The sequence below is a fragment of the Saccostrea echinata genome, unplaced genomic scaffold (genome assembly GCF_033153115.1).
Source record: "Saccostrea echinata isolate AGI-Se365-2 ecotype Australia unplaced genomic scaffold, CSIRO_AGI_Sech_v1 ptg000015l, whole genome shotgun sequence".
Taxonomy (NCBI): Eukaryota; Metazoa; Mollusca; class Bivalvia; order Ostreida; family Ostreidae; genus Saccostrea; species Saccostrea echinata.
In genome coordinates, this window is record NW_026889764.1 from 885,142 (window position 1) to 1,029,320 (window position 144,179).

The window sequence follows — 144,179 nt, forward strand, 5'->3', positions numbered from 1 at the left end:
GGACGACAATATTTGCAGTGAGGGTAGATACATTCTAATTGTCGCCGACTAAACTATGTACAGAACGACAATATGTACCGTCACAAGGGGTGGATGGGTGAATTCCACGTCTCGACTACTGAAATTATTCAGCAGGGAGGCCGGGACGTCATATCTTGCACTTATACCATAAACTTTAGGCAAGGTTTTTAATACCAGGGAAAAAAAGCTTGTGAAGGATGAACATTCCTTTGTAATATTCAGCTTTGATATAAGAGTTCACTTCGAAGAGTTAAAGAGATTCGTTCCTGAGCTTTTGAGCAGATTTTTGTCTTGACCTCTATTTTAAAAATTCTGCATTATGTTTTAGTTCTTACAATAAACTTGGATTCTACAATGCTAATTAAGCTATATTCAATTAAAACCTCATGTTTAAGCTCAACACCGAAAGCATCAAGTGAGGAAATATATTTTGTGGCGGAAAGTTTTTTTTAGTAGAAAATGAATTTCCTCTTTCTCTTTCGAAGTATTTACAGTATTGTTTAGTTTGGATTCCTATTACATGCAGCCTGCACACAGAGTTATTTTTGCAGTGAAATGTATTATGATGGTCCTAAATTATATATAAAATTAACTGTCATTAATTCTATCATAATATTTGACAAATATAACAAATTTATTGTGAAAGTCCTGGAAAAAATAGCCCAATTTAAGCTTAAAATTCACACTATTTTAGTAATATAAAAATTTACATCACAGACCCAACTTTAATTTTCTTTTCTGCATATATAAGATGATTTTAACCATTCTGCTTAAAGTGAAAAAAAATGTCATTGCTTTCAAATGATTTTATTGCTTGTTAAATTTTTAATGCCAGGAAAATGACTTTTTTGAGTGCAAAAAAGTTAAATAATTGACTATGCGAAGTAATTTGACACTTTTTTGTAGTCACAAATTTTAATCTAACTATTCAAGATGAAAAATGACTGTGTTTGTTCCCATAATTTATTTGGATAAAAAAATATGGGTACTTGTAAAATGCGAAACGAAATAGAAACGAAACGGAACGAAATGAAACGATCGAAATCTTACGAAACGAAACCTACCGAAACGAAACAAAACGAAAAATATCAAAACGAAACTTACGAAACGAAACAAAAACGAAACGAAATCAAAACGAAACCTACCGAAACGAAACGAAAACTACAGAAACAAAGAACGAAATAAAATCGAGCAAAAATGAAATATATATATATATATATATATATATATATATATATATATATATATATATATATATATATATATATATATATATATATATATATATATAAACATTATGATTTAAAATATATTATATAGTGTGTATTTTATAAGTAACCAGTCTCTTTTGATACGCAGTGAAAGATAAAAAAGATTTTGTGCGTTTCTAAACGTGCGCATTTGTAAGTATGAATTACACTTTTAAATAGATATTGCTCATTTTAGTGCAAAACAAACACATTAGACTGAGCCTATACATATAACCCAAGTTATCACTTCCGGGTTCTTGTTAATACAATCCATTTGTCAAATCAGATTTTAAGACCTGGCGATTCTTGGTCTGCTCTTGTCCAACACCAAACTATATCAGATCACGCACTTTTATAAACAGTAATTTAAAAGCGGAAGATAAGCATTTTTTAAAAAAAATAATAATACGGTAAAATTGCAACATCAAATTTAAATTAAATTCAAAGCATACATTTATCGAAATTAAAATTCAATTTTTATCAAATCATTTGAACAATGAAATACCAATAGAAAGGCTCAGTGATAAGACTTTCAGATGACCAAGCTATTGCATAATTTCATATCTCTATCTCTCTCTCATTCTCGACTACTAATTATTTACTAATTATTATAATTTCTATGTAAATGAATAAGAGCTATCGACCCCCTTCTTTTATTCAAAACCATTTTACCAAAAATGACGTTTTGCAAATGAAAACAACCCAACCCATGTTGCCACTTTTTTCTTTTTTTTTTCTCCCAAATACACGTACTCCCGTTCGCAATATTTTTTAACAACGAGGTTGTTTTGGAGTACCTGTAAAATTTTACTTCTCGGAACTACCTCTCAAATAAAAAGAAAAAGAAAAAGCTCGACCCGACAATAATCAAAAGTATAATAATAATTAGGCTTTGCATAATTGATCACATATGTATGAATAACAGTAATGCACTTTTTTCATTTAACTCAATGTGTACAGTTGTTTTTTTTTTTTTTTGTTTTGTTTTTTTTTGTTTTTTTTTTTAAGTTATGTTTAAAGACATTCGCAATACAACAGTACAGTAACTTTATTTCGATACGAAATAGAAAAGCTTTTACATGTAGCACATCAATTATGAGAAATTTATTGTATTTCGATGGTTAAAGGCTAAAAATAAAAGTAAGACATAAAAATTAGAGAATTCTACGCTTATTTTGAAATGAGTTTTTTGAAATTATATAGTATGCTCGTGCATATTTGTAGCTGGCAGTTGATGTACAGTATATATAAGCATGTATAAGTAAATACATCACTAGAGAAGGGAGCATTTATCGGTGTTTAAATATTATATTAACAAGTGCTTGAACTATATAAATTTTATATGAAGTAAAAATAGTCCATATACAGTTACACATTATATATAATGATATACCTTGATTTGAAAAACAATCTGTTTTGTTTCGGTAGGTTTCATTTTTAGTTCGTTTCGTTTTGTTTCGTTTCGGTAGGTTTCGTTTCTATTTCGTTTCGCATTTTACAGGTTCCCGTTTCGTTTCGGTAGGTTTTGTTTCGTTTCGGTAGATTTCGTTTCGTTTCTATTTCGTTTCGCACTTTACAGGTACCCAAAAAATATTAGAGTAAAAACTTTGAAAAATTGGTTTATGTTCTAGAGGTAACTACAGTGGGAAAAGATCATATTAAATTATCCTTAGCACCAAAAAAGCACATTGACCCCCATTTTTTGTTTTGATTTTTAATTAAGCTATATATGTAGATTCTAAAAATATACTTGATAAAAAATTTTCTTTACTTTTGATAACAGGATCCAACCTCCTTCAATTCTATTAATACAAGATGAACAAAGTGATAGATAAATAAAAAAGCTTTATGAATCATCCCTTTTTTACATTTATATAATCTTTTTTAGGGTCCCTTTAGTATCCCCTCTTTTCCCAGTAAAGATTTTTCCATCAGAACACGTGTTTCTTAAATGATATAACCCAAATTTCATTTTTCTGTGCAATGAATGATTTCTTATAATTGGCAATAAAAGGAATTCTTTTTTTCTGTACTACGATTTGCAATTTTGGATGTAAAAATCAACAACGGCAACAAAAACAAGATGTGTTTGTGAAACACTGATGCCCCCCGTATGGCAAATTATAGCGAAGGTTGAACTTTCTCAAATGCAAATCAAACATGTTGTTGATACCCAAAGTAAGGTCTTGTCCCGAGGAATATACCTGTGAAATATGAAATTCCTAGCAGCAACAATTGAAAAGATATGGAAAAGGTTCAAGTTTTTCAAAAGTGAGTCAAACATCAAGGTCAAGGTCAAATGGTCAAAATTAATGATTCCCAAGGAAAGGCCTTCTCACAAGGATTACACATGTGAAATATGAAAGCCCTAGCTTCAACCATTCAAAAGATATGACCAAGATTAAAGTTTTGTAAAAGGTCCAAGGGTCAAAGTTGTCGGTATCCAAAGGAAGGTCTTGTCTCAATACATATTTGTGAAGTTTGAAAGCCCTAACACCAATTGCTCAAAAGTAATGGCCGAAGTTAAAGTTTTCCAAAAGTAGGTCAAACTCCAAGGTCAAAGGGACAAAGATGCCTGTATCCGAAGAAAGGCCTTGTTAAAAGGATTTCACATGTGAAGAACGAGAGCTCTAGCACTAAATGTTCAAAAGTTATGGCCAAGTTTAAAGTTTGGTGAAATTATGTAGGACTGGGTCAAACTCCAAGGTCAAAAGGTCAAATATGATGGTACCCAAAGAAAGTTCTTGTCACACGGAATACACATGTAGAATATGAAAGTCATAGCTCCAACCAATCAAAAGTTATGAGCAATGTTAAAGTTTTTGCGGACAGACAGACGGACAAACTATATACCCCCGAATCTTCGATACGGGGGCATAAGAATATTGTTGGTGTTTTTTTTTATCTACTGATTTAAAGAACATAGGTATGTATGTGTAATACACATAAATATAGGGTTCTCCATATATTACTGATCGTATGGTTGTGGTAAAATGAAAAGTTTAGTCGGCTTTTTCTTTGTTTCAATAGAATATTTCCTTATTGATAACATATTTCCGGGGTATGAAATAACGTAATGCTCTGGGTTTTTGATAAGATAAAACATTCTTCTATCTTTGTTCAGTCTTTAAAATTTTCCTCAAGATTACCTTATCTGTATCTTTAGAAAAAAGTACGTATATATTAAAAAACTTAAAAATTATTTGACAATGGAACATAATTTTGTAATGCAGAATTTAAAGAAGGACACAAGTGCCACGTTGGTTTCACTGTAGAGATTATGGAGGTAATGTTACAGTAGTAATTCAATTTAACATTTTTAATTCATATTTCACCGTACTTCTTTAAGTCATTTTTAAAGTTTAATGTGTCTATAAAAAATTGCATTTGCCTAATTACCCTCTATTGCGTTTTTAGCTTACCTGAGCCAAAGGCTCAAGTGAGCTTTTCTGATCGAGATTTGTCCGTTGTTTGTCGTTGTCGTTCTTGTCGTCGTTGTCGTTGTTAACTTTTCACATTTTCATCTTCTCCTCAAGAAGCACTGGACCATATTCGACCAAACTGAAACAAAGTATCCTTGGGTAAAGAGGATTCAAGTTTGTTTAAATAAAGAGCCACGCCTTCCTCCAAGGGGAGATATAATTGTGAATTCGTTAAAAAATTATGGCATCTTTTTTAAAAATCTTCTTCTCAAGAACCACTGTGCTAGAAATATGAAACTTACGTGGAAACATCCTCATGCAGTGTAGATTCAGGTTTGTTCAGATCACAACCCCCGGAGGTAGGGTGGGGCCACAGTGGGCGATCAAAGTTTACATAGGAATACATAGGAAATAAAACTTCAAAAATCTTCATTTCAAGAACAACAAAGCCATGATTGATCATATTTATATGGAAGCATCCTCAGGTAGTGTATATTCAAGTTTATTCAAATCATGACCCCCGTTTTAGGGTGGGGTCACAGTGGGTGATCAAAGTTTTACATTGGAATACATAGGGAAAATCAACAAAAATCTTCTCAAGAACAAAGCCACGATTGATCATATTTAAATGGAAGCATCCTCAGGTAGTGTAGATTCAACTTGGTCAAATCATGACCCCCGGGAGTAGGGTGGGGCCACAGTGGACGATTAAAGTTTTATATAGAAATACTTAGGGGAAATCTTTAAAAATCTTTTTCTCAAGAACAGCAAAACCGTGATTGGTCATAATAAAATAAAAGCATCCTCTGCAGGTAATGTTGATTAAATATGATCAAATGACCACTAGGAGTATAGTGGGGCCATAACAAGGGATCATAGTTATACAAAGGAATATAAAAGATAAATCAATAAAATCCCCCCCCCCCCCCGGGAACCACTTTAATATTTAACCTTTTCAATACTGAACTGATTTCTACATTTTCCTAGCCAAAATGCTCAGATGAGTGATGTTGCCCATGGGCCTCTTGTTATCTTTTCGACAATGTATTTACAGGATTTTCAAGACCAAATGCTTTTAAGATTTAAACTGCGCAGTTTAGCTGTATTGGAGTGAACAGTTGATTTGGTTTTGTGAGTAATATATATTTTAATTGTAAGTGAATCCACAAAATACTGTTTGTGTACTTAAAAAAGCTTGCTTCATATTTTAGTGGCTTTGGCGCGGACAACGATGCGCTTATTCATGAATACCGCTAAGAAATCAGTTACTAATGCAATACACGGCACGGACATGTGTAGCGCATAGACAGTAATCCATACTAACTGAAAATCCTCATGTATTGCATGTTTTTATGCAAAGGGTGCAATCATCAATTACTGCATTCAACAATAAAGTAATCATTCTCTGGTAGTGCAAAGTTTGTTCAAATTATGACCACTGGTGTGTAAATTAGGGATCAAAATTTGATACGATAATATATAGAGAACATGTATCTCTAAGAATCATCCTCTCATGACCATGATTAGTTATTTGAATATGCAAGTATCCTCAGGTTTTAAACGTGAATATTGTGGGAAAATCTCTCCTAGAAAATTATTTTCAAAACCAGCAAGGCCATGTTACATGAAATATGCAAGAATCCTCAAGTAGTACAGATTCATGTCGAGCTCCTGTTCTAGGAGGCAGTGAAGGTAGTGGGGCACAACAGAGGATCGAATTTTAGCATTGGAATATGCAGAATTTCTTTTTATATCTGACTTTTCTGTACACCTGAGTCATGTTTTGTCATATAACTATGCAATGTCCTCAAGTATTATAAATTTAAGTTTGTCGTGTTCAAACAATACTAAGGGATATTTAGGGGATCAAAATTTTCAAGACAAATATAGAAAGATAAATCCTTGATAAACATGGCAGAAATAGCAGTTTCATGATAAGTGATATTATTATGCGAGCATTTTCAATTACAACAGATTTAAGTTTGTTCAAGGTGTAGAATAGAACCAAAACACGGGATTAAAGTTTGACATGGAGAGATATAAGAAAAATCTTAGGGAATCTTTTTCACAACATCAGGTCCATGATTGGTGAAATCTTCTGGTAGTGCAGATACATGTTTCTTAAACTTATTACTCCCTCTCTTTTTGGGTTATGGCTGGGCCACAAAATGGGATCACACTTTCATATAAGAATACACAGGAAAGAATCCTGTTAATTACATCCACATGTAGGGCAACACCTTTCTTCAGTCAGAGATAATTAAGAAATATTAACAAACTGGTGTAGGGTATTGTCATTTAAAAATATTAAGAACAACGGGGTCTCAAGCGATTTAAAAAAATATTTCTCAGATTTCAGAAATCTGTATGCATCTTTCATTGACTAGATCTTGACAATAATGAAAGAGTTCCCTTGTATCGTACATTCACAAATTGAAACGTGAAGCTTTACGTTAGAATACGGAAATAAATCTTCTTCTCTAGAACAGTCATATAAAGATAGTACACAACAGATAGGCCAAATTTTTCCGCAAATTCAACTTTCTTGAAACTTGAAAATTTTGTGCTAGGATACAAAATCTCTCTTTCAATTTAATATGAAAGAAATTCATACACATTTTTTGCAAACATAGTTTGAAATATGGCCAATCGAACCCCTGTAAGAAGATTGTGAAATCAATCATAAGATTTGAGTTTGTGCATAATTTTATTTTTATTTTTTAATTCTTCTAAAAAAATTTTTAAAAAAAAAGTATTTCTGAAAATGCAAATGTGATATCTTACATACATAAATAATTGTACATTCTATCCTTTTTTCTGCAAGTTTGTATCTGAAGTCATTGATTTTCATTGTTTAATTCTCATATGCATCGTTTATTTAAATATATAGGGTAGACCTATCATTTTATATTCATATATATAAAGATCCAGGCACCTTTCCACTAGATCTTACCTTACAATATATTCATCGATAACTTGAAGGTTCCATGCCTATAAATATAATGCACGCAACTTTCATCCTATAGAATCACAAGTGCCAAATACTATGTCATATTTAAACACTTTACATGGGCACATAGAAACTTGAAAATATTGTTTATACGTAAATGACCCCGGTAGAAGAACCCTATCCCACCAGAATGACATAAATTCGAAAGGAAGATTGAGGGTTAGTTTAAGGCTTATATTTGCAGAGAACTAATTAATACATGTACATGGGTTGAAGCCAATTCGTTTTTCTGACGATCACTATCACAATTATAGTCAGTGTCTAGGAAAATTATTTTAAGGTAAAAGGAATGAAATAGATCGACACCAAAATAAAGGCAGATAACTCTCGCAGAGAATATATTAAGATAGCACCTGAGAGAGAACCTTTTCTTTTAGTTCAAATAGCAAAACGCTTTCTCGGTTGCCATCCTGATATGCTGTAAATTAGGAGAAAATTTTTTTCCCTTTACTTTTTCATTTAGAATATTGAAAAATTTTCCGTAATTTGATATTTCTATTATCATGTCATTTTGCAGTATCATAAATAATGAAATCATGAAATTGTAATCGGTAAGAGAAACAGTGCTATTGATTTATAACTTTCGTTTGGACTTTTAAACAGTACAAACATACAAAACATTATTGGATTGCAAGATGTTTGCGTTAAATAATATATATTAAACACCTCTCATTTGTTGAATATTTCTTGTTATATAGAAGTATTTTGGTCTTGTAATATCAGTTTTTGGACATAAAAGTATACCTTTTTTTCAGGAAAAGAATTCAACAAGTAAAACAAAAACAGTGTCAACATGATCATCGAATGGATGTCTCTCTGTCTTTTCCTTATAACATTATGTACGGATGCAATCGTAAAAGGACTACTGGTAGGTTTAGAAAACAGCAGGTTGGTCAGCTTTGTTTCATCTCAGAATACAGTGTCATTGGATTGATGTTGAAATCTCGCAATAAGCGATTGAGGGGCCAATATGAAAACCATCTATTCTTCTGTCTTCGACAATGCAGAAGTGAAACAAGAATTAGATAGATTATAGATTATAGAACGTGATGACTTTAACTTTTCAATCGTCAACTTCCCTTACTTATGCAGCAATATACCTTCATCACCTGCATACGGGGTATATATCTCTCAGCTGATTCGATACGCAAGAGCATGCTCTACGTATGTACAATTTCTAAAACGAGGTAAATTATTGACAAATAAGTTGATGAGACAAGAATATCAGCTGTCTCGTTTAAAGTCATCATTTCGTAAGTTCTATGGTCGATACAATGACCTTGTCAGCAAATACAATTTATCATTGAGTCAAATGCTGACTGACGTTTTTCATACTAATTGTTAAGCCATATTTTACACACTGAATTGTCGACGGATTTTTCCGTTATTTCCCGATCATGACAAGGAGCACACGGCGGGTGTGACCGGTCGGCAGGGGATGCTCACTCCTCCATGGCACCTGATCCCACCTCTGATGTTCGGAGGTCCGTGTTTGCTCTGCTCCTATTTTGTATTGATTAATGGACTTTTGAGCTTGAATACTGTTCGTTATCTCCATATATTTCGTTCTATGGTCGATACAATGACCTTGTCAGCAAATACAATTTATCATTGAGTCAAATGCTGACTGACGTTTTTCATACTAATTGTTAGGCCATTATTTACACACTGAATTGTCGACGGATTTTTCCGTTTTTTCCCGATTATGACAAGGAGCACACGGCGGGTGTGACCGGTCGGCAGGGGATGCTCACTCCTCCATGGCACCTGATCCCACCTCTGATGTTTGGAGGTCCGTGTTTGCTCTGCTCCTATTTTGTATTGTTTTATGGACTTCTGAGCTTGAATACTGTTCGTTATCACCATATATTTCATTATATATGATCAGTATCTAATTGTCACCGATGACAAAGCAGGTAACATTATCGTTTTTGTTTGTAGGGTTCAGTATTTGAATTGTATTTTAGACGAGCTAGGATTTAATGCTCAAGTGGTAATCCAACTTATACTCATAACACCCTTTCTGAGAAGGATTTCTTTAAAACCATACATCAGTTTTAATTATTTGCCGGGATCCATAGCGTAAGCTATGGCCCGGCTTACGGGATCGCCGATCTGTGCGGATGAATCACCGGACGGTAAACCAACAACCGCCAATATAAACATTACACCTTTCAAATTAGATCAGTTCCACTTCTCAAATAATATTCATGATGATGACGCTGGTTTAAACTTTTCAAATTTTCAAATATCAGGAACATAGTTTTCTCGAGTCAGACAAGCTTTTAAGGAAAGCTAATACCTTTGTGAGAGTGAACGTAACCTCTGCTGCCATATGAACACACAGGCCACGTGCGACACACATTCAAAATTTTTTAGCTGATTAGACAACCTCTATTTATAGAATGATGGAAAACTTCACTGCCTCGCAAGGCGTGCATAGTGAATGCACACTTGCATCCGACCTTGTTACTAGGTGGATGTTGCGATATTTAGCATATTAAATCAAAATTATAACAGAATAAAAGGAAAAATAATCACAGAGAACAATAGTAATTGCAAATTATTGTTGTTCCAGATAAATCAAATGTGGGTTTTGTAATGCGATATCCTGACGCTGAGGCTATCAAGTGTTATACAGAGATGATTAAAAACCAGATTTTCTTATGTTTTAAAATCTTTTGAAATGCATTTAATAATTTATCGCAAAATAATATTTCTGAACTTCTTACATAACAGTTATTTCATGTATGCTTCATGTAGAACGGTACTGGTCACTGTTCTATAAATAAGCCCGACTCTCTGTATTTTTGATTTTTCACAACAATTAAAATGAATTTGAATTACCATACCTATACTGGATTCCAAAACTCCATAAAAAACTTTACGAACAAAAATACATAGCGGGTTCCAGTAAGTATTCTACCAATACTCTTTCTTTACTCTTCTCTGAAACAGTTACAGCAGTGAAGGAGAAACTTCAGAAGTACTGTACAATAGTGTACTTGAGAAGTGGTGTAAATCCGTTGTGGATACTAAAAAATTCCAAGTAACTTTTGGAGCATTTGAAATCGAAAAACGTTACGAAAATCAATAACATTAAAACGTACGACTTTTCAACACTTTATATAATCATTCCCAACGATAAATTGAAGTCCAGGCTTTTTGTCATCATAGACAGCTGCTTTTTCAACAAAAAATGGAACTTATAAATATACTTACCTTGTCACTGGTCATTTGCAAAAGTGTTCTGTTAAAACATTCTGATTGTACACACAAGTACTCTGAAGTTGATATTAAATAGATGATTGAGTTTCTGATTGATAAGATTTATGTAGTTTTGGAGATCAAATCTTCCAACAATCTGTTGGAATTCTCATGGGTATCAATTGCACCCCGTTTTTAGTAGAATTATTTTTATATTCATATGAAGCAGAATTGATTCAAAAACTTCTACATGAGAAGAAGAAAACACTTGCTTTGGCCCTCAACTCGACATTTCGATATACCGACGAAGTATTATGAATCAACAATAGTTACTTTCATTCATACGTTGACTCGATATATCCCAGTGAGCTTGAAATGAAAGATACCACAGAGTCTGACATATCTGCTTCATATTTGTATATTTTACTAGAAAAAGACTTTAATGGTAATCTAACAACAGAGCTTTATGATAAACTTGATGACTTCAACCTTTCAATCGTTAACGTCCCATACTTATGTAGCAATGTGACCTTTTCGCCTGCGCAGGTGATAAGGTCACATTGCTACATATGGGGTTTATGTCTCTCAGTTGATTCGATACGCAAGAGCATGCTCTACGTTTAAACAATTTCAAAAACTAGGCAAGCAATTTTATGAAGCAAGGATATCAACAGTCTCGTTTGAAGTCATAGATTCGCAAGTTTTATGGTCGATACAATCACCCTGTAAGCAAATACAACCTATTATTACGTCAAATTTTCATACTAATTGTTAGGCCATTATTTACACGCTGAATTGTCTACGGATTTTTCCTTTTTTCCTGATCATGACAAGGAGCACACGGTCGCCAGGCGATGCTCACTCCTCCTTGGCACCTGATCCCACCTCTGATGTTTTTGGAGGTCCTTGTTTCCTCTGCTCCCGAATTGTATTGTTTGAATGGACTTTTAGCTTGGGTACTGTTCGTTATTTCCATATTTCATTCCATATGTACAAAAAAGTAACGTATTTTTTCGCTTTTGATGAAAACGATATATTCACTACGTTCTTACCTATTTGGCAATGATATGTTTTAAATCAAGTGAGAAATCAAACTGTCATACCCTCTGTTAGTCCTCTGTACTGATAAGGTAAACGGTGTTATCCGCAGTGAATATTCATATTAACTTTCAAATATGTTCATCTGACTAACAAAAGTACTTTACCTCTTTGCTCGGATCCTAAAATAAAATATAATGAAAGGACGAATAAATTTCTTTTTTTTCAGATCCACTACTACAATTTGATCCCTTTATAGCATGCAGTGGCAGATTTACGGCTTCTCTAGTTTTAACGACTCTCCTATCTGCTACTTCACTGATTCATTTAGAGCATTTTCACTTTAATGAGCAGAGGGATCATGTTTAACTAAAAAGGCAATGTTGGTGAACATTTTTTTTCGTTTATTCTTATTTTTGCCCAATTTCATTGATAATTAAATACTTTGTTAACTCTCCGTTCTGCCGATTACAATCACATCTAATTAAAGACCCCCGTCTCCACTGCTTTTGTTGTAAAGCTGGGAACCATTCCAAAACCTCAGTACCTTGACTTTGGGTAATATCATACTACCCTTATACCTTGAAATGAAATACGTGGAGATAACAAACAGTATTCGAGCTCAAAAGTCCATTAAACATTACAAAAAAGAAGCAGAGCAAAGAAGGGCCTCTAAGACATCAGAAGTGAGATCAGGTGCCATGGAGGAGTGAGCATCCCCTCCCGACCGGTCACACCCGCCGTGTGCTCCTTGTCATGATCGGGAAATAACGGAAAAATCCGTCGACAATTCAGTGTATAGATAATGGCCTAACAATTAGTATGATAAAAGTCAGTCTACGTTAGATTTAATGATAGATTGTATTTGCTGACAAGGTTATTGTACCGACCATAGAACTTACGAAATGATTACTTTCAACGACACTTCTGATATTCGTGTTTCATCAACTTGTTTGTCATTAACTTACCTCTTTTTAGAAATTGTTCATATGAAAATATGAATCAGATGTGTCAGACTCTTTGGTATCTTTTATCTCAAGCTCACCGGGATATATCGGTCGACATAAGAATGGAAATAATCATCGTTAATTGACAGTATGTGGTCGATATATCTAAATTTCGAGTTGAAGGCCACAGGAAGTGTTCTTCTTCTTTTTCACGTAAAAGATTTTGAACAAATTCTGCTTCATATAATACAAAAATAGGTCTGCTAATAACGGGGCGCAATTGGTACCCATGGGAATTCCACTAGATTCTTGGAAGACCTGGTCTCCAAAAACCACATAGATATTGTCAATCAGAATCTCGAGCATCTTTTTAATGTCAACTTCAGAGTACTTGTGTATAGAATCAGATTGTTTTTTAACAAATTAATTTTGCAAATGACCAATGACAAAGTACTTAAATTTACGAGTTCCATTTTTTATTGAAAAAGCAGCTGTCAAAGATGTCAGAAAGTCTGGACTTTAATTATCGTGGGGAATAGTTGTATATAAAGTTGAAAAGTCTACGTTTTTATGTTGTTGATTTTGATAAATTTTTTATGATTTCAAATGCTCCAAAAGTTCCTTGGAATTCTTTTGTATCCAAATCTGATTTACACCACTTCTCGAATATATTGTTGTCCAGTACTCTTGAAGATTCTCCTTCACTACTGGTAATATCTAAGTGAGGAGCACAAAAAGAGGCTTGGTAGAACATTTACTGGAACCTGCTATGTATTTTTGTAAGTATTTTTATGAAGTTTCGGAATCCAGTATAGATATGGTAATTCAAATTCTTTTTGGTTGTTGGGAGTATTAAAAATATTCAAAACTGACATATGATTTTGAAGAATTTCCTCCTTAGAAAGGGAGCTATGGATATAAGTTGTATTACCACATTTGTAGAATTGTAGAATTAATCCAAGTTCCTCTAAAATACAATTTTTATAGTGAGCCTTACAAACAAGACAATGTTGCTTTGTCAGCAGGGACCAGTACGTACTGATCGTTTAATCTAATTCTTTTTTCAGTTCTGAATTATTGAATACAGAAGGATAGACGGTTTTCATACTGCCCCTCAATCGTTTAATGCGATATTTTAACAAATATCTGATACATTTAATCCATTCTGACAAATTGTGAAGGTCTTCTTTTTCCTGTCTGACCCAACGTCTGGTGTATTCCTCTACAGAATCCATAATATGTGTGAAATTACGACGCCAGTTATCGGGATTTCCTATAACCGAATTTTTCAATAAGCCGGTTTTGAAAATAAGACACCTATTTCTTGCATTGAAAATTACTCGAAAATAAGCCGTTTTTGAAAAATAAGCCGGTCATGACTATGCCATTTAGAAAGATTTTAAACTAAAATGTGTTTCTTTATCTACATGCAAGATACTGAACACAAAATTTCTCAAATTATTTCATTTCCTTATAAACATTCTATGACATTTAAGATTAGATTCAAAATGAAATATCTAAAACTTTGATAAAACCATAAAAATTCAAAGTCCAATATTCAGTTTTAATTTTTTTTTAAATCCTTAGGCATGATAAAATTTCAACTCTCAGTTATTATATAGTTAGAACACTACGCGTAACACTAAAATACAAGGCTGTACTGGAGCTGTCACAGTCTTAATTTGAGCTCAGCTAGAGGAAGGTCTTCATCAGAATCACTGTCATTGTCTGAAATAAAAGAGCCCACTTCATCGTCTTCAGCCCCCTCCTTTCTGTTTCAAACGCATATCTTTCGATGCCCTGGAAGTGAATGAGAGGATCCTCACTGCCATTTATCTAGCTAGATATGCCACATGTTTTAAAACACTTTACCACAGCATCAATTTGGTCCTTTCCGGTATCTGACCACGCTTTCCCCACCCATTTAGTCATAAGGATTCGCCTGCAATTGGAAATAAATTAAATTCAGATCATTAACTAAATAACATATTTTTTTCAAATTGCTATCTAAACTCAATGTAAATGCAAAGCCTTCAAAACTGATGTGTAAAAAATCTATTCGATGTAAAAACAACACAGAGCTAACGTTTCATTAATAACCTTTCTGCACCTTTGAAAGTGCCCTCAAGTCATTGTTTCCTGTTTGCGTGTACATGCTTATTTTGTGGAGTCTTTTAACAAGAGCAAGGCCCATTCCTCCACCTTCCATAGAGACCTGAAAATTAGCTTCCATGTTTCTCGATTTGGGCAACTATGAATGTACACTACTGATCAATTTCAAAACTATAACAAAAATAGTCTTTTCTTAAACCATTAAAATTGATTAAATGAATCAATAAACACATCTTTATTTGATAAAAGGGTGTAAATAAAAGGCATTGTTTTAATATTACTACAAAAAAAAGAGCATCTGGGGGCTTGAATCCTAGACTTTGATTCTACAGACTGACGTTTTTTCATACTAATTGTTAGGCCATTATTTACATACTGAATTGTCGACGGATTTTTCCGTTATTTCCCGATCATGACAAGGAGCACACGGTGGGTGTGACCGGTCGGCAAGGGATGCCCACTCCTCCATGGCACCTGATGCCACCTCTGATGTTTTGGAGGTCCGTGTTTTGCTCTGCTCCTATTTTGTATTGTTTAATTGACTTTTGAGCTTGAATACTGTTCGTTATCTCCAGATATTTCACAGACTTTATTTGTTTTGTAATTTTATTCTCATTATGATTATGACAACAAGAAATAGTAAAAATGTCTACTTAAAAGACTTCAATTTTCGTCGAAGAAAATCTCTCGATACCATACCCCCTGCCTTGTAACTTCAATCTCTGGCATGATATGTAATGTTGATTTATCCCCTTATCATCTAACAGCTAAACTAAGTGTAATTGTCTTGGTGTGTCTTGTTGACAGGGGATGCCCCCCCCCAAACATCACTTCACGTGTTTTCATGGATTCTTGTTTTGTCCTTCTCACAACATTTATGAAATTGTTCACTAGTACTGTTCGTTATTTCACGTTTGTCACATTTTTTTGATAGTATACTTGTCAATTTTTAGAATAGTTCCAATAAATTAATTTGGCGTTCAACTGCAAAATGCCCTTTGAACATGACAACATTTGAAAAAGCTTCCAGGAACATGAACTGTAGTGGAAATACTCGATATCTATGTGCACCAAATAAAGATCTATCCTCTTTGATTGAGTTTTGTACAACAGCCAAACGAGGACTATATGGACCAGGTGTGTATCAGTATCGGATTTGCTTTCCATGTCTACCGTATATATATTGACAAACTCCCTAACTCCGTCACTTTCGGGAAACTCCTCACTGTTTATAAGAGAATGCGATTTTGACGTTTGTGACGTCATTTTTTACATGCTGAAAATCTACATTCAAATGCTGAAAAATTTTTGCAGTCAAGATCAAGAATGTGTCAAAGATATATAACAACTACACCCGATCTATTGTATTTTTCATATTTTATGTGAAATCATCAAGTACTTTTTCCTTTTAGCGCTATTCCATCGATACCTCCGACATATTCGTCAATGTGCACATTTTTACACGTTTGTCACATGTGTGAATGTCTTTGTCGACGGATTAATATGAAATACCCTATTGAATACATCTAAAAATATTTTATTTTTCGTCTCAGTTTGCCCTAAATCGCTACTCGTTGGAGATAACATATAGCGTTACGTTATTACAAATAAAATACGTTATATTAACGTTATTTTCTCTGTTATTGTTACTTTTTCCTAAAATACAAATTAATGGTATTTTAAATCGTCAAAACTAATTTTCTCTGTTTACAAGTTTAAGATGAAGGGAGAAAAAGCTAAACTGGAAAAAAAATTCTAATTAAAACGTTGACATATTGTAGAGGACCCGGTGACGGAGCTAGGGTTCATTGGACGTAAGTACACGGATGTGATATGCGTTCTATTTATAATAGTTTTGCATTAGCTCAATAACTGAATTATTTTTACAATAGTTCTGAAAACAATGTTTAAGTTAATTACTAAGTTTAAGAAACAAGACACAAATCAAAAAATAATTAAGAGAGTAACCTGACGTGTTTTCTGCTTATGATGACGGAGTTTGGGAAGTAACAGATATATATATATATATATATATATATATATATATATATATATATATATATATATATATATATATATATATATATATATATATATATATATATATATATATATATATAAACAACTGTTTATAAACTTCAAATTAAACATGTAACACACTTTAAATATTTAGTGTTTGGTAGTTCAGTAGTAGTGCTAATTGTTTTTGTTTCTCTGTTTCCTTTGTTTTAATGACTTTTAACTTTTTTCTTTGTCCTGAGGAAGGTACAGGTCGTACCGATCATTTTATTGTTCGTGTCGTTGGTCATTTTTAGTGCTTTATATAAATTTCCATCCGTGACCTTGTATCTGCTTGGTAGATCCGAGTTAATATATACACACACACACACACACACATATATATATATATATATATATATATATATATATATATATATATATATATATATATATATATATATATATATATATATGTTAGTGTTGTAAAATCGGACGATTTTTAGTAACCGGTTACTCGTTTACTTTTCCGATCAAGTACCCGGTTACCCGGATGATTTTTTCGTTACAGTTACCATATCTATTATTTATCTCATCCTTTACCTATCGGTAGAAATAAAACACAAATGTACTGTTCATGAACTTTATTTACAATTACAAACTCAATTACAAACTCTCTCACACACACACACCCTCACACACACACACACACCCTCACACACATAAACACACACACACACAGTATGTTTAAAGAATTTTGATTTTAGATGTCACTTGAAACGGGCAGTTTGTTTTTGTTCAAGAAAATGATTTTATCGACACTCGAAGAAGGCAATAGATATATAGTCATCAAACAGTGCAATTTGCAATGGCTCTCGTAACGTTTTCCTTTTCACCCCCCCCCCTCCACGATATATGTCGCGATCAAGGAGAATTTGACACTGGTTGATCTGTAAAGTGTCCAGTAAATCGCTGGTTTCCGATTAATGTTTTAATCATAGCAGTTTTACTAACCGATACACGCATCGTTCGGTTAACCGGTTACTCTACTCGTTGACAACACTAATATATATATATATATATATATATATATATATATATATATATATATATATATATATATATATATATATATATATATATATATATATATATATATATATATATATATATACAGTACTATGACGTCATAAACGTTTATTTTTTCCGCACCATCGGACTTTGGCGTGTCAAACCATCGGGGTTTGGCGCAGACCATCGGACTTTGGCGTCACCATCGGACTTTGGAGTCTTATAATTATATATATATATATATATATATATATATATATATATATATATATATATATATATATATATATATATATATATATATATATATATATATATATATATATAATTTTTGCTTTTTACAATTTTTTGATTGCCTTTTGCCTCTGTCTTTTCCTAATACAATGCCATAGGCTGTGACGTCATAGTTGAGTTGTTGAGACGTGCAGTATATTTGGGAAGAAATTGGCAGTTTTAGTCTCTATCAAGATGGTTTAGTTTCTGTTTCGGTTTTATGACAAGCCAGAAATAAATTTTTCTTACTTTGGTATACTTTCACACTGTGGCAGAATATCACGTTTCATTAAATAAATCACAGTATTTCACTGTTAAAAATGTAAAAAACATTCTTATAATAATATTTTTCGGTAGAATTTATTTAACTGGAATAATTAGTAATACAAAATGTATATCTTAGATAAGTTAACGTTTTAAACCTCGTTGTAAAATCAATAATAGTCTTTTATTATCATTTAAAGACAATTGTGTAAAGCATCAAAGCAATGGTTATCTTGATCACGTTCCTTGTAACTCATCTTTCAAAGACGGATGTCCAGATACATCTTATTATGATGACGAAGTGTTTAAATGTGAGTAGTTTATAATCTCATATGTTTTCTTATCTGCAATTAACTGCATGTATAGTATTATGCATTCATATTACTGAATTTAAAAGCCTTTCCTTAAGGTTATGTAGTTTGTTGACATTTAACTTGATGATTATTTTATCAAATTTAAAAATAAAATTAAATCTTTCAGTTCAAAGCTGTTTGCGGATCAACACGATACTAAAATGCTTTGTGAAAGACAGAAACTGTGTAGCTACAGAAAGGTAAAAGAAACTGAATATAGTGTAAATGTTGCCATGTTTTATTTATACATATTTTAATTTCGTTCAAATCATTATGTTGTAAATCTCTAATAATCAGTTAGATGAATCAGTTGTATAAAGCTAATTTTAAAAAAAAGTTTTGACATTGACTTTCATATTATCCCCCCCCCCCCCAAAAAAAGACTTTAAAAATTTTACTAGCATTTGAGGAACGAGGGAAATTCGGAAATTATTAAGACTTTTACATTAACTCCAGAGAAGAAAGAAAAAGTTCACCATTATTTTATCAAGAATGAATAATACAAAGGATACACGCACAGACACACACACAATTTATTCAATTATTAATTGTCTATACTTCATGCATTATTTAACAAAACTTTAAAAACATATGAATTCAGTTTGATAGCTTTTTAAAAAAAGTGTTTCTTATTCACAGACGTAAATTTACACTAATGAATTAAAATTTCGTTGATCATATCTATAATGATCAAAACATTCTAGTAAAAAAGGTGAAAAACAATAAATTATTTGCACAATAATAATGAACAGCTAGCACATTATAAAACTTATAAATTCATAGGTTCAGGCATCAAGCTAAAGATAGAGCTAAATTGATCATACTTTGGTTATAAATTTTGCGTTTGTCATATATTGAAATTTACTATGTACTGAACTTTATTTTTTTTATTTGTGCATTTCTAGAATACAAGATGAATGGATACTAGTATGAGAATCATTATAGTTCTTCAGTCTTCACCATACTGTGTTTTTCCCTTTCTATTCCACAGTACCAATTTTTGTCAAAGTGATCAAAGCTCTTGAATTCATAAACTGTCATACAGTTATCTAGATATTGTATTTTTTCAAATTATGTTCATAGAGATAGTGTTAAACTTTTAAATTAAACTAAAATGAATGTAAAAGATAAAAGCGAGAGGACTTTCTTCAAATCTTTATTGTATTCGTACAAAGGCACTTTAGAAGGTAATAGAAATATATAAGGATAAACAAAGAAATATACAGAGCGCGAACTTAATTTACAAGACTGTGAATTGACCCTGTCTTCTGTTTAGATTAGACTACCGACACACTAATTACAAGTAATATCTATAAGTATAGTTATGTATCATACCGCTCAGGAAGTTCTGTATCTATATATTTGTTTTGTAGGAGCACTTCAAATCCGAATCTCCAAAATATAACCAAAGATGTCTCCTCAGACTCGGATGAGAGATCAGGGGACATACGGTTACTTGGACTACTTGCAATCCTACCCTTGATTCTGGCGATTTTCGTCTACTATCGATGTTGTCGAAGAGGTGAGAAATGTATTTACATTATTAACAAGTACAATTGATGCAATGCAAACAAAATTTAAGTTTCAAAAAGTACTTTGAAATTCACAATTAAGAATCCACGAAAACAAAAGGATATTCAAAGCTGAAAGAGGGTTAGTTTTTATTTCAGACTGTCTTCAAAGCAAAAACAAAAACAAACAAAAAACAAACAAAATAAAATAAAATAAATAAATAAATAATTAAATAAAATAAAATAAAAATAAATTAATAAATAAATAAATAAAAATTTTAGTACATTTGTTCATCAAATTGATTCATCGATGTTATAAAGGCAGTTATAAATGATAAGAATTTATTGTCATCAAAATGAAGTTGTAGCCCTAGGCTTACTTATATTCAGATCTCAAGATGGCCAACTTGCTGATACTCTGGATCTTTGTCACGTGATGATGCTGATGAGCTATGCTGCACGGTGCGGTGCAATATGTAGAAAAAAATTATCCTTGTGTCATTTGCAGCTATAACATATTCAAAACAATTTTTATTTGTTTTAATTCAACATGCACTTATGCGGAAAATCAAACCGATTTGCGTTCATATCTTATACACTCCCAGGTTGGAGAGTTCTTTTTATATATTAATCATTAATTAACAATTATCTCATGAAAAATGAAAAAGAAATTGAAATGTAATAACAACAATTTTAATTGAAAACAAATTTTCAAACTATTTTACCCATTATTTTATACATGTTATCATGAAAGAATTATTTTACTGAATTAATAAAGAAATAACGTCTCATTTCTCCATGTGCACTTTTTAACACAATCACAAATAGATCAGCCGCTGCTGCGGCCGATAATAAGAACCTATGGAATGCTACTATGTTTAACTTCAAAGTCTGACTAGATAAATGCCATATATTTATATAACACAACCATTTCTACCAAAGAAATTTTTCGTAGATTATGCTTGCAAAAAAAAATCATTAAGGTTTTTCAAAATTTATCAGATTTGAAAACTAATAAGAATTTTTTCTTAAATTAACACCAATTATATCCAATTTTGAAGGTAGGCATTAGTGTAAATTTAATTTCTGTGTAAATGTTACATTTTTTTTATTATTAACTATCATGCTTTAACCATCAATTTCTAAAATATATGTAAAATATAACAAATCAAATAAGTAATAAAATGATATTATTTTGCCAATGCGGCACATAGCGTAAAATGATATATTTTTCAAAGCTCTAAGTATCAAAAGGAAAACAATTGGGTTTTTATTTGCTTTGCGGGAAAGTATATTTAAAAGTAATTTATAATAAGGGGAAATTCTCTTGTAAATGATGAGTGTTCTTTTTGAAGATACACATTACTCATTACACAAAGAAATTATTATATTAAAGATTTTTTTGTTTTTATGATTTTATATTTTCCGGACATCTGAGTCTATCAGGTGACCTATTGCTATTTGTTTTTGTCTGTCTTTCGTCGGTCGTAAACATTTAAACATTTTCAGCTTCTTCTCATAATAACTGAACTAATTTCAACCAATTTTTAGCATAAATGGATGGAGGGATATAAAAATTGTGAATTTCATGGTTCCTGCACCTCCTGGGGTGGAGCTTAAATTATCAATATTAGTCCTATCTTTAAAAATCTTCTTTACTACTGGACATCAAACTGTCAAACAGTTGGCGTGATTGTAATAGGCATTGAGTTCTCTACCAAAATTGTGAAAGTTTTGGCCCCAGGGTCAAGGGCTGTGGAGTAAGGGCGGGGCTCTGATAACATACAGTGTAAATGCATTAATGCTTTAAAAATCTTCTTCTATCCTCCTGTATATTTAGCAGATGAACTAGATGTATGGTTATAACGAGCAAGGGTGCCATCCAAATTTGAAATATATGGCCCCAGGATCAGAGGTTCTGGTGGAATGGTGGGGGACTCTATCGAAAATATAGTGAAAATGCAGTATACGTATTTCTTTGAAAATCTTTTTGTCTGCTTCTTGGTTTTAAGCAAACAAAATAAATGAATGGTAAAATGAGAAAGGGTGCTTCTTCCCAGGGTTGGGGATTCCGGTGTTAGGATGGGATTCTTATGGTTTTATACTGAAAGTACATTATTTTGTTTGAAAATCTTTTTTCTCTGCTCTATGATATTCTACAGATAAATTAAGTGCATGGTTTTGATGAGCAATGGGTCCTCTTCCAAAATTTTGAAAATTATGGCACCAGAGACAGAGGTCCTGGTGGGAGGGGGCTGGCTAAATAGATGATGTAGTAAAAATGCATTATATCTTTGCAATCTTCTTTTCTCGACTCTACTTCTGGATATAACGCAATCTAAGTGAATGGTTTAAATATGCAAGGGAGCCTCTTTCAACATTGTGAATCACTTGGCAAGCTTTGTGGTGCTGGACAGTGTTCTATCTTGTATTCTACTGAGAGAAGTTAGAAGTTATTCTCCTTTGCTATTAAACTATGAAATGTACTTTTATAGTTGTCAATGCTCAGATAGACCTGTAAATAATAGATACATAAAAATAATATCTTTGTACATTAAATTTTCTTCTAAATATCGAGAGAGGTACATGTAAATATGAAAGAGTATGAGTTGGGATTATTAATAGTGCTTTAGCGTTATTGTTTTGATTAATCTGCATGGTGATTGTGACAAAAGTAGGCAGATCAGGCAAGTGAATAGGTGTACTTTAAGATTTGTTATTTGTTACTGAGTAATGGACTTTTTCGAGAAGCACTGAATTTTACAGTCGATGGCTTACTTTGACATTTAAACCTGCCTTATGTACGGAGGCACGGAATGGATAATAGACAAGAAAATCCTAATAGTGGTTATAGGTATGGTGGTAGGGGCACTAACATGATTTACCGGTATGCAATCAATGCAAGAGATGATGAGAGGTAGAATTGCATACCTTAAATTACCTTATTAGTGAGGTTAGTACCTCCTTTCAATCTAATTTTTCTGAAGGAATGAAATAAGGAAGAAAAAAACATATCGGAAGAAAAACTAAGCAAGAATTGGTCAATGTGGGAATGGAGGGGGTTAAGGGCAGGATGGATGCCGATCCCTTCCTAGACAACGTAATATTTGCTTTGAAATGGCCCTTTATCATCGTTTAATTAGCTCTTGAGCTTAATGTTTATATCGCAAAAGAGCTTCCGTATAATGCTCTAGAATAAAAGTAAGTCGTCGTTTGTAAAAGTCAGCGCTTCTCGCAAAAGTCCACTAGACTATATATTTTGTTGACACTGTTCATCCTATTTCTCTTGCTTTTGGGCAACATAGCTTCATCTGTCAGTGGGTTTTGTTTTTATTTCTAACTTCTATGGGTCCTTTACTATGTTGTATTATACTCAGGTGACTGCTAAGGCCCTTTAGCCTCTTGGTCAACTTTTGATCAATCAATATAATATGACTGGGTTTCTTTTTTATTTAAGATATAAAACGGAAATCAGACCCTGAAACAGAAGAAACTCTTCTACAGGAAACAGGTCTTAAATTAAAATAATATTATGCAATGTGCAATTTATAAAATTAAATTACATAAATTTTTGAACTCGGACACACGCTATCTTAATTTTTAATTTCATAGTCAAAATGCAAATGCATGTTCATTGAAAAAATATTATTTTTGAAATATGTCTCCATGTTTTTTTTTTTTTTTTTAAAAAATTGGCATTTGGATATATCTGAATCAATAAAGAACGTCTTTGGGAATCAGATATATTATAATGTGTTTGCAAAATGCATCAGATCTTAGTATTTTAAGTCTTTCAAACAATATTTTAGATGGAAAAGAAAGAGAAAAGCTGACATACAGAAAAGGTATAATGTGTTTTAGATATTAGAAGCAAAATAATAGTACACCTTTAACTTTAGGAATAGATGCTTGGATTTTTTTATATTCATGACATTAAAAATCAGACATTGCCAGCTGCAGGTTGCGATGTTACGTTTAAGTTTATGTTTAACACTTATTTTCCTATATATTTCCTATATATTCGAAAGTATTAAGGAAGGGGTCTAAAATGACTAGAAGTTGATCATGAACGTATTCTTTTTGTACTAGAAAAACCAAACGAAAGAAGTCTTTGGAGGACACCCTATCGAGGTTGGCGTTTTTATGCAATTTCCGAACCTTTTTTAGATATTGAAAGTGAATTTTAGTAAGTAAGGGACATTATACCGCTAGAGCTTGCTCGGACATCATTTTCCTCATCCTTATTCCTTTGATCTGTAAAAGTTCTAAGTGATAAACAAGTTTCAGTATACATTTTTTGTCTTATATGTTTCCAGGAAGATTTATTTTAATTTGCTTTAAGCAAATGTTTTGTTTTTGATGAAATATTTAACTTGTAGACTTTTAAATTGGTATGATACCTGCCTTTCTACACAGAATTTAGATAAATAAAAGTTATTACACAGCTTATTTTCACTCACTCTTTTTCAATTTCTTTTTCTATTTTAAATCATTGCAGCGTTTACATTAAACGCTTTTTTTTATTACTGCTCTTATAATCATATTGATAAGCAAAGAATAGTTTCCTTAAAAACCTTCTTATTATGTAATTAATTTTGATATTTGATTGCTGTAATTTGAAGGGTTACGCAGAACTAAAAGTAGCATAATCGAAAATAACAATACATAAAATTAAAAAACTTGAGTGAAAATAATCTTTCCAATTACTCTTAAAATTCATCTATTGAATTCTGCGTAAAAAGGCAGGTATTATACCAATTTAAGATTATAATTTTCTAGCTAATACATGTATTTATATATCGATTTTTCAAAAATTTTACTTATACTCTTAGTTGTTTTAGAATTAAGTAATTGATGAATTTCATTTAGGACTAAACGAAGCTCAGGTACATTTAAATAATGAAACATGCTTTGATATGCTTTAATTTATATTTTTTTTTCTTTGTAGAAAAGTTGGACGAACTGCCACTTAATCTTCTGACGGTTTTCTATTCCATTTTATTTACAAAAACAAATCAAATTGATGATGGATCAGATAATTGTTGGTTAATAGTTTTGAATAAAGTTAGACATGTGTTTGAATTAGATGACATTACCGAAGAAAAGGCAAGAATTTATGCAAAAACAGTGTTTAATATGTTTCATTCCATATCTGAAGGTGACCTGGAAGTTCCCGATGATTTATATTTTGAAATTTTCTGGAGTTTTTTCCGACAGAGCAAGTTTGAAGGATGTGGTCGTCTGGATTTTTTCTTGGAAAATGCTTCAAAGGAAACCATTGCACAATTTTGTAGAACCAGTGGCTATCAAAAGGTTTCCCTAGAACGATGTATGCAGCTACCTGTCGATTATACGGACAAATTGATTGAAAAACTTGGGCAGAAAATATTAACACATCCGACGGTACAAGATCCCTTGATTCATGAAAAGCTCTCAAAGAAATGTATGCATATTTTGAATCATTTTATTTTATCGCATCTATTTTTAAAAACATAGTTTGGTTTTCTTATTTTTTTTTTTTTTTTTTTTTTTTTTTTTTTTTTTTTTGTTCAGAAAATTCTGAATAATTTTAGTAAAGTTTATGCATCGCAGATTCCGGATGCGTTAAGGAGGCTGTTACACCCACAGTTTATTTTAGATTTCATTACAGTACCACTTATTATGAAGATTTCAAATATCCAAATGGAGGTTATGATACGATTTCTATTTTTAAAATATTTTTTTTTTTTTCTGATTTTGGTTAAATGTTTTATTTCAAGTTTCTGATTGAAAGTATTGCAGAAATCTCAGTGTCAAATGATGGATATCATCTTCAGATATGTAAGCAATATAATAACACTTCATAATATATAATATTATTTTTATTAGAAAAAATAATTTTCTCCCCAAAAAGAATTAATGTGATTTTCTTCTTAATCTTTGCATGGATAATCTGGAAAATCAGTTATAAATAGACAAGGAATGTATATTAATGAATAACAAGTGACAAATTGAATGAAAAATGTTTAGGGAAATGTAAATTCCAATTTGAAAAATAATTGGAATTAATATCCACTTGCAAGAGATATCTTTCCTAAATTCCCCTGACTCAGAACACCCAGGAACGGTTGATTATATGAGATTCAGAATAATCTAAAATTTCTAGAATAAATGTACATTTTTCAAAGAAATAAAGACAAGCACCAAACCAACAAGAGTACAGTACTCTTAAATATCAATTATAATTTATTTCAACGAGTTGTAGATTTCAACTCGAATTTCCTCTATACGTACATGTTGTCAGTGGTAGAACTTGCTGCTTTCGCTATGACATTGTACACTACTTGGGTAGCGAAATTTTGACTGTCATTCTCTCTGGTCTCTACTTAAAAATACTCCCTCTTCGTTTGTGATTTATAATGAATCCGTTACCTTGTTCTCATTGTTTGCAATAATACATGTAGTCTATTCTTAGAGCGTTTTAAAGATTTCGATCATCAGCAAAGCGAACCTGTACAATTCGTCCCAAGGAGAAAACGGACGAAACAATTTAAGTTTATTTTTCTGTGTATTACGTCATCAAAAAGTGGTGTAACGAGCCTCCTCTTTTAAATTAAGTGTAATTTTCAAAAATCATTACATTTAAATGCATACTTTTATCGAGCGGCAAGCAATAAAACACCATTTGATATTCCTTCTTTTTAAGCACAATTTATTTAAATTAATCTATTTCTCTTGTCAAGTAGTATTCATTTAAAAAATACTAATGGATAATAAATTATTTTAAATCAACTGTATTCGGTTTATTAACTCCATTTTATTTATAGCTTTTGATCTAACATGAACATGTAAAAAACTTGGCCTTTTAAAAAAGCTTAAGTTCAAAATCGGTAGGAAAAACCTATCAAAATTGTATATTACGTTTATTAGACCTATGCTTGAATATGCTTCCATTGTTTGGGATGGCTGCTCTAAACACGATTCTGAAAAGCTTGAAAAAGTACAACTAACTGCCGCTAGAATTGTAACAGGACTTCCTATATTTGTTTCTAGAGAAGCACTATATTCTGAAACTGGATGGGAAACATTAAAAGCTAGGCGATATATTGCAAAAATGACAACTATGTTCAAAATTCACACGGGAAGAGTACCTGAATATTTGCAGAATATTGTCCCCAATAAACGCGAACATGTATCAACGTACAATACTCGTAATAAAGAAGATTATGTTGTTCCAAGATGCAGATTAGAATTATTTAGGAATTCCTTCGTACCCGATGCTATAAAACAATGGAATTTACTAAAAATAGAGGTTAGGGAAGCCATCATAATTCATTCAGAAAAAAACTTGGTAGGAAAACTGAAAAATCCACCATCATACTTTTCTTATGGAAAGCGATATACCAATATCATTCATACTAAGCTAAGACATTATTGTATACTAAACTATGATTTATATAAACGAAATATTATTAATAGTCCTTCGTGTTCGTGCGGAAAACGCGAAGATGTGTACCATTTCTTTTTTGCATGCAAAAATTATTCCAATGCTAGAAATACTCTTTTCAATCGCTTGTTCATGCTTGAATTGGTCACTATTGATTTAAACCTATTACTATGTGGTGATGAAAATTTGCCTTTACAGATAAATAACAGTATTTTTGCTGCTGTTCATAAATTTATTGATGAAACATGTAGATTTTCTTAGTTGATATGTTAAATTTTATTTGTATCATTTGTATTATTTTTCTTTAATTTGCATGACAAACTGTATTATATAAGGAGAGGAACTAGTAAGTTATTTTAGAACTTGTTTCCAATCCTTTTGATTTAATCAATAAAATATGTTCAAAACAACATGATGAATACTGGTATTACATCATAGACTTTCCCTGCACAGTTTTTCCTCCAGAAACGTGCCAGGATTAGTAGAATAGAATTTTTCTCCATCAAGAAACAATAAATAATTGGGTATAATATTCCTTCATATGGAAAACCGCACAAATATAAAATTTCTTTTCAAATGACAGTACTTTTCCCTTTTCTGTCCATCCGTTTTCGGTTTTACTACTTAAATATTTAAGATTATCAAATATGATAATTGACAACTCTAAGCATCCAAAAATTCAACCCAACAACTTTGAACTGTGACTCTATCTTCATTTATCGCTTCCTGCACCTGCAATATCGCTACTTCTCCTGTAACCACAAAACTGTAAGGACACTAAACATTCACGTTAGTCCTCTACTAATTTAATTGACTTTCCAATGAATACAGTACACAAGGATTTATTGACTTCTGTGACGGTTCATATTGTTGTTTTGAACATATTATCGTACATATTATTGTAAATAATATGCACCTATCCTCACTGCACATACTGTCGTCCATCGATCGACACAATGTCGCAGACTGCAAAATTATGCATGAATATATTGTCGATGGAGACAATATGTGCCTACTTATCCTTAATGCACATATTGTCACTCCAGAGTTAGAGTTACAGTAATATGGATGATGACAGTAGTAATAAAAATGATGATTCATGAGAGAGCTTACTTGTAATTTTTTTTCAACTCCAGTAAAGCACCTGCTTTGAATGCTATATTTAATATACATTTGTACAAGCATTTCTACTAGCAGGAGAATAGTGTAAATAGCATGATTAATATAAACTGACAAAAAGACACCAGGAATCTCTCTCTCTCTCTCTCTCTCTCTCTCTCTCTCTCTCTCTCTCTCTGAACCTTCAATCAAACATCCGATTATTGATTTAAAAAAGTCATCATTTCCGACTCATTGAAAACCATTGCACTAATACTAATACTAACAATTCCACAAAATGACTGAAGAAGCATTTAAGAATATTTGTTATACCCTTATAAATATTTTTCTTGATATTTATTACTAATAAAAAAAGTCCAACAAAAGAAATGATTATTGCATCGGTCTAACAATTTCATTGTTGACCGGCTTGCCAGTCCAACATAAGAATTGTTAGACCGCAACGTCACTGCTACGTCACAAGTAATTAATCGTCGTTCAATGTCGGCGACACGGAATTAGCCGAAGTTTAGAGGTGCAAGAGAGGTATGCTAGTTGAAAGAGTATGTATTGTGATAAATAATTTTTGTGATATAATAATTTTATTAATAATTTTTTTCATTCTCTGCTATTGTTTTATTTTTATTGATCAAGCCAAAATTTTCAAAAGAAAGTAGTTGATTACATATTGCTCTCATACCCAATCAATAACTGTATAATATAACTTCTATCAAAGCAGGTTTATTGAGAGGACTTAAAAATGAAAAATGTCGACCTACAACCCAACCAATATCGATACATGTATAAGAATAACACAAAAATAAATCCATAAATAATTAAAATAAATAAATTCTCTGAACACAGAGAATTGTCAAAAAATCTCTCTCCCTCCCCCCCTCTCTCTCTCTCTATATATATAGAGAGAGAGAGGGAGAGAGAGAGAGAGAGAGTAAAAGAGTAAGCTGATTTTTCAGAATTCTGGTATCTTGGCATATCATACTGATATACACCAATCTCGTTTGAGTGATGGTAGAACTATTAAATTAATATTAAATGAAGGGGCCATAATATACCTACTATGGGGGAGGTCTAACTCTAAAACTAGTGGTAGAGTAGGTCTTCCTAAATGGAATGGGGCTCTAGAGTGGTACTTTCCTGTGGGTTCTCATGCTCTGAAGTCATTCATCCCCCAGGGGGAAGCCTCAATCTAGATCCAAACTTCCAGGGGAAGTGTCACTCTAGAGCAAGACTTCTTTGGGTAAGTCTGACTATGGGGGAAGTCTCACTTTACAACACCGGCACATATTGCCACTGATGACAATATGTACTGATGGGTGACAACATGCGCAGTGATGGTAGGTAAATATTGTCGCCGGCAACAATATGTGCAAAACGGCGATACGTAACGTCACAATCCCTTTTATTATTAATTTGCATCTTTCCTGAAAGTTTTAACTTGAAATCAAGTTTTAACGTACAATCCTATAAACATAAGAACAACTTCAATGGAATCGTCAACTTTCTCTTTGAAATTCAGGTCAAGTTCAGAGGTCGTTTGAACTATGAGAGATTCTGTTTTAGTTGTATCTCTTTTGCTTTCTAACATATTTTAGATCATTGCATCTTAGATGTGTTCTTTAAGAACATACGCAACGTAGTTAAATTTTCTTATTCCACATAGGTCCAGAATTCGCCAACCTGTTAATGGCTATATATTATATTCTAACAATCACTTTGAAAGTGTGATTATATAAGATGTCACATGCCTGTCTTAAAATCAATTTCAATTTAGACCTTATAATCACATAACAGTTGTTTAGATTTTTAAATTATTATTTTACAGTTGATATCCCTGTGGAAGTCTTGAAATGGGGAAAAGACGGTATTCAAAGGTTTATCGCTTATCTTGATAATGGTGGCAAAGAACCAGTTTATCACACAAAGGGGATGATTGTTGGCTGTGCTGGAGCAGGAAAAACAACTCTACTTAAACGTTTGAAAGACTGTTCAATAGCTGAAATTTTGAAGACTGAACCGACAAAAGGATTAGACGTTCACACTGATGTTTTCAAAGTAGAGGGAAATGCATTGAAAGGTTAGACAAGACGATGTTTAGATTGTATTTGAATCAGTCTAATGGGATCTGATTGATTGCTAAATTGAACATAAATGAATAATTTATTTCTAAAAATTTCCGTTTAATTGTTCATTTTGGCTTTCAGGTCGTACAATATTCTTTCTGTTGGATTGTCATATTTTATTATGAAATACAGTCTCGATATCTACGGATGGATTTTCTTTCTGTCAGCTTAATACATGAACTATAATACTGGTCTAAAAAAAATAAATAAAATGAAAAGTAGAAAAATTAGAAGACTCTAGTTCTAATAATGTCCATATTCTGTATAAAATTTCAGAAAGACACAATGATATCCCTTATTCTTTTTTAGTAAACAAAAACCAAAGTGTGAAGTATTTCAACATACCACAAGACAGAATTCAGTGTGTTCAACTGCCAATTCTTAAACAGAAGGCACATCCTAACCCATCTGTACATGAAGAAGAAATAAATACAAGCATAGATATACCCAAAGAGACTATACAGTCCAAAAGTGAGATTCACCATGATCCACAAATGGAAAATTCCACCCTTCAGACAAGTCTTATTTCTGAAAGTCATGAAATCACAGAATTAGGACAGATTAAATTAGATGAAAAATGGCCAGGATCACCTGTCTCGGAAAAATCTTTTGAGAATCCGATAAACGTGGAAGTACATGATGAAGAAACTTATGATCCATTTCTCCAAACTTTAAGAAATGTAGCTTTTCATGGCGAAAGAAGTGTACAGCTGATAACTTTGCTTGATTTTGCTGGTCAGTCTGCCTACTATGCATGTCATCAGATTTATTTCAGTGCAAGAGCATTCTACATTTTAGTTATCGATATGTCTAAAGACTTAAATGCTGTTGTTGGTGAAGATGTTTGTGATCATAGTGAAACAGTCTTTGAGACTTGGAGGTATAGAGGTTGGTATTTATAATACTCATTTCAAAATGATGCTTGAACCTACATCTGATTGAAATCTTAAAATTATGAGTAGATGAAAGTTATACAATATGTAAACATTTTTTCGACTTAGATTTCTATGCATTTTGGATGAAATCTATACACACGTACAGCAGTCCAAATGCACCAGTTATAATTGTCGCAACGCATGCAGAGGATAAATGCCAAGATGTAAGTTAACTTAGTAAAAAAAAAAGCTGTATGACTTTTTAAGCAAAAAGCCAAAAACGCAACTTTAAACTGAATACTTATACATTTACATATTATATGTATAAATTTAAAGATAACTTTGTGAACATATTTGAAGCCCCTCTGTGTGGAAAAAGAAATATTCCAACACACATAGATATTTTATAATGTACACGACTTTACATGTGTTTGAAATATACATGCATTTATCGTAGGTAAAGTTTTTCTGAATGGTATTTCCGTATATCTTAAACAGGTTTGTAGAATACAAGCAAAGTACATGCTTTCCTAGGTGTTTTCACTGATGAAAACTTTTCATAAAGTATTTGATCAGGCCTCTAAGTGGCCTCTAAAATTTAGGCGCCAGCTGACTTCTAATCATAAAGATTTAGCCGCCAGTGCATGTTTTAAGTCGCCAAGCGAATTTTTCTTAGGCGCTAACTTTAAAAGCTGATATTATTAGTCAATCTAGGGACCCATGATGGATGTTGGCACGTACGTATGCAAGTGACCTAAAACGAACTTGCACACTATATCTCTAATGGCAAACAATTGACTACATCACCCGTCCAATCTACTGCATTTCATACTCGTCGATTCCTGGAGTCAAAAATTACCGAGGCATCTATTATCTTATTTAGTCTACTTCAGCTCCGTATGCACTGACGCGACGCAAAAAACAAAGAAGGTGACAAAGAAAACAAGACATGTCCATTGTTAAAATATATTTTCCCCACTCTTCAATTTCTTTTCGCTTCTTCAGAAAAAAAATGTTAAAAGATTTCAGGACGATCGCAAAGTCAATTAAAAATGGTCGCCAATTTTGCGACTTATATAGACATTTTAGGCGGCAATCATTTTTAGGCGCCATGGCGACTAAATTAGTCCCCAATTAGAGCCCTGTTGATGTCTGTAAAAATTAACATGTAATGCACACCCTATGACAAACGTGTTTATACGCATATAAACAATACTTTTTTTCAACCTACTTCGAAGATGTGTTTGAATTCACATAATTGGTTTACAAATACTCCATATGAGTTTAAGATACTCTAGGTTCTATCATATGAGAAAATAAAAGTTGTAGAAATTATAACTAAATAAACTTAAACTGCTTATATTTCGACTTTCTTTAAAAATAATTTGCTTTTGCAGTTAAAACACACAATAATTGTGTGAATGAAATATGATATCGAACAGTAATCAAGCTCAAGTCTTAGTAATATTAAAATCAGCCATTATATTATGGCTAGGGCCTACCTAAAACGTTATGCAAAACTACTACGATATTCCTCACATTCCCCTAATTTAAGAACAGATTGTATAATGCTTGAGTCTTCAGACAGTGAAGAAGGACGAAAAATGATTTCTAAGCAGTCGCTGAACGTGGCTTAAAGGTGACTTAAAAGAGCTTAAAGAAGTTATTTAGTTAAAATACAAAATAGATCCATAAAGTGAGGAGGTTTTAGTAAAGTCGTCTCTCCCTGAAATCGTATCAATTAGATTTACGTAACATTAAGCATATTCCTTTATATAATATATATAATCCAAGTTCTTTTTATGCCCTTACTCCCTTAGTTTTACACTCATTTAATCAACTATATGGATTCCATAATACCCAAAATAATTATGAGACGATGTAGCAGAATGGTTAAGGTATTCGCTGTAATAAAGATTATTTTAAAAACTTTTTCCATCAAAAGTGAGGATCGCGAGTTCAAATTCAGGCTCTTCTGCCTTTTTTTTTTAAACAAAATGTACTCTTTGTGTCGTTAATGTGTAAAGCAGGTAGTTTTTTTTTTTTGGAGATGGGAATTAATAAATAAAAAAAATTGTTATCTAATTTATATCTTAAATGGTGTAAATTGTGGCCTAAGGATGGCTAAAAGAAGCTTGGACACTATGAACCTATACGTCTGTCTTGATGGTAGCTTCTAGATAATTTAAAGACTGTCTAGAGGCCGCCTAAAACCACCTACAATCCATCTTTAAGCCACCTTAAAGCTGCCTTTCATCACCTTTACGTATATAGTTAAAGGTGGCTTAATTCTCGCTTAATAATGGTCTATATGTTACTTAAAGATAGTTTAAGGTGCTTTAATGTGACTTGAAGACGATCTTCAATTATATTTTAAGCAGCTACAAACCATCTTAAGGAAGTGATTCATTTTGTGACATGATGACACTACATTTTTGTAAAAGATTATTTTGTTGTCTTTTTTTTTAATTTTATTTTTTTAAACCAGGACATTGAAAAATTTGAGAAGGAACTTTTTGAGATTTTTGGTTATGACCTTGTCTCAAAACACTTGGTAAAGGATAAAATAATTACTTTGACTTTGCCGAGGGATAACACTTGTCAACCTGCTAGCGTAGAAGATCTCAAGATAGACATCAGAAAGACAGTGGAAAAGCAACCTTATTGGGGCGAAGATCTTCCAAGTTCTTGGGTGGTTTTTGAGAATGAAATAAGAAAAAGGAAGGAAACTTCAAAAATCATGAAGATACAGGATTTGCACAAATTATGCCGACAAATGAGTGAACATATCAGAATTGATATCAAGGAACTGAAAGATGCCTTACGCTTTTTTCATGAAATAGGAACGATTTTATATTTTGACAGCGCTGAACTAGAAGACACAGTCATATTAGATGTTCAATGGTTTGTGAATGCCTTCAAAAATATTATCACAGATAACCAAGACTTGCAGCTTCAAAATATCAAATTTGCATTGTGGAAAAAATGTAATCAAACGGGGGAATTAGATGATACTTTGCTTGAAGAAATTTGGAAACGGACTGAAGATAGCAGAGACTCGTTTTTTAAGCATAAAAGTGAACTCTTGAGCTACATGCAGCATTTGGGATTGTTAGCAAGAGGCTCTGAAGAAACAAAATATGTTCACCTGATTCCATGCATGACTAAAAGGAAAATCTCACACAGCGATATCGCAAAATGCCACAAAAATTTTGTTTTCAGCTTCCAATTTGATTTTTTTCCGAATTTCATATTTTGGAGATTTTTGGTTACCTGTGTTTGCAGTTATGGTTGGTCAATACTTGAAGAATCTGGACAGAAATATATTTTCAGAAACTCTTGTTTTTTGAGCTACGAAGAAGTTGATGTTGCAATCAAAATTAACGATAATATTTTAGATGTGCAAATTCTTGAAAGTGATGACTCGCCAGTGGGTCAAAATTTAAAAATTGATATCTTGAGAAGAATGGAGGAAATTCTCCAGATTTTGACAAGACCTTTTCCAACTAATATTACTTTTACCATTGGCTGTCGATGTAAAGTTACAAAGGTTTTTGAAATTGGAAATTCGAGATTTCTTTCTGTGGGGGAACTTTTGAAAATCAAAGACACACGGACGAAAGTATGTAGTGCATGTGGAATTGAAAAGCATCAAGTACCTGTTGAAAACCTTCTTGAAATCTTGGAAGGGGTATGCAAAAAGTTATAATAATTCATTAACACGAGAGTGTACCATCTTCTCGAAAACATATCACGTGTTCTAATTTTTTTAGGTTACCCAAGTTACCTCTTTCTTTCTGTTTTCGTCCGCCGTCCATTGTTCGTTGTGTGTTAGACTCGTCTCTAGAACGGCTAAAGCAATTTCAATCAATATCGGTGGATAGCATTTATAGGCAGAGGAAACAGAAATGGCGAAATTCATGGTCTCTCTGTCTCTGGGGCCTAAGGGATTGGTTTTTTGTATAAAACTATCAAAGTTGATGCATCTTCAAAAATATTATTCTTTACTCCTGGATATTAAAAAGTCAAACTGTTGGTGTGGTTATATTACGCAATATCTCTTTGCCAAAAGTGTGACATTCATATTCCATGCTCTATGTTGTGGCTTAATTACTCAGATATTACATTGCATTATATCGTTTACTTTACTCATGGAAATCAAACATGATTATGAGTAGTACTCAATCAATGAAACAAAATTAATACTCAAGCTTTTATAAAAGTTGTGAAATTCATGGCCGCCAATTGGTCAATGATTCAGACCCAAGAACGGTGCTTAATTAATACATTACCTCTTAGAAAAATCGTCTCTTCATTGACATTTCGCAGTTACCTTATCCATGAATATTATAAGCACAGCCTTCTATCAAAACTGTTAAATATTTAACTCCCTCAACCCTCGAACCATGGTTCAGGCTCTAGGGTTGGGCCTAGTTTGTCATTACACCTTTAAAAATTATTTTGAACATCTTGCAGAAAACTGTTTGATTACAATGATTATTTATCCATTTCCAAAAATTGTAAAATTCGCGTCTCATAGGTCCAGCGTTCAAGCCCGTGATTTGGCAAAGATAATCGTACATTTAAAATATAGTACATCTTTCAGAATCTTTTTCTTATCTGAAAGACATATAATGGGCGCACAGTTTGCATGAATATTACAAGTACTCAACCTTGTACCAAACTTGTGAAATTCATCGCTTGGGGTATAAGACCAAGTTTTTTGTTCTTATATTGAAACTAAAGTGTTCCAAAGAACGCATGTGTTGCCTGCTTTATTCCCTCATTGAAAATTAAAGTAAATCTGAAGATGGTCAGCTATTTATTTGCTACAAACATTGTAGTTCAGGTATTTGCCAGCAAAGAATAAAAGATAACCCACGGATAGTAAGACCGATGGAATAGCATTTATCATATATAATATGAAAATGAAATAGAAATATGGTTCCCCAACACTGAAAGCTAAAATGAATAAAGAATCTGTTGGTTGTTTTTTTTTTTTTAATTTTATTAATACGTGTTTTATCCAACTATTCCCCAAAAGAGATTTCAGTGTGTCATTACTGCAATTCAATTATCAGCGATCCTTTTGATATACCGATCCCTATGTATTTTCCACAGGTACTTGTGGACAGGACCCCCCCCCCCCTCCGATATTCAACCCCGGGGCTTGTTTGACATTTTTTTTCACAAATCATGTTTATTTCACTTATTCATCGTGTGTACCATAGGAAAAAATTATGAAAACCTCAAAATAATCGTTCCACACAAAAATACCCCACTGTACATTATAAGAGAGAAAGGTATGTCACTCCGGTTTGTTTACGTTGTACCCCCACTAGTCTTTCTGGGTTTAAAAATGTGTATTTATTTTATTTTAACCTAAAATGTCGGTTTAAAAACATGTATTTATTTTATTTTAACCTGAAATGTCGGTTCACACTGTCTCTACATATATTTCTGTCTTAGTTCATGCTATCAGCATCTCGTAAGAATCCCACAATTAATCCTTAAACAGCATTGCATTCAGTGTGTTGAAAAAACCTTAGGTAAACGCAAAGGAAGTACACCAAGAATGTATCACTTATTACAATAACGTCCGAGAGAGTTTCGGCCTGACGTACGTAATAATCTCTCTCGGGTGTTATCATAATAGGTAATACATTCTTTATGCACTTCCGTTGCGTTTACCTAAGGATTTTTCAACGCACTGACTGCAATACTGTTTAAGGTTTAACTGTGGGATTCTTATGAGATGCAGAGTCAATCCGATAGAATAAATAGCCCAATTTTGACGTTGCATTGTTAACGTCACCTTTATGGTTGCTTTGAAACCTTTCCATTTCCTCTCTGAAGACGCATAATACGTTCTATGGTATAACAAACTGTACAGCAACTTGTTCTTGAATTTTTCTTTAATCAGGCAATGCAATATCCAGAGCCTTTAGCCGTACCCTGATTGCAAGAAATTCAAATTGTCTACAAATATCGAAAAATATCGAAAAACGGTGTGTATACCTCCAGTCATCAAGTGGTTTTACAAGATGAGTTGACATACTATACGCGTGTTTTTATGACCTTTTACTATGTTCCCTACTTGAGGTCATACATTTCACGGTTGAGTATTTCTGAACACCGGTTTTAGTCCACAACAACTAACATATCCATCTGACCAGTTTTCGTAGTTCTTGACCATTTTAGCATATTGTGTTACCCTGCGTTAATTTTTCCTTTCAGTATATATCTCAAATACATTACATCTTTGAAATCTTCATTTTCTAATAGACATATTACTGGTCCATAATGAGCAGATAGCGCTCTTCAAACATGCGAAGATTATCAAATTCACATCCCGTTGGTTTAAAGTCAAGCCTTTGGATGGAACTAATTTGATTATAATTATATTGAAATTTATTATGCAGTGTAGCTTATCTTCCCGAACTTCAAAGAGCAGTCATCATGAATTTTATATGTAAGGGTCCTCATCATTGCCGAGAAATACCCGAAATACTGCCGGCTAGGCGTAAAATATCAAAACTCAATCAACAAAGTCATCAGTCCTGAAAATTTTTAAGACCTGAGTCCAAAGTGTCCGTTCTAGGTGAGATAAAGTTGGCAATAGCTCGAGAAACCCATGATTCTCAGGTGACCGTTTAATGGTAAATTAAACCAGTAGCGAGAATTTTTCAAAGTCGTTTTATAATTTTAAAAATATCTCGACATCCTTTGTAGAGAACAGAATCTCATGGATATCGACAGACTAAAGGAATATCCATCACCGGTAAGGTCATCTTCTAATAGAATTTTTTTTTTTTTTTAATTTGCACCAGCTGGTGAATTATCATAAATTATTTACAGAGGTTAATATCTTGAAATTGACAAATGTTCTGTTAGATAAACAAGCTATATTTTATAGAGGCTATACATTAACTTTTTGAAATAATCCTTTTAATTTTTAATAAGATGATGTATATACTTTATTTATTTAAATTGAACATTTCTAAGATTTTTTTTTTTTTTATTTTTAAAGGTACCGGATAAGTGAAAGTTTTAGCGAGGAGTCAATTTAGGCATTTTTTGCCAGGGTGTTGAGATTGCTAAAATTTTCATTCTGCTTTGAAAATTACGGTTGTCTTTCTTGACATCAATACTAGTAACATCTCGCTAAAATTAAATACTCATTTTTAAAGGTGGTTGGACACAGATTTGAAGTTAATATTTTCTCAAATTTTCGGTATAATATCATGACTTATATGCTTTTATAGCATTTAACATGGAAATAAAATTAAAAAAAATTATTTTTTCTGGAAATTATTGAAACCACAAATTTCGGGACGCGTTTGATTGATACATCTATGCACTCTCACAAAGTAAACTTTATCCTTAGTAGTTAAGAAAAGTAGAAATTTTGTTGTGCATTAATGAAAAAAAATTAAACTATAATCCAGAAAATAAAGAGTAGAAATGTGAGAAAGCAAAACCAACTCACCAGTATTGTCAGTCCGTGCTCAGTGATGTGTGCAGAGTTTAACAAATTGAACACACCCGTGAAACGTTAACTGTTTTTGTAAACAGGGCACGAGCTCTGTTATTCTTAATGTTTACCTTTCACCGGATGTGTTCAATTTGTTAAACGCTGCACACATCACTGAGCACGGAGTGGCAATACTTGTGAGTTGGTTTTGCTTTCTTACATTTCTACTCTGAATTTTCTGGATTATAGTTTGAATATTTTTCATTAATACACAACAAAAAATTTACTTTTCTTAAGTATTAAGGATAAAGTTTGCTTTATGAAAGTGCCAGGATGTATCAATCAAACGCGTCCCGAAATTTGTAGTTTCAATAATTTCCAGATAAAATAAGTTTTTTATTTTATTTCCGTTTGAAATGCGATAGCAAAATATAATTCATGATATTTTACCGAAAACTTGAGAAAATATTAACTTCAAATCTGTGTCCAAGCACCTTTAAAAACAAATCGCCAAATTTGCACCTCTCTAAAACTTTCACTTATTTGGTATCTTATATTCATAACTATGAAATATGTGGAGATAACGAACAGTATTCAAGCTCAAAAGTCCATTATACAATACAAAATAGGAGCAGAGCAAACACGGACCTCCAAACATCAGAGGTGGGATCAGGTGCCATGGAGGAGTGAGCATCCCCTGCCGACCGGTCACACCTGTCGTGTGCTCCTTGTCATGATCGGGAAATTACGGAAAAATCCGTCGACAATTCAGTGTGTAAATAATGGCCTAACAATTAGTATGAAAAACGTCAGTCAGCATTTGACTCAATGATAAATTGTATTTGCTGACAAGGTCATTGTATCGACCATAGAACTTACGAAATGATGACTTTAAACGAGACAGCTGATATTCTTGTTTCATCAACTTATTTGTCAATAATTTACCTCGTATTCATATATATGTATATATGTATATGCATATGTATTCATATATTAATATTTATTCAAGGTACTTATTAGACATAGGGTTGCTATGTTTGAAATGTAATATATGAAAAGCGAAGATAACGAACAGTGGTCATGCTCAAAAACAAAATGTGATCAGAGCTAACACATACCCCTGAAACATTAGAGTTGGGATAAGGTGCCATTGAGAGGTAAGCGACCCCTGTCGACCGGTCAAATTCGCCAAGAATTCCATTGTAAATTAAGAATAAAAATAATTGCTAACAATTTCTTTATGGAATATATAGAAGAAAATCTTTAAAGTTCCTCAGCAAAGTTACGGTTTGTCATATTTATATGGAAGCATCCTCAGGTAGAATAAATTCAAGTTTGTTCAAATCATGAGCTCCAGGGGTGGGAGGGACTACAATGAGCGATCAAAGTTTTACTTAGGAATATGCAAATGAAAGGAAAAACCTGCTGATGAAGAATAGAAAAACATCATGACTCAGGTAACCGTTGGGGCCTATGGGACTCTTTTTATATCTGCACTTTTTAAAGAAAGTTCGGGTATGCTGTTCTTACCCTGGTCCATCCGTCCGTGTGTCCGTCTGTCGCACTTTCTTCTTCTTCACGACTCTTCTTTTATTTTAAGCAGTTACCGATTAATCTTTTGGAATATGAAAGGTGGTGTCCTGTTGATGTTTAAAGTAAAGTTTTGGAATTTTAAATATAACCCCAAATGAAAAACGGGAGCCAAAAATGACGTTTTTTCTACAAAAACCTGGTTCCTGGAACTCCCCTTACATTTTATGCAGTAGCCTAATCATCTTTTGGAAGATGATTGGTGTAGATGTGCGTGCAATGAGGTTCCAGAATTATCATTTTCACCCAGGGGGTCAAATGGGGGTCTAAAATGACCATTTTTCAGCTCTACTGGTCAGAGACCAGAAGAGCTTATGCAATAGTAAGGTGTCCGTCGTCCGTCCGTCTGTCTGTCTGTCTGTCCGTCCGTCTGTCTTTAAACAATTTTTCAAAACGCTACTCCTCTTACCATTTTGGTCTGATTTTCATATAACTTGGCACACAAGTAGACTACACTAAGATACATAATTTAGTGCATCGGTTTTTGATTTCGATGAACGGTGTTGCAACGGTTACTAAAAATAGAAATTTCTGTGAAATTCATTTAAAACACTACTCCTCTTACAGTTTTGGTCTGATTTCAATATAACTTGGCACACAAGTAGACTACACTAACATACATAATTTAGTGCATCGGTTTTTGATTTCGATGAACATTGTTGCAATGGTTACTAAAAATAGAAATTTCTGTGAAATTCATTTAAAACGCTACTCTTCCTACAGTTGTGGTCTGATTTCAATATAACTTGGTACACAAGTAGACTACACTAAGGTACATAATTTTGTGCATCGGTTTTTGATTTTGATGAACGGTGTTGTCATGGTTACTAAAAATAGAAATTTCTGTGAAATTCATTTAAAACGCTACTCCTCCTACAGTTTTGGTTTGATTTCAATATAACTTGGCACACAAGTAGACTACACTAAGATACATAATTTGGTGCATCGGTTTTTGATTTCAATGAACGGTGTTGCAATGGTTACTAAAAATAGAAATTTATGTGAAATTCATTTAAAACGCTACTCCTCCTACAGTTTTGGTTTGATTTCAATATAACTTGGGACACAAGTAGACTACGCTACGGTACATAATTTAGTGCATCGGTTTTTGATTTCGATGAACATTGTTGCCATGGTTACTAAAAATAGAAATTTATGTGAAATTACATTAAAACACTACTCCTGCTACAGTTTTAGTCTGCTTTTAATATAATTTGGCATACAAGAAGACTATACTTAGATACATAGTTTAGTGCATCGGTTTTTGATTTTGATGAACGGTGTTGCCATGGTTACTAAAAATAGAAATTTCTGTGAAATTCATTTAAAACGCTACTCCTGCTACAGTTTTGGTCTGATTTCAATCTAATTTGGCACACAAGTAGAATACACTTAGATACATAATATGTATTTCGTTTTTTGATTTCGGTGAATGGTGTTGTCACGGTTACTAAAAATAGAAATTTCTGTGAGATACTTTCAAAAAGCTACTCCTCCTACAGTTTTCGTTTGATTTCAATATAACTTGGCACAGAAGTAGACTACATTAAGATACGTAATTCTATTTATTGCTGCATGCTGCAAAGTTTCAAATCCAAGTGCTACTTTTCCTTTGTTATACGTACAGACCAGTAGTGCTACAGTCTAATCAGAGACTTCTGGTTTAAATACAAAAACACTTTGGTTTTAAGAACTCCTCTTACATTTTATGCAGTAGCCTAATCATCTTTTGAAAGATGATTGGTGTAGATGTGCATGCAATAACGTTAATTCCGATGTGTACACCATATGCAATCCAATAATGATAATGGTAAAACTAGTACTCGTAGGTTGATGCAAGTCCATGTGAGGCGCGGGTCTAGAAATTTTGAAAAAGATGTACACGTGGTACAAATTTTGCATTATATTTACAGGTTTGTTATAGAACTTTGTGTTATCTATTCCAAAACCAGGCAAATTGTGGGGAGGGTGGGGTTCATTGACAAAATTGATCGTGTGTGGGTTTTGGAGAGGGTGTTCGCCTACCCAAATACTGAAGAAAGTTGGCACAATTTGATCAATTCTGGAAGTTGGCATCTAATTTTTTTGAAGTTCATCAAAAACGTTATGCACTAAAATAGTATTTCTTGGTTTGGAAAAAAAAATAGAAAAGTTCCAATTTTGGGCCAAAACTTTTTTATAAAAAAAAAAACCTAATTTACATCATTAATCAACTTCTGTAATCTTAGACTGGTGATGAATTTAGTATATGAAATACTTACATAAGAGGCCCATGGGACACAGGTCCATCTGAGCATTTTGTCTCATTTTAACAAATTTATGTACTGTGTAAATTATAGAACTATTGTGGCTTTTTTCCTTGATTACCCAAATATGAAGGAGTGTACATTTAGAGGCAAACACCTTAGTGCGGAGATTACCGTCTTATGACAGCACATAGTTTTCTCTGATTTTCCATTTTAGTATTTATTGCCTGACGCCACGTGCGTCAGGCAGTATAAGGATTAATTTTTCAGGGATCCGAAACTAAGCGATCATTCTTAATGAACTAGATTTTATGCAAGCTGATTTACATCGGAATTTGTTACCTGCATTTAAACAAATACAGTTTGCAGAAGAAAGAATCAAATAACTGATGCAAAATAATGATGTTTTTAATTCCTTCAGTTTTTTTTGCATGCACATGTTTATTCTTTGCGATTCTTTGTACGGACATGTCCGTGTAACATTTTTTCTGCGTTTCTAAACTACTGGATCAGTCCATTTGCCTTCTTTGAAAGGAGTGACACAATCATTTCGCGCCAAATGTCACATGTAAATTATCTTCGCGCCTTTTTCTTGGGTCGTTCCGGAAATAAATAAAGTTTATTCTTTTAACATGATTCTTAAGCTCTAGATTTTTTATTAACAGTAAATTTTATCTCATTTTTTAAGAGAACACATTGTATATAGACAGGCAACACCAAAGCAATGGTTTTGCTGATTATTCTTACTATTTATCCCATAAGTGGACTAGTCTAATCATAAACAAACTAACTCCCTCCACCTAGTAAATGGGACATCCCTTCTTGATTCAGTCTGTTTATCACCTAGCCTTTCTTTCAATATTACATTTATTGATGTACGTTACAAGGTTAGGTTTTTTTTTTTTTTTTTTAAAAAAAAAAAAGCTTAGAAAGTCAGCGAGTAGCATATTATTTCATGCTTTGTGATGAACAAGGGTTTCCTTTTAATACAATGACAAGAGTGTAGGTCAGTACCCGTAGATGAATGGTCTTCACTCCCGTAAGATTCTAAGTAAAAAATCGGCAAAATGAAGAAGACATCGTGATCTATACTGGTTTTCATTTCATAAAAAAGCACGTTATTATAAATATGAAAAAGGTCCTGAAATCGATTGAAAAGAAAAACTAAACAATTTCAAAACTGTATTTTTACTCATTTATAATACATGTACATGTATATGGTAAGACCATCATCGCGTGAGTTATGTCCGGGGGAAGGGGGGGGGGGTGTTATTAGTATCTTGTTTTACGCTATCTATAAAATGTGCAGGTCATTACTTAATTTGATTTCTAGAGCAGCATTGAGGCATTTTTGTCTCAAACACTTCAAGACAACTTTCCCAGTTAAAACTGTTCATAATTTACTTCGTCGTCGAGAACGACGGAAAACAGACCAGTCTATAAATAGAGGCCGTCTCATCAATCTATCACTGATCAGGGAGTGTGCATGAAGAAGCGCGCCCTCTACTAAGAGAGTACATGTAATATGAATTTCTTTAAAACGAATCATCTAACTATTTTTCCCAGAATTATCAGTGGCGGATCCAGGAATTTTATAACGGGAGGGCGCAGTAGAAGGCAGGGGGCCTGGGGGGCTGTATTGAAACCCCAGTGGGTCCAGGGCAAAGCCCTGATGGGGGTTCGGGGGCGAAACCCCCCGGAAGCTGACGAATTCTTATAAATAAGAGGTGCTTTTTCCTTGATTTTAGGAAAATGAACATATAAGTTCGACATACAAAAAATTCAAACGGGGGATTGGGGATTGGGGGGTTGCATGCCCGGCGCGCTGGTGCTGGATCCGCCTTTGATTATAATCTATGCTAGCGCACTTGCAGTTTCATCCCAACGTAACTAGTCAGCCCGAGGGCTAACTAATAAATGACCAAATGGTGGCATCCCTTCGATATTCGTTAATTTGTAGTATTTGGTTATGACATTTGAGAAAGTCAGTTGTACATCTTGTGTAATGAAGTATCGCAACTATGTCGCTCCTTGATGACGGAAATGTTAGCACCTCTCTTGCATATACGTTCCATAGATATTGATTGATTATTCATGCAAGCTTTTTGAAAAGCTATTACTTGTATAACACTCTAAGTATCATGGTATCTTTTTGTCATTTAAACACTGTTTTTATAATAAAAATAAAATTTATATTCTTCCTCTTTTCAGGCAAGAGAGAAAGAAGAAGAGGGAAATCCGAAAAAGAAGACCAAGACTTGGAATTTGGTGTTGACGACGTCCGGCATTTGAAGACTTTAAAAGGGGCGTGTCTTCGTGGAAACAAGCAACAATTTGATCATGAAATTCAAAAACATTTTGGAGAAAAACAACTTCTTTTTACAAGAGACAGCGATGGATATTCACTTTTGCATTTTGCTTGTGAAGGTGGTAACTTGGAAATTCTAAAGCATTTACTCGAAGAGGGTTTTATGTTGGATTCAACAACATTTAAAGGTAAAACTGTGCTTCATATTGCCTCTCAATTTGGACACAAATCAATTTGTGATTATGTTTTATCAAAAGACACTGCACTACTAGAAATTACCGATAAACGTAAAGGAAACGCAGCCCATTTTGCCGCTGAAGGTGGCTACGTTGAAATACTAGAATTCTTGGTAAATAAAGGCATTAACCCAAAGCAGTTAACCGAAAGAGAAAGAAATATATTTCACATTGCAAGTTCCAATGATCAACAAGAAATGTGTAAATATATAGTACAGACGTACCCAGAAATCATTCATTCTGTAGATGGTCTCGGATGGAATGCTCTTCATTTCGCCACAGCAAAAGGGCATATTGAAATGTTTGATACACTAGTTGGATTTGATCTTGATGTTAAAAGCAAAACAAATCGAGGGAATTCAGTTCTTCATATTGCATGTCTTAAAAGCCGACTTGAAATGTGCAAATATATCATAAACAGATGGCCATATCTAGTTAAAGAACAAAACAAGTTGAACCGAACTCCAGTATTCGCTGCAGTAGAAGGTGGTGATATAAATATATTAAAACTTCTGAAAAATTATGATGCAGATGAGAGAGCCATTGCAGCAGATAATCACACTTTGCTACATGTAGCAAGCGAACATTCCAATTATGAGATCTGTAAATACGTTATACAAACGTATCCTGAAATGACTAACCTTTCCTCAAGCAAGAACTTTAATGCGTTACACATGCTTGCAGCCGGATCATCTAGATCAGAAGAGGAGGAAATCATGGTTTTCAACCTATTGGTAAGCCATGGTGTTGACATCTTTCAAACAACGAAAAAGGGAAGCTCTGTTCTAAGTCTTGCTTGCAAGAATCGGAAGTATGACTTATGCAAATACATGGTAGACCATCATCCAGCACTCTTAAAAATACCAAGCGTAGATCTGTTGAAGACAGCCGAGGAGACAAATGACAAAGAAATGATTGAATTGTTTAAGATGGAATTAAATATAATGACCTAAGAATTCTTTGCTTCAGTGAACATGAAAATATTTTTTTTAGTTTATTGTGTTTATTAGTTTATTAGTTCTAACATTTATGAAAACTTAAAATGCAAAGATTCAAATGCTTATCAACAAGCAAAGTTCGAGTTGAAGCAAGAAGGGACCAAAGAAATTATGGAAATTCAGAAAGAATAGAAAAAATAATATCTCTCATACGGGCAGGCAAAAGCAAAGAAATTAACAATTTAAAAAAAAAATTAGAAATTGGTATATTTTACCAGAAAATTTAGATTTTGAAAATAGCAGGTAGACATGGCTGATATACAGTCCAGGCATATCTAGTTGTCCCTCTCACTGATAATGGTCAAAGTCATCTGTTTGCATATGAATATACACAATCCTTGGACTACTTTTTAAAAGTACTTCGAAATGAAAACAATGTGTTTTAACGATGTTACATTTTGTGTATTGCCATGACAATCGAAATCTTTATAAACTATGAAAAATGAATTCCATTTTTTTTTATACCCGAACTTTCTAAAGAAAGTTAGGGTATATTGTTGCTACCCTGGTCCTTAATCCGTTCGTCCGTCTGAAGCTTTTTTCTTCCTCAAACTCCTCTTTTATTCTAAGCAGTCACCAATTAATCTTTTGGAATGTGATAGGCGGTTTCCTGTAGATGTGCAATAAGGTTTTCGGATTTTAAATATTACCCCATGGGCAAAACGGGGGTCCAAAAATTTTTTTTTTCTACAAAAAAATCTGGTTCCCAGAACTCCTATTACATTTACACAGTAACCTAATCATCTTTTGAAAAATTATTAGTGGTGTCCTGTAGATGTGCAATAAGGTTTCAGAATTTTGATTTTCACCATAGAGGTCAAATGGGGGTCGAAAATGATGGGTTTTTTTTTTACCATGACCTGGTCCCCCGAACTCCATCTACATTTTATACAGTAGCCTAATCATCTTTTGGAAGATGATTGATGGTATCCTGTACATGTGCAATAAGGTTTCAGAATTTTCGTTTTCATCTTGGGGGCAAAAAGGGATCGGAAATGACTTTATTTTTTCTGCATTTTTAATCTACTTTTAGTGACCCAGGCATCATCATTTATGGAAATTAAAAACTGATGAACATTAAAACATGTACATTAACAAAGGCTAATTGTGCACAGTTATTGAAATCGAGCCAAAACTCTAGGAGGAATAGCGATTTGAATTAATCTCATAAAAATATCTTTACTTGTGCTCCAAGTATTAATGAAATTCAGGGTCAAAGCTGTAGGAAAAGTAGAGCTTTGAAAGAACGAATTTGATTCTACACTATATAATGAACTTTTCACATAAGATTGATTTTTTTCTTTCCCAGTGCTTCTTGAAAAGATTTTTGAAGATTTTTTTTCCTATACATTCTCATATTAAACTTTGATCTTCTATTGTGGGTCCACCCTACCCATGGAGATTATAATTTGAAAAAACTTGAATTAACACTATGAGATGAAGTTTCACATAAGTTAAAACTTTTCGTAGAGACTCATGTATGATAATTATACCCTGAGGGGTATGTTCACCTGTCTCAACAAATCATTTGAGGGTTCACTGAGTTGTTTTCAAATTATTAAACCTCGTTTAATTCATTTTTGCATACTCTGATGACAGTCGAGTATTTTCTAATAGATTAAAGTGAAGAACTTCCATGTTCTTGAGTAATAGGAGTTCCATGTGAACATTCGTAAAAAATCAGGAAAAAGTCTTCTGTTTCCTTTTGTAATTAGGTGTAGATCAAAGACTTGATTATGAGTAAACTTTTTTTTACATATCTGGGAGGGATTTCATTCTAGCTGCAGTATGATGAATTGATTGATTGATTGTATGTTGTTTTACGTCCCATTCGAGAATTTTTCACTCATTTAGAAACGTCACCATATACCGGTGAAGGGCTTCAAATTTTGACCTTTACTCGGCACTCAGGGCCATTAAGCAGTGAGGGATCTCTATCATGCTAACGCCTGTCGTGACATGGGGCCTCGGTTTTTATGGTCTCATCCGAAGGACCTGCAACTTTTACTTCAAAGTGCCGAGCGCATGGCGAAGGAACAGTTGCTACCCATTTTTTCGACTTAGGTCAGTCGCGGCCGAGATTCGAACTCACGACCTCCCGATCACGGAGCAAGCGCTCTACCGACTGAGCTTCCGTGAACGGTAGTTGCAGTATAAATTACACAGTATAAAATCCTAAAAAGTTTATCAATTTAAATTTAAAAAAAGAAAAAAAAATCTTATACTATTCCATTTTAATTTTTGGCCCAAGTAGATGTCAGAAAGAGAGAAAGAAGAGAGAGAAAATACCCCCAGGTTTATAGTCTTATGCAAAACTAAAAACTTATGATAGCAAGTGCTCGGAAAGATATACAATAACTGAAGAGCAATATTTTTTCACGCATTGTTTTCAGAATAGTTTAAAGCTGAAAATGTACACCATGTCACCATAGTATGACTTAATCCATGTTGAAAAAGTTATATTTAATGATATGTACACCATGTGCAATCCAATAATGATAATTGTGAAATTAGTAAGCGTAGGTGACGGAAGTCCAATATGAGGCGCGGGTCTAGAAATTTTAAAAGTTGTACACATGGTACATGTACAAATTTTATATTATAATCACGAACGAAGTTTTTACATAACTTTGTGATATCTATCTCCAAAAACAGGCAAATTGTGGGGAGGGGTGGTTTTGACAATATTGATCGAGTGTGCGTTTTGGAGCGGGTTTTTTCCCTACCCAAATACTCATAAAAGATTGAACAATTTGATCAATTCTGAAAGTTGGCATCTAGATTATTTTTAAGTTCATCAAAAACGCTTTGCACTAAAGTAATAATATTTGTTATTTGTTATTTTGAAAATGAATTTAAAAAGTTCCAATTATGGGCCAAATTTTACACCCCTCAACCCACTTTTTTTAAAAACATAATTTACATCATTAATTAATTCTGTGATTTCAGACTGATAATGAGTTTAGTATATTAAATACTTATGAAATACGTTCACCTGGGTATTTTATACTCAATTTGTCAAATACATGTACTGTGTAAATCATAGACTTATTGTGGTTTTTTCTTTGCTTACCCAAATATGAAGGAGTATGCATTACAGGTAAACATCTTACTGCAGGTATTACTGTCTGATGACAGCATTTAGTTTTTTGGGTTTTTTTTTTTCTTAAGATTCTTTTTATTTCTTACATAACCGTATACCGTATACACAATCGTCTGCAAATGTGATGTATAATTCAATACAATAGCAGGTCCTCGGGGTCAGCATCAGTTTGGTCACTAATGTAATTTGATGATTTCCTTTTTTAGGATAAAGACAATTTCAATTTCGAGACAATCAATTTCGAACATTTAGATATGTTGTGTAGTAGTAGATTTGAAAATTTGTCAGAAAACCTTACCATACCTCCTCTCATTGACCTTCCTAAACCCATGACACCTGCATCCCCTATCAAGACAAACGGAATCAAAGAAACTACAGGCGAAGAAGTGAACAGTCAAGTCGTTTGTTTGAGGCTCGCCAAATCCGAGGAACCAAGAAAAAGGTCATGCAACTGGGGGTGTACAATGTTTCAAGGTATATATAAGATAAATACTGCCAACTACAAAAAAGCAATTAATGCAAAAATAGTGTTAATTCATAAAAACATGTATCATAAGAGGGAGAGAGAGAGAGAGAGAGAGAGAGATAAGGACTTACCTCAATATAATATGGAAAATTGACAATACTTTTCATTCTTAATTAAAAATTACCAACAATAGGGATCATACCTGTTCCTCTTTATAGAGGAAAGTGTGTACCAATACACCATATCCGCATTCAAATGTGAAATGAATATATGTAATTTCAATGTTTTTGTCAAGAATAGGTATACTCATACAGAATTAAAGGTAATACTTTAAAGAAATAAATGCAGCTTCCTAGACAGAATTTTTTGAAACGGTAAAATGTATCAAAATACAACATAAATAAGGCAAAAATTGAATGAATAAAACAATTTATTAAAAACAAGATGTAATACATAATACATGTAGTATATCTTGTCTTTTAATTAGACTGGAGCATTGAGAGAAGAGTAGAACCCGTGGATTTTGAAGAAATTTCACCAACCCAACTCAATATCAATAGTCTTCTTGAGAAACTCTACTGTGAGGCATGGTCCTTAAAAGGGGGGATTTTATCACAAAAATACACTGAAAGATTTGAGAGCAGTCATAAACCGAAAACTGATTTCTCAAAGATGCGCTGCTTAACCCCATTATTCCCTTACAATGTGACTGCTTCCATATAGCAATCCAGTTCATTTCTCGGGGCCCAGAATTTCATCACCAACTCAAGTTGGATTCATTTTCTTTCCATACTGATGAAACAGGTGAATATAATACACTTAGCCAAGAAAAACAACAAAAAAATCACCAAGATGGTGAAATGTGGAAACGAACACTGATAAATTTATGTATGCTACAGATGGATGCAGATACATGCCCTGTAAAAATGAATCAAATAACTCATTTTAAAAAAACCCAGATGAATCAGCCTCTTTAATCTATTCATTAAGTACAGGTCACATAATGAACATGTCGGATCTTAAAAATGAGGGTTCCTTATGGTCTTACAATATAAAGATTTCTTCGACACAGAAAGAAATCTTCGGTGCACCTTGTCCAAAATAATGAACACCACAACAAATGAACAAATCGGTACCTCAGAATTCGCATTTTTTTAGCCTCTTGGTCATTCACTTGTAACTGTTAGAGTTATAGCACTTGCTTCCACAACTGCTATCCCGGTCCCTCCTTTTAGCAACCTTGCTTTGAAGAGTACATCTCAACCTGCAGCTCTGCAGTTACTTCGTGAATTTTTAGATTCATTTCCACCACCATCACGCTGCACGGTAGCCAAATCACACAAGCTGAAAAAAGAACTCGGCGACCTTGTAAGGTATCTAGCAAATTAAAATGTTGCAAAATTACTTTTTAAATTATTGTTAAAATTTTGTTTGAAACTGTTTATTAAATGGTGTTTACAGTCATAATATATTGGCTTATCTATTCCTTTGATCTTTTACTTTAAATCAAGGGGCTTAAACATTAACTTCGACAGTGAGTTCCCGAACAAAGAAAGCATTTAATAGCTTAAAAATCTGAGGATTGGACATACGCTAATTCGTTAATAATGGGTATTTTATTTAGCTATTAAAAAAAGAGAAAAAGCAGTAGCAGTATACAGTTTTGAAAATAATTGCTATAATGTGTGTTACAAAAATTGTGTGGGTCCTCTTATTTCTGAGATTTACCTTAATTAATTAAAGAAATTTGTTTCACCTTAAAATGAATTTGTGAAAACAAATTTGTATTTGTTTAATTATATTGTTTAAAAATTCAACTGCAATTTTTATTTCAAAATATTTATCTCTCTCTCTCTCTCTCTCTCAATATCAGGATATTTTATTGATTCATTCGATAATTTACATATACATGTACAATGACATGGCAAAACTGTTACCCCACCCCCCCCCCCTCTAAAATACAAAAGACATTATATCAACAAGAAAAATAGAATCATGTAGTCTTTTTTTTTTAAAGACCCTTCAAATTGATTACATAATTCGCTTGCAGACCCTTATTACCAGTAAATGCTTAAAAAAATACCGGTTTAACCCCCTCCTTTCCCCTCCGGTTAAACACGAATTTTGATAGCCTCTGTTGATTTTCATTCATTTTTTTCAATGGACTATTTGACAGATACATGTATGTCTACCCCCTCCCCAGTTCCGTGCTTATAATCATACAGTTTGATTTCGCTTTGATATGGTGTCTCTTCGGCGGTATTAACTCAAAAACACTTCTTAGTGACAAAAAAATGGGTAATGAAATGAAAATGCAATTATTGAATTTGATTTTCTTCTTGGTTTTCTTGCTGACGCACATGTGTAATATAATTTATGGTTTGATATAAAAACTGTTTCAGAATAGGGTATTCATTATCTTAAATCTCTTTTTATAACAAAGGAAAGATCATTATGCGACAAACTTTCGAAACAACAGATTTATCTCTCTCTGCTAAGCTTCTTTTTTCTTCTGTTGAGCTACCTTGTCCATCCAGCTGATTTTTTTTTTATTTTGGCCGAGATCGGGGCCAGTGTGAGTCAATTCAGCACGCAATTTATAGAATTGAAGAGAAGAGGCTGCTTCAACTTAGCAGAGAAAACAATCACAGAATTAAGATTTAAATTTATACGTATGATTAAATTGATAAAACATCAACATTTTTTTCAGAGTTTTGATCCCGCTTGTAAACTAAGAATTACAGTAATCTAAATTTCATTAAATTAATCATTAAATAAAATGTAGTTAATATGTACATGTATATAGAGTAATCAATAAGATGTAGGTGGATCATAATTTAACATTTTTTTTCCATTTAAATCCATTAATTGACAAGTGTCAATTCACTCCCGACAAAAAGTGCGTCTAATTGTATCACTTTCGGAAATGGTAGTCTATTCTCAAGCTCTCTGGAAGAACCTCGGGTACGGCTATCGACTAATAATTTGAGGATTTTTTGGTCTTCAAATCGCCCTGGAAATCCCATCTATCCAAAGTTTTCTGAAGAACTATATTACCATCAAATACGCGATATCAAATGATAATAGAAGATGATAAAAAGAAAGATGAGGATGGACATTCTCAGTGACCCCCTCCCCCCCCCCACACACACACACATGTACACACATTTTCTGTTGCAGTATGGTCAAATCTTTCGCAGTTAATGTGTTAATGTAACCAGAATTATTTTTGTGGAAAAGAGAACCTCGGAACTTAATAGCCATACCCCCCCCCCCCCTTCTATAGGTTTTTAGAGTTTGGTCCATTTCTGCATAGTCTTGGTGTCAAAGTTTTGCTTATGTCACTTGACTTGTCACTTATTGCTTTCTTCCTGCCTCCTCCCTTCCTCCTCCACTTTGTAAAACTATCTGCCAAAGTGTTTGCCAAACTTATAGTCATCTAAAATGTATCTCTGACACTTCAATAAGCTACAAGAAAGTGTTATATATGTAGAGTGAAACTTTGTTAACTCAAATCGTAAGATATTTCGAAGTTTCATTTGGTCCAATCAAATCTGAGATAACGAGCATAAACGTGTTTTTAGATCTAACATTATCTTTTGTTTTCTGGCCTCACTGACTGAAACTGTCAACGAATTTACAATGTATCGAATACCTGCAACCTCAATTACACACCCATTGCAAACTAATTCATTTATGGCTTTTGATACAAACTCAACATTATTTAACGTAAATTTGTTGTTTTTCCAGAAAGAAGATGGGTGAACAAGGCGTGCAGAATGCCTATAGTTTCAGATATTAATAAAATCATATTCAATTTGTGATTTAAGTATTTAAAATAAAGTTCTCATATTGAAATTTATGAAATTATGATTAACAAAACTTTTCTGAGAAAAAAGATCTCGGAAAAAATTATTCTTTTATTAAAAAAATAAAATGGTATTCGTAGGATTCGAACCCCTATCAATAAAAATCCGGAGTATCATATTGATTCGAGACTAACACGCTAACCACTACGCCACGCAGCTCCTGACGAATTGTGGCATTTAAATCATATTTGTGATATGACCCTTGACTTAATGGACTTCAAGTATTTCTCGGAAAGATGCGAATGCTTTGTCATAAAACGGAAGTGTACTTTTAAGGTATAGTGGGTCTTTGCTCCATGTTTTTGTAAACCAAAAAATGTATATTTTTATGCAAACTTTTAGGATTAACTTTCAAAAAAATGGAGCGAAGACCCACTCATATCGAAAAATTTTCTTAAAGTGTGAGAAAACGATCCTTTTTGTACTCTTTAGTGTGTGTATGCTATTTCGTAGGCAAATAATTTCAGTCTTTGTGAGATTTATGTAAATTGTAGAGATTTAGCATAAAATATACTTTTATGTTAGATGAAATATCAAAGAAAATTTTTATATAATTGAGATTTTATTTTTCACTTCATGTTTGTCGCACTATAGGCACTTCGCCCGCCTTGTTCACCCATCTTCTTTGGAAGAACTGGTTTAAAGGAATTACGTAACCACATTTAACTGTTTTTGTTTGTTTGTTGTTTAACGTCCCTCTCTAGAATTTTTCATTCATATGGAGACGCCACCAATGCCGATGGAGAGCTGCAAATTTTGACCTATACTCGATACATAGGGCCATAGAGCATAGGGCCAATAGCGACACGGGACCTCGGTTTATACGGTCTCATCCGAAGGACCGGTCTCCAAGTCCCACAATGGGATTCGAACCCGCGACGTAATGATCAACTCCTTACTCCGCGACTCTAGAGTGAACGCTTTGTTTAAACACTGCGCCATGCGGGCGAGTTAACTGGGTTTTTTTTAAAACTAGTTCAGTGGGGTTAAACTTTTTCTCACAAAATATAACACTGAATGATTGGTGAACCTTTTTTTACAACATGTTCACCCTTAGCAAACTCAAATTCATTATGCATTTGATACTCAACTTGTTCGACTTGATTGCTGTATTGTATAAGACCCTGTTTTCCTCTTTTAACTTTAATCTAGAATTTTATATGCCACTCTACCCCAATTGTTATAACTGTAAGATTAGAGACACTGTCGCCTTCTTTATATTTTTACATTTAAGCAAATGGCTATATTTAATCAAGGTTCATTTGATCCGTGTAAATATTTTCTTTAATTTAAAAAATACCTTATGCTTATAAATAAGAAAGGGATGAACTGCAGATAAGGTGCTGTTATAGGCACTGTAATTTATAGAGTTTTCTCAATCAAAAAAGAAAAGCTTACAAATATAGAACATTAGGTAAATTTGAATAGAGAAAATATGATTCGGGGGGGGGGGGGGCAATGCATAGCTCTATATAATAAAAAAAATATCTAGCTGACACCTTGTATAGTTTAAGGATATTAAGCCTTTTTGGTAACGTGTAAAAACCATTGTTGACCGAGGCGAAGCCGAGATTGTATTAAAGAACAAAATACAGTTTCAATACAAAATTTGCCCTGTGTTTTTCTTAAAAATGAAAGTGATGTAAAAAAAAATTAAAACCCATGCATTTTGAATCATTGAAATTCCATGGAGAAAGATCATACAAATCATTTTTCTCACATGACCTTCTAAATGCTAATTGTGACGTCATAAACTTGTGCATTTTCCCGTATTTTCTTAAAAAGTTGCAGAAGACACCAATTTTCAATGGAATTTTCTTTCAGATAATATTGTTCACAGTCATCGCCCACAAAGTTGTTGAGATATGTGATTTTTCAAAGAATTTTACACAGCATCCGAAAACTAAAGTGGACAACAGCTGTGGACACTAATTTCTTAAGGAAAATGACTCTTAAAATGGGTCATTTTGAGGCTTTTTTTGTTTAAAATAGAGAAATGGATCAAATTAATGATGTAATATTTCCAGAATGGTACTCCTTCATGCCATATTCTTTCTTGATTTATCAAAGTCATATACTCAGCTAATATTTAAGCCAGTTTCAAAACTTTTTGAAAACATTAAATTTTTAGGGCACGATAAAGCTAAAATCGTGCCTTCTTCTTTGTATTAAATTTCTTCACATTGATATATGAATAAAAGTAGAGGAAGTTCTGAAATGGTAAGCGTTGCAAATGTTATATTTATCATGTATTTGTAATGAAGAATATTACACTGATAGTAAACGCAAATAATTAAAGAATAACACTATTTTTAGGTATGTCAGCAGATTGATCAACTTAACAAAAAAAGTTGAATCAAAAACACTCTTACCCAGTAGCAAATCAAAACGTCAGGATAGGGTCAACGAAAATTACACTTTCGAAATGAAAATGAAACAGGAAGAGGCCACACTCAAGGCAGCAAGTCTGTATCAAAGGATTTTTATGATATATATGCAGTTTATTTTCAAATGAATAAAAATTTGGAATGTATACAACGAAGACCCAGCAAGAAAGAAAACAAGATGCAAAAGGTATTTTCAATAGATACTGTATTAACTAACTGAAAAACAAGAACAAATAACAAATTAAATTTATCTTTTATTACATACATGTGTGTTTATTTACTAATACACAAACAGACAGTTTTCTTTAAAAATATTAATACAACCACAACACTTTAAAATTTTGTGACCATGGACAATGTGTCATTTAATTGCCATTGTCTACCAACATATGAATTAAGTAAACTTCTTTGGATACAGGTGCTCTAAATATAAACCAACAGAATGAAAAAGGTGATCGTTCTAAATAAAACCTATAAAACATTACAAATTTTTGAACAGGGCATAAAGCACGGATCCCCAGAAATTCCAGAGGTGGGATCAGATGCCTAGTAGAAGTAAATATCCCCTGTTGAGTTAAGTTTTAATCAGGTAGATGGAATATTCCGTGGTCAAATTTAGTATAACAACAAAGGCCTAGCATTTTGTATGAAATAAATTAGTCAAAATACGACCCAATGATAGGTTGTTTTCGCTACCAAGGTCATTATCACGATTATAGAATTTACGAAATGCTGACTTTATACGAGGTTGTTGAAATCCCTGTAACATCAAATTATCTGTCAGTAGCCTGTCTCGTTCAAAAATTGATACTATTTATTCTCTTGAGTATCGATTAATTTGGGAGATATAAACACCATATGAAGGTGATACCGGAATATAACTACATAAATTTGACGATGGAAAGCTGACGTCATCTTTGTCATACAGTTTAGATGTTAGTTAGCCCTTTTCGTCTATAACCCAAAACATCCAAATGATTTCTTTCTGAATAATTCTAATCCTTCATTTATTAGATACCATTTGCATAAGGTTTGATAAACATCAAGCCATGGGATTTTTTTTAAATCTTAATCTTCAAAAAGAAGGATATAATTAAACAACTAAAGCCACAGATTACCTGCCGTGTTCCTCTTAAGTATGAAATCAAGATATGATGTCAATAGAAAATATTAAATATCAAAATGACTTGTCATGTTTGAAAAGACATTTTTTTCTTATTTGATTTGTACACTTGTTAATGTATACATGCATATTTTTGACTGAAGTTTATTTTCTTCCTTTTTGCAAGGATGTAAAGCAAAACACTTTGTAATTATTTATAAATACGAATAAAGATATACTATTTATTTAGTTATAACAGGAAATAAGTAAATGACCTATGAACATCTCTCATAATTCACTCGGGAAAAATACATTTACTCGTCAACAATAAATCAGACACCCTCATAGATCCTATCATTACCAGCAAAAACATATACATGATTACGGCACCTTGAATGTTAGTGATCCTAGAGCTACTTACGGATATATTCATCAGAACAACGATGTTAATATGGCATACAAATGCAAAGTATAGGAATACAAGCATGCAGATTTAGAACTTCTAATTAAACTCATAATACAAAGTGTCTAGGATAGCACTATTGATGATACAGAAAAAAGAAAATCTGCTACAAAAAAATTCACAGAAAAGTTTAATTCTATCATTCACAATGCATACCATAAAAAATGTAACTATAGGACCAAATGATAAAGCATGAACGGATTCTGTTTTAAAGAGAGCTATGCGTATTTGCAATTGGCTATGAAAACAAGAGGCCCATGGGCCACAGCGCTCACCTGAGTAACTTTGGCCTTACTGTTCTCCCCCCGCCGTGGTACATATTGTGGCCCCGACCAACCCCCGGGGGTCATGATTTGAACAATTTAGAACCTACATTACCCCAGGATGCTTCCACATAAGTTTCAGCTTCTCTGGCCCAGTGATTCTTGAGAAGAAGATTTTTAAAGATTTTTACTACATATTTCAATGTAAAACTTGGATTCCCTATTGTGGCCCCGCCCTACCCCCGGGAGTCATGATTTGTACAATTTAGAATCTACACTACCCCAGGATGCTTCCACATAAGTTTCAGGCTTTCTGGCCCAGTGGTTCTTGAGAAGAAGATTTTTTAATGACCCTCCCAATTTTTGTATTATCTTGATTATCTCCCCTTTGACGGGGACTTGGCCTTCACTTTTACAATTTAAACTCCCCTTTACCCAAGGATGCTTTGTACCAAGTTTGGTTAAAATTGACCCAGTGGTTCTTGAGAAGAAGTAAAAAATGTGAAAAGTTTACAGACGGACGGACAGACGGACGGTCAGACGGACGGACGGACGACGGACAACGGGTGATCAGAAAAGCTTATACTTGAGCTTTCAGCTCAGGTGACCTAAAAACACAGAAAACTGAAAGAGGATCCGATTGGATTATTTTTTCGGAAAATAAGGATCCTGGGGCCTGTTTTACAAAAGAACTTACGACTAAGACCAAAATTCAATTATACTTATAACTTTCTATTTTATATTAATTTGAAAATGATTTTAATATTTTTGAAAAGAAATGAACAAGACATTTTTATGTTGGCAATTTCAAACAAAATCATTAATTCTGAAAAATTTTACAATCAACTAAATTGTTTGGTCTTAGTCGTAAGTTCTTTTGTAAAACATGCCCAAGGTTTATAACATTATTATTCATTTTTTATTGTGATAATATTGTTTCTCATTTAAAGTATGCTAGCAAATATAATCAAAAACTATATTGGAATTTATTGAAAGACTTTTTTCACACTAAAGCGACGAGTGAAATTCCACCCATTCAGGATTCCACCGACAACATAAAGATAGTTTTGCAATTCTAGACACTGACAAGATTGAACTTTTAAACAAATATTTTACATCCATCACATTTGATGATGGTAACCATGAACTCACAAAGACAGAATTTAGATGTGATGATATTTTTCAAGACATAAATATACTAGAACACGAAATTACAGATATTATTCCTGTAATTCCGTTAATAAAGCAGTTGGTCCAGATTGTATCAGTCACAAAATATTAAAGTTTTGTAAAGATTCTATATCAAACTATTATACATATATTTTAAGCAAATCATTATTATTTTAAAAAAATCCTGAATGTTTGAAATTAGCACATGTTCTTCTATTCTTTAAGAAAGACAACCCATCGATCGTTTCAAATTATACACAAGTCTCTTTGCTGAGTTCAAAAGTGAAATATATTCACGAATTATTTTTAGATATGTGTACAATTACCTACATTTACATAATCTGTTTTATAAATATCAATCAGGTTTTTTACCTGGCCAAAATATAGCACTCTATTGTAAAAAGTATCGATGAAAGTAAATTTTGCTCTTTGCTGTTTTGTGATTTATCCAAGGTATTTGATAGAGTCTGACATAAAGGCTTCATTTATAAACTTAAGATGGATGGAATGAATGGTGAAATGCTAAAATGGCTTGAAAGTTATTTAAGCAACAGAACACAAGTCGAACAGAAATTTGCTTTCTTCTGCAGGACATGTAAAAGCTCAGACCTTCAGGGTTACGTATTGGTCCGCTGTTATTTTTGCTATTTTATATTTATGTAAATGATGTTGCTGAAAACAATATCTGTTTGTAGATCATATGCTGATGATAACCATGCGCAGATAATATCATTCTTAATGAGCAAAACCTTAATCATGATCTTTGAATAATACATCAATGGTCAAAGAAATGGTTTATAGCTCACCCGAGCCGAGGGCTAAATTGAGCTTTTCTGATCAAAGAGTGTTCGGCGTCTATCTGTCGTCTGTAAATTTTTGACATAGTCTTTTCAAGAACCATTGAGCCAAATTCAACCAAACTTGCCACAAAAGCAGTGCCGGGTCCTCTTTCAAGGGGAGATAATAAAAAAAATCGTGAAAAAATTGAATGGCATGTTTTAAAAACCTTCTTCTCAAGAACCACTGGGCAAAAAAAAGATGAAACTTATGTGAAAGCTTCAGTACATACTCTAGATTCAAGTTTGTTTATATCATAACCCCCGGGGGTAGGGCGGAGCCACAAAGGGGGTCGAAGTTTTATATAGGAATATATAGGAAATGTCTTTAAAAGTCTTCTTCTCGAGAACAGCAAAGCCATAATTAGTCATATTATAACAGAAGTATCCTCAGGTAGTGTAGATTCAAGTTTGTTCCAGTCATGACCCCTTGGGGTATAGCAGGGCCACAACAGGGGGTCAAAGTATACCATAGGAATATATAGGAATCATCTTTAAAAATCTTCTTCCCAAGAACAGCTAAGCCATTATTAGTCATATTAATAAGGAGTAACCTCAGGTAGTGTAGATTCAAGTTTGTTCGAATCATTACCCCCGGGGGTAGGGCGGGGTTAAAGCAGTGGGTCAAAGTTTTACACTGGTATATATATAGGTGTAATGGTTAAGGGACATTTGTGTAAAACGCATTGAAGACTTCAAATAGTGGAATGACCTGACAACTCTTGGATTGGACTAACCAAACCAAAGGGTATGTAAGGCAAAGCTTTGGGAAAGTCAGGCATTCCGAGGCTAGCTGAAGAAGTTGGATGTTGAATCAGCAATAAAGAAATTAAGGTATTCCATCCCTAATAGCAACAGATTCAATGATATTAAATACATAACAGATGTTTGTGGGTTGAATACTCAGTATATTTAGACACAATTCCAATTTATTACTATTAGCATATAAGGGTGGAATGTGTCCTAATTTATGACCATGAATTTTGGTATCTTCCTCTGTTTTTAATTAATAAAAAATCAATTTTAGAAAACGTATCTAGTTAAAAAAAAACAAAACAATCGTTTTCAATTGATATTCTTATTATTTGAATTTTTTTCAAATTTGCTTGTCCCCATAGACTTCAATGCAATCTTTGTTAATTAATTACTGCTTGGTTATTTACATTTTTGAAACTTTCTCTTGGTAAATCCTTTTCTACTGCAAAATGTTATATATATATATATATATATATATATATATATATATATATATATATATATATATATATATATATATATATATATATATATATATATATATATATATATATATATATATACAGAAACAACCTTAGGTATTATAGAATCAAGTTCGTTCAAATTATGACCCCAGGGGTTGGAAGCACAACAGAGGGTCAGATTTTTGCATAAGAATATACAGGAATCATCTTGAAAAATCTGCTCAAGAACAGCAAAGCCATGATTAGTCATAGTACTAAAGAAGCATCTTCAGGTAGTGTTGATCCAAATTTGTTCAAATTTAGGGTTGGTAGGGCGGGGCTACAATAAGAGATCAGAGTTTTACAAAGGAGTACATAGGGAAAAAACTTTAAAATTCTTCTCTTTTTCAACTTCAGCGATCAAAAACTCACTATTGCTTTTGACATCGACTAGAAAAAAAATAAATCTGAGTTTCATTGCCATGCACAATCTTATTTATTTTCCATGATTTTAAATTTTCGAACATATCTGGTAAATTTGCTGGTAAAATTTTAATCAACCACCATTAATCTTGGCTTTAAAGTTTTTAGATCTTATTGCCTATATCAGTACTATTTGCATATATCATTAAGATTGACACAGTACATAATTGTATCATTTGTTTAAAGATTAAACAGATTTACCGACTAGATGTAAATTATCATGTTTTACTTGGTATCTGATAAATATTTATTGCCTATATAGAATTCTTGATAAAGACTCTTTATCTATTTCAATGTAATCAATGATAAATAAATAAATTGATTATGCTTGTATTTAAGGACATAAGAACGGTGCGGCAATGGTAGGTATTTCATCACTATAGATAATGGAAAATGTTTAGATTTATAATCATTTTACAGTCTCAATCTCTTACAGTCAGTTAAATTGTTAATTCAACATTCGATCTATAATTACTGATATACTTTTGGGGGGAAATAGTACTAAGAAAAATCTTATCTTCTCATTCCATTATGCATAATATTAATATTTTTATACTCCTGCTTTTTTTATCGTCATCGGTCTTAACTTCTAGATTTATGTCCTAATCACTATCTTCTGCAGCGTTTGTACACACAGGCCTTACAAGCACGTAGAATCGGTGGCAGGAAGGGGCAAGGGAGATGGGTGGCCCCATTTTTTCCAAACATAACCTTTTAATGTTAAAAATGTTTATTGAGAGACCGGTACCCCCCCCCCCATTTTTTGTTGCATTATAGTTTAATCGTCCAATGGTAATGTATTATTAGGTAAGTTATTCACAAACAAGTTGATGAAACAAGATTATCAGCAGTCCCGTTTAAAGTCGTCATTTCGTAAGTTCTATGGTCGATACAATGAGCTTGTCAGCAAATACAATTTAACATTAAGTCAAATGCTGACTGACGTTTTTCATACTAATTGTTAGGCCATTATTTACACACTGAATTGTCTACGGATTTTTCCGTTATTTCCCGATCATGACAAGGAGCACACGGTGGGTGTGACCGGTCGGCAGGGGATGCTCACTCTTCCATGGCACCTGATCCCACCTCTGATGTTTTAGAGGTCCGTGTTTGCTCTGCTCCAGAATTTGCATTGTTTAATGGACTTTTGAGTGTGAATACTGTTCGTTATCTCCATACATTTCATTAATAAAATTTATGGAAAACGTTTGAATCTCTCTTTGATTGATTGATTGATTGTATGTTATTTAACGTCTCATTCGAGAATTTTTCACTCATATAGAGACGTCACTGTATGCCGATGAAGGATTTCAAATTTAGGCCTATACTCGGCACTCAGGACCATTGAGCAGTGAGGGTTCTTTATCGTGCCAATGCCTACCGTGACACGGGACCTCGGTTTTTAAGGTCTCATCCGAAAGACCTGCAACTTTCACTTCAAAGTGCTGAGCGCTTGGCGAAGGAACAGTTGTTACCCATTTTTTATCGACTTCGGTAAGTCGCAGTCGTAATTCGAACACACTACGCAGCACAGTTAAGGCTATAAAAGGGGGGCGGAGCCTAATTTGTACGGGAAAAATTGACTATGACATCATACAAAACCAACAATTCTTTAGAATACAGGTAACTCTCGAACTTCAATCTTTCTTGATCGCTCGAAATGAGTCTCCGGTCCCGAATTTTTCCCCTATATAACTAAGCAAATTTACTCTTGATTTCTCGAACTCTTGATCTCTCGAAGTCAAAATGTAGTCCCGCTATGCATATTCTCTTAGAAATTACCCTCGATACCTCGAAGTGGCTATGTGTATACAAGGTTATATAATAAGGACCTTTACCTGGACATTTAAATGGCCCCAGGCAGAAGATGCAGGTCTTGAGGAACGGGATGTTTATTCAGGTGACACTTATGCTGCAAGGTGATAATTGGTTTATAATTAATCATAGTTAGCCTATATGCTATTAAAATAACTATCATCGACTGTCTTACGATAATTTACAGTTGCAGTGTCAGTGAAAAGTAGTAACTGATTAAGACGAAACACTAATTTAATTTTTATTTCGAGTCAGTGTCCAAGTTGAACAAAATATGAAAAAGCAGAAACAGCTTCAATGTCAATATGACTATTATTGGACAAATACCTAGAGAACTGCATTCAATGATCATGTTTGGAATAGTCAATGCTTTGTACGACGCTGTAAAATGTCGTTTTCATGTAACGAATGCGTAGTATGATGTCCGTATTACAAAGAATAAATAAATATTAGGGATGTCAATTTTGTCAATAATTCATATTCGAATATTCAATAAAAGTATTCGAATATATTCGAATATTCGATAAAATAAATATAAAATTTGGTTTATTTAAAATATGCATCATCCTACTCTCATGATTAAGGTTTAGCGTACTAGGTATTCTTATATTGGAAGTAAACTTGTATGAAGACTTTTGTAGTTGTACAATAAGGAATTCCATTTGATATTTGTCAATGTTTGACCTAAATAATTGATTTAAATGTAGAAAAGTATAATTTTAACAAATGATACATGTGTATTTATAGTAGCTCCAACTGAGGAACCAGTCATCTTATACCAAAGGTAAGATAGTCGTTAACTGTCCAGATTTCAAGTCATGTAATTAATTACAATTATAAGTCTATTAAGAGATATGACTATAATCTTTGATACAATGTTTTTAAAAATAAACAAATATTTCCATAGACAATATTCCTAGGTAATTAACTAATTTCCCGATAATGAATATAAAATTCAGGATTAGGTACAACCCTAGATAATCAAGTAATCTATAAATTTATTCTGATATTGAGCCGTTAACAATATTAATTACAGGCTAATTCTATCGGATCTTTATTCAATGATCAATTAAATTTATTTTGATACGTTTACATGTACTCGTTACGTCTTTTAGACATTTTAAGAAGGTTTTCATTTTGTTGTCCTCGATTCTAGATCTGATCGTATTTTAACTAATAAAAACTATGAAAGTGCGTTTTGTATTATATATATGAAGCATTGAATAATTCTTTAACACCCTACTAAAAACAAAATAATTTAGTAGATCTATAAGATACGAAAGTAGCGAAAGAAATCAGGCGATCGAAATTGGTAGCTAGTAAATTAAACAGGGATAATTCCAGCACTGTTCTAATCAAAATTTATTAATCACAGTACTTCTTTTTTATGAAATCTGAAAAACATCGAATATTCGAATCTTAAATTCGTATTCGAATATCAACTCATCGAATGAATATTCATGAAATGATAATATACATTTTTTGCTATACTCAGTTTAATGAAATATTCATCTAAATTATGAAAAAATATCGTTGTTTTATAAAAACCACATGTAAAAGGTTAGCATGAAAATCATTACATCCGGTAGGACTAATTTTAAAACCTGTCAACAAACCCGGAAAATTCTGGACTCTTGAAAACTCGAACTGTTGATCTCTCGAAGTTTTTCCTTGGTCTCGCGGACTTCGAGTTATCGAGAGTTACCTGTACCACAAATGAGGTGATTTGCTATTTTAACCCGTAGGAAACCAAATTGGTGTTGCTGGTTTTAAAACGAAGTTGGTCAGCAGGACGCCGCCATACAGTGCCAGATCCTGAGTCATGCAGCTGTGTAAGAAAGCAGTCCAGTCCGAGACTGTATCTCAGCAGGATCCCAACCGTGTTCTGTGTTCCTGTAATTTCAGGTCATAACTTTCTGTCCTTTTGTATACTAATAGGCATTGGAAGAATGGAAAGTTTCATTTGGTCCTGTTCTGAAAATACTGTATCATTCAAACTTGGTTTGGTCATATTCAGTCTAGTTCGCAAACTGCGTCCCAAAATTAGCTTAGCAGATGTTTCATTAGTTAGTGAATGTGGTGTTCTATGGTATTTGTATAAAAATGTACTCAGTTTTTGTTGCATGGATGTTAGTCTTCCTTTGCACTCTCCATTGCCTGTTTGAATACTTGAACAAGTCGCTCAGCTTGCCCCTTTGTTCGTGGATGATAAAGCATAGATCTAATGTTTTTGCTGCTCTTTTGTGCGAGAAATAAGCGAAATTCTTCAGAAATAAACTGGGGTCCGTTATCAGACACTATCAACCATCACGGTGGCTCAGTCGGTAAAGCGATCACTCCGTGATCGGAAGGTACGCAGTACAGTAGAGGTGCGCAATGGAAATATCGACAATTGTTTGTGATTAAAAATGTATTCATAATCAGGATGGCGATTATTTTTAGTACATTATTCATATCTGATAATTGTAATTATGGTTAATAACTAAATATTGAGGACGATTAGATTTTATATTAAGACTTGTCACGTGATGCGGCAGTCACGTGATTTTAGCACATTTACTTGCAGTATTGAGGTCACCTATAAATTTCACTAGTGCAAGGGCATAACCAATTTCAAATTCTAAGTTTAGTTTATAAATATTTTCAACACGCATTGTAGTTTCTAAAAATATGCTGCGATCCTATCTAGATTCTGCTGTTTCATTGTTAAAATCGCATTTGTATGACCGAATGCTGTATTTTTTTTGCTGGTCAACGGCATGAAATATTGATATAATTAAATTATTTTCAAGATTTCATTAGGATCGCAGCACTTTTCAGATACCTTCATACTTCTAGAGTTGATTTGTAAAAGCTTACTATGATCCATTGAGTGTATGCCCTTGCACTAGATCGATTTATTAAGACCATCACATTACCCTCCGATGTACTTGCATACAAATATACGGCAGTATCAATTAAATAGGAAATATACGGGAAAATATCAATAAAATCGTAAAGAAGACATTGAATCCAAGTTAATGGCCTATTAAATATCTGTAGATAATATTTTATTTAATTATAGAATACATTTTTCGATGAGAAAATATTACTTGATCCGCCTCTCACTTCATACAAACTGCGTCAAGTTTTACGAAATGGCGTCACATCGACAAGTGCATAGTGATCAGTGACTTGTTTATACCTTGTTATGTGGGATTTAACTAACGACAAAACAGCATGCTGTAGTAAGTTTAGATGTAGTTTGATGGTTTCCTACGGGTTAAAATAGCAAATCACCTCATTTTGTGGTATTTTTAAGAATTGCTGGTTTTGTATGATGTCATAGTCAATTTTTCCCGTACAAATTAGGCTCCGCCCCCTTTTTGTAGCCTTAACTGTGCTGCGTAGTGTGTTCAAATTACGACTGCGACTGACCGAAGTCGATAAAAAATGGGTAACAACTGTTCCTTCGCCAAGCGCTCAGCACTTTGAAGTGAAAGTTGCGGGTCTTTCGGATGTGACCTTAAAAACCGAAGCTCCGTGTCATGGTAGGCGTTGGCACGATAGAGAACCCTCACTGCTCAATGGCCCCGACTGACCGAAGTCGATAAAAAATGGGTAACAACTGTTCCTTCGCCAAGCGCTCAGCACTTTGAAGTGAAAGTTGCGGGTCTTTCGGATGAGACCTTAAAAACCGAAGCTCCGTGTCACGGTAGGCGTTGGCACGATAGAGAACCCTCACTGCTCAATGGCCACGAGTGCCGAGTAAAAGTCTAAATTTGAAGCCCTTCACCGGTATATGATGTTGTCTCTATATGAGTGAAAATTTCTCGAACGAGACGAAAAACATCATTCAATCAAACAATCAATCAGACACTATCACTTTAGGAAGTAAAATTTGAGAAAAATAAAATCCGTAATTTCTCAATGGTGTTTGTCGATGTTGTTACAGTGTATTTTCATTGGAAAGATCTCTAACCATTTAGAATGTGCATCTACGATGAGTAGAAACATAGAGTTCATGAAGGGCCAAGCAAAGTTTCCTTCGGCCAGTCCCAAGGATGCACAGGAGCAGCCTTTTGCATGTTGCTTTGTTGCTGGCAACCACATCAGGTGGATATTAAGTTTTCAATATTTGATCAATTTTAGTCCACTTCATTTTGACAATCCCGATGTAACCCTCGTGCATATCTTGTAAACCTCTAAGTTTCTTTGGCACAACAACACGATTTCGCCACATCAAGCAATTCTGGTGTTAGGTAATGTCCTTAAATGTCCTTGTGCACAAGTAAATGGTTAAAGAATAGAATAAAATATTGTTGCTTTGTCCTTATTATCTGATGCTGTCACTAAAAACGGTAGTATACTAAGACCATCAGCATTACAATGAGTTTTGATGTTTCTGTATTCTATGTCGTTAGTATGCCCGGCCAGATACAGTGCATACCTATCCAGTCGTGCAGCTGTCATGGCGGGTATTCCAGCACTGGGGTTCAGGATGCTAACTAACGGCTAATGGTCTGTGGCTGACGTGAAACGCCGTCCATAATAATATATATGAAATTTAACTACTCTCTAATACAAATATAAGGCTTCCTTGTCAAGTTGAGAGTATGCTTTTTCAGCCTTGGAAAGTGATCTGGAAGCAAACCAGATCAGTACCAACATCCATTACAAGAGAAAGAACAATTCCAAATCCATATAGAGAAGCATCACAAGCGTGGGTCATAATGACAAAAACCTGCTCTGACGTCATCATTTCCTTGACTTCTTTGGAGACTTGTTCATACTGGGGTTTTTTTTCCATTTCTGTGACTTATCTCCCTGCAGAATCTCATTCAGTGGACCCAGGACTGTTGATAGGTTTGTCAGAAGGAACAAAAATAATTAAGTAAGCCCATGAATGATTGCTGTAGGCTTTCTGGTCTAGGTGCATTAAGTACAGTGTTGACCTTGTCAGATGTCTTCTTCAGTCCTTCCTCTGATATCATACATGTATGACCACAATATGAAGAAGTCGCCCAAGTTCAGGTTAGCTAGAAGACCAATTTTTCTAAGCGTTCTAAAACTGCATAAAAGATCTGCAAGGTGTTCTCCATTTGTTTTTTCTCCAGTTATGATCATGTCATCTAGGACGCATGACATGAATTGTATCCCCTATAACACTTGGTCCATGGCACATTGCCAGATGGCTTGGGCAGCAGCTACTCTAAGCTGTAGGCATGTGTACTTATATAAGCCCTTATGTGTATTGATTATCATTAGGCTTGTGTCAAGTCTATCTTAAAAAGTTTCCTTCCTCCTGCTAGTAAATATATTCTTAATTCAAGGTAAAGCTAGGATACTGATCCACCTTCATTACTGGATTTAGGCTTAACTTGTAGTCTACACATAAACGTACTTGACCACTATTCTTCACTACAGGAATAACAGGTGAGGCCCATTTACTGTGAGTAACAGACTGGGTTATGCCTACTTTTTCCAGGCACTTAAGTTCTTCCTCGACTTTTGGCTTCAGGAAATAGGGCACATGTCAGGCCTTTCAAAATTTTGGTTGAGGATTATCTTCCAGGTACAATGTAACTGTGATTCCTTCCACTTCTCCAATCTCTGACCTGAATACAAATTGATGTTTGTCGATCGCGAGAATTTACCTTTCAATTGTATCAGTTTTCTTTGTAGTCTTCTGTAGCTTCAACACTTTCACTTCATATCAGTTCACATTAAACTGTGATAGTCCATCACGACCAAAATGTGCTGGTCCATTTTCCTAGACTTCTACACAGTCCATGTTTCCCTGTTGCTGATTCAATGTCACTGGTACACGTACTGTGCCTAGAGGACAAATACATGTATTGTCACCAGTAAAAGCCTTAAGTTTTCGTTTGGTCTTCTGAAGTGTTACGTCAATGAGATTTTGCTAATAGAAATTCTCAGGTATGATGGATGCTGTTGATCAAGTATCTAGTTTCATGTCAATTTGTTGTCCTTTGGTCATCAGCTGAAGGATGATTCGGTGAACTTCGTTCAAATTATAAACAGTATGCACATGTAACATAGGTTCAAACTGGTGTTCATCATGTTTGTCATCGTCGTTTAGGAAGTTTTCTTTTTTCCAGTCCTTCTCCTTGTGTCCCTTTTCTTTAAACATGCTCTATATAGTCTTACTTTGAACAGTAACGACAAGTACTGTTAACATGTCTACAGATTTCTATACTGTGCTTACCTCCCTACCTTCATCAAGGTTCATTAATGTAGTACTGGTACATATTTCTTTATCCTGCCTCTGACAAAAATCTTGAAATTTCACTCGTCGAGAAGAATACTGTATTAAACCTTATTATGCTGCCTTACCACATCATATTGTTAATGTGCCCCCCCCCCCACGTGACCTGTCCACCACAAATCAAATCAAAATACCCCCTCCACGTGACCTACCCACCACACTTCAAATCAATATGCCCGCTCCACATGTCATACTGTCCAGATGTTGTTTTCATTTGAACACGCAAGGAGCCTAATAACTGACGTCACATAAGAATCATACGACGTCACAATGTAGACAATTCTTTCGGAACGGTTTGCTTAACTCAGAGAAAATGAACTTTACTACAAAAAAAATCTTCGACAGGATAAATTTGTTGTGTAGACACTTAGAGGGGTAATACGAAGATAAATGGAGTCCTTGAAAAAATACATATTGGGCTCGGCTTACGCTTCGCCCAATATGGATTTATTCAAGGACCCCACATATCTCCGTATTACCCCTCTCAGTGTCTACATAACTAATAGTGTCTGAGGTTTCATAGAAAAACGAGGTTTTGATATCTGGCTACCATTAATCTTGTGAACTGTAGCACTGGTGTTTCTCTGCTCAGGAAGCTCTGTTGCATCACTCCTTGTTGTCTCCATTATAACTGCACCATCCAGGATTAGTGCTGAATCAGCAAGAAGTTTCTTCTGGACAGATTCACTGTTGATAACACACACAAATCGGTCTCTAATAGTGTCACTGAGAGTCTCCCCAAAATGAATTCTCAATTTTTGAGTTCCGCCACGTATGACAACAGTTTCACTTGACCGCTGTTCAGGTTTGTGAAATCTAAAGCGCTCTGCAATAACGGGTGGTTAGGGGCACAGATGTCTATTCAAATGCCAAGAATTTGTTGGTAAGATCTGCAGGTTTAGTAGACCCAACAATGTTCTTTAGTAGCCAGTACCTTTTATGTCCAATTACTGCTAAGAATGACGGCACTTACAAATCTTCAGATACCCCCTTAGCTTTAAGGTAGAGATCAACACGTTCTGTGCAGACACCCCATGTCTCGATTGATTCGTCCTATAGTCCAACTTTACCGATTGATCTGACCTGTAAGCCTGTCAGCTGTTGAGCGTTTTCTTCTTCACCCATTCTGAGTCAATCTTTATGTTTATCGACTCTAAACCAACATCCTTGCCGCCAAAATGAATGTTGTTCAATTCTTCACACTAACACGTGGATCAGCCATTTCAGAACTAACTTTATTCCTTATTCATACGTAGAGCATCTCTTGTGTATCGAATCAACTTGGAGACAAAAACCCCATAAGCAGGTGATAAGGGTAAATTGCTACATAAGTAAGGGAAATTGACGATTGAAAAATTGAAGTCATCACGTTAATCATAGAACTTTGTTGTTAGGTTACCGTTAAAGTCTTTTTTTTTAAAGTAAAATATCAAATATGAATCAGATATGTCAGACTCTGTGGTATCAAGCTCACTGGGATATATCGAGTCGACATATGAATGTAAGTAACTATCATTAATTGATAATACGTCATCGATATATCTAAATGTCGAGTTTAAGGCGTTTTCTTCTTACGTAGAAGCTTTTTGAATAAATTCTTCTTCATATGATACAAAAATAGGTCTACTAATAACGGGGTGCAATTGGTACCCATGGGTATTCCAACAGATTATTGGAAGACCTGATCTCCAAAAACTACATAGCTATTGTCAGTCAGAAACTCAAGCATCTAATGCATTTTTTCTTTTCATTTTCCAATGAATATAACGTCAATCTAGTAACCGAACTTTTCAATGTACGTTTTGATACGAAGTTTGTCTGTATATTAAATCTGTACTAGAAAAGAAGGCGTGCGACTGCGTTATAAACTAATACTCTCTCAAACGAATGTTTGTGTTCTTTCCATGATTTAAATTCAGCTTCTGTAAATCTTTTATTTCTTCAATAATTTTTTAAAGTAAATATTTTGATTGTGTGTTTTTATTTTTAAATAATACAATAAAAATTCTTGTTCAGAAGAGAAAAGAAAAATGTTCAAATAAATTATTAAGCAAGGTAATTGCTGTCAATGGTTAATGCCGGTGTTAGCAAGAGATATAACTCTGTAAAGAAGCACGTGTTTTGCGTGTTTTATTTGCAAGTTACAATTTACATTAAATATGTAAAAATTGAAAGCAAAACTAGGGAAAAAATAAAAACATAATGTACGTTATAAAAATCAAAATAATAAAAAGGACCGCTTAGACTAAGTTTTTCTTGATGCGAGAGTTATGTAAATTTCGTCTCTGCACATCAACTGTATAAAGGGTATTAACTGTCAATCAAGATGTGCGTGTATTAAGGTGTATCGACAAGCAAGTTTATTTCCAGATTTCCAGTTTTTTAAACCTGAAGATATCTCTTTTTTAACGTTCCGTTGCACTACACTCGACGTGTTTAAAGACAAAGGGACAGACAGCTTACTGAAAACAAAGCAAGTTTCTGCCTGCTTTATGTTGTAATCGCTTTTAAAATTGCACGTGCAGATTTTCATAACTTACGTAATTGATAACTTAGTAAATTATTATATAGGCAATATCATAACGGGGAATTCTTAATTTTCATAACTTTAAAGAAAATTATACCCGCCTTGTGTACGACAGGCTTTTAGATCCCTCCCAGGAATCGTGTATTTTTCCAATCAATTTTTTTGAAAGTTGTCGGCTTTCAGAAAGTGTGCGATTCATTTTTTAGATTCATTTCTCGATGAACAAAATAATTTATATACGAGGGGTGATCAAAAAGTTCGCGAACTAATTGAATTACTTCCATAAAAGAAATATAATTAGGTTTCAGTGTTCATTATTTTTTTAAGTAGTCCTCTCCGATTCTAATGCACATCTGCCATTGTTCTGCCAGTGCGCGAATCACGTTTTCCAGGCGCTCACGTGACATGCTCCGTAGCGTTCTGTTCACAGAAGCTGACAGATTTTCCCCTCGTCTTATATTTCATACCATGCATGTTGTTTTTTTATAACAAGAATAGTCCATTGGTCAGAAATGGCCAAATCTCGGCAATAGGATTGGTGGATAAGGATATCCTTCCCTAGAATGAGCACTGTGACCATCACAACCCGAGTCCTCTGTCTTTGGAGCGTCTTTTATCCAATGTGAATAAAGTATGCGTGCCTTCTTTTTATCATACCTGATATGTTTAAATTCTAAAGTAAACGAAATTTTTTGGATTTAATATTGATATTATTGTTAAGATATTCAACTATTTTTCTAACTGTATATTGGCGATATTTCATAACAAGTTGTTCAACTAAGGACACATCTCTTTCCCAGCTTGCTTTCACTGGACAACAGAACAAGCGTCATTTTTAACCATCTCCCTTTCTTCACTAAAACAATCCATCCAAGTAATGATTGAACTTCTGGCAAGTCTTTTGTCTTCATAAACCTTGTACAAATTAATATATGCTACTGCAAAGGGATTTCCAAGATATACGTTAAACGTTACAGCCGTTCGTTGCTCGAGTACGACTGAATCAACCATTTTTTGTCACAAGTCACCTACATATTGACGTCATTTCACATTGTGACGTCACAAACATGCAACAAAACATTACATAACATCTGCTATTTATAGAACAAATGCATGACTATATGTTTGCCAAATTTCATTCTAATCTGAATTGTGGTTTAGTAAATATAGAGATAGTTCGTCAATTTTTTTATCACCCCTCGTAGTCAATTCTATAATTAAATCATGTGTATAACATCTACTATGTTATCGCACCATCTTATTTATGTAAAAACTTTCAGATTCCGTGTTTTCTCTGCTCCTATTTTGTATTGTTTGATGGACTTTTGAGCTTGAATACTGTTCGTTATCTCCATATATTTCATTTAAGATCTACTGTGTCTTCACGCAACACCAGAGCATTCTCTACTGCTCTTAATTATATATTTTCGTTAGCATAAGTGAACTATATTATGTGTAGAGTGTTCGAAATGTTTTATCTTAAGCGTATGAATTTAGATAAGCACGCTTAAATATCTAAGCAAAATGTTTTGAGTCTTGTAAAAGTTTGGTAAATCTATTCATTCGAGTTTGTTTTGAGGTAAAAATGTACAATTTTTGAAGAATAAAATCAGCACCAGCAAATTGAAATTTTTAACCTTTATTATTTTATGTTTTTTATCGTATTAGAATGTATATTTTCAAGAACACGATAAGTTTTTTCCTTTATTTACGATTAAAACTTCATAGAATGAATTTCAGAATTGTATATCATAAGTAAAATGTGGTATTTTGAGAATTGTAAATTAAATTTTAGATTCAGATTTAAACATATCGGAATATGCTGCGGAAGTCTTTATCCATATATATAAATTTACTATTGTACGTAAATTCTAGCTATCTTTATCCGATAAATCATGCTTTGTACAAGATATTACAGTTTCTGCTGTATAAAGTTTACATTTATGTAGCACAGAATGTCTTAAACAATAGCTTCAGTTCTCTAAACTATACCTTTCGATGGATGAACCTAGTTTATCCAATGCAAATCTGCGATTCGCTCGACTACTTTTTTTTTATCAATTTGGCTTGTCATAATGGTGTTCGAATTACTAAACTTCAATCATACTTCCCGGTGAGGTATGCTAATAAGGGGCACAAGTAGTACCCATTGGAATTCCAACAGATTGTTGGAAGACCTGACCTCCAAAAACTACATAGATATTGTCAATCAGAAAATCAACCATCTTTTTTAATATCAACTTCAGAGTACCTGTGTGTACAATCTGAACGTTTTTTAACAAAATAATTTTGCAAATATCCATTTCCCAAACGTGAAAAAACCTATTTCGTGGTGGTGATGGTGGGGTCCACGTTTTCTAGGAAGGGTCCAAAGTCATTTTTTTTATTTACTTTAGTATATACTTTTGATAAATCTGCAAATTCCAGGGGGTCCGGACCCCCCCCCCCCAGCTTTTTACCCCTTTTTTATGGATTTTTGGAATCCACTATAAGTAATTTAAATTCATTTTGATTGTTGAGAATATTAAAAATATTTAAAACTGACATATGGTTTTGAAGAATTTCCTCCTTAGAAAGGAAGCTATGGGTATAGGTTGGATTACCACTTGCAGAATTAAATTCTAGTTCCTCTAAAATACAATTCAAATAATAAGCCTTACAAACAAAGACAGTGTTGTTACCTGCTATGTCAGCGAGGACCAGTACATACTGATCGTGTAATCCATCTAATTCTTGTTTCACTTCTGCATTGTCGAAGACAGAAGGATAGATGGTTTTCATGTTGCTCTTCAATCGCTTAATGCGCGATTTCAACATCCATCTTATACATTTAATCCATTCTGACAAAGTGTCAAGGTCTTTTTTATATTTGGCCCATCGTCTGGCTTAATCTTCTACTGGATTCATAATATTTATTAAATTAATACGCCAGTTGAAAGATCGGGGTTCCCTAAACTTTGGCCCTCTTATAATAAGAGATTTGAGGTCCTCAATATTAACCATATTTACGTTACCAGTAATGACGTGTCCAGCAGGACTATAGTTGTAGGATGAAGAAAGATATGAACACGTTGCAGGATTATGTTTCATATGTTCGATATCTAGGCACGGTAGAGTTTTTTTTTATAGTTAAAAAATTGGGAAGCAAATGACTCGAGGTACACGTTGTTTCTTTACATTTCTTTGCAGTATTGCCCAGTTGTTTCTCGTGTGCTTGACAGATAGTTTCTGATTCCGTCCTTCTCTATATCAGTCTGTTTCTATGCCTCTAATGCTTCCATTGTATCACATTATTGTATTATATCCCTTTCTTCTAGCTATAGATATTGTATTTTCTCCTCTGTCGAGTTTCTGATACTGAGTTGAGTTTCCACGGTCTTGTACATTTTTTTGCTTTGCAAGCAATAGCATATGTAACGCTGAGCTGACCCCAACAGTGTTATATTAATGCTTCAAGTTTTATATATATATTAGGTTTTATATACATACACAAAGTTAAATTAGCCTTTTAGAAGAACAATTTCTTGAATAACACAATGTCCGCACACAATGGCTACATCAATGAAACTTTTCTACCTCTCGAAGGAAAAAAGCGAACTCCTCCTTAGTTAACTAATTCAGCTTTTTTTCGAAGAGCTCTCAGAAAGTCCTCTGAAATGATACAAGGAAAAATTCTTTAAGGTTTCAAAAAGATTGGTTCGGCTTTTACTTCGAAATATAAAACGGAGAAAATTTGCATATTTCGACTGTCCACATGGCAAAAGTGTCCATTTAAAAATCTGAAATGAGGAAAGCACAAATTGATCTGGTGATTATTAATTAGTTTCATTAAGATTGTCCAGGTCATCTGTAAGAACACTCTCCAAAAAAATGTAACCCGATTTAATTGAGTCAAAAGACTCAGATATACACATGTAGCTGAGAATACCTGGTTTTGTGGAAGTAACAGAAACGTTTTACATTTCTGATCAGTTTTTTTTAAAGTATATTTATAAATACTTACATGTTTGAACTTGTATATTGATCAATTTAAACAACACTTTAAAGTTGGAATTCCCATTGCTATCATTTCATGCCCATATCACTTTGAAGTATTCGTGGTAAGAAAACAGTTTTTCACAGTCCTTACTAGAAGTATGTTAACTATAGCTTATTATAAACACGAAAATATTGTTTTACTTTACTTTCATTTAAGCTCGATGATATATCAATATTTCTGTATTGTAAATCATGTTTCTGTTCACAGCAGTATAGAGAGCACCATGGTCTTTTAAAAAAAAAAGCCAATATATTACTGGGAAAAGTCTTTTTTCAAAGTATTTTCAGGTGAAAATGTGTTCAAAAAGGCATATACACAAATTGTAACAATATTTTTTATGATGATCATTTGCCTGTGAAAAAATAATTTTAGAAACACGTATAACTCAGTGTGTATTGATTTTGTATGAACAAACATGTCTGCATTTCAACTGAATAATTGTTTGATTTAAATATCTTTAAAGGTACTATAGTTGTATCGATGTGGGCATGTATAAAACATACTGAGGCATTTTTATCTCCATAAACGAATTTAATTTTATGGTACCCTAAAGCAATTTTTCTACTTTCTGTATTAAAGACAGTGCATATATTGACAACTTACTTGTGTTTTAAACAAGAATTTTTTTATCTACGCATCAGCTTTAGCTGTGGGTCCTACTTTCTAAAAAGCCCACTTATTCAGTATGGGATTGATTCGAAAAGAATTTGTTTATAAAGAAATGAATCTTAAAAAGCGAATCACAAACTCTATGAAAGTCCGAATCTTTTCACATAGAAATATATACAAGTAATTTATCAGGTATATAGAAATGAATAAAAACGTCAATCAGGCCCGTAGCAACGGTTTTAAAAGTGGGGACCGGGGGGGGGGGGGGGGGGGCAGCATCTAAAGGAAAATTTACTATAGCAAAATAATGTAATCAGAAAAAGGGGGACAACCAGCATCTAAAGGAATTTACTATAAAAAGATAATACACTCAGAAAAAAAGTGGGCCCCCCCCCCGGCCTGTCAATGCAGCAGAGCTTTGTTGTATGATTGACTATTATAATATTGATGAATATTACAACTTTTACTTTCTTTGTAGATGGTAAAGTATATATATCAGAAATACGGAGTCTTCGGCACAACCTGTGTTTTTATCCTATTCATTCTTGATACAACTTCTGCACCGTCAGTAAGTAAATTTAATATACATTAGAACTTAATAATGCATTTCGTTTGTTCAAATAGTTAAATTTAAATAAGACCATACCCAGAGGCAAAATCTGCAAACTTCTGACTTAATTTTTTAATTGCACAAAAAAATATCACAGATAGATTCATCTCTCTTAGCGTTTACAAATATAAAATGTAATATTTGTCTCCATGACAACCTCAGATGAATCGACAGCGATGAATATGAGAAAATTTTTATTCATAAAATGATTACATAGTCGTTTAAATCGTAGCTGCAGAACTGTAGCTCTTTGCTTGAGAAAATTCGGACAAAGCTTTGTCTGTTCGAATTTTCTCAAGCAGAGAGCTACAGTTCTGCAGCTATTTAAATCGATGTTTAATCGACTATTCATTCGACTTCTTCAAAAAAAGAATCATAATGCATGCTGATCCTGGTTCAGCTTCGAAAACACAATGGGTATCTTTTAATACACAAAGGCTTTTCAGCTTTGTATTTAGTTATGTCCCGATCCAAGTGGTTTTTTAAAACTTCGATTAAGATGGAAAGAATTTGATGGCTAAAAATGTAGAATTTTGAATATGCTTTAAAAGCTTAGCATGAAAACCCAGGAACTTAAGTAGAATTTCGTTGACCCCAGAGCAGCAATCGTTTATCATATAAATATAGGACATGATAAAACTTGTTAAACGCATCTCATCTTCTTTTTTTCCGTAAGTGCTTTTTATCCTAGAGATGCATATTTGAAAGAAAATTTACAAGCCTTATTTTTAAACAAATAAATGTGTTTAAAAAATGCGATTAGTTTTAAAATTGAATAGGGGATTTGCCAGGAGGATTGAACCATGACTTTAAAAATTCTAATCATCTGGGCTATACTGACAATGAAACTATTTTGTATAAATATGAACCAGATTGTCAAAACTTGTTTGCTTATTTTTCGTAAGCATTTTGTGAATTGGTCAAAGCGTCAACATGATATTCAAGTGGCCATGCCATCAAGATGTTCCTTACTAATCGAAACTTACATAAATCGTTATAAGAGATTATTAACCAATTTTAATTTCTGATTTAGCAGCATGAAGTGTGGAAATTTAAAAAGTTTCCTATCAATGAAACCGGTGGGGACTATACATGTAGGTTTCCTACTCGTCTGTCCTTCTTTCTGTTTGTCAGTCTGTTCTTCTTGTTTTCAGCCCTTTTTTTACTAAACGGGCTGATTTTTGGTATATGAGTATACCTTTATGGGTTACAGACCCAGTTAGCATTGCATTCCACTTCGATGATATTTGATGGAATTATGGCTTTTTTATTTTCGAGGGAACCAGATTACACTTGCCGGTAGAAGAATAGTTTTGCTTTAGCAATATTTTCAGAATGTTTGTTTATTTTAAACTTCATTAACTTTGTTTGAAAGTTACGACAATTTTTACGAATGGCTGTTGATGATAAAGAAAAGTTAAATTGAGTCCATTGTGTATTAAGCTTATATATCTATTTTCAGAATTTATTTATAGCAATGTTAAAATAAAAAAAAACTTCTTTCATAATCACTCGGAACGATATTATTTTTGTCCCTCGATAGTATCGATGACCTTCAAAAATGCTGCCTTTGGCCTCGGGTATCAGTTTTCCAGGTCTGCCCTTCTAACTCGGGACAACAGTTTAACTTTTTTTCGTTGTCATGAAATAAGCGTATTGTACATAAAAAATATAACCTCAAGTTTATAACTTGACCCATTTGACTGACACGAGTAAACGTCCTATTGTTTTTACAAAATTGCACATCCCAGAACAGAAGACATTCTCAGCTTTCTGGAAAATATCGCCTTTGATAGAACGTAAAGATTGGAAGCATGGATCTGGCTACATGCATTTCTTGAAATTCAGCATTTGTTATTACCCGCTTTATCGTCTGTACTTTGGATCATCAATTACAACAATATTCCTGAAAATTATGAGTTTTAGTCATACATTTGATTTGAATTTACAAAATACCATGATTTTATAAAGATTTTATCTTTACAAAATATAAACATATTGTAAATGATATTTTTTCCAGGCATATAACTTTGCCTTTAAAGTGTTTCCTGTAAAAGAGTGTCGATGAGCAAAGAAGATTGGAACATGGCAGCAGCTCGCTTGAATTGTAACACAACGCATGGATACCACTGCGTCCCTGATAAATATTTTACATCGCTCATTGAATTCTGTTATCCCCAGGGCTATAGGTTGCCCTTTGAGCAAGGTTTTCATTATATATATATATATATATATATATATATATATATATATATATATATATATATATATATATATATATATACATATATATATATATATATATATATATATATATATATATATATATATATATATATATATATATATATAATTTTTTGCATGTTGTTTAACGTCCCTCTCGAGAATTTTTCACTCATATGGAGACGCCACCACTTCCCGGTGGAGAGCTGCAAATTTTCTCCTATACTCGGTACTTACGGCAGTGAGGGATCTTTTTCGTGCCAGCACCTACTGTGACACGGGACCTCGGTTTAAACTGTCTCATCCGAAGGACCGGTCTCGTCGTTCCAAAGTGGGATTCGAACCAACGACGTAAGGATCAACTCCTTATACCGCAAATCTAGAGCAGACGCTTTATATATATATATATATATATATATATATATATATATATATATATATATATATATATATATATATATATATATATATATATTGGTCAAGGTGAGGTAAATTATCAAATTATCATTTAATATCGATAATGTCTTGGGCAAAGTATTGTAATTCAAAACGTGGTTCATAAATGGCTTATAAAAATCAATATTTTGAGAAATTGCTTCATATGGTAATTCCAAGAAGAAACCGAAACGCCATTTGCTGAAGGTTTAGTATATGTTTTTGTTCAAGAATAATTTTTATCTTCTTAAAGCTATTTTACACAGATATGTATTAATGTTATTTTACTCGGATATACAAATAGATTTGATTGTATGAATGAAAACAAACCTCAAACTATTCCATCCCATTTCTAAATAAAGTTTTAATTACATGCTGCTTTAAATAGTATACGCATAATTTACCATTTACAGGAAATTGTTTGGAATTAGCAGCCGATGGGATTTTAAATCATGTCCGGTGCGCCAACACTTTTTCCAGTGGTTGTCCGGACAGATTTTACTTCAGCAATGAACTTTACAAATGTAAGTCAGTTACTAATTAACAAGAAAGAATTAGAAATAGAAACAAATTCACATTCTATTCTGTTTCAGAAATCAAATTAAATAATTTAACAATGTAATTCACACTTCATAATAGGGACCTTTTTGGATGATTATTTCTCGTATAAGAAAAAGTTGTTATTTTTCTAAAGGTCTTCGTTGATGTATTTTTTTTTCAAACCTGATCCCTGAAGAGATGGTCTTAAAAGCATTTAATAAAGGATTTACAAAGCTATTTCCTCATTAATATTTTGAACATCTACAGTGTAAGAAAATATTTACCTAAAAGACCTTCCGTCACCACCATGACACATTTTTAACATGCCAATATTTTTGGGGGCTTTAAATTCATTACAGTTCATGGTTTAAAGGTATGGTTGGTACACGGTTTTAATACATAACTGCACATTGACCTTGATTTTGATGTATGATATTGAGTAAAGATTATTAATCAACTTGAATTCAAAGGCAGCAGCATCATTTGCTCTGAATTCACTCCACTGAACTGTCTAAAATTGTATTTAACCATATTATTGCCTTAGTCCTTAAACTTTAAGACATGTCCTTAGTCAGATCCAAAAATAGGGTATGATGAGCAGTATACAACAGTTGAATAGTACCAGTAAAGGGTTTCAAAGTTGTGGCCCGAACGAGATTTGTGACAAAAAGACGAACCAACAACCTAGGAAAAAGAATACCTCCCCACTTGGTTCCGGATGAGATAAAGTTATGAAAACTTGCATCCTCCGAATAAGTTCATATTATTTACTTTTATAACAGTTCCTAAGTGTTTGACGATAAATACGGATCTGAGATGTTTTGATGCGGATATTGAATGCATATATTCACGGTAAGAACATACTATGTAATATTAGATATGTTTGATTCATTTCTTAATGAGTTTATATAAAAATCTGTTTATTTTTGCGATCCATCCATTAAAACAATATTAAAGACCATGACCTTTTATATTAGAATTGAAATTGGCTTTCAAAATATTTGTGGCATATGTGTATAATGGCATAAATATAAGAATTTCATTTACTTTTCTTAGTAGTGATTAGTTATCTGGAATCATTTTGGTTTTCAGATTAATATCAATTTTATCAAATGATATTGCTTCTAGAATGAATCCCTGGCTTCAGTCTTGTAACTATTAATTTTGAAATAATTTTTAAGGTCATTATACATCGTATACCTTCAATGCTAAATGAAGCTTTCTTTCAGTCTAACGAAAAACAAAACAGCGGAACAAGAAGATAAAAGCACTGCCGGTTATAACACTGATAGCAACCTGGCGGACAACATAGATACAGGCAACTCAACCTTGATTATTGTGACAACATTACTCACAGCAATTATCATTTCGTTACTCATTCTTGCAGCTTTCATTTACGTACGTAGATACAAATGGAGAAGAAAGCAAGGTAAATTATAGCCATAGCTTACACATCAAATTGTAAAATCCCAGTAAACTTCACGTATATTAAAATATTCAACATTCTCATTGAATGGCTGATAGCACGAGTATGTTTGAGCATCTATCACACTTTTAATTTGATATATGAGAATTACAAGTGAAGGTAAAGTTTAAGGTAAAGGTAAGTGTTGATTGATTGATTGTATGTTGTTTTACGTCCCATTCGAGAATTTTTCACTCATATAGAGACGTCACGATATACAGGTGAAGGGCTTCAAATTTTGACCTTTACTTGGCACTCAGGGCCATTGAGCAGTGAGGGATCTTTATCGTGCCAACGCCTGTCGTGACAAGGGGCCTCGGTTTTTAAGGTCTCTTCCGAATGACCCGCAACTGTCACTTCAAAGTGCCGAGCGCATGGCGAAGGAACAGTTGCTACCCATCTTTTATCGACTTAGGTAAGTCGCGGCCGAGATACGAACTCACGACCTACGGATCACGGAGCGAGCGCTCTACCGACTGACCTACCGTGAACGGTAAGGTAAAGGTAAGGGTAGATGCTCTATTATCAGCCTTCGATTTGACACTAATTGCGGTTATTCAAGACACCTCCTATAATACAAGTACTCTTTACAACTTCTGTTGAGTATCTGCTCACCAAGTACCAGTGTGAATTTTGCAATAATTTTAAAGTTTTTAAGGAATTTATAAGGATAAGGAGGGGGGGGGGGGGTAGGGATAAGGATATAAGGTTTACTAGTATAAGGATTATAAGATGTTATAACGATCAATATACAATAAAGTATATTGCTTACATTATGTAAGTCATAGTCATAAACGCCGACTTAAAAATGAATTATTATAAAAATTTACACTTGTCTTCTATATATATATATATATATATATATATATATATATATATATATATATATATATATATATATGAGAGAGAGAGAGAGAGAAGGTGTGTGTATCCATTCCATCGCTGCTGCATCAGATTTAAACTTCCGTAAACTTCATATTGAAGTAAGACATTTTTTGCCGACTTTCCCCTTGATTTTTCGTTATAAATATATAGTAATAATTTGCACATGTTCATATAATTTCCTGATTATTTTTCAATTTATTTAGGAAATGCTACAGCAATCTTAATTTCTTTACCAAATTTTGATAATGCTTCACAATCTAGCCATAATGTTTAAGCTATTTCATCTTCAGAATATGAAACTGGAATAGAGGATAACAAAAGTTATGTATTGGTAGAACATGAAACAAAATTGGAAGAAGATGAAGCCGAAAGACCTCTCATGGACGGTAAAACAATTATCAATTTATATGAGAAAACAGACGGAGAGGAAGGAAACGAAAACCTCAGGAAAATACACAAAATTATTACCGATAGTGATGAAAATGGATTTGATTCTTTTATCGGTCATCTTGATAATAAAACGAGTCTTCTTGAAGAAACAGATGCCCGAGGATTCAACAGTTTACATCTTGCTGCTAAAGGGAGTAAGCTTAAAATTTTTGAGAAGATAATTGAGTGCAATGTGCGAATTGATTCAAGGGTGGTGAATGATGGACGCAATTGTTTGCATATAGCTGCTAATCATGGAAACTACCAGGTCTGCGATTATATTCTGAAAGATTATAAAAACTTATTTAAATGTAAAGACAAGTATAACATGAATCCTGCGCATTGGGCGGCATTAGCAGGAGAAACGCCTATTTTGGAACTTATGATGACACGTGGTTGTGATTTGTCCGAGAAAACAGAAAAATATGAAGAAAATATTGTTTTATTCGCTTGCATGGGGAAAAGTTTACCAGTCTGTGAATTTGTTTATTCCAAAGAAAATATTGCTTGGGTGTTAAAAGCAAAAAACAGGGAAGGTTGGAACTCAATTCAGTACGCAGCAAAAGCTGGAGATCTTGGCGTATTCAAGTTCCTTGTTGAAAAAGGAGTAGATATTGCAAATAAATCAAATAAAACTGGGAAAAATTGTTTGCATACAGCATGTGAAAAAGGTCATGTCGACATTTGTAGGTATATTTTGGAAAAAAGTCCGGAATTAATTTATGATGAAGATAAAAGTGGACAACATGTTGGACACTTTGCAGCAAAAAGTGGAAACACTGAAATATTAATGTTGCTTTTAGAAAAACTGGATATCGATGATTTAAGGAAACCCACTGCTGATAATATAAATATTCTACATGTAGCGTGCAAATATGCAAGATTAGAAATGTGCAAAATGATATCTGAAAAATTTCCTTCTTTGGTACATGAAATGACTGAAAAGGGTTGGCAGGCTGCTTTATTTATCACTGAACGAGCCGGGGCTGAAAATGATCGAATTCATATTTTGGAGTTTCTCGTTTCGAGGCATAATCTTGATGTTTATCATGTATCAAGATCGGGGAAAACCATTCTGTATAATGCTTGTGTTAACAGGTCACCTAAACTTGTGAAGTATTTGTTAGCAAAATATTCAGACTTACCAGATATTGAGAAGTCCATGAACCCGTTCGAGGCAGCAAAATCAAAAGAAATCGATAACATTGTTCAAAGGCATTACCAAACAAAAAGTTCTTGAAAATATTTCAGACATTGAAATCTTCATTTAGCATTTAACTCCATGTACTATTGTGTCTGTGATAATAATGTTTTAAATCATGGGTTGATTGAGTTTTTGTCTATCATCAGAAGAGTTCCATTCGAATTTCCCACTTTGCCAACTTTAGTTAAATGTGAAATATTGAGATCAAGTGAAGTTTTATTAACTTTTTGTGACAAAAAACTGTTATTTTGTGCAATGTTTGAAGGACACAATATCAGACTGACAAATTATTAAACATTCAAAAACAAAACAATCATTTAGGAAGAAGTGAGAAAAGTGTTATAATTAGGAAGAACTAAAGGACCATAACAAACGGCCCCAAAGGCGATTGTAAAAGTGTCGCTAAAATATACCCAAAATACTTAGGTACACAATTGACTTTACATCGGAAATAATTGATCAAAAGATTTTTTGAAATGTTTTTAATGTAACATTATGTAATGCTATATAATTCTGAAAAACCTATGTTTTATAGGCAGCTGTCGGCTGGCTTGCGCCAAGACAGTCACGCTGGACAGTGCTCTCGTCCACTATATGGCAGAGCCTGTGCACATTGTTAATCAAATTGTTATCGTATGTATTTGGAGTTCAGCATCATAATTCCACACTGTTTCGATGCACAGTTTAGACGGTTATAAATACATGGGCCACAAATCCAATCAAAAATTGGATCCACCCATGTGCACCCATGTCGCTGAGTGGCTATATTAAAATATTTCGGTCAAACCGTTTAGTCTAAGGAGAAACTTCGAGAATTCCAAATATTCACAAATTTGAAAAGTGGAACGTCCTGACTTTGTGAATCTAAATCCAGAGGTAAAAATTTTCATTGATAATTACGTGTTTATGTGTCTATTCACAAATTAAAAGTAAGAGAACAACACTGTTTTCCTATGGATAAAATTGACCTACACTCAAGCAATAGAATATGCCTTTAATTAACAGTGAAAAAAATAAACAACCACATTGAAAGATACGATAAAGCTCATAAAAATATTTACGTCACCGATATTTAGGTTACCGTGTTTTAAAGTTAATTAGAATTTAAAAATCGAAAGCTTTTTGAACAAATTTGCGGGTAAAACTTAATTATTTAAAAACAGAGAAATACATTGTTTCCTACACTGGCATTTTTTCTTTCTGCAACAAAAGTGTACAGATGCAAATGGAAGTGCAAATATGAAAAAAAAATATATATTTTTTGCATCTGTATGATTTGAAAATTGAATTGACATAAAAGCATTCTCCAGTAGGATTATGGTCTAAAAACCGGATGTTTCCATTTTGAGCAATTTGTTTACTTTGTACAATTTTAAGAGCAAAGTTTTTACGTAACAATTCGTAAGGTCAATATTGTTTGTGCTAAATTATTTGCATTATTTGTATTTTGTTGCTTGTTTGATCTGATAGTGTATCGTCCATGGTTATACACTCAAATTTAAATTTTAAAAAAATTATATATTATACTAAATATTTATAATATAAGAAGGCAAATTTTACATCTTATTATGCCCGGTAAATTTTTACATAAAAAAGACAATTTAATTTGAATTGTTATTAAACAAACTGTTCGTTAATGAAATTGCATATTTTTCAGAAAGAATTGGTAAAATTATATGATTGTGTTATTCAACGCCTATAAATGTTAATCATCGATAAATGATTTTTTTTTATTAATCCAGATTCGCTAATTAAAAATATGCTTCTTGAAAAGGGTTGACTTCAGGCTTATTTAGGATACCATAATCAATATTTACAATATTAAGGGTTTAAGCATTGACTTATACATACAGAAAGAGTTAAGCTCCAGACAGCTCAGTACTATTAGAACTCCATATTGTATAGACGTAGGAAATGTAGTCCCGCATATGGCATGTCAAATGTTGCAATATTCGATCTTTTCCATTTGTATTGTATAATTTTCTATTTGTATTGTATAATTTTCCATTTGTATTGTAAAAGTTTCCATTTGTATTCTATAATTTTTCATTTGTATTCTATAATTTTCCATTTGTATTCTATAATTTTTCATTTGCATTGTAAAATTTTTATTTGTATTCTATATTTTTCATTTGTATTCAATAATTCTTCATTTGTATTGTATAATTTTTTATTTGTATTGTATAATTTTTTATTTGCATTGTATAATCTTTATTTGTATTGTATAATTTTCAATTTGTATTCTTTAATTTTTCCTTTGTATTGTATAATTTTTATTTATATTGTATAATTTTCCATTTGTATTGTATAATTTTCCATTTGTATTGTATAATTTCTCATTTGTATTGTAAAATTATAGAATACAACTGGAAATTTATAGAATACAAATGGAAAATTATACAATACAAATGGAAAATTATAGAATACAAATGGAAAATTATAGAATACAAATAAAAATTATACAATACAAATGAAAAATTATACAACATAAATGAAAAATTATTGAATACAAATGGAAAATTATACAATGCAAATAAAAATTATACAATACAAATGAAAAAATATACAATACAAATGAAATATTATAGAATACAAATAAAAATTTTACAATACAAATGAAAAATTATAGAATACAAATGGAAAATTAAAGAATACAAATAAACATTATACAATACAAATGGAAAATTATAGAATATAAATGGAGAATTATAGAATATAAATGGAAAATTATACAATACAAATGGAAAAGATCGAATATTGCAACGTTTGACATGCCATACCCGCAGTACTGGTACTGTGTTTAGGGGGGGGGGGGGGGGGCTACTACGTCGGGTTTAAAAAAAGAAGTATCCTCATGTTGGATGCAAAGAAACGGATGAAACTTGAATCAGGGACCTATATACTAATATAGTATATAGGTCCCTGCTTGAATCCATCCCTTTTTTATTGCTTGCAAGGTATACGTATATATGATTATCAACCTAATATTTCTCATTAAAATTGTTGCTTAGGCATAGAAGGCATGTGGCTATGTTTTTCAGGTAATTAATATCTAATTTACGTTAATATGTTGATTTTTTCAAATGTTTTATACTGCTTGTGAAAGCGTTATCGAAAAACTCACAAACAAAACCTTTGTGAGTTTTCCGATAAAGCTTTTTTGTTTGTTATCTATGTGCGATATTTACGTTACATTTAACATACTCTTTGTAATTAGGTAATGATGAAATGTTTTACATTCTTATCTTTAAGATAATGTGCGTTTCTTTGACCTGATAAATATTGAATAAAATAGTAAAGCTTTTTGAGAATAATATTTTTTTTAGCTTAATACCAGATTTGAAATTCTTGTTAAGATAAAAACAAAATAATTTCTTTTAAATTAAAATTATGTCTGTTTTGTTTTTACTATTAATCGAATTAAAGACTCCATTAAGTTATGTGCAGATAGTCATTATATGGTAAATGGTTTTCTATATTTTAAATGTATTGATTTACATAAGTAAGATTGGAGGGTTTAATTATTAACAAGGTGTTGGTAAATGAGACATTTTGGTGATTTACATAAATCTGACAGCGTTTTAGATATATTCATCACACATTCCCTGATACTCTTATACAGTTCTGCTGTATGAAAGGTGTACTTTTTCTACATCCTTGGCTTTATACCATCCCCATATCAGATGCAAAACTCAGCACACGACTAATATAAACCTTAAACATTACAATATTAAAATTAAAAATTTTCAGTCTATTACACTTTACATGGTTTTTCTTCTCTGTGATGCAAAATGTTTGAAAATATACCATTAAAATTAAACAAATTCATTAACTATTTCTACAGCATTCCCAGCATAGGTCCTATGTTCATTATCTATAATACTTTCGTTGTTTCTACAAACTAACTTTAAGTTTTCTCAACATTTACAGTTAAACGCATTCTTCTGTATAAGAATGTAATGAATCTAAAATACATGTATTTTGTAAACCATCTGGTGTTTCTGACATTAATACTGTATCATCAGCATACATAAGTAAAAATAAATTAGTCATTTGCAATTTTATTGCTGGACAATTAGTAGATATAAAATGGCGCTCAAAATCATTATCGTACATTGAAAACAATAATGCTGACAAAATTTCCCCCTGCTAATACACCAACTGAAATAGTGAAATATTATGATAATGTTCCATGATGTTTTATACAAGCTTTCACATTCTGATAAAGTGATTTAAATTTTCCATTTATATCATGTAACTTTTAAAGCTTCACCCATAGACTAGTTGATATAATTAAAAGCCTTTTTATAGTCAACAAAACAACAATACAATCTTTATCTTTTTCTAACCATCTTATTAGCCCCGATTTTTAACATCTTCTTAGCCCGGATTTTTCAATTCGCGACATTTTATTATGAATTCTGTCGAAGATGCAGCCAGATGTTTGGCTGCATATAAAGGGCAAAATCTGAACTCTGTCAGAATGGATTAAATGTTTTAGAAATACATGTATATTAAAGAATCGTGTTACAAAGTTAAAAAGGCAATACACAAACCATCTATCCTTCCGTTTTCACTCGGAGAGTGATAAATGAATTAGAAAAACTACATGAACAATATGTTATGGTTCCAGCAGACAAGGCTTGTATGAAAATAACAAGGTTAAAAGATCAGAAGACAACAAACCATTGTTAAATGATAGTTGTAAGGTTAAGTATTCAGATTGCAAGTCAGTATTACGTCAATTTAAGAGGGTCGACCCTCTGATGAGAGAGAAAACTTTCCAGTAAAAAAATCTAATATTACTCATAGTTCACTTTACCAGAGTTAACTCTTATTGACTACTCAAAGGTCTCAATTATTAAACTCTGGTAAAGTAAACTATGAATAATATTAGGATATATAATATTATGCTTCAATCATTCTTGCCAGAGAGGTATATCGTCGCGTTTGTATACTCGTATTTATCTTTATAATATTTATCAAGCTTTCTAACAAACACAAGTCTACAAATTTTGAACATAACCACAATAACCCTAACTTTAGCAGCTCACGGTTAAACTGAGTTCATCGATTGTTCTCTGAAAAGTAAATAAAATGAAGCAACTGTGGTCGAAAATTATGCCGAATGATGCAAAGAAAACGTTGTTGCACCACATTTACATGTACGTACATGTATTACTGTACGATTTCACATGACGTACAAGTGAGTGTTTGTGAGTTCATGATTGAGTGGTATTGAGTAATAAACTTCCCTTTTAATTTCTTCCTTGATAGATTTTGTCTGTTTATATGATTTTTTTTTTCAGTTTTTTTTTTCCTTTGTCAACATCACTTTTATGAGGACTGGGATTATGAAGATTTTTGTGCATGTCATACTTGTTTTTGTCTATTTACATGACGTCAACGATATGAACCTTATAACTGGGTACGTTTATTCGTGCATTTTGTTTCAGCAGAAAGTGAAGTTCATTATTACCGGCTTTGTATATACATTCAACAGTTTTCACAATTTTTTTTTCTGTGTGGCCTCATTTATATTCATATTCATAGTTGTTTCCTTTTACATTGATTAGCTCTTTATAAAAACTTGCACCTTATGTGTCATGCAATGCAACATTAACATGAATTAAAATGATTTAAATAAGATGATATCATGGTGAAAAGACGGTGAGAAAATGAATTTTTAAAGAATGATTAACAAGTTTAAATAGAATGTAATTTATCAAGCACACGTTATGCAAACTATGGCATAGTGCAATGCAAAGTATATACATGTAATATATTTAACATTTTAGCAATATGGATACAAATTTAACGTGACTCAAGTTGAAAAATGCCCAATGAGTAAAGAGGAATGGGACGCTGCGTGGACCAGACTGAAATGTAACGAAACACATGGATACCACTGTGTTCCAGACAAAAACATGACATCCCTGATAGAGTTCTGCTACATACGTGGAAGCAAACTTCCATTTGAGAAAGGTTTAATGAAACTTTTCTTGTGCATAACAATTATACTTTAGTAGAAAATATGAAAAATGTAATTCAATTTCAAATACATCATAAAATGGGTCAAGAAATTCTTAAAAGCAAATATGCATTCCACATACAGAAGATCATGAATCCCCCTTCATTGACTGCTTTACTTTTAATTAACTTGAGATCAGGGTGATATCCACTCTCAATCATCTTCTTGCAATATTAAGAGTTAAATGTAGTCTGCTCTGTATGTATTCTTCCTCTGGTTTATTATAAGTATTTGCAAACCTTCTCACTCAGTCTCACGTGTCCAATCCCTTTGCTTACCTTTTTGTGCTGACAGGGAATTGTCTTGAATTGGCGGCGGATGGCATACTTAACCATTATCCCTGTGAGAATTCATTTCCCTGTGGATGCCCAGATAGATTCTTCTTCAGTAATGAAATATATAAATGTAAGTCGTTTTCAGTACTTCTTCTTTACTGAAGTGCTAAAGGTTTTGCTTTCTCATTGCTTAATGCCAATCGTTTTACAAAATGCAAATACATAGCACACAAGTTATATGTTACTGGATTGTTTTGAGAGACATTCTTTTTAATATCAAAAACAATTTTGATTATTTTTGCAAACCTTCATATTGTAAGTAATAGAAAATTAAAAGTTGCATTCCTAGGAATAAAAAGTTTTCAGGACTGTTCATATAACGCACCTAAATTCTTCTTTTATTTCTAGATCCTAAATGTCTACAAATCAATCAAGAACTTGGTTGTTTCCATGCTGATATTCAATGCTTTATTTGGGTGAATTAAAAAAAATGACCAAATGCATATTTATCAACCCACACTAAAAATACATGCAATGAAAATAGATTTCTATGTCTCAGCATATGTCTTTAGATAGTGTCTAAATACCTGCCAAATATCTCATTGATATCTCAATTAACAAAAAAGTTATGCCCAAAAATAATGCTAAAATTGTCAGGAGTGCAACACCTTTTTGTGTCATTTTGAAATTTCAATATTTTTTGTGACATTTTGAAATTTCAATATTTTTTGGAGATCTGTGAAATAAAAAATAATGCTTCATGTTGAAGACTTTCCTGATAATACTCAAAGTATTGAGCTTTAAATGTGGACTGTCATAACTTTTGTTTAATCAAGTTGTGGCCATGGCTGATGTTTAAAAAAATGTTGTACCATGTCAGGAGTGCAACAGAAAAAATTTAGTGTTGCCGAAAAAACATCAATTGTAAAATTCGGGTAGGAAATTAAGACAAAAAAGAATTTTGGAAGTGTAAAATAATAACTGATATACATTTTAAAACTTAAAAATGTTATATAAATCACAAGCAGCATTAATGAGAGTCAAGTATATGTGCATACCCAAAAATGTCAGGAGTGCAACATTTGATGTTATGCTCCCAAGCATGAAAAAACTATTATCATTATATCATTTTCTGATTTATATTTTGGAAAATAAAGACACAAAGAACATTTTTACCAAATAGATTTATCAATTACAGGATCTGTCTGTGCTTCAGATCCATATTTCTATGGTCAGGAGTGCAACACATTTTTTTAAAGATTCAAGTTGTGTGACGAAAAAACTTCTATTAATGCTTAGAAGTATTCATTAATTAATAATGATCTTTTTGTATAATTTAAAGCTAAATTATTGACAGTTTTATTATTGAAATCCTTCCTTTTTTCAAGTTTATGAATTCAGATGTGTTTTTTATCTTTTTTGTGATTTTTTTAATGAACGTTAAAAATAAACACACTAAAACATTGTAATAAAATTCAAGTAATTCCTCCTCACCTTCACTGAAACAACAGAACAAGTTCTTATGCAATTTTCACTTCACAATTCTACTTTAAAAGCCCCAATGCCTTTGGTCAGGAGTGCAACAAATATGTTAGAATTATAAATCATCCAATACGAATAAAAATAACGAAAAAATGATGAGTAGAATTTTTCTGGTGGGTTACTGTGTTTGTCTTCTAAAGGAAAATATGCTTTAAAATATATTTTATCTTCTAAATATAATTTAAGCTAGTTTTTTGTTGTTGTTTTTTTTTTTTTTTTTTTTTTTTTTTTTTTTTTTTTTTTTTTGCATAAAATAGGGTATAGTTCCAGATAAAATGCGAATTTTAAATACTTTCATCTGTTTTAATTATGAAGTATTGGACTATAAATATTGCACAATTTCATTACCACTTGATGTTTCCAACACTTTATGAATGTTTGTGTTCTATGGTTTTAATTTTAAACTTTACTGCAGTCAGGAGTGCAACAAAACTGCTTCATAATTACCGATGGTTTTTAACTATCTTTACTAAAAAATAAATTGAAAGAAATGCTTGATACTATTTGATGTTCAAAACACTATGTCTATCAACAAATTACAGAAATTTTACAGTCAATTCAGGGAATAGATTTCATCATTTCACATATATTTTAAATACAATTCATATATACTACACTTTGCAAATAATCATGTTTTAAGAAAAACCTGCTGTAAACGATGAAAAATATCAACACTACAAATTGATTTACAAAGTAAGAATGGGTTATTGTGTGTTATAATTTTTAAAACAATATTAAATAAAATACATATCAGATGTCAGGAGTGCAACACAAAAATGTAACATAGGGTCACTTCAAAATCTAGTATTTTTGGTAAGAGAACTCGTATATAACAATTCTTTTTTTGGCTTAGATTTAAAGAATTGACTTGAACGGACAAAACAGTGAATTTTGGGGAATTTTATTGCTTCATATTTTTTTCATCTTAAAACTTTTCAAACCAGAATTGAAAAAATAATGTAAAATAACAATCAAAAAGCCAATTTTTGTCACATGTACAAGAGAAGATACTCATTCAAGGTCTAGATTTAATCATTTATACCCCTTTTACCATTTTGAAGCATAAAAAAACTATAATTTCTTGTGATTATGTATTTTAGAAAGTCTTTTAAGGTGTAATGATATTTTCTTTTTTCAAAAGAAATTTTACTAATAAAAATTCTGAAACTTTTTAATCCAATTGTCTATTCTATTGCCACTTCAGGATTTTAAACTAGAATGCATTTGCAATATGATGATATAGGTGAAAAATATGTTATAAGTAGTTGAATTTTGCCAAAAAAATTCAGTTTGATGGTCATTTTTTTTAATTCACCCATTTCAAGGTATGTGTTCTTTTAAGAGCCGGTCTCTTTAACTTTAACTCTAATATATTGGCTGGACACAGCATCATAGTCTAAGAATTTCTCCAAACTTTCTATGAGTAAAGTCTTTGTTGCCATAAACTTATATCAGGCAAAAATTGGTTGTTATGTGTTGTGGTTTCCACTGAACATTTTCCTTCTTGGTAACCAAATCAATAGTATTCTTTTCCTCATCAAACCAACAATATCAATATATGACATTCAATTTTCATTCTAGCTGATAGTACACTTTAAAGTGAGGTAGATAATCTGTTTCTCTCTCTCTCTCTCTCTCTCTCTCTCTCTCTCTCTCTCTCTCTCTCTCTGGATAGAATGTTGCTGTTATAACCTTTTTACACCAGACCTAGCATTTCTATTGTTTTTCCTGCGTTGTTGATTGAGTTTTAGCCTGTAACACCTATCAATTGTGAATACAGAGTGTTTTTCGTCTTTAAAATGTATGCCAAATGTATCCATGGCTACCACTTGGACTACATTCTACAATATTCTAATTAATTTCCTTACACCGTAAGTTACTATGAAGTGTAATATTTTGTGAGAGGGATTAATTTGGTTTTCTTAGTCTTTATTAAGGCTCAATAAAAATTCAAAAGTACCTGATCTCAATTTTTCACATTTTCCCGGCTGTTACCATGACAATCAAGAAACATAGCAACCAAATTTTATCTGATTTATTTTTTGGTTTCAAGCTATAACAGAGAGCAATGTTTCATCTCAATAAGTGACCATTCGTGCCAAAAAAAACTTAAGTGGTTAAGAGTATATAGCTCTTAATTTTCAAGAATCATGGGAAAATGCATACCAAGTACATGTACTAGTAATTACAAACAAGTCTCTACTAATTTTATTTTTCTTTCAAGTTTTAACAAAAATTTAAAAGAAGTTATCTTCTTAAACACAAATAGACAGGCAATTGCCAAAAGTATATGTCTAAATTAAAAGAACAAGCAAGACTTCTTTTTTTCTGTTGTTGTTTTGGTTTTTTTTTTTTTTTTTTTTTTTTTTTTTTTTTTTTTTAATTTTACATGTATTTTATTTTTATCTTTAAAGAGCTTTAAACCAAACGGCAAATCTCAAGATTGATGATGCAAAGATTTTCAATATATCTACCAAGTGCCACGATACTAAAATTCAATGTGTCGTGTCAAAGTAGGTGTCATATATTTTGTATGTATGTGTATACAATAGCCTATCTATACATTTAGGTACTGTTTTACATATTCAAAATTATCCATTTTTCAAACAGAACCCTTATATATATATATATATATATATATATATATATATATATATATATATATATATATATATATATATATATATATATATCACAATTCAACCTAAGATCTACTTTTTTATTGAATGCCTCTGCTCTATTGAACATAAACTTATCAGATACTTTTACCTTTTTTTTTTCGAGCAATGAACATTCCATTTTTGTATTCGTGAGCTTCGTTATTGCAACACAAAAATTAAATACTAGATCAATATTTCTTTTTCGAAATACCAAACATGATGTCAATATGCCTATTCATTAGAACTGTTTGGAAGAAATGCATAGAAGCAAGTACTATTACATATGTACAAATATTATTATATTGCAGACTTTCGTTCCACATAACATTCGTATCTGAAACCAACAAAAGCATCCAATATATAACTCCGAAAATGATGACACCTGGAAGATCATCTCTATAGTTATGATTTTAGTACTTGCAGTAATATTTGGCCTCGTCGTTTATGTGTCTTATCGGATACACAGAAAGTTTATTCAAATTACAGGTATGTCTAACGATCCTTGTACAAACTTTTCATTTCTGATTTTTTTAGAGTCTTTGCGCAAAAATGTTTTGAAGTAATAGATATGAGTGATTATCCAGTTTCATGGATTTGCGCATTTCGCTGATTTCAATTTGTATAGGAAAGGGGAGACAAATAATCACGTGTCCGCACGTTGGTTATCACCTCATAACCCCCATAAATAGACACTATACCCTTAAATACTCTTTAATCCCTCAAATAGACACTATACCCTGAAATAGACACTTATCCCTCAAATAGACACTATACCCTTAAACAGACACTTATGCCTCAAATAGACACTATCATAATGTTCTGTTTATTAAATATTGTTCAAATGAATACATCTTCGTGATTAGAATGCTCCTAGTTGTGGGTTCCAAACTACTAAGAGTATATTATAAGTATGTTAATTACAACACATTGCGACTCTCAAATTAAAATTAATACAATTTTCGGCTTTTTAAATGCTCAGTCTGAATTTTAAAAAATAAAAATTATTAATTTTACGATTTACGATTTTTGGTAATATTAAATCCTTGACTTTTTCAAAATCACAATATGTTCTTCTCTCACCATATCCAACCAACCTAACATCACTTCACAGCTGGGTCAGCTATAGAACCAAGAGTCATCAGAATTCAACCTCCGGAAGAACATTTGTTACAAGAAAGCCAATCAAACGTTCGGGACACGATTGGCCAGTCAGCCGGAAGTCCCCAGTCTACAGCTGAACACCATCAGTTACAAGACAATGGAACTAACTTTCAAGGTATAACTAATCATTATTTCATCTCAATTCTTCGTCTCAGATACAAGACAGTGGAACCTTAAAGGTATAACTAATCAATTCTTCACCTCAGTTACAAGATGGTGGAACGTTCAAGGTATAACTAATCTTTTTTTATTCAATTCCTTATCAACGAGGAAAAAGCGTAAAAAGTTAAAAAGTAAAACTGTGTAAAAAAAAAAATAATAATAATGTTCACTGGACTTTGAACAATATTTCATTCAATATATTTCATTCCAAAAAAATGAAGCAGGTGGAGGGATCGTTACACATTTTGTTAATTTTTCTTTTAATGTTACCATTTTGCAGACTCGGATTTTGCGAGTCTCATAGCAGCGTGTAGAAAGGGAGATGTACAAAGATATAATAAACTGACAACACCACTGGAATTTGATAAAGACTTACTGACAATAAAAGATAATATGGGATGGACAGTCCTCCATCATGCTCTATATTGGGGATGCCATGAAATCGTGTAAAGTTTATTGGGATTCAAAGAGACGGACTTATATCGAAGAGACAATACTGGAAGGATCGTTCTGCACTTGGCTGCAAAAAGAGGGAACACTGAAACTTTTGACGCCATTCTGCAAAAGGCTTCCAAAACCGATTTAATGCAGATCAAGGACAAAAATGGTCTGATCCGTTCTGTTACGCTGCCCATGCTGGACAGAAAAGTATACTAGAGGACATAAGAAGAAGGGGATTCGATATTACAAAGGTAACAAAATACGGTGAATCTACTGCACATCTCGCATGTATTGGAGAAAGCTTAGACATTTTGAAGATGGCTTCGGAAATTGATCAACAGTGTACACAGGAATCAATGAACAATGGACAGGAGAAAGAAGAGGAAATAATCAAGAGAACAAATAAGATGGACTGGAATACCCTCCAATATGCAGCCAAGTCTGGAAACACAGAAATTTTACAGTTCTTGGACGAGAGACATGTTCTTGTACATAATGTAAACGAAGATCTGAAATCTGCCTAACATTCTGCTTGTGAAAATGGACATCTTGAAGCTGGAGGTATATTGCTCAACATCATCCTGAAAGTATACATACCACAGATAAGACTGGGAGACATGCTGGCCATTTTGTAGCTAAATGTGGAGATGTAGAAGTTCTGAGATACCTGATCGAGGACTGTAATCTGCAAGCAAATGCACTGTCATCTCAAAATATTAACATTCTTCATATTGCATGTTCCCATGGAAGACTCCATATTTGTAAATATATAGCAGATAGATATCCAGAGTTAGTCAAACAAGAAAGCAAAAAGGGCTGGAATGCAGCTTTGTTTATAGGTGAAAAGGGGGGAGCTGATGAAGATAGGATAGACATTTTTGAGTATTTACTGAAAACACATAATCTCTTTGTGTATCATGTCTCTAGAGCTGGAAAAACTGTTCTGTACAATGCCTGTGTTAATAGGTCGTACATGCTCTGTGAACATCTTCTTAAAAACTATCCAAATCTATTAACTGTCGAACGTTCAATGAACCCTCAAAATGCAGCAAAAGATTCAAAGATAATTAATCTAATACAGAAATATTCTACAAGAGAATGACATACCAAACTTCAATTCAGTAAAAGGAATGTATCAGGCAATTGAATCTATGGGTAAAGGTTACACAGTGAACAATGAAAATATTACTGTGATAGGAAGTATAGATACACTGTGGCTCTGTATCTGTTATTTAGATACTAGGATATTTTTTTTCAACATTTTTAGTTCATCTGAGCTGAAAGCCCAAGTGATCTTTTCTGATCTATTTTTTCTGTCGTCCATCTGTAAAACTTTTTACATTTTCAATTTCTTCATTTTCAAGAACTACTGGGCCAATTTCAACCAAACTTGCCACAAAGCATTGCATCCTTGGATGGAGGGGATTCAAGTTTGTTTAAATGAAGAGCCTTGTCCTTTTTCAAGAGGAGATAATTTAGAATAAGTGTAAATTTAATGTCATCTTTTAAAAATCTCCTCAAAAACCACTGGACCTGAAAAGATGGAACTCGTGTGGAAGCATCCTCAGGTAGTGTAGATTCAAGTTAGTTCAAATCATGACCCCTGGGGGTAGGGTGGAGACACAATGTACAATCAAAGTTTTGCATAGGAATATATATAGGAAAAGTCATTATTAATCTTCTTCTCAAGAACAATAAAGCCATCAATAGTCATATTCAGGGTTGGCCCTAAGACCTGGGGGCCAGGAAATTTTCTTGCCTATAATGATGTAATCCGTCAGTTACTCTGGTATTCCCCCTCAACCCTCTGTTTGGGAGGAGCCTCAGACCCCCTACTACTTTTTTAATGTCTCCTGCTATTTCAATTCTTTGGGACAACCCTGATATTGATATGGAAGCATCATCAGGTTTATTCAAATCATGATCCCTGGAGGTAGATAGAAATATATAGTAGGGAAAAAATCTTCTTCTCAAGAATGGCAAAGGCATGATTTCATGTAGTCATAATAATAAAGTTGTAGATTCAATTTTTTTTTTCAAATTAGGACTCCCAGGGTAGGGTAGGGCCACAAAAAGTGAACAAAGTTTTACATAGGAATATATGGGGAAAAATCTACTGTTGAAGAACAGTAGGGCCACATGGAATCAGGTGAGCATTGAGACCCATTGTTGTTACCTTTTTCGTAAGATTTTTAAAATTATTATTGTTAAATATTTTATTTATTTTGGAGGGGGGTCATTTTTTTTTGTTGATATTTGAATTTTGAAGTTACTTTTGTTGTGTCTTAATGTACACTTTTTAACATGTAGGCCTAATACTAGTGGCTTTCATTTAATTATTCAGGTCATGCTCAAGGGGTCCTCAAGAAATTCAGAAAAAATGACCCTACATCTTAAATGAATTTCTCAGTATGTAAAACCACAGACCTCAAATCAACAGCTGATAGATTTTAAATAAACAAAAATGAATAATAATACCAATTTTAATTGTCTTTAAATTGCCACAAAAATGAGCAATATTTGCAATTTTGCTGTAGGTTAATGTATAATTCAAAGTAAATAATTTTGACAGCTGTTTGTACAACTTTCACTTGTTCATGCTACTTTCACTTTGAGCAGTTCCTTCAGTGTCACTTTCTCCCTCGTCTTCACTGTCATAACTTTCAGTACTGTCATCAGTATCATCATCGCTGTCATTGTCAGCCCGCTTGATACTGACAGCTGTCAGTGAACTGACCAGTGTCTCTTCTGTGTCATCATTTTTAGTGTCCAGTGCACAAGTTTCAAATGCTACAAGATCAAGTCCAGAGTCTTCCTTTGATATCTGAATCTGCATAAAAAAATATTAATATTTTACTGTACTTTTGATATGTATTTATGAAAATTTTATGGCTTATATAAAAGGATATTTTATCCTGATTTGTTTTTTTTTTCTCAATCAGTCTGAAGTAACAAGTCTAAAAAGTTTCTTTAGTATTCGTAAATGTATTTCAAACCTTTTCCAATGTTGATGCCAAGGATCTCAGTCTTTTATCACTATCAATATAAAGGTAAGGAGATGTATATAGAATAGTTTACCTCCTAGATATCAGAGATAGTAACTCACAATTTTAGATGAAAACTCATTATAATACATTAAACAATATGTTATACAAAAGATGTTTTTAAAATACAAAGTACAAAATCAACATTTCTACTCTTCAGTGACATGAACAGACTCAGTGCACTTTATACTTGCCAACTTTGTCCCACCCTGGAATGTGAATTGCCAAAGAGTTATCAAAATATCAAATTTTGGATAGACAAGGCTCAACATTTGATAAACTCTGTCCCAGTCAATATAGTCAATATCTTAAAAAAAATTATATTTTTCTTCAAACATTAACCCTTATTGACTGCACCCTAGCCTAGATGGCCATACTTTGAATAAAACTGAGTATTCATTATATGGGAATTTTCATTTATTATTATGACTAACTGTAGTCCATTTTTATGAAGATTTTAAAGATTTTCCTAAATATTTCAGTGTTAGATTTGATCTTTGTGGCCTCTTCATAGCCCCAGGCACTATGATTTGAGCCAATGTGAATCTGCACAATTCATATTGGTTTTGTGTTTTCTGACCACATGGTTCCTGCCAGTGAGAAAATAATTTTTGAATATGCCATCAAATTTTCCCTATTTCTTAATTATCTCCTCTTGGTAAAAGGCAGTGGCTCTTAATTTGAACAAAGTGGATTCCCCATCACTTAAGGCTGCTTTGTGGCAAGTTTGATTGAAATTACCATAGTTTAAATTTAGTCCAGTGGTATTGGGCAGAAATGCAACACAAGACAGATAGACAGAAGGACACCAGACACTTTTTGATCAGAAAAGGTCACTTGATCCTTTGGTTCTGGTGAGCTAAAATTAAATATAATTGACATACCTCACATTTTGTATCCATACACAATAGTCTGTAATGTATAAATCATTAAGGATGTACCTAGGATAGGAACCATTAAGTATTGTATGTATGTCCAACAGACACCTCAAAATCTGCTTCTTACCTATAAAAATATTACAGCAAAAATTAGAAAATATACCTGTGTATACAATATGAGCTGAGTGTTTTCCCCCTAATACTTAATTCTGTAATCTGTGATTTATAGTTTGCACTCAAAAAATATACTATCCCATCCCCCAAAAGTTGGGGAAAAAAAATTCCTGAAAAAGGATAGTGAAACTAAAACTTACCAGTGGTCGTTAAACTGTAAATGTCCTTTGGAACTCAGACTTACCAGAGGTCAGAATACAGTAGACGTCCTTTAGAACTGTTGTTGAGAGCTGCCAGTGTCTGTAGAGGGGAAAACACAGACTTCGTCTCATGCATGACCTCAAAACCTCCTCTACACTGGTGAAGGTCTTTAAGTACAAAGAGTTGCCTTTACATTTGTAATCATTGAAAGAACTTTCGAAGTGGGATTTTTTTCAGCCATTCTGGTTAAGACTTCTAAAAATTGTAACAGAACTAAACAGAAAAGTATAGGGCCTGTAATTAAGGTTACCAAGTATAACGCTTGGTTTAAATTATCAATATTTAGGCCTTTAAGATCACTGACTTTGACTTTACTTACATCTAACCAAGAAAGAGTGGCACTTAGTTTGCAGATAGTCCATCCAGATTCCACCTGATTAAAAGAAACAAGAGGACTATGGGCTACAATGTTCAACAAATTCACATTCTTAATCCTGAAAAATTAGCCTGAAATCAGGCCCTTTATCAAGGCCTAAACTACAGGCAAGTCATAGGGTATAAATTTTACACCATGGTAGGTAAGAATAATATTACTGTATTAAACAAATAAATAATAATCTATAATACAGCTCACCCTAGTCCGGAGTTTCAATTTTGAATATAGCCTTTGGATTTGTACATAAGTGTGGTTAAATTGGCCTAGCTGTTCTTGAGAAGACATGCATCAAAAATGTGAAAAGGTAATTGACAGATGACAAACTTTAAACAAAATTGAAACAGAATTTCAATAACAAAAAGGACAATGTAATTAAAACAGTACTAATAATCCCAACTCTTAGTTAAATACTAACACAAGTACAAGTGTACAACACACTGGGTCAGGGTTTGTACAGCCTAGCAATATTATTTTTGAAGCACTTTTCCAGCAGTTTTTAGGCCATTTTAAAAGATTTCTGAAGTGCTTTTGAACAATACAATCATGCAAATAAAAACCTGACACAATACATTGGTTGGGAATTTTTTAAATATCTTTACCTCATTTTAACCTCACCTTTATGTTTCATCAACATGTTCTAACTAGTCATGCTATAAAAAGGTCAACCAATAAGAATTTTTTCTTTTCTGTCTAGCTTTTATTTATATCTTTCCTTAGGTAGCATCTCAAGATCAAGCACCAAAGGAAAAAAATTCAAGCAGTTAACATGAAAATTTAAGCACTTTTCCATGATTTTCTGCTGTTTAAGCATTTTCAAGCACTTTTCCAGGATGGAATAAAAATTCAAGCACTTTTCATGGTCTGTACAAACTCTGATGAAGCCCCACTTAAGGAATGTTTTTAAGTTTTGTGTGAGTTATTGGTGTGTAAATCACACAGACTTGTCACATAGGCATATTTCATGAAGTGCGCTAGCGCTTCATGAAAAATATGCCTACGTGCAAGTCTGTGTGATTTACACACCAATAATTCACACTGAACTTAAAAAACATTCCTTATATTTACATTTTACATGTTCAAAAGCACCAAAAGTATTCTAAATGTTTGATTTATTCGCTGCCCTATATCGTTACATTTTTATTAACGTCTCTGTAGCTCATTGTGACGTCACTTTAGCGCAAGTTTCTCCGTGTATATTTCTACATGTGAGAATACACGAAAATGCATTCAAATCAATTTCACAGTTAGTTTCGTAGAAAAACATAGCAAATGTAAATATATTAGTATAACATTACTTCATCTTTATTATGAGGCAATTAATACAAGTACTCACATTTTCCTCACCCTCATTGATTCGTACATTGTAGGCGTAACCAAAGAGAATGTCAATCAAACCCAAGTACAATGTTGTTACCATGGCATCATCCAATAAATCTTGTGTCATTAAGGTTTAAAACACATTTCATTCAAAGGAAGCTAGTTCGTACAATATTCCAAGTGAAATGGTTGCATAAATACATGTAGTGACTCATTTTTATTTAATTATGTAAAAGTTCCTGGTATACCAAATGTTTTTTTTCTTTCCTTCCAAATAAATGTTACAATAGGAAATAATTTTAACAAAAAAATAATTACATATCTAAAAAGATACATTCTTTTTTGGGCAAGCTTTTCATCTTTTGCTGTTCTTCATCTGTGAATTCAACTGAAAAAAAAAAACAATAAAAATTATTCACAACCTCATCATTATGTGAAAATAAGAAACCCAGGGAATGAGAAAAATGTGAAAAGCGTATGGTTGATACAGGTCACATGACTGATAGTATCATTACAGGATTCATAATTAAAAGAAGATACATGGAGATACTCAGAATTGTGATAAGTATAGAATTCATACTTTTCTTTGCTGTGTCTTTTTTCCCCACCTCAAAACACCACGGAGGCTCGTACTTCATAATCTGCTGTATGCTCTCGTCATCAAGCAGATCAGCTCTACAATTGATGACAAATTCATTAAAATTACAGTTGTGAGAAAAATACTGTAAAGGGGAGAAATAACTTGTGGTCCTTTTCCTAAAAATACAGCAGCAAATTCATAAAACTGAGAATAATTTATATGTTGAAGGATATTGTGTACATGCTGAAGACCAACTGAGTGTCTGTGCAAATTTGATCGCCAACAACAGCTAGAGAGCTAAAGTCTCAATACAGTAAAACACAAGACAGTAACGTAAAGAAACATAAACAAATGAATTAAAATGTACATCAAAGCCCATCTGTTTCTCTTTATGAATTCATTATACACAAAATTAAAAAAAAACATAATGGAAATTAAGTTGAATTACCAAATCTGTAGATATTTACTTTACACATCACAGCTATCACCATCTGTGCTTTTTTCCCCCCAATTTTCATGTATTGATTTGAATTTTTTTGATAACTTACATGTAATGGTCCAGGTCAAACTTTTCTGTTTCTGCATGTTCTCTCATCGTCCGTCTGTCTGTTGGTGAGCAGTTTTCTGGGTCAGGCAAATCTACTATATCATAAACTTCATCCTGAAATACATGCAGGAGACTAAATCAAAAATCTGCCAGAATTATTTTTCAAGCAATTGCATGACAGTAATTCACCACATCAACTCTCCTGTGTACTTTTTGTTTGTTGTTGTTGTTGTAAAATCATACGAATGGATTACTATACCAACATGTTGATTTTTGTTTTATGTAACATTTGTTAAATCAAACCATAAGATGCAGATGACATCAAATCAGATAAATTTGATTGAACTGAATGGTTTATTGATAAAAATATTTTTACTGAAATAGTCCCTAGGTGCAATACATGACCCATTAAACTTCAAAGCCTAGATGCAGACTTCTTTATTTATGCAACATAATTAATATTCAACACTTAATTGGTAATCTTGTAGTTACACATTTTTTTTTTTTTTTTGGAAAAACAAACCTGCAATCTTTTAAATACTCCAGACTTCTGATTGGCAAATCCATATTTTGGACCATCCAATGAGAGTTCATTTTCTTTATAAGGCTTTTGCTCTAGGTACCAATCAAAATCCTCCTCTTTCTCCTCATCAACCTGAGATTTATCTTCCTCTTTGTCGCCTGATTTATAAGATAAAAACAAAATCTTTTACATTTCTTTTTTTTTAATAAAACAGTAAAACAAATACATGTACGTTGTAATATAAAATTAAAATATATCTACCATTCCCAATGACTTCTATAATGGGTTTGTTGCTTTTCTGTGTCTTTGGAGTTAGGAGTGAGGTTATCATGTCAAGTCCTTCAAACATTTTTCCTGCTGTTTCTTTAGGTACCTCAATTGTGAACACACCTATGATTAATGATAATACTTAATTCATTGTAATTGTTGATATTCTAGACTTGTTAATGTAAATGTACTCAGTGTTACAAAAAGTGGTAAACAAGTCCCCCTTCTCCTGATGATTAAAAAAGGAAGATGGTTTTATAATCCAACTGATACAAATAAACCAGCAAGCTTTTCAATCATCTTTTCAGTCAGAAATGTTCTCGAGTATGTTTAGCAACTAGAAAATTGCATCAAGTATGTAAGGTTTATAAGGACATCATTTCATGGGTGAAAATCTTGTTATCAAAGGTTCATCTTTATTTCAATATACATTGAAGTATACATTTGAATATACATTGAAGAGGTTTTTTCATGGGTAAGGGTACCCATGAAATCCATGAAAACTGGACTCCATAAAATATAATGATTTCACAGCAACACGTCAGATTATGATGTCCAAACCTTTATCTGAGTCATAGTGGGCTTTTTCACGGCCGTTCTCTACAATGTTACCAGGAAGGGACAACCTATCAACCAAAAAAAAAGATAATATTGAAAGTTTGTGACAGTACATGTACAAAGAAACCCTAGTAGTTGAACTTCGGTATCTTGAACACGGATATCTTAAATACCATAGATATGTCGAAGTGATATTTAAGTCCCAACTACTTATTCTTTAAGTATTTTACCCTGGACATCTCGAAGTTTTTTCTCGGGCCCATGGAGTTTGAAATATCGAAGTTTGACTGTATTTCACTCACTGGTTAACTAAGGTCAATCATAGTAAAAATTCTTAGAACTACCAGTATAACCAATATGAAGTCAATTCTCATTATTTCAAACTCAATGGGATGAGGTCAAGAAAAAAAACTTTGAGATGTCTGGGGATCTGAATTAATGAGATTAAAATAGTTGGGAAGTAGCTGGGACTCCAAGTACATTTTACCACATTAAGGGTATTTGAGATGTTAGAAATACTGAATTTCCACTGTATTTCATTAAATATTGTACATGTATAAAGAAAAAAATATTTCAAAATTAGAAATCTTTCTACGAAGATATGCCTGCAATGGACTCATATTTGTGAGCATCGATTAAATAAATACAATTATTAAAAAGAAATATCACTTGACCAAATATTACATTCAGTTTCAAGACTGAAAACTTGATCACCAAATTCAAGTGGAAAACTTGAATAAACATGATAAAACTAGGAAATTTTAAATATATGCAACATTAATTAACATTCGTAAAAGAATTCTTAATATTTTGTACTGTACCTTAAAAAGTATGGCTTTGAGTGAAATCTGAATTCATCTCCTTCAATGAAGATCTCTGTGTCTGTTACCTGCAATAATCAAGATATTACCACCGATAATAAAAAACTAGAGGTACTATGAGCACTGAGCTCACAAATGATACACCCCGCTCCCATATGAGTATAATGGCAAAGATCATTTTTTGTTGTGGCCAAATATCTTTCCAATCAAAGCATAAGGTAGGAGGTGCACAATGGCACTATGTAATAAAGATTCTGTGAAAGTATTGTTAAATTTTATTCAGTGGTATAGAGGGAGTTTGCGGATAAGAAATGGGTACCCCTGATATTATAGAAAGAATGGCAGTGCATGTCCATGTTTTAGTATTGGAGACCTGAACTATGTGTCAAATCAAAAAGTAAAATAGGAGGTGAACAATGGCACTGTGTAATAAAGATTCTGTGAAAGTATCATTAAATTATATTAAGCGGTATAAGTGGAGTTGCAGATAAGAGATGGGTACCCCAGATTTTATAAAAAGAAACCCAAAATATGTGTCTGATCAAAAAGTAAATAGGAGGTGCACAATGGCTCTATGTAACAAAGATTTTGTGCAAGTCTCATTGCACTTTACTCAGTAGTGCAAGAGGAGTTGCAGATAAGAAATGGGTACCCCCAGGCATAATGGTTGGATAGACACCCCCATCACTATACCCCACCCCCATACTTTTCAAACGGGGATATAATGATTTGTTTGATGTACTCCAACTGATCCATTAAAATCCCCCCTACCTGATTTTTTTTAAAGGGGGGGGGGGGGGGAGGGCTTTCAGGGAAATACCAATTCTGATTGTCCCAATCATTTTTAAAGTTAAGGTTTATCATTTATCTAAGTCATTTAATAAGAAATTGGTTTACCTTTCTGGTTTATAATGAAAACATCAATAAATTTCTAATCCTGTGATTTTTGTGAAAATTAGCAATATGTTGAATAATTTTAAATAAGCTACCTACCCACCTAGAAAGATGTTGGTCGGAGTACATCAAAGAAAACAAAAAAAAAAAATTTGATAGGCTTTTTGAGAATCTTACTTATCTGAATTCAATTTTGAATTCCATGCAACAAAAGGATTCCTGAACTTTTAAATTTTCAAAATTGCATAAAAATTAAACGTTAGGGTAATTTCCTCACAGTTCCAATATACATGTTTTTCCTTCTTGTTTTCATGTGTGATTATATACTGAGTAATTCTATTTTTTGTAAACAATGGTATTTGTGACATGTTATTGCGTCCTGTCAAAGTTTAAATGGAAAACTTTGAGTACAAAGCATAAGAATGTTACAAGGTGTGTGTAAGCAGCACATTGACCTCCCATAAACAATGCAGTCCTTCATTAATTTGGCAACAATTCTGATCTTCCTAGAATAATTATTATTACATGTCTTGCCTCTTACTCTTAAGGTTATCCAACCAGAGATTTCTACCTTTATAACCTAAGCCTGGTTTGCTCAGGACAAACTGTATATTGACAAAATAAGCATACTTGACAGAAAAATGAACTTGAGACCATCTGGAAAATAAATTATGCTAAATAAGCCTCTATTGCAGTACACCATATTACATGTGTATCATTAAAAGTTAATATTTTTTGGCCTCTAAGGGTACTTTGTAAATTAAGTGAGATCATGCAGTTTTTTTTTTGTTTTTTTTTTATTTTGATAATTTTGATTTAAATTTAGCATAAAATCCAAAAAATTACATGAAAATTTACAGTGGTGTGAAATAAAACATATCTAACTTGCTTAGTAGGGATGTGCGATTTTATCAGTATACTGGTATATCATGATTTTTTATTGTGCGATACGTCTTATGATATGAAGATAAAGTATGTAATTATAAATTCAGGAAATTATTAATTTTTTGTTCAAACTCTTAAACTACAATTACAGGCATTGTGAAAAATGTTGTAAAAATGTAAAACAATGGCATCCTAGCATCCAAACATGCTTTATTAATATATAAATAAAAATGAAAAAAGTGAAGTTATCTTTTCACTCTATTTTTGGTTAGAAAACCCATGGAAATTCATTAAAATCATAGTAAAAATTAAGTGATTTTATCATGATACATGTACTTTTAGTACATTGTGATATATCACGATACAAAATTTTGGGCGATACCCATTCCTATTGCTTAGTACTGAACGCTGATTCCTCAATCAATTGACATAAAAACAAGACCTGTGGGGCAGACATGAATCCATATTACCAGAATAATAGCTGGAATTTCCATATTGAATGCACTACCTCAGTTCATCATAGCGACTGATTCCTTGGAGGTGTTTCAAACTGGAATCAGCACTTACAGCAGTACATGAAGATCCTTGTTCTTATCCCGTTTTTAACTGAGCCCCCACCCCCACCCCAATCCCCCCACCCCATTTATAAGCCTTTTGAAATATTGTGAGATAAAGCTCTATAAAAAAGGGCCCAGTATATAACACAGGACTAGAAAAAAAAGAACATTTAAACCATCATACCCGTGCATGTGGAGCTTTGATGATAATAGTCAAAGTTTCTGCATCTTGCTTCAGTTGAAAATCTGGAGTCAACATTTTCAATCATATGAAGTTGAACGTAGACTCTTTATTCTAAAATTATAAAAATATATACATATTCTGTACTTTCAATTGTAATTGACAAACGTGAGTTTCACTTCTAACAATTATTTTTATTTTATTCACTAGGGAAATTTATTTAAACATTTAAATGTAAAATATTGAAAATCCACACATACATACTGCCAAAATATAACGTTAAGTAAAATTAACATGTCATTATGTATTTTTTTAAAGTTCAGTTTTAGTATGTTCTTTAATCTTATTACGATTAGGAAAGCAAAACTTATCTGTTACGGTAACATACCCCTAATTACATGTGTACAAAACAGTCTGTGTAGCAAAAAAGAATTTTAAGTAGCTTTCATGCTCCTTTGTTTGAAGAGTTTTAGTGATTTTGACATGAAACTGAGAGCTATTCCCTCATTGGTTAAATGAGTAGGTGTGGCAGTATGTTATTTTTACTTTGAAACATTTTTCTTTAATCTTAAAATGGGGATTTAAAAAAATATCTTGCTGTCTATCGCAGCATTGTGAAAGAATGAAATTAAGCAAAGTTTAAAAAATGCAAAATTACACACAAAACGCCAACATGTTTTGAAACGTTTTCATCGCCCTGTTTCATATTGGCCAATCAGAGGGCGCCTTTCAACAGGTCATGCTGTCACGCCATATTTCATGACGCATTCACAACATTGACGTTTGTAAACATCAAGAAATTATTTCAGTATTTCGGAGAACTTGGATTACAATAATAGGTAGGGGGATATCTATAACTCTACTTGATTTTTTTCAGCCTTGATTAATGATTTATTCTTTAATTGTCAAAGATCTAAACATTATCTATCTGATAATAAACAATATATCCTTGAGCAAGTCTGGGGGAAATGTTTTCATTTGTCATGTTTATATATTAGCCTAGATAATGTTTACATGTTCATTGTATGGTCTCATCTTTCACTCACAATAGTTTTGGTAGAATTGATTTGTAAATATACCCCCCCCCCCCTCTCCCGACTGTCTCAAGAGTCAAGTACCCCAGATTTAGAAAAAATATTTATGGGAAAATTGCCAATATTGTGTTTGTATAGCACAGTCTCATGATGATACCATAACCATATGATATCATCATGTATGTCACAAATTATTATCCAGATCAACATGCAAGTTTTAAATATTTTAAATTTTTTCAGATAAAGAAGCTGGATCAAAATATTTATCTGACCTATTAACCCAGATATCCATTTAACCCGAATTTTACATTTCATAAGCCACTTAGTACAGTGATTCTTTAAACTAACTGTTAGAAATAATATTTATAAACTTTTATTGTTATAAATGCATTGCTTTTATAAGAATGTTTAGATTACTTTTGATAATTATATATCAAGTTCTTTAAACTCTTTTCCAGAAAATTCAAAGTATTGTAATAAATCGGGAATGTCTGTGCTGCGGGCATCATGTTCAGGTCCTAAATTATTTGAGAACACATTGGGAGGCCCTTTGAGTATTAAGTGCCTTCATCAAAATGTAGAAACAAGTCAAACATTCTCACAGAGGACAACCAATCCTGAAACAGTAAAAAAATTCCACTTTGGTCAGACACAGAATAAAAAAGAGGATATCTTGCACCGAATAGGGATTACTAGTGCATTTACAGACAGATTAAAAGATGCATATGGTGATGTTTCCAGCAGAATTCTCAAGACACCAAGCATTGTAAAAGATTATTTAGATAAAGCACCATCCTTATCTATAAAAGGAAAGTTTCAGAAGAAAAAAACATTCACTTTTCCAGAAGAAAATGATAATGTTGTTGCATCAAAAGATTTTTCATCACAAATTGAAGAAAGTTCAGTGTTGTCATTTTATGACCCAACTGCAGAAACTGAAAGTAAGTACAGACCAGTCAAGTTGACAAGAACAGAACTAGAACAAAATCTCAGTGAAAATGCTTCCATACCAAAAAGTCAGGCAGAAGACAAGGGTCTGAGACATTTACTGGACAGATTCTGGGCAACCACTGCCAAGGACCCTACCACACAAGAAGAAGTAAAGAAAAAAGTGATCGTAAGGAAAGACTATGTGTCACGCTCTACTATTTCAAGAAAAACATTAGAACACGTCAAGTTAATTAGCCGGGCAGAATCTTCCGACTCCAAGCTTAAACGTCTGGAGGATTTCTGCCACCATCTTATATTATATCCCGATGAAAGACAAACTGCTTTGAAGGTAGCTGTTGATTTCAAATAGAAATACATCTTAATTGAATGTTTACATGACAAACCTGAATTAACATGATTAATTTCGAATTTTATCAATGCATTGTTTGATAACATAAGGTTTCTTTCACAAACATATTGTCCATGCTTGATTAGTTGAGCATGTTTGGGCGTATGATTTTAAATAAAGTGGTAGCGGTATGTGTAAAATATTAATTTTTCCAACTAAAATCCTCTGCATCCATTATCTTCTGTATTCTACACAAATAGAATCACTTTGTCATGTTTGTCAGGGCTCATTGGTCAGCTTATTTTGATAATTTTTCTTGACTTGTCATAACCAAAAAAAGAGATTAGAATCAAATAAGTGATAACTCAAAAGTTATTCTGCCCAATCAGCATGGTCACCTTATCGCAAACAGACAAATGCACATAAGAAAAGTAAAGTGTATATAGTGCATTGGCAAACTTTTTAGTTTTCATGACAAATCATTTAATTCCCAAGTTTAAAAATATAAAAATATTTAAAAATAAAAATAAAAAATATTAAAATGGAAATGTGAAGTTATTGTCATCTGTGTCCCTTGCATTTTTTATTTTCTCTTTCTGTATTTAGCATGGACTGTTACCAGTTCTTCTCAGGATGCAGATAACCACATCCAGTGAGTTAGCCCAGAGTGAGATTTCCCAGGCTCTGACATTGATGGGGCATGTCCATCCTCCCAGAGGTCAGGGAGTCAACATACTCACCATAGATGGAGGAGGCACAAAGTAAGAGTCTTATTGGCTACAAATTTGATTTGAAATTCAAAAAAAAAATCATCAAATCACAAACTTTTATGTAAATACTATATATAAACTCAAAATTGTTTTTTAAAGGATCTAATTTCTCTTGTTTTCTGTTATCAAAGATGTAATTAAATGACTCTTGAAGAGTTATTTCCCTTTAAAAAATGTCAACTAACATACACATGCAGCCTCTCTATAATTATCTTGTGACTCAGTATAATGTACTCTCACTGGTGAATTTTTCAGAGGTTTGGTGGCTCTGCAGACTCTCAGGGAAATGGAAAGACATTGTGGAAAACCAATCTACAAACTGTTTGACTATGTTTGTGGGGTCAGTACAGGGTCACTTATCCTGGCTATTTTATTCCTGTTTCGGCGCAGTATTACAGAGTGTGAGGAACTGTACCTGGAGTGTAGCAGACAGATGTTTACACAGAATAAAACACGAGGCTATAGTCAGCTCGTCCTTGATCATTCCTTTTACGATGTGGAACTCTGGGAACGAATTCTCAAGTAAGACACACAGCATAATGCTGAGTTTTTTTCAGGTGATAATCAGCAGATAAGAATAATTTTCTGTTTGTTTGATTTGCTTAGTTTTGGGGGTTTTTTTATGGAAGGTGATTCATTTGATATAAAATGTTAATAGTCTATGTCCTGCATGTAGACATTTGTCTTCAAAATTTCAAAATATTTTTCTTGTCTTATAGTTCTGATAATTTATATTTATTTTGATGCAGGGAGAAGATGGGGGAAAAGTTCCTCTCAGATTTCTCAGAAGATCCTCTTTGTCCTAAGGTAAAACTAATTGTTGCTGTCTTACATATAATAAAATTACGTATCTTCCATATACTAGTTTTAAAGTGTCTCATTACCCTGTCAGAGTTAAGGTTAGCTTTTTAATCTCTTATAAAGAGCATTCGTAGTTTTGCCTATTTCTCTTTAGGTTAACTTTTAAATTTATTGCATTTACATTAAAACTTTGAATTTTGCAGTACTCAGCTTTATCTACCCTTTCCAACATCAGTCGCCTACAGAGCTACATGTTTCGTACCTATAACCTCCCCCCAGGGGTCTACTCCATGTACCCTGGCAGCTGTAAACACAGGGTGTGGGAGTGTATCAGGGCCTCGTCTGCTGCCCCAGGATTTTACAAACCTTTTATTCTTGATGAGTACATTCACCAGGTGAGAGTGCAAGAACAGTGTTTAGGATGTACATTATATATATATATTATTAAAGTTCTTTATGGATTTTAACTGGATATACGGTATAAAACTCATGAAAAGTTAATATTGATTTTACATTATATATCCTGTGTGTTACCATAACAACTTGATAATAAATAAAGTTTTTCTTATTCTTGGAAACAGGATGGAGGTATAATGCACAACAATCCAACAGCTGTGGCCCTTCATGAGTGTAAACTCCTGTGGCCAGATGAACCCATCCAGTGTGTTATCTCCCTTGGTAATGGTCGCTACGAACCCAACCTTGAACTCATGTCTAGTCTTCCCTCAGCAAGGAAACAGATTGACAACATCATAGACAGTGCTACAAATACAGAAAGTAAGCAAGAGTGTTTGTAGTAAGACCAAGACTACAAGTAGTAAATCTGCTTTCTGATGATAAACAATGTATTTTACACATTAGTTACATGTATATTAACTAGAACCAGTTTTTTAATTGTTTACCCTAGTAATATAATGGTGTTGTTAACAAGCATGTTTGCAATCATTGTGAACCAAAGATTACCTTTACAAGTAGTTATCTTATTTGGAATAAAGAGTTCCTGTATTCTAATTTATAAGTCTGATACTTCATACACATACAAGTCCTGTATATAACTGTTGTTTTTACAGGTGTACACATGACCCTCCAGGATCTACTACCCCCGGCCACCTACTACAGATTTAATCCTTACATGTCAGACAACCTCATGCTTAATGAAATCAAACCGGAGAAAATCAAACAGATGCAAAAAGATGCAAGGATGTATCTCCGTAAAAATGAACACAAAATTGTCACAGCTTGTAATCAGCTCATGTTGCCGAGGAGGACAACCCAGAGACTCTCTGACTGGAGCAAAAGACAGAAACTAATGAGGGCGCACAAGAAACCTGTGATTGGTTAAAACTTTTTCTTGTGTTTTTTTTTTTTCTCTTCCTCTTTAAGATCATGTGAAACAGTTTCGGTGTCTCATTTCTCAATCGCTTTTATACAGAATTTGTTGTTTATGTACACTAATGAGCAAAAGAGGGTAGTACCATCTTGTGGTTTTTTAAGATTATGTGTACACAAAAATCCTCCATTCTGCTCAATTAATTTATAAATGTTGCAAGTGCTGATTCAGATATGCAAATGTGTTACTTCTTGACAAAGTATGTTATTACTGAACTGTTTATGTTGCTGAAGCGTATTTGTTTTTGGATTTACTATAGGAGTGATCATGAAGTTTATTAAAATGGTCAGGGAATTCATTTTACCTCGGACAGAAATTTTCCTCTGTGTGCAAAATATTTTATAGACTTCTTTTGAATACACGCTGGATTTGCAATTATTTGTTCTTGCCGGTGTATTGAACATTTGATTGAGTCAGATGTATAGTATTTAAAAGTGCTTCATTTTGCATAATCATTTTGATGCAGTATTCATTTCTTTTTCTTTTACATATAAGGTACTTTATGGGTACTTATTGTAACAGGATTCATATTTTAAGGCATTTGGGGTCATCTACGTGTTTAGTGCAGTAATGTATGATTTCTGACTAAATACGAACTCACTTGGTTGTGATGGATGAAAAGACAGAGAGCATGAATTCATGATTGTACATGTTCTAAGAATTAGTGCATGATCTACAGATTGTAAATTTTGAACACACTGGCGTATTCTTGAGCAATATAATTATAACATTGCCATGCAAACCAGATTTCTTGGCAAGCATGTTAGTGAAACTTATACCGAAAACTGAAACAATTTCTCTTCATAGGAACCGTCATAGTTCTTGGCGATTTAACATTATTATTAACGTTAATAAAATTTTCTTGTATTGATCCAAGGAACTAGTTAACTAGTATTCTGAAATTATTTGAATTTAGTAATTAAATGGTTTTATTTACTGAATTCAATCAATAGATGCATATAATATATCATATGTATTAAGGAGATCGTGTAAAATCCAGCGTGATGTTGCTTTGCTTCATGCCTTACATGATTGTGTTTTCCACTACAGCACAGTACATAACTATTAGGTGTACTTGTATCTATGTATGTGAATGTTTGTGCCTGTGTCTTACTGTTATAGTGCTGTTATTGTCTAATACTTTGATGTATTTGTCATCTTTGTTTAACATTTTTATATCAATAAATTACAGAAATCAGTTTCTTTCCTTCAATGTGGAATATATATATAAATTTCAATGGCTTGTTTCAAGCCCTACAAATATTTCCCTAGGCTTATTTAGCAGTCAGAAAGTTGCATTTGCATGGATTATGTACCCTACCCTATTTTTAAATACCAAGAAATTGGCTATTGTGCCAAGGGTCAGAAGTCAATTTGCAAGTGCAGGGCAGTGCCTTCCAGGGGCCTGCAACAAAATGCAAGAGTTTGACCCTGGCCCCTGAATTCTTGACAGGTGCTCTACTGAGCTTCCTAGCCTTCAAACTTACCTGACCATCACATTCCTACCTTATTGAATATTTTAGCCCCTTAGCTCTTCCTTGGAGGTCTTTCCCCTGTCACTTCCTAAATGCATGGCCTAGCACCAACAGTTCAGGGCAAAATGGATTATTAGGATTCAAACCTGGGCCACAGAACTCTACATAGGTGTTCTACTAACTGAGCTTCTGGCCATTAGCAATTGAACCTGCCTGAACACTACATTACTATGTACTGAACAAGTACTTATTTGAAACTTTTCCTACTTGGCAAATCTGTAGGTCATAGACTATTTAATGCAGTCAACACTGTCTGTCCTTATATTCATCATCTCAATTCATATTAAATAAGCTCCAAAAGTAGGTACATATACAAAATATTTTTATTTAAGGAGGGATTCTTCTCATTCTACTCACAGTTCTTGTATTTAAAAATTAATGAAATTTTCATGGATTCAAGAAGACAATATCACTAAGTGATGGTATCAATTAGATTAAATTTGACCATTTTATTTTAGAAACAAGGTCAGGTCAAGGTCATTATCTTTTTCCTTGACATTTAGAGTAAAAAATTACTGTTGCTAATCATGTGATGCATACTTCAATTTCAAAAGATAAAATGTTTTTTCTTTTTGCACGAAAAGATGTTACCATATCGGGTCTATCAGATGATTCTACCAAATTAATTGACATTATTTAACTTAAATAGATATTGGCTAATCCGGATTTCCTCTGTTTTTCTTAATTTTTTAGGATATATTAGTTATTTTTATCTACTTCTTATATTTAAATATTTCTTATTTTTACATATAGTAAAGTAGTCATATAAATATACAAAATGATACAAAAAAAAAGCTTTGACCGTTTAGTAAGAGAGAAAGAACATTTTTTACTGATTTTTTGCTCAAATGTGTTTTAAGGTTGGAGGCTTTCAAAAGCTAACAAGGTTGTAGTTTGTTTAGAAAATCATTTTTATTTGCTATGTTTTAAAACTTTAGGGCATTATTTATAGTTACATATCAAAATTTCTTCAAGTCATTGATTATTTAAAAAAATTAACCACATGTAATGTTTTGTAAGTGATTCTGATAGGCAGAAATGGAGATATTTTCATATGCCGCAGTTGTGCCAAAAATATAGTCCCTTATGGATTTCAAACTCAGTTTACCATTTCTATTTAAAATTGTACAATTATGATGAGTAAAGAAAAATATGATCTTTTAAATACATTACAGCTAAGTTTATAAGACATACAAGCAAATATACTTGGAATATTTTGTCTAGTCGGAAACCAGACAAGAATCCCTCCTAAGTATATTTTTCTAACAAGAAAACAGAGCCCAGGTTCGTAATAATATACTTATAAATAAAGTTTTCTTTAATATTTTGTAATTTTTTTCCCCTTGAAGGTCAAAGTTTTTATTTTAATAACAAGAGGCCAAAGGGCCTGAACGGTCACGTGAGTATAAAACAACAATCTATAGAAGATCCATAGAGTATATAATAAACTGATAGAAGAAGCTTTTGTAAATCTTTGATCGTCCACTGTGGCCCCACCCTATCCCCAGAGTCATGATTTGAACAAACTTGAATCTACACTACCTGAGAATGCTTCCATATAAATATGACTCATCATGGCTTTGCTGTTCTTGAGAAGATTTTTAAAGATTCTTCTTATGTATTCACATGGAAAACTTTGATCGCTTATTGTGGCCCTACCCTACCCCCGGGGGTTATGATTTGAACAAACTTGAATCTACACTACATCATGATGCTACCACATAAATATGACTCATCATGACTTTGCTGTTCTTGAGAAGAAGATTTTTAAAGATTTTTCCCATTAAGTATATATTTCTATGTAAAACTTTGATCCTCCATTGTGGCCCCACTCTACACCCGGGGGTCATGATTTTAACAAACTTGAATCTACACTACCTGAGGATATTTTCACATAAGTTTCATCTTTCTTGGCCCAGTGGTTCTAGAGAAGATTTTTAAAGATTTTTTCTATGTATTTCTTTGTAAAATATTGATCCTCCATTGTGGCCCCACCCTACCCCTGGGGGTTATGATTTTACCAAACTTGAGTCTACACTACCTGAGGATGTTTCCATGTAAGTTTCATCTTACCTGGTCCAGTGGTTCTTGAGAAGAAGATTTTTAAAAGATACCATTAATTTTTCACTAATTCTTAATTATCTCCCCTTGGAAGAAGGCACTGGCCCTTCATTTGAACAAACTTGAATCATCTTTACCCAAGGATACTTGGTGGCAAGTTTGGTGGAAATTGGCCCTGTGGTTCTTGAGAAGAAGTTGAAAATGTGAAAAGTTTACACCCGACGTACACCTGCACAATACACACCTGCACGACAACAGATAACAGATAACAGACGAAAACAGATAGCAATAGGTCACCTGAGTGACTCAGGTGACCTTAAAAGAGAATCCAAATCCTGAGGTTACCTAATTTGACAAGTAAATGTACCTCTCTGAGTCCACTTATAATTCTTAAACACAGTTAAGTAATCAAAGTAAAAGGATCACACTACATATTGTATTGCACCACAAATATAAACATGGCTTTTAAAATATACACACTGGTAATTGTTTACAAAATAACTGTAAAACAGAGATCTGAATTAATACTTACTGATTGAAAAGATAAATCAAAGTAGAAGTTTGAGTGTAAAAAATATAATGTGTAATAAGTATGCTGTAAAGTAGAAGTCATTAGTGTACATGTAATATCTGATACACTATTCACATTACTGGCTATTAAAAAAAATCATAAAAGATACACTAATAGTAAGAATTTCTAAGATGTAATCAACTGAGATTCATTATTAAAAGAAAACATGACACAGAATGCTTATATTTTAGTAATGCCAGATTACAGTGCAATTTTTTTTTAAATTATGGAAGTTTCTTGAGATTCTTAAACAAACCTCACTCTTTTTTCTCTCTTTTTCCAAAAATACAACAATTTTTTTACCATACCTCATCAGTAATCATTTCCATTAATATTCTTAAAGCTCAATTTTCAGTACAATCATACAACAACTCACAGAAACAAATTTATTATAAACAGTCCACTAAAATGAAAAATGGGTTTATTTAGGAGAAAAATAGTTTGAAGGAACAAATGGCATTTTTGATACTACAGCATCCAGCCTTTTCTTCCTGACCTCAAACTTGACCTTGGTTCCAGTTTTGATGTGAGAATTTTTGATATAACCCATGGAGACATTTTGTTTCAATGATGGGGATGGACATCCACTAGTCAATTCACCAATCAATTCTGAGCCGGATTCATCATAAATTTTGGTGTGTCCTACAAAAACGCAATATATTTCTTGAATTTGTTGAGAAAGATTAGAATCATTTGAAAATCTTTAAAAAATGATTCTAATTGTTTACACAATGTGATTACCTCTTGCAGGTGCTCCAGAAGAGAGAAAACCAACTCTCCGTCTTTCAGGTTTTTCATTTATTTGTCTTAAAATAATTGAAGCTCCTGGAAAATTGGCCTCTTCTCGTCGTCTTTTTCCTACATTCATAGAACAAAGCTAGAAAACTGACCAGTCAGCAAAGGGCCCCGCTCAGTTGTAAAAATATAAGGGTGCACCTTATGGAATGAGAATTTAACTTGATTACAAAAAATAAAAATATAATGAAAAAGAATAAGCAACAGCAACTGTATAAAATTTCAAGATAATTCCTAAATATCCAACAACATGTGAATAGTATCCTTTTATTTACATAAGGCAGTAAAATACATCATATCTATAATAATTCAATTTAATGAATATATTTTAACAAGAATGAAGCATATATTTTATATAATGCCAGCCTTCAGTGAATGCAAATATCACCCAGCTGGCTTGACCTTAACTTCAAAACAAATTTATTACTTATTATCTTAAAGTGGCTGTTTAATGTCAAAATGCAAGAACAATAATTCGTAAGTGGACAGTTGATTAAGAGATTTTTGCATGGATTTTAGCACCATAAAAACAAGAGGCCCAAGGGCCTTAACGGTGAGTACAACAATTTAGAGGATCCATAAACTGATAAATGAAGCTTTAATTGTTGCCCAATAGCAAGAAAATTAGTACGATTAAGATCAACAAAATAATTGGTCTAAGTATCTTTCTATCTGTCCCCCATTTATCACTATCACCATGCAGCATTTTAACAATATGTCTATATTACTACCTCTCACATTGGCCTCACTTGGCCTTTGAAGAACATTTAAGAAGATAAGTTATTTTTGTTTCATTTTTATTCATCTATTAGTTCCAAGTCTACCTGATTATTAAAACTATGAAAGTACTTTTTATATTATACAATAAATGTTTTTGCATAATTCTCTTATTCTATTAACCTTTCAAATACATTATCTACAGTGAATTATTATCAAAAGTGAATGGCAAAGGGGAATAACTTCACTCAATAGAATACAAATTAATAGAGCCCTGGCCAGGACCAGAACACTTGACTAAATGGTCCAGATGTTGAAAATTTACAAATTTGGAAGAGGTACCCTCATCATCATAACTATGCAATTAGTTGAAGATTTTCAAAGAATTCACACATTTTCACTATATTATCAAATAGAGCCCCCCCCCTCCCCCCCCCCCCCCTTCAGAGAAACAACAGAACCCCTGGGACCACAGTTTTAAAAATTTTGTAAAAGCATCCTTCCTCATCATAACTATACATTTGTTTCTTTGCTTTATAACCAGGAGTAGAAAAAAATATTTTGAAATTATGAATTTTCACTTTATAATCAATAGAGTCCCCCCCCCCCCCCTCACCAGAACCCCTGACCCAGGGGCCATGAAATTCACAATTTTGGTAGAGGGCTCAATGCTTATTACAATCATGCCAGCAGTTTGACTGCTTGATGTCCAGGAGTAAAGAAGAAGATTTTTAAAGATTGCAATAATTTTGGTGGTTTAAATGTTTAAATGTTAACGCACGACGGACAAAAACGGATAGGTCACCTGAGTGACTCAGGTGACCTCATAAAAGTGAGTAAATTTTATTTTGAGAGTGGTGTTTCTCGCGAAATTACGTGATAATTAATTCCTCACGTACATGTATATTTAGGAATCTACAGTAAAGGTCCTTGCCAATATTTGGTATTTATCTCCAAAAAGAAATTCCTCTATTTTTCCCTAGGGTAAAAATTCTCAAGAACAAGCAAAAATTACAGAATTTAGCTTACAGATTCCTGATAATAAAAAATGTCTTATGGTTTTTCATCAAATCTTTTTCTCAGAATGTAAGCATGCAGGGCAAGGAGTGCTCTACTTAGCCTCCCAAACCCACACACATGTAAACACTGATGCCAATTCATTATATTCTATGAGCTATTTCATGTCTTACAGATGGGATAAATGCCTACAGTTCAGTACATGCATGTACTCTTTGCCAAGCATAAGGATCTTTCCTAAATATCAGATGGCCAAGTACCAAAATTTTTGAGTAAAAAAGAGTAAAGCTGCAATTTGAGAAAATGAAATATGGTACCATATTGTTAATGTAAATGTGATTGTTAATCATGCAAAAATCATTCGTGGCAGGGTTATTACCAAAACACAAGGACAATGTATTGTTATTCTTGAATGAATTATGTAAAAATGCATTGGTTCATAGAGGTTATACATGTATATGCGAGAGATAACATCCTATTTTAAAATAAATTATCCCTACAAATTTCCACTTTAAAGTACCTAAGTTGTACATGTACAATAAAATGTTGAAAACAATTTTCACCTATTGTCCATGTTAAGGAAGCCTCAACTGGTGTAGTAGTTTCATCTATGTCACTTCCATAGAGGCAGAGTCCTGCCTCTAGACGTAGGGTGTCTCGTGCCCCGAGACCTATCAGCATGACCTGTTCCTTAGAGGACCCAGTCAGAGTGTTTGCCAAATCCTCAGCCCTGTCAGGATTTACTGATATCTAAACAAAAAATATTTCACATAAGGACACCAGAAAGCAAGTGAATTGCATTGCATTTGCAATCCTAGAATGAAAGTTCTAAATGGCCAGATGAATAGATATAGTGTCAAATCACTGCCTCTGGCATGATATTGACCCTCTATTTGCACTAAGCATCTCTGCATTACATTCAAGATATTGAGTAGTCATATTCTTACTAGATGTGTTGTAACACCACAAATGCCCCCCGCAGGCAGCCAAAATTTCAAATTGCAAATTGTAAATTGCACAAGATAATGAATAGAAATTGTGAATTTTTAAATCTTTTCCAAGTTCAAGGGGGATAACTATGTCAAAAGTCATGGCCAAATTCAAACTTGATCTATATTTTCTGGTAAAATACCTGCATATGCAATTTCAACCTTATACATATATCCCTACAAAAGTTATAGAGTGGAAACTGAAAATTTCTTCTTTTTTTTTTTTTTAAGTTCAAGAGGAATAACTTTGTCAAAAATCATCGGACCATGACCAAATTCGAAATTGACCTGCATATTCTTATGACTAATCCATATGTCAAATTTGAGTTGAATGTGTGCAACTATTGCCGAGATAACAAATGGAAAGTCAATGATGACAGAAAGAGGGAATAGGGTAACACTATATATGCCCCCAGCCATTTTATGGTGGGGGCATAAAAAATGTGCCCATTATCCAGTCAAAATTACTTCCGCCTCTGATCTGACCCTCTGGCTTACAACTATGTATACAGTGTAATTGGCAACTTCTGATGATATCTCTGTATCACAGGCACTGGTTTCTTTAATAATTTTTTAACCCATAGTGTAATAATGTTATTATTAAACTATGGGTTAAAAAATTTATTATAGAAACAAGTGTTTGTGCTCTTTAGCAAGAATATTTAGACTGGGAGTCTAAATGGTGTCTTCCAAATTCACAACATTGTTAACCTCTACAGTTCCTTGACCTTAACTTGTTGACCTTGATTCAACAGGCTTCTTCCATTGGCAACATTGGCTAACAAACTTCACTATGACAGTAGAACTCTTCAAATTGTGTTCACACCACAGCTACATGCAGAGAATATCTTTAACAATGACCATTGACTTTTTTTACCCTGAATTCCATAGGCTTAAATTCTTCCACTAGCCACAGACCATTCCTATGTGCAAGATCACATATGTATGAATAAAACATTTAAATCTATACATTTTACTCTGTCCATTAAGCATCTGCATAGCAAATGTGGGGTTGAAAAGTCAAACTATACTCACCATTTTGCTCTCTCTAGTGTAGATGGATTATTGATAGGGTAGATATACAAGCCTGTTGATATGAATGCTTGTACAGATGGATGATTGAAAGGGCAGATATACAGGTGTGTTGGTTTGGATGCTTTTATGGATAGATTAATGAAAGTGCAGATATACAGTGTACAGGCCTGTTGACATTTTTGTAACTTACATTGTAAGTTCCTTGTTACATAAGGAGTTACTAATGACTTGAATTTCATATAAATGCTATGCTTTAAAACAACTTCATTACTTAAAAAAAAAAAAATTCTGTCAGACATCGTCATTTTGAAACTTTGAGATATCCGACAGTTTGAAATATTGAGGTTAAAAAACATAAAGAAAATATAAATTTGTTGGAACTTCCAACCCACTGCAACATTTTCATGGTTATGTATACACTTTCCCTATGAAAGAAATTTCTGAACCCTGACAGAGTAAGTTCCCATTTCATTAAGCATTTTTCTAACAATACATCACTATTACCTCGACTCCATCCTCTCCTGTATAACCACATCTTGTCACTCTGCAGTCAGGGATACCAAACACTGAAGCCATCTTGTTTGTCATGAATGGTAAAGTATTTAGATCAAAGTCAACCCCCTCCTGTAGCACCTTAGCCATTGACGGACCTAAAATCAGACATTCAGTCAACATCAACAAGCTATATAATAGATGTTATTTCTTACTACAGAAAATGAATCAAGAAATTTTGACATTGAAATAAAGACTGGGAATACTCCAGTGTCTTTATATTGGTCAATCTTGCATGCATTGCCAAAATAATTTTCATGCACACAGTGTTTCTCCATTATTTGCACACTGAACAACATGAAATTTTTTATAATACTCCCTGTCATCACCTTGTAGGGCCAGAAGTCCATTGCAGATCATCTCTACATTGACATCCATTCCCTTCTTCCTGCAGTTCTCAGCTTGAGTCTACAAATGTGTCATAAAATAATTAACATAGAAAATGGTAGAATATCTCCTTCTTAAATTTAATGTATAAGAAATTAGATTTATTGGCTCAGAAGAAAATTATGGTGAACGTTATTAAACTAAATACCTTCATATTTTTATAGTCTTTGTCAGCACAGCCAGCATTAGACACAACATACAGGTACCCCTCCTCAGTTTTTGACACAATTAAATCATCCAGAATACTTCCTTTTTCATTGGTAAATATAGACAGGGTTCCCTGGTTGTCTTTGAGTCCTTCAATATCCCCCACTATTAGGCTCTCAATAAATGGCACTCTGTCTTTACCAGTAACCTTTGTCTGCAACATGTGAGAGACATCAAACAGACCTGCTGCTGACCGCACATGGAGGTGAGACTCTGAGATTCCATTTGTATACTGCACAGGCATGCTCCATCCAGCAAATGGCACCATTTTACCACCATTTTTGACATGGTAGTCATACAGACATGTTTTCTTCAAGGACTTAAAGTGTAAAATTAAAACACGCATATTACTTTGATTTTAAAAAATTGACTTTTAAATTTCAACCGGATAATTCATACAAATTGAAATCACAAATGAAATGTACATGTGTCATGACCTCAACTAGAAAAAAATCTCGAAGGTCAAATGTAATTGTGCTAATGACGGTGTCAGAACCTTTGTTCAAGGTCATGTCTCAAAATTCTAGGTCACACAGCAATGGGGAAAATAAGAAATAAGACATTAAAATTATAATTCAAATGTTGTCCAAAGTTATATAGGACTGATTTCTCAAACTTCCAACACACAACTACCCGAGTGAGACAGCTGCTAAGTGCTAAGTTGTCATAAATGACGAAAAATAGCAACATAGAGCATATTTAAGTATTTTACTAGACGTAACAAAATGCTTTTGAATCCGGTTGGATCCGCAATTAACAATAGTTTTTAGCCTAATACTTTAGAAGTGGAATAATATGTACCTCCTTCTGCGAATATGACCTGCATTGACAAACAATTCCTTTCATTGCATTTGACACTCCCTTGGGTAAAAGTTTCCTTGACAGCATTATAAACTTTTGCAGTTTATAAATTGAACTTTTAAAGTTAAAAACCCCGTGTCAGTCACTGAGTCAGTGTGTGAACTTTTATTCCAAAAGCAGATGATAACATTGAATGTCGAGTCCGAAATATAATCATTCGGTTGTGGAAATTTTGAAATAAAGATTCTGATATAGGGAGAAATACATGTAATATCAATAATGACCAGGGACCTATATACTAAGTATTAGTAGTTAGTATATAGGTCCCTGTAATGACCCATCAACTATCGTTATTTTCATGTTCTCTTTTCTGCATATATAGAAATGAAAATTCCACTGATTATAAAAATAACATCGGGATCGAAAATTTCTCCTCTTTGCAGTGTTAAGTTGGCGTCCATTGGCTAAATTGATAATACATCACGGTGCCTATAAACTTGGTATTTTGGCATCTTCTCAAGAAAACATTGCTTTACACAATTTATTTTGAACATATTTTACTAGAATTTCTTTGATTTATGTGAAATTTCTTTATATCTGTATTTTTCAGAAATCATATATTGACCAATTGGTACTCTCGTTACATAAAATATTGGCGCATGGTTGGAAAGTGAAAGTTGACAAAAACAAGAAAGCAAGGAAACACTAACAATAGAATCATGTTGTACTTAGAAGATTATTTAGAGAGTAGGTATATTTTTATACATTTGTAAATTGATAAGAGATCAAAAAGGAATATGTTGGGGTAAATATTTCTGCTTTTCATTCTGATTTATTACTGCATGTAGTTTCAAGCTTTCTTTTTTAAATGAATATAAACATGCAACCATGGTATTCATGGATGTGCTGTTTGAAGCAGTAAATCCTACAGTCATTTAGTCAGTGCCGAATAGGTAGCAATTTGATAATGCTGTAAATATACCTATTATTTTAAATGAAGTGTTCGTCAAAGACTAAAAAGCGGATTTAAACACTTTAGCACAATCTATTAATTTAGCTTTAGAGCTGAAATAGCTATATAGCTTTATAAAGCTATTCAAAATAGTTTAAGATACATACCGATATTTGCTGCTAAAATACGGTTTATGATACATGCACTGAAATATCAGTACAAAACAATACGCGAACGACATATCAAAAAATGAAAATGAAAGGGAAAAAATTGACTTGCAAATGAAGCGACAGATTACATTGATATTGAAAACGTCTATTGCACTAATAAGTCATAGATATAGAAAAGTTTTAGATTCATAGCACATATAAACATTTGGCAATACATACATGTAATAGTGACGCAGCGAGGTCCATAGACATTGTGTACAAACGGAGAAAATTCAGGTTGAAATCTGCACATTGTTCAAAGAAATTTTTATGAGTCCATGTGAAAAATTCCAAACTCCAAATAATCCTTCGCAGTGCATAGCAACATGGTGGCTTAAGCATAGCAACAACTTACTTGAAAAAAAATTACAAACAGCGATTTAATGCACTTTCCATGCCACAAAACTATTGTGTGCATCCTCCTCAGACAACATGACTTTGCATGTGACGTCAGAGAATAGTTCTATTTTGTCATATTAAATATTGTTTTTTTTAAAAAGTTGGACTTACAAGACGCAGTATAGTTTACTGAAAAGTATAACATTTATATGGATGATATGATGGAGTTATCTATATTTATTTATAGCCATCTTTAAAAAAAATATTTCCAAGGTATTTTGAAAAATTTTATAAGTATTCTTGACCCTCCTTTACATATAAAGATACTTAACAGTGCCTTGATATCATGTCAGTGGTATATGTATCTTGCAGCATCCTTTGTAATTTTGATTTTTTTCTTGCAGTGATAGAGAACTTGCCAATGGAGATGAGAGAGAGGCTAACAGAGATGAGAGAAATGGATTTACAAGTTCAAAGTTAGTGTGATTTAGTTTGAGAGCTCCTAATTAAACATATTGTACAGATATACATGAACAACATTTAGCACTCTTAAATTTATTTGTTCAGACAAAAATTTATCAATCAACGATCAATTATATTTGAAATTGATCTAAGAAATACAGAATGCAGAATATTTTATCAAAAATATTGATTTACAAGTTCTAGTTAATATACTTTGTTAGTAAAATAATATACATGTATTGTGCATACTGGTACATGAAATGTAATAAGTTTCTACAGTTTCTGAAATGATCGTATTTACAGATGCCTTAGACAATCTAGATGAAAGAGTAAAGAATTTTTTTAAGAAGTGCACTCAACCAAACATGAAGGTTGAATCAAAAGATGAGCAGTTTAAGCTGATAAAACAGGTACATAAAGCCATCTTTTAAAAAAAAAATTCAAGGTATAAATTCATACTCATAAAAAAAATATGTGTGTTAAATTCTCAAGAGTTTATTCTATTCTTCATGGCATGTTAATAATAATCATGTCAGGAAGAACAAGATTTTGAATTTATGAGCTAGAAATGGAATTTGAAAGGAGAAAAAAATTTTCCTTTGTATAAATGAATGTGTATTATATTGAATAAGTACATGTATATTTAATACAAGAATATTTGTAGAAAAAGAATTGTACAAACTAGTTATATGATCCTTTGATTAAAGTTTTCTGATTTATTTTCCACTGTACAAAGTTTAATTGATATAAATTAATACATGTACTTATGATAAAGTTATTGCTGTATTCAGTTTAAAGAAAAACAAGAAAATGAAGAAAAATGAATGGAATGTTTGGGTTTTTTTTTTCAGGATTATTACAAAACTCTTGAAGATGCTGATGAGAAAGTACAACTAGCTAATCACATATATGATCTAGTATGTTTTTTTTATATTACTGTACAAGTAATTTAAATTTTAATATTTATACTCATTTATTCAATACATGTACTACAACATTCATTTAACTATAACAAAATTAAAACAGTAACTTTTTGTTCGTTGACTTTTGACCTGTTTAGAATTTTTCTACTTTACTTGAATCAGGTTGACAGACATTTACGAAAACTTGACCAGGAGTTGTCTAAATTCAAGATGGAACTCGAGGCTGATAATGCCGGTATTACAGAGGTGTTAGAGAAACGTAAGTTGTAACTATTTAGTCAGACAAAGTGAAAGTTTTGAATTTTTTAACACGTAAAATGGGTTGTTTTATTTTTTTTTTTTTTTACCTATAAATGTATATGCTGTGGAGGAATAACATTTTTTTCTATTATTTGTTTTTTAAAAATTGATACCTTGGCTGTCTCTGGTAGGAAAAAAATACCTTCTCTCTTATACTAATACAAAAAAAAGACAAGTTTGTATATATACTGGAAATATTTTTCACTATAGTACACTTTGGTAAATGTAATATATATACATGCATATACAGTTAAACTTCATCATCTCGAACACCCATACATACGTTTTGAATACCTGTGCAGGGATATGTTGTCAGAAGTGATTTAGAGGTCCCAACCACCTTTTCTTTATTTTTTTTAACCTCATCTCGAACCCTTGAATATTTTGAAGTTTAATCTTGGTCCCATTGAGTTCAGTATAACAAGGTTTACTGTATATATATTGACTGATAAGATATATTACAATACGCATCTATATGAGATTTTAAGGCCACACCCAAATGAATAAGATGAACACATTCATTATTTTGTTTTCTCCTCTTATTGCTGGCAGGATCTCTTGAGTTGGATAAGCCTCCATCACTGGGCAGCAACAGAGCAGAAAGTAAGCCTGATTAACGTATGCTGAATCTACCTGATCTGAGCAATGCTTTATGACAAGACAATTTAAGACTACTTCATGTCAAAAAACTAATGTCATTAAGTTTTATTTCAGAGATACTTTATTATTTTATGTTAATAAACTTGCATCTTTAGCCAAGAAAAATTTACAGTGTTCCATTAGCATTCAGTATCATTCCAAGAGAAGCTACATTAAAGCATTCTAAGTTACACAACCTACATGTATATTCCCCTTCTTCCCTAGAGCGGAAGCTCCTTCATTCACAGTCACAGGTTACAAACCACTCGGAAAAACGAATGACCACAGAAAAAGTCCTGTCCACCATAGCCAATGAAGCAGCAAGAGAGACGATTGGTCACAGTCGCCGGCAGTCCAGTTCTGGGTCCAATTCCCCGGCTTTGTCCATGTTTAACTCCACCTCCACGCCACAGTCCATCAGCTACAGTCTGGGTAGGGATCATGTACATTGTTTTTATGTCTGTATCATTATAAAGCTTTGAAATATTGTATTAATGGTAATATTATATATATATATATATATATATATATATATATATATATATATATATATATATATATATATATATATATACATAAGTATGTTGTTTAAGGTTTTTCATTAGGGTATGGGACAAGTCAATGTTTTGAATAGTCGGATTAAAGTAAATTCGTAAGAGACTGTAAAAGAACATATTAAGTTATTTTGTCTTTATTTAGGTCACATGGGAGCAGGAAGTAATGCAGCCATTGCAGCAGCAGCATCCCAAGCAATAGCAGCAACACAACAAGTGGTAAGATGCAGCATGTCCAGGTCACAAAGATGCTTTAATGAACTTCAAAGTCTTTACTTATTTTCAATTCTCGGACAGGTCAAAAGAATTTTTGTGATTTTCTTTAACACTAGCAAGATATATGTCTTTGAGATAGAGAAATCTTGCCAAGTTTGTGGTATTTACATGTATTTCTTACAGAGTAAAAAGAAGAGTATACATGTACATATAATAGCAAGACAATATAATTTGTTAGCATATTGCAATATTTCAAGACAGGACTTCAACATAAAATAGCCCATAACAAGCATTAACAATTGATTCAGCAAGAGTCTATTCTTTTGGAGCTTTGTATTTTGGGTTCCAGATTTTGACCAGGAAATCTGAATTTCCTTTTTTTTTCATCTGTTGTTCGTTGAAGTTGCACTATGAAACTTCTGAAACCAAAATACATCAGGTAAATTTAAGTTGACAATTTGTTTGACTCAGTGATCACTGTCTTTACAGATGGGCCAGCAGGGAAGGCGAACTCCAAGCATGAAGGCCAGTTATGTAGCCATGGCCAAAGACTTGTCAAAGGAAATCCCAAATATTGCCAAGGAGTACACATACAGTTCACAGCCCTCCACCCCCAACCCAGTGTCAGAAATCACACAGAAGGTTCCACGCTCCAAAAAGTTAGTCATTGTTGAACCTTAAATCATATATTTTCTTACAAGTAAATCTTTAGTCCTAAATTGTAAGGAAAAGATGTTTTAAATAGAGTTCATAGAAGGTATAAAGCAAGTTTAAATTAGATGTGATATTTGTACAAATAATCAAATATTCCCATATAGAAGACTTATATAATACAGTCAAACCTCGTTATCTCAAACTCGATGGGACCGAGAAAAAACTTCGAGATATCCGAGGATTCAAGATATCAGGGGTAAAATGCTTAAAGAATAAGTGGTCGGGACTTCTAAATCACTTCAACATATCCATGGTAATTGAGATATCAGTGTTTGAGATACCGAAGTTCAACTGTATGAGTATTGCTACAGTTAACTAGTTAGTAATCAATTGAAGGTGCTATTATTGTAAAAATAAAGGAGGAGTACACTGTATTTAACATTTTTAATTTTTTCATTAAAAAAAACTTTCTCTGTTAATACTTAAGGATTGTTTTCAAGTTCTGTGCGAGTTATTGGTGTGTAAATCACACAGACTTGTCACGAAGGGATATTTCATGAAGCGCTAGTGTGCTTCAAGAAAAATATCCCTACGTGCAAGTCTGTGTGATTTACACACCAATAACTCACACAGAACTGAAAAACATTCCTTATATTTTTTTTTCCTTATATTTACATTTTATATGCCTAACGAGGTTGGATCCTGATATTTAAAGTCTTGAACTTTTTTTGTCAAGTATATTTTTAGTTTCTACACACAGAGCTAAATTAAACATCAAAACAAAAAATGGGGGTCAATATGCTTCTTTTGGTGCTACAGTACATTTGATATGACCTTTTGCACTGAAATTTGTGTCTTAATCAAAAATCACATCTTCGACGTTTTCCCTCCAATGTTTTTATTCAAATAAATCATTGGACAAATTAAACTGTTAGTCTATTGAAAAGAAGACACATTAAAATTGAGACTATGAAAAAGTTTCAAATTGCTTCGCATAATCAATTATTTGACCTTTCTGCACTCACAAAATGTGATTTTTCTGGCATTAAACATTTATAAAGCAAGAAAATTATTTTAAAGTATTAAACTTTTGCTGAATTTAAGCAGATTGATCAAAGTTATCTTATATATTCAGAAAAGGAAAACAAAAGTGGGGATCTATGATGTAAATTTTTAGATATTACTAAAAAAGTGTTAATTTTATGTTAAAATTGGCTCAATTTTTTCCTGGACTTTCAGAATATATTTACTATATTTGTCACAATATAATAAAAGAATTCATAAGAACTAATTTAATAGATATTTCAGAACCAGCATAAACATTTCACTGCAAAAACAGCTCTGTGTGCAACCAGCATGGAAAAATAGGAATCTAACAGTACTGTATGTAGTTCAAAAGGGAAAAACTGATCATTTTCTTCTTGAAAAAACCTTCTGCCACAAAGCATAGTTCCTGGCTTAATCCTATTTGAATGGAATTTAATTGCAGTTCATTCATTGGATGTAGTTTAATTTGCATTGTAGAATCCAGATTTCATGTAAGACTTTAAAAATGATGCAGAATTTTAGAAAAAAAGGTCCAGACCAAAATCTGCTCAAAAGCTCAGGATCAAATCTCCTTAAATGCACTAAAAATATACTCAATGGTTGAATTTCTCGCGCAAGTTTCTCAGTGTATATTGCTACGTGTGAGTAGAAAAAATGGCTTTCAAATCAATTTCACAGTTGGCTTAGTAGAAAACACAGCAAATGTAAATATATGCAAAATTGAATGCAACATGTTTTTACAAATTCCAGAGCGACCTCCAAAGCGAACACTTTGATCAGAGAAGCACAGAACCAGTTGTCCGGTTCCTCCATTCCGTCCCTCACACTTACACAACCCAACACACCTCAGCCTCCCCTGTCAGTCCAGGTGGCCTCTCCCATGGTGGAGGACACATCCAATGACCTTCAGATAGTGGATGAGAACGGACAGCCAGTGGACTGGCAGAATGACCCCAATGAACCACGGTACTGTCTGTGTAACCAGGTGTCATATGGAGACATGGTGGGGTGCGACAATGATGATGTGAGTGTGATTTGGTTCTTTTTATGGCAACAGATGTGTTTGTTTGTGTGTCTGTATGTCAGTAGATGCTCTGCCATACATGTATGATATGTAGGTTTTGTCATATGTATAGTAGATGAAAGCCAAAACTTAATTCATTATGTCAGACTTTTTTCAACACTTACATGTACAACTGTACATGGGGAATTAATTTTGACCCATTCACTCACTCCATTGACCTAGTTTTTATGCTTCCTGTGTAGCATAGCAGACATATAATGATCACTGCTTGGTATCTCTCCCATCAACTGTTCACTGGGTGGAGTCACACTCTGACACCAAAGTGTAGAACAAACATATAATAAAGTCAAGAGTTTTAACTCTTAACTGTAAATTATAATTTTCTCATTAACAATTGTAAAGCTGATTTATTTATTGATTCTCTTGTAGGCTGTAATATGCCTGTTCATCGATAATTTCTAAGATTAGAATATGATGAATGATGTGTAGGCTGTAATATGTCTGTTTATCAATAATTTCTAAGATTAGAATATGATGAATGATGTGTAGGCTGTAATATGTCTGTTCATCGATAATTTCGAAGATTAAAATATGATGAATGATATGATGAATGAACATAATTTTTGACAGAAAGTAATCAGAATATTTTGTTTGTTATCAGTGTCCAATTGAATGGTTTCACTATGGTTGTGTTGGTCTCACTCAAGCCCCAAAAGGGAAATGGTTCTGTCCGCAATGTACTGCTGCCATCAAGCGCCGCGGTCGGAGGAATTGATTTGTGTGCAATACATCATGGAGACTGTCTGATCATCTTGTATATATACATGACTGTATGCGACTTGTTTTATATGTGATATTTTTTCACATTAGTGCTTATGATATGGCATTGTACTGGTTTATATGTTTGTTACCATATGTGCATTCCACTAGTACTGAAAACAAACACAATTAATTGTTAATTTTTTTTTTTATTTTTTTTTTTTGTAACTAGGTCATTTTAAATAAAATCAGATCTGTGTAAAGGAAATGAATACATAAGTTTATCTTTTTAAAAATTGCTTTTGTTCCACATGGCCAAATTAGCTAGGAATTCAGTATTCAAATTTTCTGTGAATAGCTTGCCAAATTCTATTTTTTATTTTGTTTTTCCACCTTTAATATAATATACATTTAATATAATATACATTTAATAATAAGTTAATAAATGTATTAGTTGTAACATAGCGTTGACCATTGATTTCTCTCCAGACTAAAAAGTTCTCAACATAATCATCAAATGATTCATTGTATGAATCCACTTTTCCTCTTTTAATTTTTTTACATGCAAAATAAAATTGTTCAAAAAGCATAATGCTTCTTACCCAGGGTTGAGAAAATATATGTACAGCAAATGTGGGAAATCAAATCACTGTATCATCTTACACACGTGATTATCATACACATTACCAATAATCAGATTTTCTGTGGCCAATTTCTACACGTGTTGTAATTTCTCTTAATTTGTAAGGTATTAACAGTTTGGAAATTTTCATTTGTGCCTTTTGTACGTAAGATTTTTGCTGACTTTTTTTGTGAGTTTGTTTTTGGATTTGCCAATCTAATTAAAATAAAATCTTTGATGATCCACTCCAAGTACAATACTACCCAAACATTTTTATGTAGTGATCTACTTCGAGTGGATCAAAGATCCAATTTTAATTAGATTGTGGATTTGTGTACATATGATAAGATTTAAAAAGCTGAAAAAAGATTTTTTTTTTGACAATTTCTTATATTCAGTGCTTTTTGTGCATTAAATGTTGCTTAATTTTGTACCTTTGTTAAAATAAAAGACTGAAAGCCTAACAATGTTTGTTTGACATTCTGTGCTATTAGAAGAACACATTAATGAATCAAGTCTCAGATATTGAATTTTTAGCTCTACTGGTTTGTTCTTGTTATAGAGGAAGAGAAAAGTTGCAACTGAACTCAAAACAAATTCTTTTTTATCTAGTGTTACATTAAGAGTTTCTGTGGAATCATTTTAATTCATTGGGTCAATGTTCGTGGACAAACATAATTTTACTGGTTCTTTGGGACACAGATGTAAATTAAGGGATAACTTTTCTTATTAAAGAAGATCCATTGAGTCATATGTTGACAAAGTTTTCATTCATAGGGATTTAAAATCCACCTGTGACATCACTCTTTTGTTTGAGCGCTCCATTATTTTTCAGGAATGGAGAGTTGCAAATTAAAATTGAAAACAGAATTTGTTTTGTTCATATTCTCCTTCCCGTGCCTCTACCTAGGAAAGAACTTAGAAAATTTTAATAAGTTTATTTTCATTAAAAGAAAATAACTGTGATACAGTTGAGAATCCAACTTGGTACCATCACCTTGTTAGGCAGGCATTCATCTCACTAAACGATCAATGCTGTTGAATGAAAACGGATTTAAATAAATTCAGTACACTTTTTTTGCCTTACTTTCTCTCTATATATATTAAATACTACTTACATGTTAAATGCATATTTACAGTGTTATCTTAAAAATATTCTTTATGATATTTTAGCAAATAATAACTACAAATAGATAAGAAAGTGGATTTTAAGCAGGTTAATATACTGGTAGCGCTCCATTCCGTAAAAGCAGTGGGCCTCAGTCCTTTCAGGGCCTCACTCCATTACTTTTTAAGAATAAAGCACTACTCGTACATTAATCCTAATGTAAATTCGTGGCTAAGAGTAACCCAGGAACTTGGTCCCCCACTAACAATGATGATTCCATAGTATTCAAAACATGTACCAAGTTTTATTGAAATCAAACCAACTGTTAGGAAAAATTTTTCACAAGCATGATATACAAAAAAAAAACGCTCTTTAGCTCACCTGGACTGAAAACTCAAGTGAGCATCCTTGGGTACGAAGGGAATTCAAGTTTGTTCAAATGAGGGTCACACCCTCTTTCAAGGGGAGATAATTAAGAATTAGTGAAAAGAAGATGGGCGTGTTTGGCGTGTGATCTGCAGGAATAAAGCGTACGAAACATTTATAGTTTAAATGTCTACGATTTGGTCGGCTGACCACAGCTGGACATACTCTACAAAGTTACGCACATGGAAAAATGTTACATTTAGCTTGAAATACTTTGTCAAATTAATATATCAGTCCACTTATCTTAATGATTACTACATGTAAAACTTAGTAACGCTTGACATAAATAATAAACACCTATAGCGTATAGTTAAATGCGATTACATGTATATAACTAAGTATCAGTAGGTTGGAAGAATTGCTTTCGCTTTCGGTGCAACAGAACCAGAATGTATCTATTTAAAAATAAATCAGTACATAAAAATAAACAGATAAACGAATTGATTGTTTGTACTAAAAAAAAAAATTAACGCTCCATGCGAGGATCGAACCAAAAATATTTCTTATGCATTGCACTGTACGGGTAACACATACTACTGAGCTATCACCGCTACACACGCTTTATGGTTTTTAAAGCGACAATAAAGCACCGCTTTTACACATCGAAATTTTTTTTGGAAAAAAGTTCATTTTTTATCGTCTCTGGGTCTTCTCTCCATTTTTTACAAATGTTCATTAGTTTCTTTGCATTAAAATGCATACAAATAATGTTTCAAAATCATGGAGAGATGACCCAGAGGTAGCAAATTTTTAGAAAAACGTGTTTGAAAATGCAACGTTTTGTATCAAATGACTCATCTAGCCAATTTTCAAATTCTTTTTTAGCAAATCAAAATAAAATATCGGGAAAATATTTCCCTTTCCTATTTCACAGGAACCCGATACATCAAAAGATTGCTAAAATTTCATGCAACAGGTCAATGAATTTTTCACTTTTCAAGTGCGCCCAGATTCCTGCCGAATGCCAATCAAAAGCGCCCTCGTTCTTTGGTGGTATCTTTTAAATATCTGCTTCTTAAGAACCACTGGTCCAAAAAAGTTGAAACTTAAATGAAAGCCTTTTTCAGATAGTGTAGATTCAAGTTTGCTCAAATCATGCCCCCAGGGGTGGGGGGAGAGGGGCAATGGGGGGATCAAAGCTTTACAAAGGAATATTTAGGAAAAAATCTTTTTCACAATGTAGTAGTGTGGAATATATTTATTTAATAAATGTTTTAAATTAAATGTAAATAAATTAAACTACCATAATAGATAAAATGTTGGATCCACCCCTTTATTTCCCTAGCCCTACCTGTAAACTTGTACACCTGTATATAAATAATTAGTTACCTTAGGGCAGGTCAGAGGTTTTGGTGTTTTATTGGTTTTCATTGGTAGTTTGTTTATAAAGTTGGATCTCATTGGTTTTATTCTTTTGGTCATTGGTTTTACCGCCAAAATATTCATTCTTTGTCTTGTTGAGAGATTACCAAGACTTCATTTTATGGACTCTCTCATGACCTTGACTTGGAGACTGACTTTTTTTCCACTTTTAGTAAGTACTAACTTTTCTTTATTGCTAATAGTTAATTAACTTGTGCAGTCTGTAAATATGCAATTATAATAAATCCCTTCTACACTTTATATTAATAGAATGAATGACCATGAGAGAAAGATATTTATTTTTATGATTGGAATTATTGATTTTGAAGATCAGTAATGTTATATATTGAAAGTGTAAATTGTTATGTTCAAATTACACTATATATTTTATGACCAAGATATTTGGTTACTTTGTTCAAAGTGAACAGATGATTTTTTTTATTTTAATGGAATATATATATTTTAATGTATACTGTATTAAATTACAGAATCCATATACATGTTTATGACATCATACATACATGTGGTAATTAAAGCCTTTTCCCACAGAATGGTGAGGAACTATTTGTTTTAATTAGTAATATTTTTTATGCCTTTATATGGGAGAAAATATGTAAAGTCTATGTATCAGTTGTAAGGGTTATCTCCCTTTATTGAGAGTCAATGTACATATAAAGATACATCTTGTCTATAATATATCATTATCAATATGTTATCTATGAGAGCTAGATGTATGTATAAATGATGCATTAATAGGATTGATTTGATGTGATATAATATTGTTGTTTTATTATATTTCAGGGCTATGTTAATATATACTGCTCACTGTGTCAATAAAATAGACCTGAACCTGACAGAGGCGTGCTTGTTTATTTACACAAACCCCTGTTACAATTTCAGTTTCAATTTTCTGTTTCAATTACAGGTGTCAATAAGTTGAGTGGAAGTTTAAGTTTCATTTATTGTCAGTGGTGTTTTGTGCTGTTGGTTCATTCACGTGGTGTTTGTAGTGTATAGTAGTCTAATTCACTAGATATAGTTAAAACAGCTCTTTTAAAACCCCAAATTTCCCACTGTCTTGTATTTATAAATTTGTGTTTTGAAATTACCGCCTTTACGCTTGTATTCATATCGAGATCGGTTTCTTTATTTACGCATTTTCGATCGAGCTCGACCTGCGCGAAATTTGTTTTCAGTTTGCAGCTTCCTGTGTAAACACGTTTTTGGTTTGACTTAAAAATTTCGTTTATTTTCTAATTGTTTGTTATTTATTTGAATTAATATGTGACTTTCAGGTAAGAATTGGGTTTATTTCATTGCATTCATTTACTCTTTAGGTATTATTTAAACGCATATTTCTTGATTTCAGTGAAATTTGACCATACTTGCACTTGTAAATTTTAGACTGTATTGTTGATCAATCTTTCCTTTATTTATAATCTTATGTGACTTGCATAGTTCAATCATTTGACCGGAAGTATATTAAGTTAACCGGAAGTAGAAATTTATTTTTGTTTTTCAGGTTTATAAATACGATACCACATTTATTTTAGTTCCACATGTGAACTACCCTCCTGTATTAAAAAGTTATTCTTCAATATTAGTCTAGCATTTCATTTGTTCAATTAGAACAACCCTCCCTTACATATTGAAAATTATTTAAAGTTACATCTGGAGTGAATAACTGAAATTTTCCATTTTTCAAATATTTTGAATGTAATTTATGAACTTAGTTTATTGTTTATTGTTTTCTATCACACTCGTCATCATGTCGAACACCAAGGAAACAGACTTAACACAGAAAGAGGAAATATCCTTCACACAGACAGAAGTTCAGAATATTGTAGATGCTTTATCAACAATGAAAATAAAGCCGAAAGCCGACACTCCACAAGACTTTTTACAGTGGATGGAATCCATGAGCAAGTTATCTGAAGTGAAAATGGAGCCCCAGTATGCTAGTGGTACCACAGCAGAATCAAAATCAGTGGTTAACATCCATTATCCAAAAATCTCATTCTTCTCTGGAAACACCAAGACAGACACAACCTACGATGTATGGAAATACGAGGTTGAGTGCTTACTTAGAGAATCGTACAAGCCAGAAGTCATACATCATGCCATTAGACGTTCTCTGAGGGGAGAGGCAAGTCGAGTTATTATGCATCTTGGCCCAGGAGCTTCCATCGCTGCCATTATGAATTAACTTGACAGCATATATGGAACAGTGTCTGAAAGAGAAGATATACTGGCAGAGTTTTATAGTGCTCATCAGAAAGAGGATGAAGAATGTGCCACATGGAGTTGTCGTCTGGAAGATATCATCAGTAAAGCACAACAGAAAGGCCTAGTAGGTTATATAGAATCACAAGAAATGCTGCGCACTATGTTCTTTAAAGGACTACGCCCAACATTGAAGGACATTTGTGGTCATTTATATGACAAATGCCTTACATTTGACAAATTGAGATCAGCGGTCAGGAAGGTGGAATTGGAGCATCAGCCACCAACTGAAAAGAAAAAGCTGGCTACTGCAAAGTCTGCAGTTCCTGCAGATTCATCAACAAAGAGCTTTGAAACTCTTGAAGCCCAGATCCAACAACTGACTAGTGAGGTTAGGGGAATGAAGCAGCAATATAGCTATAGTTATAACCCACAGATGCCTCAGCAATACCGACCAACAAGACAATCCTTCCAGCGAGGAAGAAGGCAGGGAAACTATAGAGGAAATTCCACTCAGGCAGTTAGGATGCCACAGTCAGATGTTGTTTCAGACACACCTAGGTATAGGAATGAGTATGAAGTCCCTACTTGTTATAAATGTGGGCAGAAGGGTCATATAGCCATTGGATGCCGTGTACGAATGGATCATAGAAGAGCGTATTTAAACTCCAAGAAGCCAGCGTCTGGGGACAAGGGGTTGGCAAGAGAACAAGGAGTCCCAAAGTTCCAATAATTGGATCATCGAATGAGATCAGAGTGTCCATCAATGATATATCGTGTACAGCACTTATAGACACAGGAGCTACGGTCTCAACGATTAGCGAATCCTTTTATTATGAGAATCTTAGCAGAGATGTTGAACTACATTCTATAGAAGAGGCCATAAGAATAGAATGTGCAGATGGACAACTTATGCCCTACATTGGATATGTCAGTGTTAATCTGACACCATTCGGCATCCCTGGACTAGACAAACTACATGATTGCTTGTTCCTTGTTGTGCCTAATAGTACATACAACTCTCATGTACCTGTATTAATAGGGACAAACATTTTACAGAACCTTATTGATGTGACCAGAGAGGAACATGGTTCTAGATTTCTACAGGAAGTAGCTATTCAGACCCCATGGTATTTAGCCTTCCGTTGCATCATACTCAGGGAAAGAGACCTACAGAAGAATGGATATGCCTTAGGACTGGTGAAAAGTGCCGAGACAACAAGAGTTATAATTCCCCCTAACAGTAACATCACTATCACTGGATATGTGGATAAGAAGATTCCATACCAAAAAGTTACTGTGATGATGCACCAGTCGTCTAAGTCTTCCATACCAGATGATGTTGATATAGAGGCAACACTACATCCATATCTATATGATGAATGCCAGATATTGCCCGTGACAATCAACAATATTACTACTAGGACCATTTCCATTTCACCAAAAGCAGTTGTCTGTGAGATTCAGCCTGTGGTCATAGAGGATCCTGGTAAATTCTCTGAGAGTGAACCAACTGCATCACCTGAGTTGGAGAGAATATTGAACAAGATTCATTTACCAGATGACATCACTGAAGAAGAAAGACAGGCTTGCAGAGAATTAATAGAATCCTATCAAGACATCTTTTCAACTGGCGATTTAGACATAGGAACAACGGATAAAGTAAAGCACCGGATTGAATTATCTGATGAGACGCCATTTAAACAGAAATACCGGAGAATACCACCAGCCATGATAGAGGAAGTGCGGTCCCATATCAAGGATCTCTTGGCTGCTGGGATAATTAGACCATCTCATTCTCCTTTCTCATCAAATGTGGTCTTAGTTCGTAAAAGCGATGGTTCACTACGCCTTTGCATTGATTATAGACAACTCAACTCTCGGACCATAAAGGACAATTATGCATTACCAAGGATTGAGGAAATTTTGGATTCTCTCTCTGGTAATACCTACTTCAGCGTCCTTGATATGAAGTCCGGCTACCATCAGATCGAGATTGAGGAACATCATAAAGAGAGAACCGCATTTACAGTAGGACCTCTGGGATTCTATGAATTCAACAAGATGAGTTTCGGTTTAGCAAACGCCCCAGCCACGTATCAACGTCTACAAGAAGAATGTTTAGGCGACTTACATCTCAAAATTTGTTTTATTTATTTAGATGATTTAATTATTTTTTCTTCTTCTTTCAGACAACACCTTGACCGACTCCAACAGGTTTTCCAACGTATTCGAAATTATGGTCTTAAACTTTCTCCTAAAAAATGTTCTTTTTTCATGAGCAGAGTCAAGTATGTAGGACATATTGTCTCAAAGGATGGGGTTGAGCCAGACCCAGATAAAATTTCCAAAGTCAAAAACTGGCCAGTACCTACTAATTCTGAACAGGTTAGACAATTTTTAGGTTTTGCCGGATACTATAGGAAATTCATCAAAGACTTCGCTAAGGTTGCTAGACCACTCATTGATGTAATGGCTGTTGGTAAGAAACCCAGAAGCAACAGTAAGCAAAAGGCAGATTCCAAGTGGAAATGGAATCAGGAACAACAAACGGCATTTGACATCCTCAAAGAGAAACTGACATCACCACCCATCTTAGCCTATCCAGACTTCAGCCAACCATTCAAACTGCATACAGATGCATGCCAAACAGGATTAGGCGCAGTTTTATACCAAACTCAAAGTGGGTCAGATAGAGTCATCGCCTATGCCAGTCGCGGATTAAGCCGCTCAGAGAAGAATTATCCTACACACAAACTTGAGTTTCTGGCGCTGAAATGGGCAGTCACTGAGAAATTTGCAGACTATCTTCAAGGAAAAGACTTCACCGTTTACACCGATAACAATCCCCTTACTTATGTTTTAAGCAGCGCTAAACTGGATGCTACAGGACACAGATGGATTTCTTCTTTGGCTAGTTACAACTTTAAAATTCTTTACAAACCTGGAAAAACCAACATAGATGCTGACAGCTTATCTAGACTCAAGGAAACTGAAACTATTTCTTCAGAGTCCATCAAAGCCATATGCCAGATAGGTCAACCTTATGCAGAGACATTATGTGTAGATGAAGAGATATGCCAGTTTATGCAACCTGTCAGTGAACCTGGAGAGCATTTTGATATTGTTTCATTACAAGATGATGACACTACTATTTCTTATTGGAAACAGCAAGTCCTCAAAGGAGTAAAACCTAGTAAGAACTCGCTCCAGACTGAAAGTGACCTTATTTTTCATCGGAATTTTTCAAAACTAAAGATAAAGGATGGAATATTGATACGAGAAGTTAGAAATGAGGGAAACACGTTAGAACAGCACATCATTCCAGCCTCATCTATTCCAACAGTAGTGAAGTATCTCCACAATAAGATGGGACACCTAGGCCGTGATAAGACTTTATCATTGGTACGACAAAGGTTTTATTGGCCGAGAATGCAAAAGGATGTAACAACTTGGATTGAGAATTGTGAGAGATGCATCAAGAGTAAGAGGCCAGCTGAGAAGACAGAGCTAGTAAACATCACTACATCTCAGCCATTAGAGTTAGTATGCATGGACTATCTTACATTGGAACCATCAAAAGGAGGAATCCAGAACATTTTAGTTATTACAGATCATTTTACTAAATTTTCTATTGCAGTTGCAACAAGAAACCAGACAGCTAGGACAACAGCAGAGGCCATCTTCAACAATTTCATCATTCATTATGGAATTCCTGAGAAACTTCACTCTGATCAAGGTACAAATTTTTGTAGCAATATTATTAAAGAATTATGTTTACTTTTAGGTATTTCCAAATCCAGGACCACTCCATACCATCCAATGGGAAACGGAATAACCGAGAGATTTAACAGAACATTGTTGTCCATGTTAGGAACACTAGAGAACTACCAGAAAGCTGATTGGAAGCGACACATCAATAGCCTGGTACATGCATACAATTCTACCATAAATGACACAACAGGATTTACACCATTTTTCTTGATGTTCGGGAGAGAACCGAAGTTGCCTGTTGATGTAATTTTTGGACTGTCAAAATCCTATGATGAAGACAAATGTACTAGCAAATATATTGCCCAGATGAGAAAAAGATTGCAAGAAGCATATAAGCAAGCACAGACAGCTATAAAATCTTCTCAGCTAAGACAAAAATCCAACTACGACATAAGAGCCAGAGCAGCCACATTGAATGTTGGAGATAGAGTGCTCGTCAAAATTGTGGCTTATGATGGCAAGCACAAAATATCAGACAAATGGGAAGATGTACCATATGAGATTCTATCCCAACCAAACAAGGACATTCCTGTTTTCAAGGTGAGGCGAGAGGATGGCGAAGGACGATGTAGAGTTTTACACCGCAACCTATTATTACCAATAGGATCCAAGTTTACATCCTCTTTACCTCCAGTACCCAAACCTAGACAAAGAAGGAAGGCGGAGAAAAGAGAAGAAACTGTAAATATTAATACAAGTGATTCTCTTTATATTTCAGATACTGACAGTGAATTCTCATTTATAGGTAACCCTATAGTGTCCGAGAATTTACTAACAAAGACCTCCTGTCAAGAAGGTGACGACCTTTCTTCGACCGGAGAAGCTTCAGCACCTGGTTCAGAAGAGGACGCTCTTCAGCAGCAGGAGCCTGCGAATCAGACTGAGGGTGAGGTTGAAGAAGAAGATGAAGTAGTAGAAGATGAAGTTGTTGAAGAAGCAGACGATAATCAGCCTTTTATAGATGAAGATGAACCAAATCAAGATAACCCAGTTCCTGCTCCGCGGAAGTCGGCAAGACAAAGAAAGGTTCCAGAATGGACCAAGGACTATATTATGATGACACAAGGTCAACCAGAACCAGACTGGCTACGTAGAGCCAACTTTGTAAAAGAGATGATGAAGGATGGATTATTACAGAGTGTGGACTCTAATTTGTGCCAGACGACTCTTTTAAATATTGTGTCATCATCTCAGTAATGTGTTTTTAATATTTGTACATATCTGTTATTTTATGCCGTAAACTTCACCGTTGAATGACGTGGACGTCATTCTGCAACCAGGGGGAGGTTGTAGTAGTGTGGAATATAT

General features: G+C 33.1%; 6 protein-coding genes and 1 pseudogene across 6 annotated transcripts; 5 read left to right on the forward strand and 2 right to left on the reverse strand.

Moving 5' to 3' along the window:
• The first annotated feature begins 8,485 nt into the window (after positions 1–8,485).
• LOC133187361 (uncharacterized) lies at positions 8,486–46,842 on the forward strand. The gene is made up of 15 exons (XM_061322704.1): positions 8,486–8,571; positions 15,961–16,144; positions 18,814–18,924; positions 19,094–19,166; positions 20,340–20,488; positions 23,935–23,988; positions 24,287–24,322; positions 24,567–24,608; positions 25,426–25,920; positions 30,845–31,096; positions 31,452–32,030; positions 32,144–32,241; positions 34,506–35,708; positions 38,750–38,798; positions 45,539–46,842. The coding sequence occupies exons 1-15, from the start codon at positions 8,497–8,499 to the stop codon at positions 46,822–46,824; spliced, it is 4,686 nt and encodes a 1,561-aa protein (XP_061178688.1). The 5' UTR covers positions 8,486–8,496; the 3' UTR covers positions 46,825–46,842.
• Positions 46,843–49,948: 3,106 nt separating this feature from the next.
• Positions 49,949–85,324, forward strand: LOC133187971 (uncharacterized; annotated as a pseudogene).
• Positions 85,325–91,065: 5,741 nt separating this feature from the next.
• LOC133187972 (uncharacterized) lies at positions 91,066–98,058 on the forward strand. The gene is made up of 4 exons (XM_061323364.1): positions 91,066–91,247; positions 91,588–91,698; positions 91,977–92,044; positions 97,876–98,058. Exons 1-4 carry the CDS (start codon positions 91,106–91,108, stop codon positions 98,056–98,058), a joined length of 504 nt encoding a protein of 167 aa, XP_061179348.1. The 5' UTR covers positions 91,066–91,105.
• Positions 98,059–100,016: 1,958 nt separating this feature from the next.
• LOC133187694 (protein SHQ1 homolog) lies at positions 100,017–109,444 on the reverse strand. Its single transcript, XM_061323098.1, has 14 exons — positions 109,341–109,444; positions 106,821–106,888; positions 106,003–106,067; positions 105,436–105,564; positions 105,175–105,332; positions 104,653–104,765; positions 104,105–104,199; positions 103,859–103,912; positions 103,541–103,641; positions 102,151–102,204; positions 101,815–101,938; positions 101,463–101,583; positions 100,531–100,570; positions 100,017–100,364 (listed from the first exon to the last, which is right to left on the reverse strand). The coding sequence occupies exons 1-14, from the start codon at positions 109,413–109,415 to the stop codon at positions 100,122–100,124; spliced, it is 1,440 nt and encodes a 479-aa protein (XP_061179082.1). The 5' UTR covers positions 109,416–109,444; the 3' UTR covers positions 100,017–100,121.
• A 676-nt stretch (positions 109,445–110,120) lies between these two features.
• LOC133187362 (calcium-independent phospholipase A2-gamma-like) lies at positions 110,121–115,810 on the forward strand. The gene is made up of 8 exons (XM_061322705.1): positions 110,121–110,176; positions 110,830–111,650; positions 112,257–112,411; positions 112,676–112,942; positions 113,170–113,227; positions 113,425–113,616; positions 113,803–113,998; positions 114,292–115,810. The coding sequence occupies exons 2-8, from the start codon at positions 110,859–110,861 to the stop codon at positions 114,561–114,563; spliced, it is 1,932 nt and encodes a 643-aa protein (XP_061178689.1). The 5' UTR covers positions 110,121–110,176; positions 110,830–110,858; the 3' UTR covers positions 114,564–115,810.
• A 2,910-nt stretch (positions 115,811–118,720) lies between these two features.
• On the reverse strand, positions 118,721–125,430 carry LOC133187695 (aminomethyltransferase, mitochondrial-like). Its single transcript, XM_061323099.1, has 7 exons — positions 125,279–125,430; positions 124,419–124,796; positions 124,213–124,291; positions 123,836–123,981; positions 121,871–122,057; positions 119,520–119,636; positions 118,721–119,420 (listed from the first exon to the last, which is right to left on the reverse strand). The coding sequence occupies exons 1-7, from the start codon at positions 125,363–125,365 to the stop codon at positions 119,200–119,202; spliced, it is 1,215 nt and encodes a 404-aa protein (XP_061179083.1). The 5' UTR covers positions 125,366–125,430; the 3' UTR covers positions 118,721–119,199.
• A 456-nt stretch (positions 125,431–125,886) lies between these two features.
• LOC133187697 (inhibitor of growth protein 3-like) lies at positions 125,887–134,445 on the forward strand. Its single transcript, XM_061323100.1, has 11 exons — positions 125,887–126,025; positions 127,183–127,254; positions 127,544–127,650; positions 128,092–128,157; positions 128,326–128,422; positions 129,016–129,066; positions 129,328–129,534; positions 129,802–129,875; positions 130,362–130,531; positions 132,324–132,597; positions 133,259–134,445. The coding sequence occupies exons 1-11, from the start codon at positions 125,998–126,000 to the stop codon at positions 133,370–133,372; spliced, it is 1,260 nt and encodes a 419-aa protein (XP_061179084.1). The 5' UTR covers positions 125,887–125,997; the 3' UTR covers positions 133,373–134,445.
• Positions 134,446–144,179: the final 9,734 nt, after the last annotated feature.

Bases quoted from the DNA above. Each gene is read 5' to 3' on its own strand.
- LOC133187361 (XM_061322704.1), top strand. From the start codon at position 8,497: ATGATCATCGAATGGATGTCTCTCTGTCTTTTCCTTATAACATTATGT. The intron at 19,167-20,339 runs GTAAAAGAAACT...TTTGTTTTGTAG, and splicing joins AACTGTGTAGCTACAGAAAG to GAGCACTTCAAATCCGAATC. The intron at 25,921-30,844 runs GTATGCATATTT...ATTATTTTACAG, and splicing joins TGAAAAGCTCTCAAAGAAAT to TTGATATCCCTGTGGAAGTC.
- LOC133187972 (XM_061323364.1), top strand. From the start codon at position 91,106: ATGAGTAAAGAGGAATGGGACGCTGCGTGGACCAGACTGAAATGTAAC. The intron at 91,699-91,976 runs GTAAGTCGTTTT...TTTTATTTCTAG, and splicing joins CAGTAATGAAATATATAAAT to ATCCTAAATGTCTACAAATC. The intron at 92,045-97,875 runs GTGAATTAAAAA...ATTGATCAACAG, and splicing joins ATATTCAATGCTTTATTTGG to TGTACACAGGAATCAATGAA.
- LOC133187694 (XM_061323098.1), bottom strand. From the start codon at position 109,415: ATGTTGACTCCAGATTTTCAACTGAAGCAAGATGCAGAAACTTTGACT. The intron at 104,200-104,652 runs GTAAGTTATCAA...CATCAATTGTAG, and splicing joins TTTGACCTGGACCATTACAT to AGCTGATCTGCTTGATGACG. The intron at 102,205-103,540 runs GTGAGTACTTGT...TCTTTTAATCAG, and splicing joins TCAATGAGGGTGAGGAAAAT to GTGGAATCTGGATGGACTAT.
- LOC133187362 (XM_061322705.1), top strand. From the start codon at position 110,859: ATGTCTGTGCTGCGGGCATCATGTTCAGGTCCTAAATTATTTGAGAAC. The intron at 113,228-113,424 runs GTAAAACTAATT...TGAATTTTGCAG, and splicing joins AAGATCCTCTTTGTCCTAAG to TACTCAGCTTTATCTACCCT. The intron at 113,617-113,802 runs GTGAGAGTGCAA...TCTTGGAAACAG, and splicing joins TTGATGAGTACATTCACCAG to GATGGAGGTATAATGCACAA.
- LOC133187695 (XM_061323099.1), bottom strand. From the start codon at position 125,365: ATGCTGTCAAGGAAACTTTTACCCAAGGGAGTGTCAAATGCAATGAAA. The intron at 123,982-124,212 runs GTGATGACAGGG...GTCTGATTTTAG, and splicing joins TGGACTTCTGGCCCTACAAG to GTCCGTCAATGGCTAAGGTG. The intron at 122,058-123,835 runs GTAATAGTGATG...TTTTTTGTTTAG, and splicing joins CAGGAGAGGATGGAGTCGAG to ATATCAGTAAATCCTGACAG.
- LOC133187697 (XM_061323100.1), top strand. From the start codon at position 125,998: ATGTTGTACTTAGAAGATTATTTAGAGA. The intron at 127,651-128,091 runs GTACATAAAGCC...TTTTTTTTTCAG, and splicing joins AGTTTAAGCTGATAAAACAG to GATTATTACAAAACTCTTGA. The intron at 129,535-129,801 runs GTAGGGATCATG...GTCTTTATTTAG, and splicing joins GTCCATCAGCTACAGTCTGG to GTCACATGGGAGCAGGAAGT.